This window comes from Leucopleurus acutus (genome assembly GCF_964270905.1).
Source record: "Leucopleurus acutus genome assembly, chromosome: 13".
Taxonomy (NCBI): domain Eukaryota; kingdom Metazoa; phylum Chordata; class Mammalia; order Artiodactyla; family Delphinidae; genus Leucopleurus; species Leucopleurus acutus.
The window spans coordinates 11,424,591-11,568,769 of record NC_139155.1 but is presented as its reverse complement, the minus strand read 5'-3'; the positions used below and the strand labels follow the sequence as shown (position 1 = coordinate 11,568,769).

Genomic DNA, 144,179 nt, shown 5'->3' with positions numbered 1-144,179 from the left:
GAACATATTTTCCTTTACTGCTTTGTTTTTGGAATAAGTCTATCTTATTAGTTTTAAACTGCTCATATAATTCTATGCTTAAATCGGAAGATGATCTATCCAGCTTTGCCTAACCATCACTTTGCTTCAAATCACTTCCTGCTTCAATGGATGTTTTTGCTTTATAAATGTTGTCAGCCTTCCCTGTGTGTCAAGTGCACCTGAGGAGTTTGTTATCTATCTAGGTGACAGTGAGAATTCCTCAAGTGTCAGGAAAACCCAGAAATATAGGGCATTTGATAATTAGGTGTAACTTAATAAATGCCCAAGTACTGTGTTTCCTTATTGTCACTCACATAACTATCTTGTAATTTCTTGTCATTATGGCCTACTTTTCAATATGACCACGTCTTAATATCCAATGTGTCAAATCAAATCCTACGGTTTATTGTGAGCAACCCCAGTTGGTCTGTTTTGAACGTTTCCCTCCCTTCCCAGTGAATGGAAGTTATAGTTATGCCCCGCTGGTGGCTTGAATCACCTCAATTTGCTCTGGCAGTCAGAGGCAGCTGCTCCGTGTGAAAGGCATGAGACCCACTGAACACCGTGTTAGGAGTGACCTCCAGCTGAATGGAATCGGCTCAGCCTTTTCTGCCCAGCCAGCAGAGTGTGTGCAAACAGATCTGCCCAAGTGCAAAACGGTCCAAGGATGTCAAGCAAGGCTGGGTCTCTTTTCTCTCGTTCGCTTTCTTTATTTTCTTCCTTGAAAAATGAAACAGGATAGTGGACAGCCTGGTATAATCTTAGCAACATCTGTTGCCTTTCACAGGGGTCTTAGCCGGGGACAATAAGTTTCAGAAGGAGACTGAGTTCCTGTTGACAGGGGTAATATAAAAGCCCTCAACTGAAAGGAGCGTGGGCATGTTTCCCCCATACACAGTTAAGGCCTTTTGTGCCTTCTGTCAGAACGGGTAGGAAGAAAGGGTTTTCTCCTCTTCTTTCCTGATGACACTGCCAGAAAAAAAAATCTTTCCCAATTAGTGCTTAATGGACTTAAAGAACTGTGGAAAATTTATTTCTCTCAATACCTCCATCTTAAGCTCAGTTAATCAGAAATGTGAGAGACTGTATGCTTTGCATTCTTTCACAACGGTTACTTCCCAGCTTCCTTACTAACTTTTATCCTAATTCCAGACAGTTTGGAGAACAATTGTTAGGTTCTTTTTTTTTTTTTGATCAAAATGAATATTTCACACTGATTATGTCTTTTCCCATGAGTTTGATCTGTTCATCTGACTCCAATTCCCTAACTTTGGGCTGCAGGAAGCATTAAATTTAGGTAATTTATATAGGAACAGTTACCTGATTTTTGTGCAAGATACTTTTCAGAGCAATTTTGTTCACTCTTTACCATGACATCCTTTCATACACATGAGATACAATGCAGCTGATAATGTGTGTGCCTCCTGCCGTCTTCTGTTTCTTAAAACAAACAAGCCAACAGATGAAAATGAATTCCAATATCTAAACTTTTATTGACTTGATAATATGTTTTTGGTATCCTTCACACAATTTTGAAAAAATATATAGAAAGAAAAATCTAAAGATTTAGATCTGTGTCTATTAAGAGAATGATAGATTTGGGTAGATTTCAATGATTATGATGTATGTTCTCTTTATAAAAAAGAGATATAAATACTTCTGAAAATATCTGAATTTATACGTTTCTTTAAAAAACATAATGGGTCCTTTGATACTCAAATTCTTGTACCAACACAGTACATTCATGCACGATATATTTAATAATTGTTTAAAATGCTCTTTAAATGTATTAGTTTAAATGGGTATAATGTATTATATCTCCAAATTAAAAATTTTGTGCTTCAAAGCCTGTACAAATATTGCTTTTAGTTTAACTGCATTATTATACTTCCGAATCTGTTCATATATGTGCGAGTAAAGATAAAATTACAGTATTGTATTCATGACTCTCATTAATGATTAGCAAGTTTTTCCATTTTTAAGCCAAAAGTAAAAATAACAAAACAAATTCAGTGTAAAAAGTAGAATTTAGGAATACTGTATAAAGATCATGTGTTATAAATATGGAAGCATACGCTGGGCATAATTGAAATAACTATATTTTTCAAAGAAAGGAATCCTTACAAATTGGGTATTAATTAGCATCTAAACCATCCTTTTAGGACAGGGGGAGCTAAAATTACTTGAGTGTTTCATAACTAGTCTTCATGAAATGGGATGATTCATATTTTGCTATTCTTGCTTCTAATAGATTACTATTCTAATAGATTTATCTAAATGCTAAGATCCCATTTAAATCAATATGAGTGCTAAGCATGGAAAACCTTGATAACGTGTGTAAAATGAAAAAAAAAAAAAAGATCAAAAGCCATTTGCCAACTCACGTATAATAAAGTAGATGTGTTCCAGTGGGTGGTATTAAGGTTTCCCAGGTAATATAAGAATGCAGCTGTTCTAGTACTGAGGTTTCCATTCACTTTGAATACACTGTATATATAACATCCACGCACAAGAATAACACGATCTAATTATGTCTAACGGTTAAATGGGAAAAAAAATCTTGACTTTGAAATCTGCCTACTTGCATATCTTATGCTATGGACTGAATGTTGTGTTTCCCCCAAAATTGATATGTTAAGGCTCTAATCCCCTGTGTGATGATGTTTAGAGGCAGGGCCTTTGGGACATCATTGGATTTGGATGAGGTCTTGGGGTGAAGCCCTCATGATGGGATTGGTGTCCAAATAAGGGGATGAAGAGAATAGACCTCTCCCCCTTGGCCACAAGGACACTGCAAGAAGCAGTCTGTCTACAGCCAGGAAGAGGGCTCTCACCAGAACCATACCTGCCGGCACCCTGATTTCACACATGGAGTCCCCAGACAACACGTGAGAAATAAGTGTTCGTTGTTTAAGCCACCAAGTCTAGGGTATTTTCTTACAGAAGTGAAAGGAGACTAAGCTATCTTACCTTCAGTATTAGGGATTGTAAACTGACACACCTACAAAGGCACAACAGTTACACTGAGGAGTAAGCTGACTGTGGCGAAATGGAGTGTATATGCCCATCTCAAGGAACAGAGAGGCCTCACATTAGTCATACTTTATAATATGAAATTGTAAGTGTGTCAGATTTTCAGTGTGTAGAAGAGAAGTCAGAGGGAATTCCCAGGTGGTCCAGTGGTTAGGACTCTGTGCTTCCACTGCCGGATGCCTGTGTTCAATCCCTGCTCGGGGAACTAGGAACCCGCAAGCTGTGCGGCGCGGCCAAAAAAGAAAAAGAAAAGAAAAGAAAAAAAAATACATGTATATAGATAGAACATTTGTAAAATACAGAAAAAACAAGAGAAGTCAGAAACAGAGACATGTGTGTCTAATCTTCCAATAACAAATACTGGAAGACATGAATAAAAATAATAAACAAACAAACAAAACCACTATATGGGCCCAACTTGTCTGCAGGTTGGATGTAATCAGAGGAGCACTGATTACAGTGCTCTTGGTTAAACAAACTAAAACACCTAAAACTTTGCCTTGCTCTGTTATGTATTCACTCACACATGACACTCAAATTAGTCAAATTTGCAAGGTCGGTTAAGGAGCTGTCTTTCATAAATTTAGAAAGATATATTTTGTCTTAATCTATAGGGGAATATTTAAATGGTTAAAGAATACCTAATAAAAAAAAAAGAATACCTAATAATTTTCTAACAAGTAATAGAGCTATTTTTCTTCATTAACGATGGGTTGAAAACTTATTTAGCTTTTTCACTTTTGGGTGGAACTACTTGATATTTCATACAATAAAGGAACTGAATTATCCATCAATATGGATTCTAACATCAAATTACTTTCTTGCCGTGAGCTATTCATTTGACTTTATAGTTCTCCAAAATATAGGAGTTTTTTCCCCTAAAGTGACAGACTCATTCGATTCTTATTCTTCTAAGAATGAGAATTATGATTTACATTAGTAGTTAAATAAAATTTTAAGGTGTGATGGAAAGCCACGTCTACAATATATTGTGAAAATATATTCAATTTTAATCATTATAAATCCACTAGAGTCCAAGCTATAAAAAAGTCAAATTAAAAATGAGAATGGCTACAACCAAGTTCTTTTCTCATGCTTAGAAAAGCTATGAAATATAAACCAAAAAGTCCTTCTTGATATTTGACATGCAAAATATCAAATAATTATGTCTACATGTCTAGGGGTTTTGGAATCCTGCATTGGCTGTTGCCCTGCGGACCAGCCAGCATGCTTTCATTACTGGGTTTAATGTCTTATTCCCCTACCTTGAGTTTGTCATGAGATGATGAACCAATCCCTTTAAGCTTCCTGAATTTCCGTTTCATCGTTGAGAAAATGAGGGCATATGCTTAAGTGTCATCAAAGGTGTCTTATGTAGGTCATTTCACGCATAAGGTATGGAGCCCAATGATCCTCCGTGACTGGTGGTAATTCAGTTGCTTACTGAGGCCCATTAACCCTTTCAGACCATGATTCATAACCACAGATTTATTTGGAAGGAAATCTTTAAGTTCCTCACGAGAAGTATAACATTTTCCTGTCAGCATTAAATGTAAAAAGCCCTAACTAAATAAATGTGGCATAATGAGGAGTCATTTCCAGCACAATTTTTTCTCACACAAATACACAAATGCGTTAGAAAATATCATGCCTTATTTTGTCCATAAGGTCTGTTTATGTTGGTCCTCATATATGACATCTGTCTCAATCAAGTTAGTTTTCTTATTTACTCTCTTGTAGTGAGAGGCCCTTGTTAATTTGGGGTGTAGAGTGACCATTTTGCCAGATGGGAATGAAGTGAAGGAAAGATGCTGGTTGCCCTTTTTAATCATTCAGACCTAACAGTGAAAAGTGGAATCACTTGTAGTTCAAAAAGATAATGACTACTTGAGATATCACCTTTGGTATCGGAGTAGTTCAAGTTCATAAAAAGACTACTGCTCTTCTTAACCACAAGTATCTTCTAGGGAGGTGGTTCTTCGGTATTTTATTAAGCATGCTTACCTTCCTTTGTGGAAACTGGCTCATTTCATCTAATTTTTCTTCCTAAGGTATATAGTTTCCTCATATTTTCCCTTCCTGGATTTGCTTTCTGAATATGAGTTTAGCCTCAGTCACATACTCCAGAGAGCTGTACTGTTGGTTCCATGCAGCTGCTGGAAGTAGGGTCATTCCTACACGCACATTTTATGTGTGTTAGGAGAGTGCTAAATATAATTTAGTGACACCAGCTATAAAACCTGGAAAACCCAGGGCAAGCCAGCTCTCTGAGTCTGCATGCAGGGAACGATCAGGGTAGTGCACAGGCAGAGAATGTGTCCCGGCACAAGCTGAACAAGGGAGCGCATGCTTAGGGAGCCCTCTTTCTGTCTAGGTGAGCAGAGGATTCTGTATAAGAATCCCATTCTATGTGAACAACAAAAAAATTCCCCTATTAAATCCCTTTGCTCCTTGGAGACTGTTTGAGGTTCTCTGAGTATTCTCCTGATATTCTGCCGTCTCCTACTGTCTATATCCTAGTCCTATCCAAGACCCAGGTGAAAGGTCATATTGGCTTATGCCTTTAAGACTCTCCAGTAACAAGTGTCTTCCTTCTTCAAATCCCACACCTCGATGCTTATGGTTTTCTTACTGAGTTTAGCCTCATCTCTCCCCTTTTTATAGTTCTGTATGTGCCTGGAATATTCCGTGGGGCCTTGGCATTACTTTCCTTTTTAGTTCCTGCAATTTGTGGCATCAAACCCAGCAGACAGCACACACTCCATAAATGTTTCTGAAATGAGTTTATTGTGAAAATCCACTTTTTTTTCCAGAAGAATCTCTGGTTTATTACAGAGTGATAGAGCAACGTTTAGCAGGAATTTGCATTAGCGCTTTTCTCTCCGATGGTTTTAGAAGGCTTTTATGGAACAACTATAATTCAAGAGACAGCACAGGCCTAGCTGTATTATTTCTGACAATTTTGATTTGAGCCGCTTTTTAAAAAGTAATTTGTGTTCCAACTGTTGTAATTCCAGAGATACAATTGCACATCAGTGGTATCGTACGCTATTTAAATAACTAAGTGTTCCCTTGCTTTGGCGTTTAATACCAAATCCAAGTCAGATGTGTATCTGTTTGTTTGTCAGAAAGAAAATGTTGAGAAATTTGACATGTAGCAGCAGGAAGCTCTACTTCTTTAAAGTGGTAACCAATGACCCACAATATCTCAGATATTCTGAAGCCCCATGAAGAAGCTTTGAATATCTGGAGGATTCTGGAAAGATAGTCTGGGCAACTTCCTTTGCTTAGAACAGGGGAAAAATGAATCCTTCACTCTTGCTTTCTGATCCCTCCATGGGTCATTTTGTTCCCATTTTCTTTCTGTGGGTATTTTTCTTAATAGTTGGGGTAAGGAGTGTGCTACCTATAATCTAAAGCATAAGATATACAGGTAGGCAGATTTAAAATGTCTAAAGTTGTTTTTCTGTTTAACCAATAGATCTTATTCTTCGCTGTGGAAGTTCTCTGTACTGTGTATTTGAAGTGAATGGAAACCTCAGTACTGGTCCATGAGCATCATTGTATCACCTCAGAAATCTGAGTACCACCCACTGGGATGCATCTACCTTATGATATGTGAGTTCGCAAAGGACTTTTGAGTTTTTTTTTCTTTCTCATTTTACTTATGCTTTCAAGGTTTTCCATGCTTGGCACTTTTATTGATTTAAATGAGACCTTAGTCCTGTGTCCTTACTGTGGCTCTGTTGCCCTCCTCCTCAATAGACAACCTTGCATTTTCTAACTTACTGCGTGCTGACCTTGCTCTGTGAATATATTCAGGGCCCTTTAACTAAGTAGTGTACTCTCCAAGGAAGTATTCATTTTTGGACAGACTGACTGCTTGGATAATGAACAAGCAGCCCTTGAGAGCACCTTGAGCAGTAAAATTGTATCATCTCAGCCTTTGGTTTGTTCAGTCTAGCAACTGCGAGGGGCACGGTCACCAGTGAGATGCGGTCAAGGGGCGGGGGAGGGGTGATTTCACGATGCTAATCCTAGGCACACATCTTTCTTCTCTCAGTGATCATTTATGCTGTTATTAACTGCATTCAAGAAATCTTCAAATCTATTTCTATTTTCTGATTACATGCAAGGGATTTTCATACACTAGTGCCACAACTAGAGTGCAGGCCAATATTTTTCTCACCTGGATTTCTCCAGTAATTTCCTAAACATTTCCTCACCTTCAGTGCGCAAGGCTGCCAGGGTGTTGCTTTCTCATACAGTCATCATCATAATTTCCCTTCGTAAAACTCCTCATGCTCTCGCATTGCTCTCATGGTACAATCCAAACATCTTCTCTTCCCATTCGGTACTTTTTGTCACGTTACGTGCTTCTACACCTGATATTCTGTGTCTACCTGATCACAGTGCTCATGGCGGTGCATGGAGATGTATGCACCTTCTTATTTTTGCAATAGGTTGGAAGGTTCCTGAAGATAAGAACTACATCTTCATCTTTGTGTTCTCAAACCCTAGACTAAGGATCACACAGTATGGGTTCATATTTACCAAGTTAGTAAATGACTGTAGAGAGCTAGAAATCTCTCCTACGAAGTCCTTTCTTTTCTACAAAATGGAAGTATACTTAATTAGATGACATAGATTGAAGAATATAGACATACTCAGGAAAATTCTAAGCATTACATAATGAAGATACATTTTTATTATTATCCACACGTTTATATTGGGAGAGACTGTTACAGGAAACTATAAATGATCTGACTTTTTGAGAGCTTGCCTTATGTAACTGCTTGTTACCTTCTGCCACATCTATGTTTTCCTACCCAGGGCTCCCCAGAATTGCTAGAAGTACTCAGATCTCAGTGATTAGCTTTTTTCTGCCCTCAGTTGCCAGATACTCAAGCCACATCTCTGGTTTTAGAGTAAGATCAGGATGGAATGAATATGAATATAATTGAATCAGCAATCTCATCAGAAACTTTGTACTTGCACCAAATCTGCTTTGGGAGATAAAACATGTAGAGAAATACTTTTCCGTACCAACAGAAATCATGGCAAAGTTCTCTTACCTTTTTTAATTCCTCCTTCTCCAAAATTCAGGTCTGGTACAGGTGATTTTATTGATTTAATCAAGAATGAAAATAAATTGAGAGGATTTCTTTAAGTAGGAAAGAAAGGGGGACATTTACCAAATTTGTGTACAGAATTAAGTGACAGTGAAGAAATGAAACCTTCAACTGAGAGGATTTGTAAAAGATTGTTATATATAAGAATAGAAATAGTAAAACATAAAGTTGAAAATTATATGGCAACATGAAATTTCACAAGCATATGCAGTTATGATTTACATTTGTTTTTTAATTTATTTAATTAATTAATTAGTTAATTAATTAACTTTTGGCTGCATTGGGTCTTCATTGCTGCGTGTGGGCTTCCTCTAGTTGTGGTGCGCGGGCTTCTCACTGCAGTGGCTTCTCTTGTTGTGGAGCACAGGCCCTAGGTGCACGGGCTTCAGTAGTTGTGGCACGTGGGCTCAGTAGTTGTGGCTGGCGGGCTGTAGAGCGCAGGCTCAGTAGTTGTGGCGCACGGGCTTAGTTGCTCCACTGCATGTGAGATCTTCCTGGACCAGGGCCCAAACCCATGTCCCCTGTATTGGCAGGTAGATTCTTAACCACTGCACCACCAGGGAAGTCCATGACTTACATTTGTATTTCATGGAATCTTAAACATTCAGTAGCATCTTGGGATTTATCTAGTACAGTGACTTTTTATTTGTGTTTCTAAGAAAACAAGGTTCTCTAATCAACCAAAAGTTGTAGGAAAAGGATGCAAGAGGGCTTCCCTGGTGGCACAGTGGTTGGGAGTCCGCCTGCCGATGCAGGGGACACGGGTTCGTGCCCCGGTCCGGGAAGATCCCACATGCTGCGGAGCGGCTCGGCCCGTGAGCCATGGCCGCTGAGCCTGCGTGTCCGGAGCCTGTGCTCCTCAACGGGAGAGGCCACAACAGTGAGAGGCCCGCGTACTGCAAAAAAAAAAAAAAAAAAAAAAAAAGGATGCAAGAGGAGAAAGGATAGAAAAAAACATGTCTTGTCCTTGAACTTGACCACGGTGTAAACTTGAGGAGCAATTCCTTTATTTGTCATTCCTAATGTTGAGCTTCCTCCTAAAAATAAAATACAAACACCATCCAGGGACCCAGAAGGCCCTACGAGACTTGTCCCTTGCCCACCACTCCAACATAACCCCTCTTGATTCTCCCCCTTGTGCTGTGTTCTCTGTTTCTCAAATATACCCAACTCTTTCCTTTGCAAACATTTGTCCTTGTTTATTCTGTCCAGGCCATTTTCCTTCAGAGCTTCTCAAGTCCAACTCATTCTCATCAACATGTCTCAGCTTAAGTGCCATTTCCTCGGAGAGAGACCATCCCTGACCTCCCCAAACGAAAGGGTGTCCCTCAGTTACTGTGTGAAGCATCCACTGTTGTTACCCTTGCCTTCTACACTGTACTCTCTAGGTGGAGAAGAACCTCGACCTTCCTCTGTGATGAACCGACCAGAACTAGTATTCTGGTTAACTCACCCCTTCTAGAATCTGTGTCAAGGTTATAGTTTAAGGATATTTTTTAAAAAGGAAGGCAAGTAGCATGGACACATCTGGTTCAGGATGGAAGCCCAAACTGGTGATCAATATTTATGCAGAGGCATAAGAAGATAAAAAATTGAGGACAATTTTAGAAACAGTATGACCAATATCGTTTTAAAAAAAGGTCTCCAATTTTTTCCCTTTCTTATGTGGTGGCCATTGATTAGAACAAGATAATAAATAAATATGGTACAGTACCTGATTCCTGATCACACACCATCTCTTACAGATGAAAGATCCGGGCAGTCAATGAACTGGTTACAAACAGGTCGGTGGGCTCAGATTTGTGTTAATGCTGGATGGGATACAAACATTCACTTCTGTATTCAACGAATATTTGCTAAGGGTTGAACATGTGCTGTGTGTTAATCATACTGAATATCAATCTTTGCCTTCCTGAAGCGTTTGGTCCAGAACAATTATAAGGATAGGTCCCATCCCAGAAGCAAATTCATTAGATGAAGGAAGACAGATGTATGTAAGGCCACCAGAAAAATGTAAAGTTCTAGATTGTGTAATATTAGCTGGAATAATTGAGGATTTTCACAGAGAAAATCCTGTCAAAGTCCTCAAAGATGAAGCCAAGGTTTAATGTCTTGCTACCTGGAGAATGATGATGGTGCTGAAAGAGAAATACATACTGGGGAATCCAAGGCGGTGCCTATGCGGAGATAGAGGTCTGTTCTAAACGTACCGAGTTTGGGTGATGGCTGACAGTTGAATGGAAATGGACTGTGAAATGGCCATCCAAGCAGACCTGGAGCTGGAGAGGTTTAGGGCTGGAGATATAACTTTTAAAATGAAGCAACTGTAAGTAAATAGCATAGCATGCGTGGTATCTGGAAATGAATAGAAGCTTTAAAAAGGTTTGCTGTTAGAATTATTAGCATAGAATTCAATTTTAAATACTAACTAGATGAGAGGGAAAATGCAAGCTAAATGGACAGGAGGAGCTGGATTGGGGGGAGGGCAAGTGTGCCCGAGTGAGCAAGAAAGCAGGGGTGCTTACACGGACGAGCCTGTGCCCACATGACCGGTATCTGGAGAATCACTGTTAAGGATGGATGAGAGACGCAGGGCAAGTTCCATTGACAGAATGAGAAAAATGAAAACGAATGCGCTTGGAAATGATCTATTCAACCTTCCTAACCCCTACGACAGAACATCCATCTCGTTATCAGCCTGAATCAAGCACCAGAGCAAAGGAAAACGAAGCGTGCTCAACTCTACGGGCTGTGGCGCGTCCTAAAAATAAGACCAGAGCCCCTTCCCCACCTCGCAAGGGTCCTCTCTCCCACCCTGCGCGTAAATCACACGCCTCGGAAGTTTTGCATTAGAGAGCCCAGCAGGGGAGGAAATTGTCTGCAAGTAGAGAAAGTAGAACTAGGGCAGTCCGAGGAGATTGAAAGGGCAAAACTATCACGCAAGAAAACTGTAAGTTCTGATTAGTTTTATGACTTTGCCTTCATGCCTCAGGAGCTCAATTGATCACGGCTTCCGCGACAGGTTCGGGGGGCAGGGGAGGTCGCTGGAAAAAATTCCCAAAACTCGCCTCCAGCTCCGCGCTGCCGATGCAAATACCTCGCCGAGAGATGGATGGGGTGCTGCCCCTCCTACTTTCACCGATCCTCTGGATTTTCCTGCGAAGGACTCGGTCTGCACCGAGCTGTCAGGAGGGCGGCGGAGGAGTGAAGCGCGGGGGTGCGCACGCGAGAGTGCGCGCGCGGCGGCGGAGCGGCTTCCTTGCAGAGAGCCCTCACTCGGGCTCCGGGAGGTGCTGGAGTCTCAGCAGCTCGCGGGTCCTGCCACGCACGGCGCTGTCTGCAGGCGCCCGCCGCCGACCACCCGCTCCTCCTCCGCTCCCGCCCACCTGGCCCGGCCCCGGCGCGCCCTCTCCATCTCTCCTGCGCCCGCCCACTCGCCCTCTCGCCCTCTCTCCGGACGCGCGCCCGCTCGCTCCGGACCTGGCGTCTGAGCCTCCCGGGGCCCGGACAGGGACCCCGCATCCTGCGCCCCGCGCCCCGCGCGGAGGGCTGTGATTGGAACAGGCGCCCGAGCCGGGCCGGCCGCAGCGGGTGCCGAGCGGGCGCCGCGGGTCCGCCCCGTGCGCCCAGCAGCGCGCACTGGGTCCCGAGGCACCCGCGGGCGCCCGGCTGCTGAGCGCGCCTCCTTTCGGATGCCAACGCCCGGGTGGCTGGCGCCGGACGCCGCGGAGAGGGCAGCGAGCTCCCAGGTGAGTTGGGGGTTCGGGGAAGGCGCCGCCGGGCAGAAGCGCGCCCTCGCCGTGCGCCTGGGGAAGCGGGACTCTTCGGCGGGCGGGAGGCGGGCGTGGGGATCCGTGTGGAGTTTCCTTGGCGTCCCCAAGTTACTGCTCGGTGGCCCTGAGCTGCGGCTCCGCCGGGCAGGACGGGCTGGGGGAGCCTAGGGCGCGGGGCCCGGAAAGCCGGTGCTGATGGACACCAGGTGCAACGCGAGTTGGCGAGTTGAGGGAGAGAGCAGATCGCAGCGTTCTCCAGGTGAAGCGGTGCACGCAATCTGGTCCGCTCTCCTCAAAGAGGAGCACGAGGGACCCTGCTTTGACCTGGGATGGATAGGGGCAAAACGCCGCGCTGGCGGGGCGTCCAGCTTCTGCCGCGGTCTGAGACTGCAAAGGGGTGTGTGCCTGAGCGTGCGGGAGTCCAGCTGACCATCTGCGTAGACTCCGTGTACCTTTCGGAAAGGTGGAGCTCATCTAAGGGTGCTTTGCTTTTTCCTGTAATTAGTATTCTGCTGCTGCCGGGCATCCGCAGGGCTGCCCTCTACTAGGCATCCTGCCTCCCCTCCTACCGGCTGTACCCAAGGCGTGCGTCGTTCAAAGGGCGCCCTGCTTCTCTGAATGCTTGGTGGACTTCTTCGTGGGCACACCTGGTCCACGGCTGGTTGCGGGTATTCGGCCTCCCAGCGTGGATGCACGAGGAAGGACCTATTGTCTTTATTGGCTTCACGTTTTAGATCGTTAATCTTACGGATTTCTTAGATACAGTTCAGGTGAGTAGAGATTGGCACTGAATTCACCCAGCAGTGGGAAGATGGGAACCTGTGAAGAAACCATCAAGGATTGGGTGTCTCAAGGCTTTGGAGATCTGAAAATTGAACCACGAATATACTTAAAACGTCTTTTACCTTGCAAGAAATATCTTCTCTTTATTGGATCACTTTTTAAGTGAAACATCTTTAAGACTCGCCTTCATAATTCCTGTAATCAGGCAGGTATTCAGATTAGTTTTCACACAAAAGTAGATAAAACTTTATGGGAAAAAATAGAAAAAAGTGTAAGTAACATGTGAACATATGGCTTGAGCTATGTGACAAGTATGCATTTAAAAAAATCAGGTTAACAGCACAAAAATGTGTATTTTAAGAGTGTAGGGGCAGTAGTAGCCATTTTTTTTAAAAGGAAAGTTTGCGTTGATACACTGCCAGCGACATCTAAATAGTTTTAAGTGTGTCTTTATAAAGACAAGTTGGTAGTGAAGAACTGAGGAAGAAAGTAATTGCATTGGAAACCTTTCAGTAACTCACCAAATTTACTTCTTTCCAGAAGAACTGGTTAGATTTTGTTTACAGAAGCTGTTTTCTTGTTACTATATGTAAAAGGCAATATATTAAGAATCATTTTCTTCATTTTGGGGCTATTTGGGACAGTATGAATTAAAATGCTAAAGAATTGAGGCAGGTAGTCAAACTGGCAACTTTGTGGAAGTCTGGCTTATATCAGTGTTTAATGTGGAGTAGAGTGGCAGAAGCAATTAGGTAGCAACCAGCCTTAATAGTCTTATCTGGTAAAGCTAGCTGTGAAAGCCTGTCTGTGGAAAGAAAAATAAAACAATCATCAGAGCAGACCATCAACCTGCTAAAAGTCCTTAAGGTTTGCAGCCTTAATAAAAGGGCATTTGTGCACTTACAACGTGAGATATTGTGATTAAGGGCTGCAGTAGGTCATTAGAATTGTGTTAACAATCAGCTGACAGGCTCACAACTCTTCTTAAGTCCACTTTTACTGATTTAATAGCACAGAGCTTTTCCCTTTCTTATAAAAGGGTAATTGTAAAGCATCTACATTACTGCAGTTTACCCTTGAATTGACTCTAGTTTTCAGTATCCAGTGAAGGCGAGAGGATGGAGAGCATCCTGAGTCGGCCACTGTTCAGCCTTCCTAGATCTAAAAATCCACCCACTGTGTCTTCTAAGGCGTGATTTCTTTATTGGTCTCCCTATCATTCAGCATTTTAGTTTAGTTTTGTTTTGTTTTGTTTAGGGCAAAGCTGATAGAAACTTCTCAGAATGTATACTGATGTGAGGAAGTGAATTTTGTGCCAAGCCCAATGCTTTGTCAAATCTTTTAGAATCTTTTGTAAAGTGTCATAAATTGTTCAGTGTGTGAATTTTTATGCCTCAGTGATTCCCTCCTTCGATTTTATAAGGTTTTGCATTTATTGCCTTAGTAGTTCGTATCACATCATGGTTCTCTCTCACATGCAAAAAGGTTTGTTACTTGATTGGGAGGCTTTAAAGCCTTCTCTTAAATTGGTGGTATCAGAAACTTCTAAAATAACTAAGGCACCTTTGTTAATTGCAAAGGGATAGCGATGGGAGCTTCTCTCCTTAGCAGGAAGGACTCACTTGCTTCTAAATTGGGTGATAAAGGGGAGCTGAGGACAAGGAAGGCGTGTGATCAGCATCCTGTGTGTGACCATCTCCTCAGCCTCTTGACAAGCAGAGCAGATCTAGCTGTAACCGGCAGCACTTGAGTGCCTCCTCTGGGAATCTGCTGGTTCTGCAGAAAGATACCCCTGCAAACATTTCCCCTTGTTCTGCAAGACTCCTCACTGACAAAATTATCGGTGCAAACGAATATGCAGACATGCGTGTCCTTACATTCATTTCAGATTATACTCTAGATTTTCATTCTGGTAGAATTTCTTTTTGGCCGTTTTACTAAATGTTTACTGAAACGCGATGCCTTTTATTGAAGTCATGTAAATCTTACCTGGTTCAGTGTAAATGCAAGGGTAAATTAAGAGAAGATTGATCCTGCTGAGATACGTTGTAAAAGTATGAAGAAACAAGCCCTTTAAATATAATTTTACCATTTAGATATTCTATAAATAGCTCAGAAGGACTGTCACTTTCTTTTTAATTTACATAGGCTTCTTCTAGTTAATTGTAAACTATTGTTCCTCTTTCTTTTTCATTCCTTTCACCCACGGCAGGGGTTATTTGTGCGTAGTTGAAAATGATTCTGTAATCCACTTAGAGAAGTTTTCATTCCCTGTCTCATAAGCAGATGCAAACTATGGGGCTATGGGATTCATTTCCAGGACCCCTGCCTGAGTATTCAGGCCAGTTAACTGCAGGAGGTTGTGGTCTGTGGCTGTAATGTTATCTGGCCCAGGGAGCTAATGGGTTTGATCACAGTGTCTTTATGTGAAAAGTCACATATCACAGAGGGTCCCCAGCCTCACTCACTAAAATGTAAAGAATTATACCTTTTAAGTACAAAAGAAGAGGGCTGTTTCATCAGCATTAAAATTATCGAAGTTAATGCTAAACTTTTTAAATGGTTTAGAGATGGAACAAATGATAGTATATTTCTGTAGTAAAAGCTGCAGATGGCAATATTAAATCTACAATGATTCTAATGGGTACATTAGGAACAGAGAAGCATCTCAACATATAGGCTTTATAGCAACAACTAAATTACCGTACAATATGCATTCTTATATCCTAAGATATTTTCCTGAGTTGGTACCCTGTTTCTAAAACAGTCAATGGACTATTATTCAAATTTCACTGGAGGTACTTAACTCCCATAGTGTTACAGCGTAGTAGGAAGTTATTATTATGAGTATTGATCACCAGAGTTGTTTAGAAGGGAAAAGTCACGTTTAAAGTTGGGTACAGCTCACTCTCCATTTTTTGTAACATATAAACATACAATCCTGAGCAAGAGATTCCTTTCCCCCTCTTATGCTTACTCTGTCCTGACCCTTTTGGACGGAACCTGATGGTCTCCTACTTTGGAAGTTCAAACTCATGGTTATTTCAGAAATTTGAGGAAGATCAAATCTACCTTTCTTGGCTTTTGGAGAAGACGATAAATTCTAAAGGTAATAAATGAGAAAGATCTTCATTATCAGAATGGGAAATATTTAACAAACACCTTAAATGATCTTTGCAGTCCCAGTCATGCCCAGTCCTATCAGTAACTAGCTGTGTGACCTTGGGCATTTCAGTAGGATTCTGCAGACTTTGGTTTTGTTAGGCAAGAAAGAAAAGACTGCCTTAGGTTTTTCTAATGCCCATTCCAGTTTTGTGGTCCTTGAGGAATCTTCAAACGTCAGTAGCAGTGGGTTTGGGGGCTTCTTTCTTTCTTTCTCCCCCCTGCCCGCAACATAAACACTCAGAAGAACCTAGCGATTACTTTTCTTCAGCACTAAAGTGACTGTGCTCTCTCTCCATCCCGTAGACATCATCTCTAGAAGCTCTCTGTTTGTGTGTGACAGTTGCAACTAAAGTGTGGCCACAGCTCTTGAAATGCTCCTTATCCTGGATTCCTTTCTCTCTGTTGTAACCTCATGGCATCTGCTCATTCATTAATGGGAGATTAGAACAGATCATTTTCCCCCTTTGCATTCCCCAAAATGTGTTAAGTGGGTCTGCTTTAAAAATAAGTAAAAATAACAGTGAACAAGTATTATCCTTTTTACAGAGCAGACTACTCTAACTTTGTGTATAGAGATAAATCACAGTGAGGACCTCGGTGGTGACAGGTAGCTGCTGTCCTGGGGAAGGTAAGGGCAAATGAAGGGCTTTAATGAAGACATTAAATCAGGAGGCAGCCTCTCTGTTGAATTTAAATAATGCCATTAAATACCCAAGGAGTATCCCCAAAAGAACAGACTGCTTTTGCCAGACTATACAAAAGAACTAGTTTGTAGAAGGTTCTAAAAGCTGTGGTGATGTCGTCATAGTGCCCTCTGACCACTGCTGTGAAGTGGTATCATTTCCACTTTTAAACATGCATGTTGTTCACTCTTCGTAAGGATTCCTTAAAAATATGTTGCTTGTCAAAATGTAGTTCAACTTTAAGGCAGACTTGGAAATGACGGTTTCCTCCCAGCAGGCCCACAGCAAGATTTTGTTATTGTTAACCACTGCGATTTCTTGTACTACTATGTTTTATAGACCAGTGAGCAAAACGTCTAGGGGAATAACAGTTATGTTCTAGAGATGTATGGCAGTTATCCATTGTGGATTTTTCTGATTCTCGTGGAGTGTTTCACTGGCAGTCCTCAAATGTCATTCTTACAATTGTTTTCATAGCAGGTGCAAATTACCGAATTTATTTTGAGACTGTTGTGTTCCACGTAATTGTGAACTAGACCCATTTTTAACCGAGAGGTAGGATGTCTTCCAATCGTCTTTAGATTACCAGTAGGTAATATACTATGTTAGCATGGTATGCAGTTAAGTATATTTCAAAATGGTTTCAGAAGACTTGTGTCTGATGCAACTCCAGACACGCAGAGCTTGAGCATCTGTTCCTTGCCTGTAATTTAGAGAAATTGATGGTATGAAGTCTTTAACTTAGGTAAGCCACTGTTTATTTATATTGGACTGCAAAGAACACTTCCAGTTTGACTAAGTGCTGCAAAACCTAAAGTAGTAATATGTTTCCTTTTAATATAATGGATAGTCATATTTTATAGCTCAAATTAATTCTAGAAGGCAGATAGCTCTGTGTGCCTTTTAAAAAAGCAGTTTAGGAAGTATAAATTAGTTGGTAATTAGGCATGTGCTTACGCTACTGTCATGGTTATATATTAATGTGAGTGGCTGAACAGGATACATTTTAGGCTACTTGTCATGTTTTTAGCAGGTTGCCTTGAATTTAGATGGAACAGTCTCTGGAAGATTGGCCCTTTTGCTGATTACCAGTTGGTATGCTGATGCAGAAAAACACATTGTTATTAAGGGATTTTTAGTCACTGTTTTTCACTCTGAACAAACATTTGATTAAGAGCATGATGGTCACTGATCTGATTTTTGAAAGTAGCTTCCCAGAGGTGTTAAGTGGAGCAGAAAATCCAAGAAAATTTTATAATAATGAATCCGTTTGGGTAAAATGGTATTAACTAGTAAGGTTAAGTGAATAATAAACTATCTACTTGGAAATAATTCTTTGCCACTTAGTTGAACAAAAATAATTGGAACAAAAAGTTAGCAAGATAAAGTGATTTCAGGTCAACAGATTATGTTGACTTAGTACATACTGCTCGATTGGTGCTCACCCCTCACTCTCTTTTTTTTTCCCTCTTTGCTCCAATCTGTTGAAGATTTCCTTTGTGAGGTTCCCTTTTGCATTCTTCCGACTAAGGTGTTTTGTGCTGATCACAGTATTTTTTTTAATGTATATTAACTCTTTTATTTGTCACTACCAATCCCATTACGTATATGTAGTAGTATTATCGCCTGGGTATTTTAACGTCTTTATTGGAGTATAATTGCTTTACAATGGTGTGTTAGTTTCTGCCGTATAACAAAGTGAATCAGCTACACATATACATATATCCCCTCCCTCTTGCGCCTTGATCACAGTATTACTTTTGGTGATTTTCATGTATTTTTGGTTTGGCAAAAAAACAAAAACCTAACTAATGTTATAAAGTTTTAAAGTTATAAATTTTAGCTTTAAAATATCAGAGCAGGAAAAAAAAATAGTTTTAAATCTAACCCAGAGTTTTTTAGATTTTAGATTCATTACCAGACCCGAAGCGGTCACCGGTGTTCTTTCAAACATGTGTGGTTGGCCTCTGTTTAGTTCTTCTCTCCTCAGATATAACCTATTCCTGTTGTTTTTGTCCTCAAAGTTATAATGGTACCCATTTGTAACTGTCCAGAAGTTGACACAGATCTGTAGAAGTTACTTAACTGTATACCAACACATTATTTTTCTGCGCTGTCTTTTTTTTCTAAGCTGGTAATAGTGACCAGGTAAGCAATTGCGACCTCCAGAGGGCCACTCTCCTAAGCTTTCCCACAGGAGACATTGCACGTGACACAGCTTGGGTGCAGAGGTCTCTGCTGGCTTCTGATGTGACTTTCCCCTGGTTAACGCCTATATATGAAACTCAGGTAGGAGAGGAGGCGGAAAAAAGGGAGAAGATGAACAGTGTGGAAGTCTGAGAAGGAAGGGTGCAGGTTTCTGCTTTGGGGCACAGATTCGTGAGGCAATGTTTAACCCATTGCGAAAAAAGTCAACAGTTGTGATTGGTTGGGTGCTTTTTTCATTTATGTGGCAAAAATGTTATTGTGGTGCCTTTAGACATGTTGACATTTGTGTGAAGATGGGAAGCCTATTTGGTGAGGTTACGCGACAGGAAATCTCAAGTTCAAGTCTTGATTATTTCTGTTGATGACCACAAATAACTGAAGGTTTTTTCATGATGCTTCAGGGCCTTTCATTTCTTTCATGATATCCGAACCTGGACAGGATGAGCTGGGTTGAACTGCTGTACTGGCCTTTACCTTGAAAACTAGATCTGACCGGAAAGCAAGGCAAGGATTTGGGGACACCTGACCCTTGACCACACAGCTTCCCCCTGCTGTTATCAGGTGTATATTCCTGGCAGAGTTCGTAGCTTCCAAAAATGTTGATGTGCGTCTTATGAAACTCCCTACTCAGATCATACTCGTTCACGCATGATTTTCTGATTTTACAAGCACACTGCACGAGGGGTATTCTAGAGGCATTTATCTGCCTCATGAAAGAGAATTTCGTCCTCCAATGTACACAAAGCCAGTTAAAGTATCCTTGTACGCTCTTGTAGACCTTCAAGAAAGTTAAAGGAAATTTGCCTCAAGAGCCTGGCAAATACTTCAAATCCTGCAGAGAAATATAATGGAATTGTTCTCAAAGTGATTGTGACTTATAAACATGGTAGAGTAACCAAGGAGTTTATATATTGACTTATTATATGGTTAAGTTTTCATATTAAAAAAATGAGGGTGATTATAATGAAAAGAAACATTCTGTAAATATTTTCTGAATGTCAATTACAATGGCGACTTCTGTTCAAGATACTAGGATCCAGAGATGGGGCAAACATCCCTGTTCATCAAGGTTTATATTAATTCTAACTGCTTTTGAAGGCCCTGATTTAAGTAAGGAGGTACAGAAGTCTCAGGCATCTTTCCTTCACAGATATTATCATCTCAGTGACTCAAGTAACCCATGGCATTTTCTTTCTTTCTTTTTTTTTTTAAATTTATTTTATTTATTTTTATTTTTGGCTGTGTTGGGTCTTTGTTGCTGTGCGCAGGCTTTTCTCTAGTTGCGGCTAGCGGGGCCTACTCTTCCTTGCGGTGAGCGGGCTTCTCATTGCGGTGGCTTGTTGCGGAGCACGGGCTCTAGGTGCACGGGCTTCAGTAGTTGTGGCACGTGGGCTCAGTAGTTGTGGCTCATGGGCCTAGAGCGCAGGCTCAGTAGCTGTGGCCCACGGGCTTAGTTGCTCCGCGGCATGTGGGATCTTCCCCGACCAGGGCTTGAACCTGTGTCCCCTGCATTTTCTATCACTCCGTTCTTTTATATGTTCTAGCTAGTTCCGTAACTCCACAATCTTGTATGGAAGAGAAATAATCAGGAGGCAAGAAGAGTAATTTAAAGCATCTCACATTAAAATTCATGCTAAGTTTCATAAATACACAAAATGCTTCTTTTACGTTCCTATGGCTTTCTTTAATCTCTCTACCCTTTAATTATTAACAATGTGTACTTTTTCACAACTGAAAAAGAAAAGGCAACAAAAGCAATTCTATATAATTAAGACCTGTAACAAAAAAACTTTATAAGATAGTTGAGCTCCCACATTTTGCAAATGTGGGACATAAAATCCCGGAGGGATCCAAGATCGTAACAGCAAATGATGGAGGGTCTGGTGACCCTATTCCCAGTCCAGATTATATTTCTTATTAGTGAACATCCTGAGTGAACTCAAATAGATTTCTCCAATACTGATACCAGTCTTTGATTTATAATAATAACAGAGGACATGGCTTTGGGAAAGAAAATATTGCGTTCTTGTTTTTTTTTTTTTTTTTTTTAACATCTTTATTGGGGTATAATTGCTTTACAATGGTGTGTTAGTTTCTGCTTTATAACAAAGTGAATCAGTCATACATAAACATATGTTCCCATATGTCTTCCCTGTTGCGTCTCCCTCCCTCCCACCCTCCCTATCCCACCCCTCCAGGCTGTCACAAAGCACCAAGCCAATATCCCTGTGCCATGCGGCTGCTTCCCACTAGCTATCTACCTTACTACGTTTGTTAGTGTGTATATGCCCATGACTCTCTCTCGCCCTGTCACAGCTCACCCTTCCCCCTCCCCATAACCTCAAGTCCGTTCTCTAGGAGGTCTGCGTCTTTATTCCTGCTTTACCCCTAGGTTCTTCATGACATTTTTTTTCTTAAATTCCATATATATGTGTTAGCATACGGTATTTGTCTTTTTCTTTCTGACTTACTTCACTCTGTATGACAGACTCTAGGTCTATCCACCTCATTACAAATAGCTCAATTTCGTTTCTTTTTATGGCTGAGTAATATTCCATTGTATATATGTGCCACATCTTCTGCGTTCTTGTTTTAAGAAAGTTTTTTGTTGCCATTGTTTGTATCCATCTAGATGCTTTGTTTTACGATCTGCCTAGTTTCTCTGGCACCGACCAGAACTATCAAGAATGTTTTCATTCAGTGTTAAGAATTTTTTGAAATATTTTACTATAGATTACATTAAACTGAAAACTAACATCACTTCACAGACTAACTTTAATTTTAACATAACTAGTTTCAAACTTAAAAAGTCACAGACTTCCCTGGTGGTCCAGTGGTTAAGACTCTGCGCTTCCACTGAAGGTGGCACAGGTTTGAGCCCTGGTCGGGGAACTAAGATCCTGCATGCAGCGGGGTGCGGCCCAAAAAAAAAAAAAAATCACCATATATATATATATATGTATATATATATATATATATATATAGTGCTTTTAGTTGTGCCAGGCGCCATCCTTAGCTTTTTATGATCTGCTTATTTAATCCTATGAATTAGATCAGATTATTAACATTTTCATTTTATAAGTGGGAGGTTTGAGGATTCATCTCTGGAACTTCTCAGAATTTAAAAATCTTGTCCAAGATCACATAGCTAAGACATGACAGTCTCAGAATTTGAATCTTTGTCTGAGGCATATGCCCGCAGACTTGACCAGTGTTTAATTACAACAACTCCCCAAATTGAGAATTCCCAAAAGCAAAAATAGTTTGCTATTTAGTTTTTTAGAGGTTGGGTACATTTTCACACTGAAACAATGTTATCAATTTCCCTTAATCCGTAGAGTAGGCTAAATAACATCATTTGGCCATAGCACATTTTAAAACATTTTGTCTTAGGGACCAAAGCATTTATGGCCTTGTTTTTATGAGAAAATTCATTGTGTCTTGAGGAAGGAGTGTGGTGAAACTGGAAATGTTCTTTGGCTGAAGGGGTCTTGTGCTGGTCTCAGTCCGGTCACCACAACCCTAACCCACCCATCCCCCATCCCCAGGAACCTGGTTTGTGAAGGGGACCCCATGCCCATCCCTGTGCTTCCTCCTAAAGGCCACTCACCACGAGTACCTTGGTCCTGATTCCCAGTCATCACAGACGAATCCCTACACCAGTGCACATTTCCTAGGCTAAGTATCTACCTGACTTCTTTAACTACAGGTAAACTGAGACAGGTAACTTGTCTCTTACCTTGTCTCTTAACTTGTGGGTTAGCTAAGACCAACCTACAACGAACTTCCAACCTAACTGAGGGGCCTCCAATGGAATATCAGTCGATGACCCCAAGTTACGTCTTGCTTATAATTCTAAGGGTAGAACAACTCGCCCTTCTAGAGTGATTTCTAAATGGACCAAATTCATTTTTGATCATCAAAGGGGAGATCTGGATTCTAGGAGACAGTGTTCAGTGCACAGACTGCAGTTAATATGCTCCAGTAATAGTTCATCCTTTCTGGGGGTTCTCAGAGCACATCAGTTAGCTTTACGTGGGTTATTCTGGAATGTCCTTTGGAATTTCACAGCTTTACAGAGGTATCTTTAACAGGAATATGTTCATTTGAATAGAACTCAGAGTACATGCAACCTGTTTCTTCCAGTTGTGTAGACTATTTTAACATGTTTAGTACATTTCACCTTTCTTGTACTATATATGGCATTTTCCATAAGCAATTTGACTGTCAGAAATCATTTCACGAGTAGCAGACATTGCTGTTCAGGAGAGAAGGTAGAAGGATGGAAAAGTTGGCATAAAGATGGTGTTATTTTCTGCATGGTCGGGAGCTATTGTGGCTTCATATTCTTAAAACTATTTTTCTCCTGTTCCTCAAAAAAAAAGTGTTAATCCTTCGCCTTAATTATCCCATTGTTGATTTATTTATAGGTTGTCAAATGAATTCATAAACCAACGTGCAGTGCAGTGATTTAAGTGAACACTGGCATACATTCTCATTCCTCTGTGTTTTGGGGTGTATTGGGAAGTTGGTTTTGTAAACTGATTGTATATCTCTTGCATAATCAGAATTCTGTAACTGAAATAAGTAGACTTGAGGGTAAAAGATTTTCTCTGTGCTGCTGCTAAGGCACCTCCTGGGTGCATAGAACTATGAACCAGGCTTACGAATAGAGTCTTCTCAGCCCTCTGATGATCAATATAATTCAACCCCATCCATGTTGATGGAGAAAGACCCTACTATGTACAAGCCATGCTGCAAGAGGTTCAATGAATATTTGTAAAGTAGCAAATAACTGCAGTGCAATAGAATAACGGAACATGCTACACAGCACACGTGACAATAAGTTTGAAGGGTAGAAATTGGAAACCACTGAGCTTTTCAGCTGATCACAATCAAATCAGAACACGTCAAAACAGCTGGTGTTCTGTGACTCAGAATCAATCAACCGGTTTTGAAGCACCTCATACCTCTTTATTTCTCTTTACAGTTTCACAGAAGAGGTTTAAGCCAGCATCTGTCCTTTCCATTTGGTTAAACCCCTGCTCTGAGCTGCTTGGCTTTCATATTCTAATACCGCCGAATGAAACTGACTATAATAGAAAAGAAAAATAACCGCCAGCATTAAAATGATTTTTTAACTGATGTGTTGCTCCATTTGTATTAAATCATATGCTCAAAATTAGGATGCACTAGAAGAGCCACGAAATGTTAAGGTTGTATTACGGAATCAGGATAATTCTGCATCAGCAGTATTTATGTCATTTATGAATATGGCAACAGTTTGTGCAATTTTATATCTATGTTTATGATTCATATTTTAATGATGATACAAATAATATATTGGGAAGATCAAGAGTAAGTTAGTAAATGAAAGGAAATTAAGTGTTATTGTGTGTTTCGGTTTCTGACACCCGCTCTTCTCTTTGTTCTGGTAGGTACCTATTACACCATTCTTTGGCGAAGGTTATTCAGCAGTTGTGACCTCTCCCAACCGGACACTCTACAAATTATTATCTCTGGACTCCCAGCTGACACCCTGCCGGAGGCAAGAGCTACTAAGCCAACTGGAACTGTGCCTTTTCTCTTGTCAAGGTTTTTTTCTTACACAGGAAAAAGAAAGAAAAAAAAAGATGAAGTTGGGCAAAGTGGAGTTCTGCCATTTTCTGCAGCTAATAGCTCTTTTCCTGTGTTTTTCTGGGATGAGTCAAGCAGAACTCTCAAGGTCCAGATCAAAGCCCTATTTCCAATCAGGGAGGTCCCGGACCAAGCGCAGCTGGGTGTGGAATCAGTTCTTTGTGCTGGAGGAGTACATGGGTTCAGACCCCCTCTATGTGGGAAAGGTAGGGCGTTTGGCCTTTCGAAGTCACAAATGATTGTTGTGAATGTGTATGGTTGAATGGAGAACTGCTAATTTTTGCTTTGGGGATGGAAAACACGAACTATTGCGAGGTTTTTGGCATTCATGAGCCACACTGAAACCGTAATCCAGGTGTTATTCATCCCGTGTAGCCACAATTTAGGGAGTGATGCTTTATTCCTAGGAACAGGTGAGAATCCTACAGACGCCTAGTTTACCATGATTGTGGCATGTTAGTAAAGCTGTCATTTCCAAGATGAGAGCAAGAATATTCACTAATAAATGAAGAGTAGTGGGTTCTTCCAGCCAGTTGCTTTTTTGAGCTTCTTTCTGGGGGTTCCTAGTTGAATAATGCTCATACTAACTTATGCTTATATATCCTTTTCTGATACTTGCAGTTAAAAATTGCGAAGTGTAATTACTGTGCCTATTGCTTCTAAATCACGAGCAGTTCAAACCCACATTTCTTAGTGGTAGTCTTGTTTTAATGGATTTTTAAAATTTGCTTTTTAAAATTACATTTTGGTTAAAAATGAATGTGAACAGAAGTCCATGAGAAGTGATATTAGACCAACAGTGGGCAGTTTGGGGTGTATTTATTTGGCGGCCAATTGGTAGCCAGATGGAGATTTTTTTTTTCACAGCTTCTTTCTGGTTGTGTATCTGGGCTTCCTTTTGAACTGAAGGGTGCTTCAGGGGGCGTGGCCTTTTCCCCGACCATCCTGGTACTGTGTTCCCACTTTCTAGTCTGTTGCGGGTTTGATTATTTTCATGTCTGTGAAGATTTCCTGAGCATTTTCAACTTGGTTCTGCACACTGGTGGAGGGTTTCTAAGTGGAGTGTGTTGGCGAGACATGCATACATCTGCATGTATGCTTTTCACTGTCAGTTTTATGCATCTATTCCTGATAAAGTGAAGCACAGCAAACTGAGGAATTTCTCCCTGAGTATATTTTCAGCTGTGAATGGTTGAGGAAGAATCTTTGCAATTTATTCCGTGGGTCATCGTTTCATTTGCATAGACCTTAGGTAAGGGTGAAAAATCGATTTTTCTTGATAGGTATCTACATAAGTCAAGGTAATCTTTATTATATATATATGCTTGTTTTCCTTTGAAAGCCTCTGTCTTGTACAAATACTGATACTGTGTTGTAAACAAAAGGATTTGAATACATTAAAGTTTTCTGGGGGTGTGGATTAGGAATTCTTTTAGCCTGGTCGTAGCATTTTTCTGCCCTAAGAAAGGATGTACACAATTGTTTTTTTGGTGCATGTATATATTTCTTTTCATAGCCATTCTACTGTTATCAGTAGCACCGTCATTTATACTTTACATGTATTAAATCTCTCCATCTCTCTCGTTTTCTTGTAAATCAAGTGAAAGCAGTAACCTTATGCAATGTTAGTGACTAAGAATCCAGCTCAGAATTTCATTCATTTTTAATGAAAAGTTGAGAAATTCCTCAAACTTTTTTCAGTGGACAGGTCTATAATAATTCAGCTACTTCATAAGGATCTGTAGTTATTAGGTGAAATCATGCTTTTGTACAAGTGTCCAATTTTCTAAACATGACTAAAATACTTCCATTAATTTGGTTTTAAATGGAGTTGCTTGGGTGAGGTTGACATTTTGAAATCAGTGTAATTTAAAAAAACCCTTATTTTAAATTTTGTACCCTTCACCGTAACAATTTAAAATGCTTGTATCGAAATAATCCCTGTAAGTCAGTTTAAAGTTATGAATGCATGTCTCTAGGTTACTTAAATTCCAAATGCACGTGAAGGTACTGGGCTATGTGCTGTTGTTATTTTTCTAAGAGAAGTTGTGTGGTTCCTTGATTAGGTAGCACATATTCTGTGCCTCCTTTTCAATTAATCAGAGACAATCGTTTAGCAGATTTTACGTGGCAGGAAACAAGTTTGTGCTTATCTCTTGAATGCTGTATATGAAAAGTTCAATACTGTCCTTCACAGTAAAATGTTCAGGATGGAAATAGGTTGTTTTTCCCGTACGCGGGCCTCTCACTGTTGTGGCCTCTCCCGTTGCAGAACACAGGTTCCGGACGCACAGCCTCAGTGGCCATGGCTCATGGGCCCAGCCGCTCCGCGGCATGTGGGATCTTCCCGGACCGGGGCACGAACCTGCGTCCCCTGCATCGGCAGGCAGACTCCCAACCACTGCGCCACCAGGGAAGCCCAGGATGGAAATAGGTTTTAAAAAACTCTGAATTGATTAAAGTACAGAAAAGGGGCAATAAAATAATTTGAGATGGAAACAGAATTTATAGAGCAGACCAATGAAAGGCTTTAAAAGGAGAGATTTACATTCGCTTGAGAAAAGGTGGCTGAGAACGTGAATCCTTTAGGTTGTTTGAGATGATGAGTCTTTTTTAGGTTGGTGGTCTGAATAGGCAGAGTTATAGGAATAATTTTGGCTTCAGTCCAGTTTTGATCACTTGGGTATGTACAATAGATATATCTTCCTTTTTTACCTTGAGGGAGGTAATGGCTATGACCAGAAATTTTTACAGGACTAAGAGAACAGAAAATTCTAGATGAAGAGTGGAAGAATGGATAAGCAGATAAGCAAGGGAAGAAAAGAAGGAACCTAATCCTTACTTTTCACAGATGCATATTTAACCTATGCTGGTTAGATGGCTACACTCTGAGTCTTCCTGACAAAACATAGCTATTTGGGTAATTTGTAAAATACAAATGATGACCTTGGTAAACTTGACGGCTTTATTTAATCACATAATGGGTACATACAGTGTGCGTCAAATTGATTTCAGTTTTATTGCTGACTCAGGCATTTCCTACTAGTTGTATGATTTTGGTTAAGTTGCCTATTACTAAACTGTAGCTTCCTCATCTTTAAAATGGGAATAATGATGTCTGTAATTCGTGTTTTTACTGAGAAATAATGAGATAAAAATATTTGGAACATACGTTAATCTAGACATCATGATATTTATTTCATTACCTTTTAATTATAAATTAACTGGGTTGTGAATAATCTATTGTGTTGTGTCCAGTGTTATATTTGTGATCCTTCAGATGAAAGTAGACATTATTTTAAACTTAATGCAGTTTATTAGAGGAGTGGTCTGTGTTGGATGTGAATGGAAATACAGCTTGACTTTATATTTGTATAGGATAAGACTATGGCAAAAATATGGTTAGTGGGTAAATGATTCAGTCCTTAAACACAAGCACTTAAATGTCAGAGAAATCATGTCTAAATGGGTTTTTTTTAGCCTTCAAATTTGGAGACCATATTAATGGCTGATGCCCAACAAGTTCAGTTAAATTATTCTACACTTAAATAAAATTTTGTGTTTTAGACATTGAGAATAGAGAGGTCCCAAGATAGCTTATGACCTTATTATTTTAGCCAATTTACCGAGTTTGTTTAACATGATAACTCAAGACCAAAGTAGAACAGTCTGTTGGAAAGGGCCAGGAGTGCTTCTAGAACCCTCACCAAGAGGCCTCCAGGGCACAGACCTCTGGTCTAGGTTAGGATCTGAGCTTTATCATTAGCATCCCATCGTTTTCTCGTAATACGAGTTGAAAAACTGCTGAGTCTCAATGTGTTGACATAAGGAAGGTGTCATTAGTCATTACTCTGATGGAGCTCTTTTTTTTGTTTGAGGTGTAATTGACATTATTTTCAGGTGTACAAAACAATATTTGATATTTGTATAAACTGAGAGATGATGACCACGATAAGTCTTCATTTACATCTGTCACTACATAGTTACAATTTTTTTTCTTGTGTTGAGAACTTTTAAGATCCACTCTCCTAGCAACTTTCTCAAATGTGCAGTATGATATATTTAACTAGAGTCACTGTGCTGTATGGAGCTCTGTTTTAAAGAATAATAGTGCACCTTTCCTTAAAAGTATTTTAGTTGCTGCCGTACCTGTTTTCTTGTCCCTCTACAGGGGCAATGAAGTGGAGAGGCCATCCTTTTCTCCCTGTGGCTTTGTATCACCCTGACCTGGCTCTCGAAGTGCATAGGAAATAGCAGTTTCCAGCCATCTGATTGCATCACACTGTACTTTTGTAGTCCAGTCTTTTCCTCACCTTGGCATTTCTCACTTAATGTCCCCTAACCGTCTGACAAAAAATTTTGTCTACAAAACCACCCAGCCTCAGTTCCAGGTGTTAAGTGTTTTTCATTTCTGCTCCCCATAATGGGCTGCCAGCCGTTTGCTGTGCTCCAGGCCGTCACTTGTACTGAAATGTGTTTCCTTCCTCTTCCACAGTCTGCTTCTCTAGCTGTTAACATCACTCTTGCCTTTCCTGCTACTCCCCGTTCTTCCCTCCTCATTCAGGGAGAATTTATGCCTATTGCGCTAGTCGAAATCAAAGACAGGAATGCAGTATAGAATTCACTCTGCTCTCAATTTCGCCTGGCTTGAAAGTGTTGGTGAGCATCTTTGATGCATTTAATTGCACCTCAGCCATATCTCTCGCCGAGAGATTCTCTGTCTCCTGATCACCAAAGCTTTGTTCAGTGTTCCAGAAAAGAAATTTTCATCTTGAAAGGAGGTTGCATTAAAAGAATTGGGTTACAAATGAGATTCCTTAGCGGGGCTAATTCATATTAGATACACAAAAAGAAAATAATCCCCAATATTAAGTACTTAGGGAAGAGCATTTATATCATGGTAAAATTTACATTTTATAGATTTCGGGGGAAAAAAAAACAGCAAAAGCATCCTCTTAAATATGTAGATTACCTGAAATTGGTTCCAGTCTTAGAGGAAAGCAAATAGTTTGTTCTCCTTGTGTATGCATAGGAAACCCATTTTCATAACATTTTTATAACCAGAGTGAATTGTGAACACCCTTGTTTTTATCTTCTTGTTACTTTGCCGGTAGAAATGTGGAACTCCTGGTGGCTTCAAAAGGAATTTGGACATGGATAAGCTCTGTGGGATGCAAATAAGTTCAGACTCCTAGAAATATTTTTTGCAGCTAATTTTAGCTCTTATAAAACTCCGGTATAACTATCAAGTGGTAAATGCATTTTCTCCACATAAAATCAACAACCCCAAGTCTTTGTATGTTCTTTCAAAACCATAATGAAAATAAAATATATCAGGCTTTGCCACTAAAATGCAGACACCTACCATTAATTCAGTTTAATATAGCTTATTTTCTCTTCAAAGTTATCTTAGGTTACAAAGGAAGGTTGTAGTTAGCTACCAAGTACTTTACATGTGCTACTATACAGCTGAAAGTTGGAGGATAGGGACTTACGGTTATAAACCTAATTATAGTCAAACTAGATAGCCTAGATTGGCTCTATTTTCTGATTGTTTGTCTGTGTTGACCAAAATCGTTTAAAAATGCTGTCTTCTTTAATGTGTGTGTTTATACACACTTGTTACCCATTTGGTGATGGTAGAAGCAAAAATCATAAAAGAAAAATTAAACTCAGTCTATACCCGTTGTGTTTTTACATTGTATTTATGTTGAGTTTTTAAGTGCAAAGACAAGATACCAACTAAAAGGATGATACGGGGCCTTTCTATAGTAAGTGCACTATAATTTTTTGGTCAGCTTTCTATGCTGTGCTCATTGATACGGAGTCACAGAATCTGCAGCGGTGTCTGTAAGTCACCAAGATAAATGACAGAATTAGATGAGCAGGACAGTCACTGAGCCTTTGCTGGTTTAAGCGTACATAGTTAAGTACTAGAGTGGGAGAAATTTCATCCTAATTATTTTGTCTGATTTACATTGATTATCTGTCATAATGATTGTGATCACTGGAGAGAAACAGTAGTTTGTATAAATGCGCTTAAAATCTTTCGCATGCTGTGCAGCCTATCCTGTGTTTTCTTTCTTCCCCTTCCTTCTCTTCTTCAAGTCCTTATTAAATACCTACTCTGTGTTAGGGACTGTGCTAGATAAAAGAGTTTAAAAAAATAAACTCTCCTCTTTCATAACATTCAGTCTGGTTGCTAAGCCAAGCAGGTAACCAGATGGCAATGGAGAACGGTCAGTCCTGCAGCTGATCTACAGCTGTGGAGGTGGGTAAACCAGAGGCACTAATTCATGGGTCTGTGAACAAACGCTTTCATGAGGATACCTGGAAAACCTCTGTGATTTCATGATCCTTTTATTCAGTCTCCATATCAGAGACAAAAAAAAAAAAAAGGTGGGATTATCTTCTTAGAAACTAGGACAGGGGACTTCTTTGGCGGTCCAGTGTTTTAAGACTCCACCCTTCCACTGCAGGGGGAACTGGGATCCCGCATGCCGTGCAGCGTGGCCAAAAAAGCAAAACAAAACAAACGAAAAACCCCCAAAAAACCCAGTAGGACAGAGTCTTCTAAAACTATTGGGTGCTTTATATAGTGGAAAGCTTTATATAGTGGAAAGATCAGTAAGCAGAAACCCTGGGTTATACTGGCAAGTTCCTCATTATTTTGAGCAAAGCTCTAAAACGCAATAAATTACAATCTTCTCACCTGTAAAATAGAGATCACATAGGTAAAATTTTAAAACTATTTTGAAATCATTTCAGACTTACATATAGGTTGCGACGTATCATGCCAGGACCCAGCTTCTCCGAATGCTAGCGTTGTACGTGACTGTACCTATTGTTTAAACTAGGAAATTAACATTGGTATAGTACTCTTTACTCATCGAGGGGTTGTACTCAGAATTTTCCAGTTGTTACAGTAAAGTGGCTTTCCTGGCAGAAGCCAATCCAGTATGACGTCTTGCATTTGTCTTGTCTCCTCAAGTCATCTCTTGTCCTTCTTGACTAGTAATTTGGTAGAGTCTCTCACAATCTGGGTTACTTTCATGCTTCTTTCTGTTGTAGACGTGTCAGGTGATGTGTCAGTAGTTTGGGCAAGAATTCCCCAGAAGTGGTGGTGCACCTTCCTCACTTTGCATCTTGTCAGGAGGCACAGGATGTTGCCAGGACTCATTCATACTGATGTTCACTTTGATCACTTGGTCAAGGGGGTATCTGCCATGTTCTTCTGCTGAAAAAATGTCTGAAAGTGTCGAAATCCTGAAGGGAGGTATAAAATTATCTAAGCTGTCGTTATAGATTCGAATAAATATTACCGCTGGTTTGAGGGATGTGTATTGAATGATTCATTAAGGTCCACTGTCCAATTTTAGGATGAGGTTGTGGGTTTGTCTGAAACGTGGATGGAATTTAAATCTAAAATGCTGTCAGGTAATATCCATACTTTTATGTAGTAATTGATCTTGTTTCTCAAAAGAACATCAATTTAGGTTGTCTCAGACAAATTGATTTTTTTTTTTTCTTCTGAACCATGCAAGACTGCTCTCTGTAGTCTAGGATCCCAAGAAGATGTCTACTGATCTATACTTAAATAAGCGCTTTCTCTTCCATTGCTTACAAAATATAAAGAACTGTTTTATACTGTACAGTGTGCCACAAATATTTAACCCTCATGATTATAAATAAAACATTGCTTTGGAAAATAATAGGTACCGTCAGAAGTAGCTCAAGAGAATGCAGTCGAATGTCTTACATTTTAATATATTCATAAGAGAGTTGAAGTCTAAATAATGAATAGTATTCTATTTAATGTTTGAAAGATTTAGTAATGAGAATTTCTCTTAATGATTCTTGGTAGAGCCTATAACATTTCTGATTCACAGTCAGTACTGATTAATCTTCAGAAAAGCCTTGTGATTTAGGAAGGAGGGGTTCTTATATTGGAGATGAGGTAGAAGATAAATTTGGAAGCACAATAAGTAGAGGAAGGGGACAGTCATTAGAGATATAATCCAGAAGAGTTAGAAGGCAAATCTGGAAACTAAGTTTCTGGAAAAATGTTAATAAGATGTTTTATGTCTATAAAAATAATTTTTTCTTCAAAGTGTCAGATTTAGTTGCATTATTATCAAGGCCTCTTAACATATGTTTTTGAAACCTTTACCTTTAAAATGGCATATGTTCAAGAGAGGATAGATATATTTACAAGGGCTCTCAAATTATTACATAGTACTACTTCCTAAAATGTAATAAATCTGGAAACTGAACATAGTTAGAATAATAGGGCATGATAATGGAGAGATTAAAATGGTATTTAAGCCAGGACACAGAAATATTCGAAATGAACCCTAGAACAGAAATTTCCAGAATAAGGTATGGAAAAATCACAAACTGTTGAGAGTCTAGAAAGAAAATATTTAGGACGTCAATTAAAAATAATCTCATCTTTAAAAAATTCTAGTTTTTGGTATATGAAATATATAATACACCTAAGGAGTTTTCACTGATAAAAGTACACCTTCAAACAAGTGGGAAGACCATTAGCCCGTCCCTGAAGGGGTTAAAGAGATTAGGAGCATTGGTAGCTGGTTGGCCCTGCACTGCAGTGTAGTACTCTAGTGAGCTGGTGTGGAAAGATGGAGCAAGATAGGCTCAAGCCTCAGCTTAGCTTACTTTTGTACCTCATGGCTTAACATTTCAATATAAGAGAAGGTCTGAACACATTCCAGTACGTAATAGCTAGAGAAAAGGAGATGGTCAGGAACATACTCACGTTGACCTCAGCCAGCCTTAGGCCTTCTCAGAACAAAAGCCTGGGGATTATTGTCTCTCCTGTCACCACACCAACAAATAACAGAGTGCCCAGATGATCTGGGGGGAGAAAACCAAGGTAGTATGGGGAGGCCATCTACATTTCTAGTTAAGCTAGAATCCTTGTCTTCTGTAAGATAAATGCAGAAGAGTAATTTCTCAAGATGGGGCTGTGTTACAGGAATGGTAATTACAAGAACCAAAATGATAAACATCATTCCAGCAAGTTTTGTGTGTAAACAGTGCACAATTATCTGATAAGAATGCTTCCCTTAGGGTATTTACTTGTCTTCTTCGTTAAAATGCTGACATGTTTTAAGGTATTTAACTGAAAACACACAATCAAGATTTGGACAACACATACATAATGTTCAACAGATGTGAGTTTGAAAGATTTGTGATGATCACTAGTGAAATTAGTCAAACCATACTTAAATTAGATTTTTCTGATTTGTGAGTCATTTAAGGGTCCACACTGAAGCAGAATCTGTGTGGAGAGTGAGAGATTACACATTCTGCACTTGGTTCTTTGAAATGAAGAAGTAAAAGTTGACATTTTCTTTTTCATAATGTATCTGAGAAACTCAGTTCTGTATTTCATACACTCTCTCCTTAACAGTTTGTATAATTTTCTCAGCTGAATCATAACAGCTGAGTTTAGGTGGCTAACTCATTTTGCTTATTCAGGAGAAGCAGATACTGGTGAGCTCTAGGCATTGGGATTCAACCTAATTCTATCTAAGAAAAGTGAAGCCATCAGTAGTTAAAGATGATTACTGAAGAAACAGATGAGAAATAATCACGTGACTGTAGCACATGGAGAGAGGTTATTTGTAATGCTAAAATCATACATGGACTATATAAAGAAACACAGAGCCATGTCTAAAATAAAAGTAACTTGAATTGTCGAGTAGGTACACAACCTTGGAAAATTGTTTTTTCAAAGATTCGTGTCGAATGATGGGATAGTATTGCAAAGCTTGACGTTGAAAGTAAAAATACAAGCTTTATTACAAAGGATAAGGTATCTTTTTGGTTCATCATTGTAACACCTGCAAATAGACTTCTGGCTATGGCATAACGCTGTGTTCAGTGAATTTGGGAGAGCAGTTGTGGAGTGTAATGAGCTGAAACAAGACTGGTTTTTCCCATTGATTAGATCATTTGTTGGAAATGTGAGTACAATTGATGATGGAGAATATATACAAATGAGTGAGGAGTCAGGGTTAGGGTCAGAGAAAGAAGTGCATTCTGTTTCAGATCCAATTAAGATTTTACAATGGGATTTATGATGAGAAACAAAAGGGAACTAATATTCACATGATTAATATCATGTTTTATATATATATATTTTTTTTCAGTGTTACTCTCTTCACACTGTCTATGGCTTCTGACTTATGTCTAAGTTTGATTTTTCTGTAAACTCTGGGCACCCTGATCAAGTCTAGTTTTCCACAGCCCTCTAGTTTTAACTTTCTATCCGGAGCTAGAGAATGTGTAGGAGAAATGGAAGCTTTGTGGGGGGAGGAGTTTAAGCTACGTGAGAGGCGTCAACAGTCAGGCAGTAGCTCTCTTTATTAGTTTTTCAAGCAATGACCTCTCTTGGAATTTAGCAAAAAAAAAAAAAAAAAAAAGGTATTTTGTGTAATTTTGGTCACGAGATACACAGTATCACATATGATGCTGAAACTTGGCCTCTGTGCACCAGTGCCAGATAGAATCTCGGAGCCACAGTTTTGGGTGATGTAGAAAATAGCTTTATTGCTTTGCCAGGCAAAGGGGGACACAGTAGGCTAATGCCCTCAAAACTGTGTGTCCCAGTCTGGGGGTGGATCTGGTGAGGTGTTTTATGGCGTTGGTTCAAGGGCAGGGTTGCTGATAAGGATCAGGGTGTGTGCAGGGCCTTCATTCCTTTAATCTGGCCTCAGGTGGTCTCCTGATGAGCTCCTGTGGTTCTCAATGTTATCAAACTGTGACATCTCTGGATGAAGAATGCTTCATCAAGTAGTTAACATCTTGCATTTGTTGGGGGGTTTATTTCTTCAGAAGAGCTCAAAGATATTGTTATGTGTATCCCTTGAGGGGGATCCAGGACCCTGCCCCAAGGCTGCACTATTGTTTCTTGACTGTTCCTCCCTTTTCTCTGCATCCCCTCCCTTCCCCGATTAGCAACTGTTTGGACCTGTCCTTTGGAGCTCAGGGAACGTCATGGAGGCTGAAGCCTATTTCCTACAAACAAGAAATGGGGGACACAGAAAGCCTTCTGTGCCCGGGAGCCCTACAGGGTCCTGCTCGGTTTCACATATAATGATTTTTTTTTTTTTTCAAATCACATGTCCTTAATACTGAATTCGAAATTTTATATTGGGTTGGCCAAAAAGTTCGTTTAGGTTTTTCCCCTAAGATCGAAAGGGAAACCTGAATGAACTTTTTGGCCAACCCCAAATCAAATATTTTCATCAAAAAGAAAAATAATGTATTCTTATTTTAACTTGAATTCTTTTTCAGAGTAGATCTGCTTGGAACTTTAAAGCTCATTTGCTCTAGTCTCTTTCTGAATTCAGGAATTCTTTGTACAGTACCCCGATGGTTGATTGATCAGGCAGCCTCAGGTCTGTGTTTTAGTCGGGACAGGAAGTGTGGTGGAAACACACAATTCAGTCACGTGAGTTGGGTTTGCGTACTGGCCGCCACTCAACAATGGTGTGACTTAAAGCAGATACCTTCTTTTCTCATGTCATTCACTTATAAAATAGGAACAACAGTAACCTCACAAGGCTGCGGTGAGCATAAAGAGAAAGATAGGGTAAATATGAAAGCATAAAACAAAGTGTAAAAGGGAGGAAGTGTATTTCCAAAAGTGAGTCAGCTTGGTGAGGAACGAGGTCACGTCCACTCCCAAGCATCGTGCCTGGACCAAGCGTCGTGCCTGGATGTTCAGGACGGATGGCTGTTGATTGCATGGGAAGCACGAAATCGTGGGGTGCCATGAGTGGTGGTGTGAGATGATATTAAGCTTTGGGACAACTCTTGCTTTTAGGAACTTGAATTATATTTAGCTGTTAAAATATTTGAAGGCAGCTGCTTGGTAATCCCCTCTCCCCATTTAAACTGAGTGCTTGAAAAAACTAAAGAACTCTTTAACTCAGGTATTTCATTTATGACATGGTTTCCAGAACTCTCCTCAGACTCAGCGATGTTTCTCAACGTCCTGAAATATGATGATCAGGATGAAACCTCGATAATTTATAACCAGTCCAATCAGTTCAAAAGAGAAAAATCATGACTTTTGTTTCCCTTAATGTGAACTGTGCCATTAACACAAGACATGATTGCATGACCTATTTTTGTTAATAGCATTATTATTATCTCTCGAAGAAAACAATGTAGGAAAAAATTAGGGTTTGGACTAAATAGATATCATAAAATAACTAGTGAACATGCTAAGAGGAAGCTAGAGTAAACTTGAATGTTAACTAGGAAAGCCAAAACCAATTTCTCCAAATATTTTTTTCCTCAGGAAAAAAGTGGTAAATGAGGAGCTGAGTCTCTCTTCTTCCTCAGCACATTCTGAAAGCTTCCTGCACACACTGCTGGTATTTGCTTTCTCTTACTCGTTCCTTCAGGTGTCTCAGCATTCTGCTTTGGTTTTAAAAGTTAAAGGAGCCTTTTCCATAGATTTTTTTTGTTTATTTTTAAATAGATTGCTTTATTTATTAATATGTCATTCTAAACATTGCATAAATACAGCCTATATAACTAGAGTACCAAACACTGTTCCGGTAAGAAGTTCGAGAGTACATTTAGGGCAATTTTAAGAACTCTGAATACTTTGGCGTAGACAGGTCTCCAGGCTGAGAGACCGCCTGTTGCATCAGTAACACATCGGACAGACCGTGGGCCCTGGACACGGCGTTTTCCACGTTTCTGACTCTGATGCATCCAAGTGAGCGTTATTTCCTCAGGGCTGTACCGGGAGTGTCTGAAGCTACTGCTGTTTCTCAGCCTATTTTGAGGCTACAGCCTAGTCCACTGGAAAGACATGGGGCCCAGGAGACAAGTTTGGATTTTCAATGATAGTTATCCCACCCTGATGACCTGGGGTCACAGACTTTACCATCCCCAGAATTCCTATGACGGCCCTGGCACTGTTTTAAAGCCTGCCGTAAACCCAACTGAAGGAAATAAATGGAGAGAAAAGGGATGGGGGGAAGGAGATTGGTTATTTTGCGGCTTTCTGGAATGCTCAACACAAAAGATAGCAGCATGATTTCAGTTGGTTGTCTGATAAGAAACGTGTAGAGGATAAAAGAAAATGGGGATTAAACCCCACAGATAAGGGCTTTAGAAAAATAAGAGGGAAGATTTTTGTTTTGTTTTCTCATAGGGAATTGGAAATTATGTGACAGTTTGCATTTTACATGATCACCCTTGGATATATTACCTAGTACAGATGGTAATGCATTGGTAGATTATGGCAGTGCATTGAGAGGGAGTTTAGCCTAGTTAGTTGTGAAATCCTAACTCAGATTCATAAAGCAAGGAGATCCAAATGTGACCCTCACCATCACCACTTACTTGGAAATAACATCCCTCAGTATCTGCAGGGGATTGGTTCCAAGACCCCCTCTGCCCCATCCCAAGGATACTCAAGTCTGAGGATGCTCAGGTCCCTTATATAAAATGGCCTAGTACAGTTGGCCCTCCTTATCTGTGGGTCTCGAAGTTGGCTGAATCCCCAGGAAGGCGTAATCTGTGGATTTGGAGGGTTAACTGTACTCAGCTTCTGTCAGCTTCATCTCTGTAAAATGGGTTTAATAATAGGTCTTATGTAATACAGTTGTTAGAACTAAATAACATAACATGTAAAGTACTTCATCTCTCATAGGAAACATTCATGAAGGGTTAGCTGTTATTGTTAATAGTGATACGTATTTTTACTTTGCTGTCCGTCACTACTTTCTATAATTGACCTGAGTTAGGTGTTTTCTTTTTAAAGCATAGTTTCGAAAGAACCTATAGTCTAAGGAGAAAACAAGTAGAAGCCCAAGCAGCATCTCTCACATTGGCACATTTCATGACCACAGACAAGTCTTTTAAATTTCCTTTCCTTGTGTGCTCATCTGTTATGAAGGGATGGTGGTGCCGAATCTCCCATCGCCACAGAGTTGGACTCCGAACCTCCAACATACAATATCTGTTAAAATACTTTGAGATGTATAAAATACTAAACCTTAAATAACAGTTACTTTTGATGGGAAAAGCAGTTACTAGTTATGTTTATACAATATTAGGTTAGGAACAGAATTTACAACACATATACTCTTTTTTGGTAATTACTGATGAAGTACACTTGGACAGTCTCTTTCTCTTGGTCATTATTGATGAGTAATATTTGATATATACCCTAAAAACACTTTAAGGATTTGGCTACTGTTATAAATTTTACATATTCAGAATCAAATCAGATTTAAAATTCCGTAGGACAGCTTTTCAAACCACAGATTTGAAGAAAGGGCAGGACACACACACACACACACACACACAGGATTGTTTTATTCTCAAATACTTTCCAAATCTAGAAAGCTAATGACATCTTTGAGAGTTTCCCAGGAGGCAAGAGATTCCAATGCCCTTAGGATTCTGCTGAAGAAAAATGATGCTTAATGGAGCTAGACAAATGGGATTGCTTGTTAATCTCTCAGTTAATTTTCTTTCTTTCTTTCTTTCCCTTTTTTTTCTTTTTTAAAGATTATGCCTGAGGTCAGAACTTCCTTTAGTCTGAAGTTTGGCTCAAACCTCTTGTTAAGGTTTACCCATTCTATATGCCATAAAGTTCTGAATTCAGAAACTGAGTTTGATTAATTCAGTTTTGTTCCAAATATGGTAGCATTTAAACATCTGTTGAGAATTAATACTGTTTGCCTAACATTTTTGGAGTAGTGGAATTCTGACATTTTGAGGGAAGAAAGGGGATTGAACATCTTGATATATTTTAATATTTGTAGAAACAGGTATTTTTGGTATATGTGTGTCATTGGAAAGATAAATAAGGAGAAACCAAATATTTTGCAATTTTGATAGCCTTACTTACACACAGAAGGAGGGACACAGAGGGTACATATTGGGAAATATTGCTAGTCTTCTAGGAATTGTCTTCTCAGAGGAATTCATTCAGGTAGGCAGGTGTTCTACAGTATAATTAAAGAAAAGCCAGAGGGAAAAAGAAGGCCGGAGATGATCTTCCCTTTTTTAAAAAATAAATAAAATGAAAGACAGGATGCTGAAATAAATCACCCGAAGGATGTATGGTACAAGGGGAGAGGGACTTCCTAAAATGCAGTTCTCAAATATAAAGCTGAAGAAATGCTTCTGTAGCTAAGTATTTCTTCACATATAAAAATAATCAAGTCAGTTGACTGTATCCAAATGAAAGCTGTATGAGTTTAAGGGCAAATTCTATACATTTGAACATGAAAATCCTCAAGGTTTCCAGATAAAATGAATGCTAGACCCACCCAAAAGCTCATAGGAGGCTTATTACATGATCTCTACGGTAAGGCTTGCCTTTAGGTGAAAAGAAAAACTCTTCAGCTTGGAGCAAATGTATCCATCTGAATAGAAGTATCTAGTTGAGTGGAGAGAATACATATTCTGGCTTCACAAACTCTTCACTGCAGTTTGATCCCATAACTTGGGGGTAATCTTCCTACTTTATCCCCTACATGATGATGTGAGAATTCTAATAATTCATACCCTGCTCCCACAGACCACCAAGGTATAACTATTATTCAGCTTAAAACACGTGTATGAAAATATGGTACATAAGTGTACCATATTCTTATATTAAAAAATAAGTGTACCTAAGAATATTATGAGTGCCCCTTTTGTTGGTTTTGTAACAATGTCTGCATAGAGAAGCTAAATTCACTCAAATTTCTTTCTGCTTTGATCATCAGCCATTTAGTTATTTTAATCTGTATTTTTCAGGGAGTCAATGACTTTTCCTTTGTATTTACTTCATGCTGGCTGATCTACAACAAAATGCTAAGCTTACCTAAGCGTCTGGCATTATTATTTTTATCAAGAGCTGGTGCCATGTTGATTCCAATGCTCATCACCCTGAACTCATACGGTATCACATGAACATGATGGGCTAAGTTACAAAACCCAAATGGGAGAAAACTGCAGAGAGAAACTGGTGTATTCTTTTTCCCGGAGGTACATGCCATCCTTCATATTTCTCTACCATCAGAACTTACACGAATGAGAATGAGTACCGCTTTAAGTTTTGTGCCCTATGCCCCTCACCCTTACGAAGGCTCTTGCTGTCAGGGAAACACAAGGTCAAGGTTAGCACTTGCCTAAAATCGAGAATGCGTTCGTCTTTAGATTTTACATCCTCAGTTGTCTTGCTTCTAGTCTTGGCCTTTCGGCAGAGAAGCCAATAAGAGGATTTTCCTCCCCAAATCTCCGACACTGATTCAGTTGTACTACTTGTGGTCTCCACTTGAGCCACATATGGTCCTCCCCAATACTTTTTGGAAGTCCGTGGAGCTATAAAATATAGATAAGTAACTGCCCAAGATGGAGATAGAATGGGAGGAATTGACAGTCTCTGTAGTGTTTTAGAGGAACATCTGCCAAACTCGAATTTAATTCTGTCTTATGGCTGTACCGTTGCCATTTTGTCAGAGAATTGACACTGAATACTCAGAAAGATTTGATGGTGGTGCTTGGTGCCCTTTAGATTGGCCCTGTTCAACCTTTCATTTTATATACATGGACTAAGTTTTATGTCAACCACAGTTAGTAGATGATAAAATGTAATTGAGAAGAGAAACTTCAATTTAAATAAGAAATCAGGTTAACAACATTTATATTTTTCTCTAAAATATCATGAATATAATCTGACCATGCATATAAATTTCACGCAAATATATGCAAATGTACATACGATAACTGTTTTTACCTTGAGCATTTTATATACTTGAATGTGGTGTTTGGTACAAATTTAGAGCTATTTCACTTACGAAAAAATAATTGTGTGTTTACAAGTCAACCTTTTAGGTATTTTAAAAGATGATGTTATCAGAACGGAATACATAACAGCATATGTGCAATCCAAATCCTTTTCATTTTCACCTTTCCCTTTTCCTTTCCTCTCTTCCCTCTCTCCCTCTTTTCCTTACCATTCCTCTGCCACATTGTAATATCTGTCTGCCACTTAAGAGGGAGAGGTACTATCTTAAATAGGGCAAACATCCTTAAATAGGGCAAACATCCTCTAAGTATCCTATTGGTTGATTTCTACTTGTAGGTAGAAATGAAATATAAGGATAACAAAAGTGTTAAAATGGAGCAAAATTTTCCTTTGGATGGGTGGTTATGTTTCTGCAGTTGATTCTCACTATTTATGGTAATTATATTCTATAAAGTTGCCATGAACACTGAATGAGCAAATACTGAGCCATTGATCCTGGGGAACATTAGAGGTTAGGTTCTTGTGAGCCTCTGGTCACAACATTTCCATCGACTGATTAACACATAACCTTGTTTTACGTGTGTTTCTGTTTAAAGACACCTTATTTTATATATAACATGTAACTTATATGTGATATATGTATTGATATATATGTGGTTGATCATTAACATTGAACTCACAGCCAACAGCGCTATAACTCATGTCCTAACAGAGCTTAGCCAACACACATATTTTTCCCCCTAGGGCACATCAAAGCCTTCTTGTGCCTACGAACACTTCAGCACTACACTTGGGGACCACTTTAAATAGCAAAAGCACCAATAAAAAGCACACAAAAGAGTGGCACTAAATAGACTGCAAAATAAGCACTTATTTACAATATGAGCGCTGAAACAGGAAAGCCAGAGTGTTTAACCTCGGTTAGGAATGGGCAAACCAGGAGACTCGAATTTTTTGCTGCTTTGCACATGTCCACAAATGACTACAAACAAATAAATGACAACGAGTAGGTGAATTCATGAATACGGAATCTAGGAATAACAAAGTTAAGCTCTATCTACTTTAGCAAAGAGGATATGTATGAGTCATGTTTTGGACCATAATGCATGGACACTCTAACATCCAATTATTAGGTAACTAATCCCCCTAAATAAATAAACCAGAGGAAAAGTAAATTGATGTCGATGAAGGTAAATTAACAGTAAGATAATGACAAAGCAAGAACATCAATAGTTGAAAATTCTGAAAAGCTCAAAATGTAGGAGATAATACAGCATCCTTTCTGAAAGCAGAATTTTCAATTCATTGCATGTGCATATATGATATAGGAGGTTGGCAAAAACACTGCACTGTATCATGGCAACCAGATTTCTTGTAGAATGTTGAGTTAGAGTCTATAAATGATAATTGCATCCTAGCTTTAGCTTATGAATACCAAATTTAGTCAGGTACTAGCACTAACTCAAGCACTAACTAAGCCCTTTGTGGTGCAAAGGGTTTCTATGGAAAATGTAGTGGTACAGATGGAAATTCTAACCCACCTCTTCATGGCCCCTCAAGAGGACCTTGGTGGGTTGAAGCAAACATCTTGAGGATCGCTGACTTAGACTTTGCAAAGTGTTCACAATTGTGCAACGCCACATTTTATCAGGCTTTCTTGGTGGAAATTCTGAGCAGAGACAATTAGGGCGTAGTGATAACGGCTGAAACCAAAGACGGAGTAAGGCACCACGAGTAGAGTGGAGCTTATATCCTAGCGGGGAACCCTGGCAAGATCAAATGGATAAAAATAGAGCATGACAGATTCTGACAAATCATCTAGAGAAAAATGCATAAGGGAATGGTATAAAGAGTGTCCATAGCGACGTTGTAATTTGTTTAAAGAGTGGTCAGCTTCACTGGACATAGTATTTTTACAGAGCCCAAAGGGAGGTGCAGGATGAACCAAGTGGACACCTGGGTAAAGTAAATCCAAGCAGTAGAGGGTGGCTTGATCTGTCTGAGGAACTAGAGAGGGCTGCTGTGGCTGGTTTGGAGTGAGTAGCATATGAGTGCAGGGAGGAAGGGGGGGGGGCTCAGCCCACCTGGCCTCTGTGTAATTGCTTTTAGTAAAGTGTTCTTTGATGTAATGACAAAGCAGTTGAAATATATTAAAAGAAAAAATGTCCTCAGAAACATGTCCTCACGACTGTTGGAGAGAGAATGCCCATGACCTCTCCGGATACTTCGAGTTTAATTGATTGTCCACAAAGAACAACATGACAAGAAGTTCTGGTAGCATCTTTTGACTCCCTCTTATTACTGAACCTTTTTTGTGTTGCCACGTTTATTATTCTAGTGTTGCCTTGCTTCATTTATTTAGTATCTTGTTGGACTTATCCTTATAAGCCATCATAAGTCCCTTTTGGAGCAACCTATTCACTAGACAGACAGGCGGAGAAACAGATAATTAGGAAATTGAACTTGTGTTCTTTTATGATGTTTGCAGTAACTATAGTTCAATGAATGGCTTTTGGATTGATCCTCAGTTAACTAGAAGTTGTTTAATTTATTGCAATGATCCACTTACAAAGCAATGCATTTAAACTATGATTTGACCAAATCCAATATGTTGCATCTAACATAATTTTTATACTATTTATTAGAGAACCGTGACATACACAAAACAAGCATATGTGCCATATTAATATGTCATGTAAAAATATACATATTTGTATTGGATAATTCTCAGACGAAAGGGACAAATATAATATATAGTTATCTATAGAGACAGCATGAAAACTGGATTATTTCCTTAAAATATGCCGGTAATCTGGTAGAGATTATATACTGTGTTCAGTGTAATTTAGTAAAAATATGTCTGGCTAAAGTGATAGCATGGAATTCATTGTGTTATTGTTGAGGCAAATTCTGGTCATTTAAGTACTTCATTCTTAAACTCAATGCTTGTAGAAAATACGTTAACAATATATTCTTAGCCATTGTGCCAAGACAGCTCTTCCCAATGTAGTAGATGTTATATAATATGTAGGAGAACATCTAAAATCCTTGGAAAGAAACTCAAGTAACAAGACTTTAATGGAAAAATGTCTAATAGTGTTTAGGGAACCAAATATTTATCATTTTCCTAGGGTCATTGGTTTTAGAGTTCATTGTATATATTATGAAGGGAGTATTTTACTCTGATTTTAATAGTCTAAGAAAAAGCATGACCATTGTGACTGTAAAGTACTTTGATTTAGAAGGAGAGTTATTTTCCACGCAAGGAAATAAAACAAAGATTATAAAAAAATTAAATTTTTAAATAGAAGAAATAAAATGTTTGATCATAAAGAGCAAAAGAATTTTTTAAAGTAACATATTATAATAAGATACTGAACATTCACTTTAAAATGTGTTATAAATAACTGTAGTGTTCATTGCAGCTACATGATTCTCATGTATTGGCATGTCGAGTCTGGTTCCCTAGGCCCAGAGATATTACCTGACATGAAGTAAATGGTGGTAGTAAATCTGAGTTAATGCTTCCCATTAACATGGTTATAACGTGAATTGGTAATGAGGAAATTTTCACCGTGGCATTTAACACAGATTCAGGCTTGTGTTTCTACAGTGAATGTACCTGACTGTATAATAGGGAGGGATGAGGAAGTATTTTTCAAGCTCAACATTTTGATATGATATATGATGTTTCAGGAGCATACCTAACATTGAAAAAGGTGATAACCGCAAAAGGTACGTGTTTTGTGGGTCCTAAAGCTTCACAAGAAAAAAATGTAACAGTTGCTTTTGGATGTTTTACAAAATTGTAATTACATTGCTAAGCCAACCATTTCCCCCCAGTCCCTTGGGTCTTAGAAATGGCCTATGCAATTGTGGAGCCTAAAATCTTAAGGTGCATTAGCTTCAGAGTAAACCCACCTCTGCATAGCAAACCAGAGGTCTTTACTGAAAAATGTTTAATTGAATATATTAACATAATGTCTCTGAAGGGATTGGGTTCTTGTTCAAAATCATGTTGTACAAGGATAGCTTTCAGCGTTGGTAACTCTCTGGGTCAAATAATTTCCTTGGTTTCATGCCCATCAATGAAAACTCATTATTTCTGACAAAAGACTGTTATATTTTAAATGTTTTTATCAAAACAAATTAAGGATAATTATCATTAGCAACATTTATTGACATATGTAGGTTGAAAGTCATATGTGAAATGCTTTGGAAATTTTTACTAAAAAGTATGTATTTTTAATTTTAGTAGAAATTTGATATGTGTGTGTATGGATGTTTATATGAATAGAAAGGGCTTTTCTTGCAAAACATTTCATTTAATTAATGTTTTAAATTCATTGAATTATGCAATATATATTTAGGTGCTCAGTGGTCTAAGGAAGATTACTGAAACTTTGATTTGAGGGAGCTGGTTATTAACTTCTGCGTTGTTTCTGTTGCTGCTGGTGTTATCAAAAGTGGGGTCGGGCTGTTTACTGCTCAAAAGCCAATACTTGAGAGGCAAGGTTGGTGGAAAGGAAAGGTTGCTTTATTCTGGAGGCCAGTACCCAGAGGGGAGAGGGTGGACTTGTGTCCAAAGGCTGACGCTCCTATGACAGTCAGTAGGCAAGAGCTTTTAAAGGGGAGTTTCAGGGGTGTATAGGCGGAGGGAGGGAGCTACATGCAGAAACGGCACAGTCAGCTCTGACAGTCGTCTGGAAATTGGTCATGCAGTGGTCTGATCAGAGTCATCTTGATTGTTTTGAGTATAGTTAATCTTTAGTTCCAGAGTGGATTTGTTTCCATTTCTTTGAGGCCAGGTCTTGGAATTGTGGCTTATGTCGTGGCTGCAGTCTGGTCATCATGTAGTTAACTTCTTCCACCTGGTGGGAGTTTCAGTATGTACAAAATGACTCAAAGGATATGGCCTATGGATAGCCCTTGACTTTACTGAATAACTGAACTATTATTATTTTGTCCTGTTTAACTGCTCTGCTTTGCTTCTGCATTTTCCTCACTTTTCTGATTGAATTTATTCTTTGGCTAAAGTTTTTCTACAAACAAAAGGCGGGTGGAGTACATGGGGGGGAAGGACCATAGGGTCCTGCTGTGTTTCACTGGTAGAGGTCGTTTTGGTATAAGTTCAATGTAATTTAACAAAAATTTACTTAGTATTTGCCATTCATTCCACAAGATATGACAGAAACTTTCTTACAAGCATGAGGATGTAGAGTGGTTATCAAATACAAGTCACACATTTTCAAGAAATCTTAGTCTAAATTTCAGATTGGGACTAGGTGATAAGGGTATAGATAGAAGAAAAACAAAAGTAGAGCTGCTTTAATTTTGATTTCTACACTATAAAAGAGTGGATGGGCTGTCCAGATACATAAAGGCAAGGACAGTAGTGTAAAAAGGCAGAGCTATAATTCCCTGCTTGCGGAATTGGCTCTTCTCTTGGGTGAACTCTTTAAGGGAGGATCTTTGTCTTTCATTTTTGCATTCTCAGCACTGAGCAGATGGTCTGATATAAGTATTTTTAAAATATATTCCACAGATGAATATAGCTAAGAAACTACAGTTTCTGAGTAGACCGAGACTAATAGGACTCTTGCACTCCGTAGATGTAGGGGTGATGTATTTCCTGAATAAGTTGATGAAACTCAAGGCAAAGGAAGTAACCAGTTAGTGTGAAGAATGGAGAAGCGTAAATCACCGTTACTCTTTAGTGGGATCGATCTTAGTGAAATGAAAGCACTGAAATCTTGCCTTAAAATCTTAAGCAAGAAGAAAGGTAGATACTAGCTCTAAAGATTTTTGTTTTTTCAGTATTTTTCCTTACTCTGTCCTTCGTTTGAACACACACAAAACAAGTTTGTATAAATCAGGAATCGATACAGATTCATCAAGTGAACAACGTATTAAAGTTAAACTGTCCAGACTGTGGCTGGTTTGGTGCAGAGTTGGGTATAAAATGGGCACCTGAAATAATAGGTGGTTATTTCAATGAACATTTATTAAGTACCACTAATGCACATGACTCTCCTCAAAAACCTTCAAGCACAGTGGAATTTTCATTACTTAGAGCTATTTCTGCTGGACTGTATACCAACTTCTACATTATTGGCTCAAATCATCAAAGAGGTTTAAATACCAAACAGACTTTTTAAAGAATTTTTATTTTACTTATTTTTGGCTGTGTTGGGTGTTTGTTGCTGCGCGTGGGCTTTCTCTAGTTGTGGCGAGCGGGGGCTATTCTTCGTTGGGGTGCGCAGGTTTCTCACTGCGGTGGCTTCTCTTGTTGCAGAGCACGGGCTCTAGGCTCACGGGCTTCAGTAGTTGTGGCTCGTGGGCTCAGTAGTTGTGGCACATGGGCTTAGTTGCTCCACGGCATGTGGGATCTTCCCGGACCAGGGCTCGAACCCGTGTCCCCTGCATTGGCAGGCGGATTCTTAACCACTGCACCACCAGGGAAGCCCTACCAAACAGTTTTAAAACAGGAAAGCACTTGGGGTCATCATCACTGAATTTAAGCTGGCTTTATCAAACTGCTCATCCTGAATAATGCACACACAAAATCTGAAATTAAAAAAGAGAAAGTGGTGGTGGGGTGGGGGAGAGGAAAGGGAAGGAAAGAGAGGGAGGGAGGGAAGGAAGAAGGGAAGCAAGAAGGAAGGAAGAAACGCTATTTGCCACGTTATGTGTAGAGTTCACTTTGGCAGCTGTAAGCCATGCTGGTATGAGCAGGTATATTTAGAGATAATCCGGTTCAGAGCTCATCGGGGCCATCTGCTGCTCTGCTCAACTAGTACAAATGCTCGAGTTTCTAGTGGTTCACAGCTTCCTGGAAGTCACCACTTCACTGACCAGGCAGACCTTTCTCACGATGCCATTTGCTAGACATCTGTGTAATCTAGAGAATAACATAGTGCTATTTCTGTGTCCTTAGGGAAGAAGGAGAAGCAGAGTTATACCGGCTTTTCTTAAGATGGAAACCATCCCCGGATGGTTAGTTCATGAGAGTCAAAGTTTTTAATAAGACTCTAGATAGAGCCACCCTATTCCAAGTTCAGATTTTCCATGTTGCTAAGAAAATGGGCCTGGTTGAAAACCAAATTTGGGGGTTAAGGAGCTCTAAAAAAGGAGAAATTCGTGGTTCTGTAATGGTCCTATAAGAAGTCATGTCATCATGAATATTTTTCAGGACATGCATTCATTTACTCTTTGATTAAGTATTTACGAAGTACATGGGCTGTATACCCATGGGGCTATGTACTGAGGATATAAATGCAAAAAACGATTCTTGTCCTTTCTGTAGGTCACAACACAGTGAGGAAACTTAAAGATAAGCTAAGTGTTTTCTGATAGTGGGTTTTATAAATGTGCAGTAGACAAATAAGTGCACTAAAAGAAGCCTGGGGAGATCAGACAAGTCTTTAAAGAGGAGGTAATATTTCAGCTGAGCCTTGAAGGATGAGAAAGCAGTCCCTAAATAAATGGGACAAGAGAAAAAGATTTCTTGTCCCAAAGGAGGAGCCAATACAAAGGCATGGAGATGTGAGAAAATACAGTTTGTTAAGGGGTCTGTAAGTGATTCAGATGGCCAAAGAATAGGGCAAAAAGGAGAAGAGAGGCAGCCACGGATCAAGAACCATATCATGAAATTTTAATATACTTGCTAAGGAAGTTTTTGTTTGTCTTTTGGTACTTTGGGGGATGGCTTTGAGCCTATTTGAGCTTCAGAAAGGCTAACTCTGCTTGTGTCACAGGGTTTTAAATTGAAGGGGTCAAGACTCGTGGCAGAAGGTCAGTTCAGTGATGGTTAAGTATTTCAGGTAAGAGGTGGTGGGGACTGAGATAAAGTCGTGGGAAGGAGGATAAAAGAAAATGAATAACATTTATTTGGAAGGTGAAGTCATTATGTTTCCAATTAAATGTGGGGTTGAGAAGGTTGGGAGGGATGCAGAAAAGGGAAGAGAGGTTTACTTTTTCACTGCTGTCTCCACAGCATCAGCAAAGGTGCCTTCCACATAGTAAGTGCTGTACCCTGGATGAGAAATCCAGTGTTTCTGGCTCAGGATGGGAAATAACAGATTAAGATGCAATTTGCCAGTGTTGAATTTGAAGTCGCCTGAGGGATATCCACCTGGAGATGTTCATTAGTGAATCATTCAAATCCCTAAACATGGAAGGTGGGTGAGAAGAACAACTTATTGAACCTGGTTGATGGTGAAGCACAAGCAGTAGGATTGATGACTCAATGGAGAAGCAGCTGACTTTTGAGCTTAGTCATTAACAGGGCCCTTTGGGAGGGAACGGCAAAGAAAGGTACAATACACTCATTTTTAGCTTCTCTCTCACTTCTCACTGCTCTTTTCCTCTTCACCCAGGTAGTCAGAAATAATTTTTAAAATATTGCTCTAAATGATCTTAGTGCTTTTGTAGAAAAGCCGTTGTTGTGGGCTATTTATGAAAGGTAATTAGCTCAAAATGCAGCCACTAAATTACAAAGCATCATATACTTTAATGCGTCACTGTAGGTATAAGTCATAGTACATTATTTAGAGACATGGAACAGAAAAAAAACCCAACTCTTTACAAAAGGGCTTTCAGAAATAAGAAAAAATGTTTGAAGATTTCATTAATTTCTTGCTTTTGAAGCAACAATCCTTATACATTTGTACAATGCTTTAAGGAGGATCTAATCTGTAGACTAGAAAGGACACTTCTGTCTTTTGGTCCCTATGCTTATCTTCTCTGTTTGAAACATAAAACAGGTATGAGTGTATGTATTTGTGTGTATGTGTGTATATATACACACACATGTGTATACATGCTTATGTGTATGTTTCAGTGTTACACTTCTAATCAGTTTGCTCTTGGCATACATATATACATACATACAAGTGAAATAGTTTCATCTGAGACTCTGTATGTGGTGTTCTTAATCAGATAGCACTAACATAATAAACACTGCTCTTTATTTAGTGTTTTGTAGTTTGTAAGCCACTTTTTTTTTTTTTAAATACATTATCTCACTTGAGTCTCACAGAACCTCTTTGAGGTTGGGGGAAACATTATCATTAGTTAACGTCTATATATGAAGAAATTAAAGCTGAAAGAACGTTATATACATAGCTAATAAGCAGAGGGACCAAACCTTGGCCCCAAATGTTCTGGTCACAGACACTGTCTATTTAGACTGATGCCAGACACTGGCATTCTTAGGGGCCATGTTAAGTGATCAAATATATAATAATAATAATTGAATGCTTACTCTAGGATTCTGTCCCAAGACTCTTGTCACTAGTTTTATAATTTGCTTAGAACATGACAGAACTATTGAGAAAACAGATACAACTTGACGAGTTTGGATTCCTTCTGCCCTCATAGTTGTATATGTTCTCCAGTTCTCCTAATCCTTGTCTGTTTCTCTTTGGCCTTTATTTAAATTGATATCTCTGGCTTTTAATTAAATGGCATTTGACTAAATAACCTTTTTCTGCTTAGTATGCTAATTTGTTTATATGGTACTTGGATACTGAGTTTTGAAAACGACATTAACTGTTGGGTTTGCAGTGGTGTATTAGCTATGTTTCTTAAGTTCTCCTGAGGCTGACATTCTGTGTGTTAAAAAATGGCTCTTAGAAGCTCTAGCTGCATTCCGCAGAGTGGAATGTCTCAGAGACCAGAATGTCTGCTGCGGCCAGTCTTTTCTCAAGAGTGGTGGCAAAACATATGGAAGACATCTTAGAGAACTGGAAAAAAAGAAGCAGAAAAGGAAAAGGCAGGGTGTTCTTGTTCTGTACCGTGGAGGACTGAACTGATGTGCTCTCTGGGGCTCACGAGGAAGTCAATGTCTGTAGAGGACAAGTTTAAGGAGCCAAATATCTCAACCTGGGAAAAGCTCTGGTGTTATCCCTTCAGCGAAGGTCATAGGTAGAAACAGTAGGCGGTATTTCACCCTAGGGCTGTGTGTCATTTATGTTTTAGTTCTCTCGCCTTATATTAAAAAGCAAACAAACAAATACAATGCAGATGGGAGAATATGTGTTTCTTCTTCCTAAGGTGATAAGTATAGGAATAATACTGTATTCTAGAATAATACATTTTCCAGCTTGTTACCCCCTTACGTGGCAGCAGAGCTGCATTGTAATCTTGTAGCTATGAGCCCTCTTAGAGCGGCAGATGAGAGCATTGTTTACTCTTTTCATTGTTAACCAGTTTCCAGAGGCCCTCTCATCCATGCAGGCTGATTCTGTTTGGCCTGTACCAAAACTCAGCTCTTGACTGATTTCCATAAAAAATTACACCTAGCATTTCGCAACATTAAAAAATATATATCGTTATTACATTTATGTGAAGCCATGGGGAGTGCATTCAGCACTGCACTTAACCAGTCCTCCTCTGAAGCTGTCCTTGGCTATCCCACCTCTGAGACCCTGCTTAAAGGGTTTAATAGTTTTTCCTTTCCCCTTCTTGCATGAATCATCCAGCTTCTGATTCCTCTTTCTCTCTTATTTGTGCTGAGGGATTTAACAATTATCCTTCATAACTTGAGTGTTTGTAAGGAAGGGGTGGGGGTCTCATTTTCCATCCCACAAAGTTTGAGACTTTTTATCCCTTTATCAATATGCATACGTATGAGAAATTACAGCGAATACACTTATTTCCGTTTCATTACAAAACAGAAACAGTTTTCACTGCATTAAAAACTTGTATAACAGTCTTGGTACAGTCCGGTCTATAGATTGGCACTCCAAGAATTAGATGAGGTTTTTCATTAGTGGTGGTAACTATAAATTGCTCACAACAACTCATCACACTGTACTTGTCACCAGAGGAGACTGTCACTCAGTGTGATTGCAATGCAGACTTGATTTTGGGAAAAAAAAAAAAGATCATCTTAAAAGATGTTCTGGAGAAAATGCATGCCGTGGCAGTACTAAACAAAATCCTGTCATTTATTGAAGCTGGTGTCATCACGTTTTCTTGAGTAACATATGATGTTCAATGTTTTATGTGCTCTTTTCACTTTTACTTGACTTTCCTTGATTTTCAGGTTAGATAAATGCAAAATGGGAATAATTTTGGTATGAAATCTGATGGATTTGTTGTAGAAAGCCTTAGGCAATGTGTCTCGCTTTGCAAAGCCTGTCGCATTCCAGGGCAGAAGGGGGAGTGTAGGAAGACTATGGGAGAATGACAAGTAGGAAATAGGAGATAAGAACCAAAGAACAGCACATTCTAGCAATTAGAAGATGCATTCCCCCCCCCCCCCGCCACATTTTACCTTCAGAAATTGGGATGCCTCGTACAAATAGTGACATCTTAAAATGATAACATACAGGTTTCTTTTTTGTTTGTGGTAGAATATATGATTATGGTGCACTTTACAGTCATTGAGCTCATACCGTTGAAGACCTTGAATGCTAAGCTGATCTTTACTGTGGAAAGCTGTAGGGAGCCATCCATGATCTTGAGCTAGAGAGTGATGCAACTGTTGTATTTCAGTGAGATGCTTGTGACAGTACCTAACACTGTGTTAGAGGAAGGGAGACGAGTCGAGAGTCTGTGAGTGTTTTGGGACAGTATGATTTGTTTTGCTGTTAAATCATGTGAGAAATAATGAAATCCCGATTCAGGGCAGAGATGGGTGGAGGTGGAGACAAAAATGACAGGAGGTGGGCTATTGAGGCAGAACATTGGGAATTGACAGCTGTGTAGGGGCAAGGCTCAAAGGACCGGGAGGCATGGGGGCGGGGAGGGACTCAGAAGTTCAGTAGCTATAAGCTGACATTTTGCCTTACTAATGGCTGGGTTTTTCATATGGGGGAATGCAAGAATCTAAGACCTTTCAGGTCATTCATCTCTTATGGTGGGAGACAGGCTGGGGCAGCATGGTACGGATGAGATTGGGTAGCACACACTCTGTTGTTGGCAAGATGTAGATTCAAGTCTGACCTTTTTATGTAAGTTTAGGCAGAGCACTTAATCCTGTTAAATAACACTTTCCTCATGTATAAAATTAGGCCGATAATGCCCGCTACAGAAGTTTGTTAGGAGAGTTAAAGGCCCTTTTACCACAGCGTCTGGCACCTAATTACACTCAATAAATATTAGCTCTCACTATTAGCTATTTGAATAAGAGAGCTATAAAACAATATGTGAAGCGGCGTGGCTAAAAGTCAGGATTGCAAATACAAAGCGAAGAAGTGCAAGGGTACAGAAAGGAATAGAGGAGCTACATTCTTTAACAAGAGTGATAGGATTTTGAGTTAGACTGGATCTGATCCGCCAGCAGGAAAATTTTCTGTCATCACTTCATCATGGTTAAAGTGGTCCCTGTTCACATAGTATTGCAATCCAGAATCAGCTAGTGGCAGTGATTACTAATTGTTTTATATTTGACACGTAACCATACATGTTTATTCCGGTATGGACTTTTTTTTTTAAAAACACAGATAATGTAAAAGAAGGGAGATTCAGCTGGAACTTTTAAATTTATTTTTATTTTTTGGGGGGTCTGCAGCAAAGGAAGTTTTAGTTAATAGAAGCAAAATAGAAAATACCCGCCCAAAATGATGCCCTCCAGGAATGTTTCCTTGTATTAATATCCCTCGGTAGCAGGCTTCTACCAGGAAATCATTATCATCTCAGCACTGCTGCAAGGAGTTTTGGGTGGTTCAGATTGAAATAGAATAGTACATCTAAACCGTGTATCTGTAATGTGATGGGATGAAGAGCAGAGACAACGTATAATGTTGTAAATCTCAAAGAGAGAGCAATGGGTTTTCTTAGTGTGTATATTTGTAAGCGACGCTAATTGAATTTGTGCCTAAGATATCAGACGTTATAAGTATCATTAATAACATTTTCTTTAAAATAAGTACCCTTATCCTGCCAGATGTGGTTAGGTAGCAGACTATTTTGCAGTACCCTTTAAAGTTACTTTATGTATGCTCTTGACATAGATTTTGAAATCAAAAACTAGTTACTTCTGTTGAATTATTTTACGCAAATTGTGAGCTGGTGTCAGGAGGAAGAAATTTTCGTCTGTCCTTCTAGGTTCTTCTGGCTGGTCTAAGAATTAAATTGATATGAGACAGATGAACAGGAGAAAAATCAAACAAAAGTTTAATAACATATATACATGGGAGAGACCCGGGAGAACTGAGACACTTGCCAAAATGGCTGAAACCCTCACCTTAACTACCATCTTCAGTTAAAGACAACAGAGGATGTTGGGGGTAGTGGTTTGGGACCTCAATGGGGGAGGAAGGCTTTTCCATAAAAGCACACGTTTGGTAAACAAGTGTTTACTGGGTCAGGCAGAGACAATGGGGCACAGAGTGGCCTCTGGTCTCCAGGCCCTGCCTAGTTTTGTCACCCCACACCCAGCTGATATCCTTTGCTGATGTCTTTGGTTATAGCTCTATTCGGGGAGCAGGCCTTCCATCAAATTCTTTTAGGCAGTCAGGGAGCAGGTCAGAGTTATTTCCTGAAATTTTTGGGTCTTGTTTTCAGCTCAAAATAATCCACATGCCAAAGAGACATTTTTTGGGGGGGGGGGCAGGTTTTACTCCCCTACGTTCCTATAGCTTTACTAACTTTATCACATTTCTTTATAGAAACTTTTATCTTTAGGGCACACTGAAATCCAGACTGTCAGCAGCAGGAAGGCAGGGTGTTGACACCTCTGGTTGCCTTGGGTGCTGAGAAGTCTCAGCAGGGACTTGGCTTTTCTGATTTATTTTTAAATGATGCTGTTCTTGAGAGAAGAGAAAATGTGTCTCAGTTCTTCTTAGGTCACCTGAGCCAAAATATAGCCTTCTTATTTCTTATAGCTGCTATACGTTAGATGAGACAATTACATATCCCATGGAAGGTCCTGACATGGGAAACAGGTTTATTTTTCATTTAGGAAGCTTTCGTGTTTATTGCAGTTATGCCAGAGATTTTTTTAAGGCAAATTACTGCCTAAGCTCTGCAGACATGCTTATTTTCACTTCTTTTTCAAGTTAATAAACCTATTTTCCTCTGCTTTTCAAAATGATATTATCAGTAAAATGGAAGACTATTTCCCTCTCAGCTCCTTCTGTATTCCTTTCTTTCTTTAGGTCTGTAGTCCTTGCATTGGGTATATAATAGCGTGGCCTGGAGAGCTTTTAAACATAAACATAATAATAATAATAAAAGCCTGTGCCCCTGGACACATTCTAACTGAACTATTCTGTAGTAGGTCTGGGCGTCGCCCCACTTGGGTGAACAGAAGACACTTGCGTGGAGAACTTGAGGGGGTTGTATAAGGAGAAATGCGTTGAGATTTGGCTCCGGGGCTCAGTGAGTTAAGGCCATTTTGCTTCTTCCTCTTTCCAAATGAAAAACCCCACAGAGGATCCTCCCTACCCCTGTGACTGGTTTATTCACAGTGTGAAGTTTGTAAAAATCAAAGCATTTGGGAGCGTGGGAAAAATAAGAGTGTATCAGTGTGGACTGAAAGAAACAAGCGGCATTCTGCCTGGGGCGACGTCTTATATGAATTTTGCCGCTGAAGCTTCTTCCTCGGTGGTTTCTGCTTCTGGTCTGTATACGTATACATCTCTCACCAAGTTGTGCAAATGTGCCTCTCACCTTCCTATGCCCCTGCAGGAGGAGCCGTGGTGTGCATGAGGACAGATGTCCTCGGAGAGCCAAGCTCTGCCACTCTTTAGTCATTGAGTTAGTTACCTGCATCCAGGGAACACACTCCTGTAAGGGATTTATTAGCGTGGTTCTCAGAATCGAGACTTGGGAGGGAGGGAGGGAAGTAGGGCTGGGCGGAGGGAGGAGTTGAACTGCAGTGCGGTTGCAACCTAGAAGGGGGCTAACCTTTGCAGATCTGTGGAGCTGGGAAGGCTCTTCAAAGTTGTCCTGGATCAGGGGAGCGGGAGAAGTTTTAAGTCAGCCACTCATTGGCTCTGGGATGCCCCCGAGAAAGAAATAGTACCTTTGGCAAAGTGGCTGTCTTTGTTGTTTTTGCCATTTGCCAACTTTGTAAACGTCCCCGAAGTGAGTGACAGTGTTTAGGAAGAGCTTAGCTGAGAAGCATCAGCACCTGGCACTCCCGGTGTTTCGTGGGGTCAGGCAGGAAGTTGACCCGGGTGGCTGCCATGACTTCCCCCAGAGGCCCCCCTTGCCCCACTCACATCCATTTGCTTCAGGTAATCAGTTCAGGGGGCAGCTCCAACACAACATGTTTGACCTCTTTTCTTGGTGGGATTTACAAGAATGTCAGTAGGATGAACTACAGCCCCTGGTGTTGTAGCCCATCTCCAGGTTACAGCCAGCACTCATCATTTTCCTCTCATCACCCAGCCTGCCTCGGGCTGAGGTTCTTTTGCACTTGTCCTTTTAACATCAGAATGGGGCAAGAGGACATCAGGAGACAGCCAAGTGCCCAAATGCTAAGCCTGTTCTTCCTGCCTCCATGGTGTAATGGAAGCCCGCACTCTCCTGGTGATTAAGGTCAATTACACCTACCAGGATGGCAATGCTTCTCCTTGTGCATTGGTCCCTTGGTGCGGGGAGTCCAGAGACAAGGCATAGGATACCATGAACTTGGAGGAGTCACCTCGCTCTTGGAATGGAAGCACATGTCTCCAAGCAGGTCAGTAGGAGTGAAGATAACGTGGACATTCCCACTGTAACTCTAGTCCCTGGTCCTGTGTATTCTACCTGCCCCAGGAAGCTGTATGATATTAGAGGAGGCATCTGTCTCCAAATAGTGGGTGTTTTCCTACAGCAAGTGGTAAAGGGCTGAGAGCAGACCGACTCTAGCACTTCCAGCAGTTGAAGTGAGTGTTGCAGCCCTTCGGGTGAAGGGGGGTGGGTTGGGTGACCCACTGTGGATCCCCTAGAGGGGAGTCTCTGGTGTGATAATAACCTGAGGTTTGAGATCATAAATATTTTCTTTCCACTCCTGCTTTCTTTGTTTGCTTTATATTTCCAATCTTTTTATAATAAGCATGTGATAGATGAAAATGTTAATTTTTTGAGCAGACACGCGTTGTTTCTGTGGGGAAAATATAGTAAACCAACACAGTGTCACGGATTCTGTTGCATATAGTTCTTGCATCACCTTAATGTTCTCTCTGCCTCTCTGCCTCTGACCAGTACTAACTTCATGTAAAATATAAGCAGAGCATTTTGTTTTTCTTCGTTTATCTTTCTGGTCCCGGAGGGATGCCTAGAACCTAAGAGCATCCCTGCATCTTGATAATATGAACTGGTTATGTACAGAAAATGCAGTTTACATTCATAATACCTTGTAATTTTGCATCATCAAAACATACTTCCACCTAATAGTCCACAAGTTTGCTTCTCACTCTTCTTAGGTTTCCTGAAACATGAATTTTGTGAAAAATAAAATTGTTTGCCCCCACCCCATGGAAAATTGATATAATTTTAAAATGGTTTAAAATTTAAATATAGCTGTTGTTTAAAGTACCACATCCTATTTGGTGGATACGTAAATTATACACTGTGTACTTTTCTCCCTGTATCATTGGTAGTTAGAGGAGGGACAGTTCCCTTTTAAGTAAAATATATAAATAAAACACAGAGAAAATGTTCAATAATCTTATATAGAAGAAGTTATAAATACAAATGAATTAAAAGTGATTAACTATTATATTTTCAACTGTGATATTATTGACATAAGCAGGTTTCTGTGTGAGGGGTATTATCTGACCAAAAATTTTCGATCTGGGATGCTGGTTGAAAATTTTGATTCCTGTTTCCAACTCAAAGAGATTCTGATTCAGTAGACTTAAGATAGAGCCCCTAAATTGGCATTTTTAACCAATGTCCCAGGTAATTCTGATGCAAGAGCCCTACATACTACAAAAAATAACAAGTACATTAGCCAAACAGCAGGTTAACATCAGTGAACTCTTCTGCAGTCTTTTAAATTTTTTTAATTAAGCAGATTACAGAAGGTAGATTGTAAAATATATTTATACTTTGATGCCTCTTTTAATATATCACATGCCAAAATTATTCTGTGTTATAAACTAGTGGATCCTGTGTGTTTCTCACTCTGACTGTCCATAGAAAGGAATGTATTCCATCATTCAGTAAAGTTTCTTCCTGGACATCAAGTTCTGCCCTTCATTACTAGACTAATCCTACTAATTACTAGTCTTCTTGTCTCAACTTAAATATCTTTTATTTAAAAAGCACTTCTCTGAACCCCTGAGGTTGGTTTGGTTTCCCTGTTATATGATTTCGTAGCCTTCTGTGGGTGCTTTTTTGTGGTCATCAGAATTGCAGTTGTTTGTTCAACCTGGTGCTCTGACAGTTTGTGCCTCCGTAGATGGTCTCATGACCATGGGGACTATTTAGTTCAATGCCTTAGGCTTGCCTCTGCCACCCTGTCCCTTTCTGTCTTCATCCATACACACCTGTACACCTGACCTGTAGGATATACTCCGTACTTATTCTGAATAGATGATTAACAGATGTTGAGTGTCTAGATGAAGACAGAAACAGGCCTGATTCAAACTTTATCTTACCAGGACAATCTAGTTTGGGCACCAAGAGTAATGTCAGTTGTATCCCTGTAGTCCAGGTCATAGCTGAAGTGGTGCTTTCAACCTGGTACTTTTAATACCTACCAAAGGGATACTTTTAACTTGTAACTTTAAAACAGATGTCAGAAGGGATTAACTAGACAAACACTAAATACCCAGTGAAGAATATTTGAAACCAAGTTTACCAAATAGATATCACAACTTACAAATACATGTACATAGTTACTGTGAATTTAGAGTTAACGGTCAGCCCTCAAGATCTGACTTGTAAGTTTAAGTGTTGAATGGCCTCGGCACTGTCTGTTCTCCTCTTGGATGAGCTGCTGTTCTCTGTTCTCCATCCTAGTCTGTGTCATCTGTGACGTTCTGTGTTTCTCCATATCTTTGTCCACACTGGTCCATCAGGCCACATTGGATGTATATTCTTGTATCAGAATTGATAAGTTAGGGTAGGATATTCTCTTCTTTTTATTAATTTTTATTGGAGTATAGTTGCATTACAGTGTTGTGTTAGTTTCTGCTGTACAGCACAGTGAATCGGTTATACATATACATATATACATATATGTGCATCTCCAGTCTTTTTTAGATTCCCATCCCATTTAGACCACCACAGAGTACTGAATAGATCCCTGTGCTATACAGTAGGTTCTCATTATTTATCCATTCAATATATAGTAGTGTATATATGTCAATCCCAATCTCCCAATTCATCCCACCCTCCCTTACCCCCTTGGTAACCGTAAGTTTGTTTTCTACATTTGTGACTCTTGCTGCTTTGCAAATAAGTTCATCTGTACCATTTTTCTAGATTCCACATATCAGTGATATTATACGATATTTGTCTTCCTCTTTCTGACTTACTTCACTCTGTATGACGATCTCTAAGTCCATCTATGTCACTGCAGATGGCATTATTTTGTTCCTTTTTATGGCTGAGTAATATTCATTGTATATATGTACCACATCTTCTTTATCCATTCCTCTGTCTATGGACATTTCGGTTGCTTCCATGCCCTGGATATTGTAAATAATGCTGCAATGAACATCAGGGTTCATGCAACCTTTCAAATTTTGGTTTTCTCCAGATACAGTATATGCCCAGTAGTGGGATTGCTGGGTCGTATGGTAGTTCTACTTTCAGTTTTTTAAGGAACCTCCATACTGTTCTCCATAGTGGCTGTATCAATTTACATTCCCACCAACAATGCAAGAGGGTTCCCTTTTCTCCACACCCTCTTCAGCATTTATTGTTTGTAGATTTTTTTGATGATGACCATTGTGACTGGTGTGAGGTGATACCTCATTGTAGTTTTGATTTGCGTTTCTCTAATAATTAGCGATGTTGAACATCTTTTCATGTGTTTGTTGGCCATCCGTATGTCGTCTTTAGAGAAATGTCTATTTAGATTTTCCATGCGTTTTTTGATTGGGTTGTTTGGGTTTTTTTTTCATATTGAGCTGTGTGAGCTATTTATATGTTTTGGAGATTAATCCGTTGTCAGTTGCTTTGTTTGCAAATAGAATATTCTCTTCTTAAATCAGATGAGTGTTGAAGTTTTCTCCCCCAGAAGTAGACTTCAAAATTATATTTCCATTGTTTTAACTGTTACTGTTTCTATTTTTGAACGCACAAGGCCATGCAGTGCAGAAGACTTCAGGAAATACTTTGCAACTACATGATGCTATCATCCTCTGCGACATATATGTGAATGCCTTCTCCAGAATGCCATGTGCAAAACATCTGTGCCCATCTTAAGGATGGCCTCTTCAGAATGCCCTGTACCTCCATGGAGGCCAGTGTCTTCTAGTCTTCCCTGATATTAGGACAGGAAAAGAGTTTTAGACTGGTGACTGCCTACAGACATTCAAAAGAGCTTTCACGTAGGGTTTTCTCCACTGACCCAGTTCTTCTCAACTGATCTGTGGTGAAGGACCAAGTTTTATATTGTTGCTGTTTGTGTGCAAGCTTCTTGGTTTTTAAGAACTCAAGACATACTTCGTTTTGACCTCCTAATAATTTTGCTGCTGCATTAAAAATGAATTGCTTATATTAAAAAATTAAATCCCCCCTTTTTCATTATTATTATTGGGCTCAAGAGACATTAAATTACTCTGTAAAATGACTGTGAAAGTTGCTAAGCCCTTCTTCTCAGTTTCCATACTCACCTTGACTTAGACTGATAGCACCCAGTCCCGGGGCTGCTCTTTCCATAGCAGTGCTCTGGCCTCCTGTGACATATATTTGCAGAAAAAGCAAATTTTTCTTCCTCCTGCGAAGAAAGCTGAAGCTTTCCAGGGGTTTGCTTTCTAACTGCTTCTGGTTTACGACTTGGCGTTTGGAAGGAAGTGAGCGAGGCAGTAGATGGGAGCCATGAATCAGAGACACGATGTTCTCACGATTAAATTAGCCCACGAGGAGTTTTGATCAGTAATAATTTGACTCCACGCAGATTTTTTAAGTTGGCTGGAAGTTTTGGATGTGGCCTGGAGGCAGCAACCCGAGAGAAGACAAGAGGGGAGGACAAGTGCTGTGGAGCCTTTAGGGAGTTGCACGTAGCTGTGTGGAATGGAAAATGCTTCTCTGAGCTCCTGTCAGTCCCTGGTGAAAAAGACATGGCTCTTCACGTGAAGCTCTGAGTAACCATGCCTTAGACAGAAATGTAGAACTTTTTCAAACAAAAGCAAGATTTCCCCCACTAAGGAAGGGCAGGTACTTTCATTGTACAGCTCTTTGTGGACTTACATATGGATAGAAAGTGACATTTTACAAAATACTTCCAAATGCATTACTTCATTTTATCCTCACTTCAGGGTTCAAGGCTAGGCGGACATTTAGGATGCTGATCTATAACAAGGGATAAACTGGGATTTAAGTGCGATCAAGGCAGCAAGATAAGCGGAGCGGAGATTCAGTAGCCATACTTCTGGTTGCTTTGCATGGACCTAGCATCTGTACCACCGCTACTCAGTATGTACTGAGACCCCAGAATGAATGTTTATTGCCATTGAGTTAGCGTGAACTTTTCCTAAGGATAAAAATAATCATAGAAGTCCCTCCTTTTTAAAATTTACTATTGGTTAAAAAAAAAGAAAAGAAATGAGATTTTCTTGGCAGTTTTAACCTTACCTAAGTACTTCCTGAATTGGTTCCCTTTCCTTTATTATTCTATGTGTAATAATTAATACCTATACTTCTTAAACCACCCATCTTCCTCAAAGATGCTTCACAAGTAAATTGTGTTCCATTACCCTGGACCACAATGATAATTATAAATTAGGAATACTTCAACCAGAAAAAAAAAGTTACTCATACACTTGTTTTCATCTGTAATATTTCTTCAACAGCTTGATAATTACATGGTATCCAGTGGCATGTGGAAAATATCTATTAAAAAGCATAATGAGAAAAGAAAACTTGCATGTAATGTGTATATTCAAGCAGTTTTATTTCTGCTAATTATTGTTTAAATCTGCCCTCTATACTTATAATTTTAACCTTGTACAAGTTTAGCAGAAGTAAAATGCATGAGTTCTAACAATCTGTAATATATTTTTAAACTTAAAAAAATCAAGAATCTATAATAAGTAAATCAGTGGTAGAAAATTTACCTTAGAAATCTTTTGCCTAATATTCAGTATAAATCATTCTCAGATGGATTAACATGGTGTTCAAAGGAACATATGCGTATTTTTTGTTTAGCCCTCATTACTCCGTTTCTGTACACAAATGTAGTAGTATAATAATGCATTTTGCATTTTTCTTATTCAAATTGTTCGTTATAGAAAAATTGAATATAACACTATTTCCATCGTATATATTCATTCAGTGAGGATCACAGAGGCTTTTGTGTAGTTTTATATTTTTAGTGTCAAGACTTTCATGATAAACGTTGTCTCTGTCCCAATAGTTTCATCTTATATCTGTATTCTTTTTTTATGAATAACTATTTAAAAAAATTTTTAACATCTTTATTGGAGTATAATTGCTTTACAAAGTACAATCCTGACATTATAGTAATTTATATTTACGAATCACATCCTACTGCAATATCTCAAGTAGTTGTCACAATTGTTCAGTGAAGTCCAAGTATAGGCATTTCTATCTCCATTTTATAGAGGAGAGAGGGCCTCCCTGGTGGCTCAGTGGTTGAGAGTCTGCCTGCCGATGCAGGGGACGCGGGTTCGTGCCCGGTCCGCGAAGATCCCACATGCCGCGGAGCGGCTGGGCCCGTGAGCCATGGCCGCTGAGCCTGCACATCCGGAGCCTGTGCTCCGCAACGGGAGAGGCCACAACAATGAGAGGCCCGCGTACCGCAAAAAATAAAATAAAATAAAGTAAATAAATATAGAGGAGGGGAACTAGGAGAGTAAAGACAAGATCAGCAGTAAGGCCAGATAACAGGCAGAGTTGAAGACGTTCATAGAGGGAAGAAAAGTTGGTCAATATATTGAATTGATTTTTTTTTCCTCAGTCTTTTTTTTTTTTTACCTCAGTCTTTGCTAAATTGAGGAATATTCTCCATTTTCAGACTTTTTAAGCAGATGGATCCCAAGTGCTAGATCAGGTAGTTCATATCAGGCCCTAGTTGATTAAATAAATGTAAGAAAATGGTTGGAACTGCAGTGCATTGATCTGTTTTCAGTTTTGCTCTTTACAATCTTAAATGTAAAAAATAAATGGTGGATTAAAAAATTAATCAAGGACATGAGATTCTGCCATCTGAGGACATCCAAGGGTCTATCAAACCCTCCTTAATCACCTGTGTGTGTGAAGTACTGTATAAGACCTAGGAAAACAGGAATAAGAAAGCATGTCTGTCTCTCCAGGGCTCTGTCTCTTGGGGAACACAAAGGTACCAATGCAGAAGTTACCCTGGGCATAGAAAACAAGGTATCTGAACTCCATCTCGGCGGTTCAGAGGATTGGGGAGGACAAACCAGAGATATAGGACGTTGTTTTGTTTAGTTTGGTTTCTTTTTACTTACTGCTATTAAAACTTAAAAGGATAGAAACTGAAATAAAACAAGCACTCGTGTTTTACAATGTGGATTAAAAATTTACTAAATTCACTGCAACAAATTTTTTATTCAGAATGTGGAATATGGTGATAAAAAGAACCCAGCTCTTAAGGAGTTTATACATTAAAGACGGGATTGGGATTGGGTAGGAAAACAACTAAACCAGATTTTCATTATAAAGCAGAATTAAAAGCATTTTGTCATAGAAATTCAAACAACATGCCATGCGGGAAAACTCGGATTGTTAAGGCTTCAGTAAGAGGGAACCTGGATTAAGTAGAGTTGGTTGTCAGTTGGTGGGTAAGATGATGGAGGACGTGTCTGGAAAAGATGGGAGATGCTTGCTCTGCTCAGGCAGTGGTAACTGGACCCACGAGCCTGGGACACAGAGGGCCCTCTGGGATGTGGTAGGAAAGAGAGACTGGGGAGATGGCACATGGCCACATGGAGTGGAGTGCTTAGGATTTGGAGTTAAACCCAGAGCCCATGGGGAGCAATTATTTGATGAGGGGTGTGACACAATTCAGTGCATGTTTTAGGGAGAGCATTTCTGACGTGCACTATAACAGCCTCGATGATGTGAGTTATTAAAAGTGGAAAATAACTGGGGAGCTTTGTGATAGCCCAAGTGAAAGATTTGAAGAGTCCAAGTTAGGATAATTGTTCAGAGGGACTGGAGAATGGGTTGATACGTTAGAGGTAACGAGCGCTTATTCCTTCGAGCGGGGGATGATGGAACCATAGCAGATGACTAAACAGAATATACTTAGGTGTATGTGAAGTATGCTTTGCATCCTGGCCTGTGTAGGTTATAACTCAGTCCAACAGTTTCATGTTTCTTACATTGTTACCTTACACGGTGCTGGCGTAGTGACATTGGATTCGCGTAATACTTAGATCTCCTCCCTGCTTATTCTTTTGCCTTATCATGAGCTGGACTCAGCTAAGAGGGCTGTGCTCCTTACTGTTTGTGCTCATTTGCCAACAACAAAAAACAATTTATATATTTAATGTAAATATGTACTTTGGAGTCACAACAAATATTTCGAAAAGGATTTAGGGACACAATACAAGTGAGTTTTGTCTGGTGATTAATCAAGATTTTGTTATTGTTTAGGTGAATTACAAGATCATGTTTACAAGGATATTGGCAAGTGAAATAGACATAACAACATGAATTCTACTCTGCCCCAAATAGAGTGCAAATCGTTGTTTTTTTATTGTGTTTTTCATTTATTACTTATTTGCTCACTTACCATATTGTGGGACCGCAGAATTTTTTTTTCCTGGCCAGAGGTTTTCACTGTGGAGAGTCCTACTCTATTCCATAATCATCACTGATAAAGACTGTGCATGAGTGTGTGTGTGCATTTGGCGGGGGGGTGGGGGGTGGGGGGGTGGGGGTGGGTGGGTGGGGGGTGGGGGTGGGCGGGGGTAAGGGTGGGGCTACATAGACACGTGTCTTAACTTAAGAATGCCATTCAGTCCTTCTACACTTGCAGCATTTTTCTTTTCTGAGCATGCTTTTTCAGCACAGAAGGATAATAGTTTTTCCTAACAGCATGGGGTTTCACCCCACGTATTAAGGATAGTATCGTGGGTGTAGCCTCACAGATTCAGTGTCTGCATCATCTGATAATTATGTACGTATCCATCTTAACATTCCAGAGTTGGTCCTCCACTTTTCAACTGCAGATGCTTCCACTAACCTTGCAAGGACACCGAGTCGAGACTCATAGCAGTTTTATGCTCGTGAATTTTAGCAGTGGTTACAAGCCTAGTGATGGTCCCAGCTGAGAGAAAAGTGTCAGTGATGGGGAGGGTGGTAGATTTCAGGGCTCCTGCAATAGATGTGTGGGTGTGTCTGTGTGGGTTGGGGGCGGGCAGTGATGGTGGTGGCAGTTAGAGGTAGAAGAATTCTGATCCTTGAAGAAGTGGAAAAACAAGCAGTATGAACCTTTTTTTTTTTTTTTTTTTGCGGTACGCGGGCCTCTCACTGCTGTGGCCTCTCCTGTTGCGGAGCACAGGCTCCGGACGTGCAGGCTCAGCGGCCATGGCTCACGGGCGCCGCCGCTCCGCGGCATGTGGGATCTTCCCGGACCAGGGCATGAACCCGTGTCCCCTGCATCGGCAGGCGGACTCTCAACCACTGCGCCACCAGGGAAGCCCAGTATGAACCTTTTTTACCTTTAAGTTCTTACGCTGTCAGTAATGGAGAACAACTAGCGATACCGCATAACGTCAGATACGGCATCAGAGCTCAGGCTGGAGATCAGTCAGGATTTCATGTACATTCTGTATTGAAAGGAATGCATCCTCTCTCCCTTACCTGAATACCCCAGGAATACATGGTATCCCTACGCTGTGAAGCCAGCAGTCAGTTGATAGGAATTAGTTTAATGAATCATAAGGGCTGGTCCTATAAATGGGAGCCCCTAGTGATATTTAGAGAGATAGCAAACCTTTGATTAAAGACGCAGCTTGTGTATAACTTCTGTATGTTTGTGGTCATCGAGGGCGAGGAGGGGTTGGGAGAATGACTGTGAGAAGTGTGTGTAAGGGGGAATACTTGAGGTATTAGCTGCTGAAAAGCAACTTACTTTCACCTATAATCTGCATTTGTCTCTGGACTCAAGTCTTTGCTCTGTGTTGTTGAGTGTGGTTTATTGCTTTTCTGTAACGTCAGGAAAGGTCCCTTCTGGTGCATCATAAAACGTGTTGATGGAAACCCGTGGAAACACTGAGCGTCTTTGAGATTTGGGGAGTGATCAGGTGGGAGTGGTTGTCTGTACCTTTCTGCCCTGAGTTCTCCTTTGTGGCAACTTTAATGTCCTCACCTCACAGGACACAGCTTCTCCCCCAGAGGCAGGATCCCCATTGTAGGGAGTGGGGGATGGGCTTTCCACAGCCTAATGGTTTTCATTCTTCTAGCTCTGCCATGGAGAGCTGGCAGCATGACCAGCAAAGTACTTTGTCTGCCTCAGTTTCCTCATCTGTTAAAGGGATAATAAAGTCAGTCAGTGTGAGCGTGGAATGAGTTACTATGTAGAGAACATTAGCAGTAGTTCCTGGCACATAGGAGTGCTCAGTAATTCAAACTATAGTAATTCTTAGCTTGCTTCGTCTTAAATTAGAGGGAGATATGTATGTAATAGTCACCCTGAGAATGACTTAAGAAAATTAAATAATTCATTACATTTCAAGAATACAACTTCTCCGTATGCTGGAAAATCATGCTGCAGAGTGTTCCACACTGAACAAAGCTAAAGTAAAACTTGTGCCAGAAATTAATTTTTTTGTTTCATTTCGTCCTAACTGAAAACTACAGAAACTAAAGGATAAATCAGGTATTTAAGTATTCTGAAGCCAAGTATAAACATAGCTGTTACAGTGCGATGGAAGAATCACTTAGAGTTCGTGGTACAGAAGCAGTATCCTCAACAGCTAAGGATGCAAATGGACTGAGCGTCCACTTGCCTAAGTTTCCCATATCTGATATTTTTTGAACCTTGTCTTTCAAAGAATGCAAACGTAGTTCTGCAGGGCAGTGAACAGCCTTGTTAGTTGGTAAATTGGGTATTTGCGTTTGTATTAATTGCAGTCCAGAATCACGGCGGTTATAGAGGATGAAAGATTGTTGAAATTACAGATTGAGCACTGTATTTCTCAGGTTATGAAGTTCAGGGAAATATGTAATTATGTCTGAGTTTCCTCAGGTTCCTCTGTTCAACATAATGTTCTGACATACAGAAGGGACAGTTCCAGATATGAAATGCAAAATCAGTAGGGGCTGCCCCTGAGCTGTAGCCGGGGTTAATCATGCAAATCTAATGCTGTTCTTGGTATTTCAAGGAAGGTTTTAGTTGAAGTCTCAGGCACATATTGATTTAAAATTCCTACTTCAGAGAGCAGTGTAATTTTTCTTTTACAGCTTCAAATTTTAAAATATAGAACAGGATTTGGAGATCAATTTAGTGACTGGACATCTATCCATCCTTAATAATCCTGAAAAGTTGTGGGAGTTGGGAGGGAAGGGCACCCTTAAAGGATGTGGCGATTTCTAAGCAGATTAAAGAATATATTAGATCTAAAGTTACAAATGTTCTATAGCAAGTCCCTTTGCTTGGAATACGATCAAATCAACCAATTATGCATGGTTACTGAATATCTGCTCTGGTCAAAGAAGATGGCTAAAACTGGCAAGGACAGACCAAATCAAAAATAACACTACGAGTTCCTAACTTTGGGAATGGTATAAAATTCCTTTGGAAATGAGACTGTTTACAGGAAGAAATGAAATTTCTTGCTCACAAGTGCAAGCTAACACATTCTAATAGCCGTTTCCGTTGTGCACAAAGTGCGTCCGCTTATCTTTCCAAGAACAGTAAAATTTCATGTGCTGCTGCCTGACATAAGAATTATGTTGACATATCTCCATATCGCTGACTCGCTTGTAAGTTAATCTCATCTCACATGAATTTTTCACCAGCTTCACTCTGATGTTGATAAAGGAGATGGTTCCATCAAATACATCTTGTCAGGCGAAGGGGCAAGTTCCATTTTCATTATTGATGAGAACACGGGGGATATTCATGCCACCAAGAGGCTCGACCGCGAGGAGCAGGCCTACTACACCCTCCGCGCCCAGGCGCTGGACCGGCTAACCAACAAGCCCGTGGAGCCCGAGTCGGAGTTCGTCATCAAGATTCAGGACATCAATGACAACGAACCTAAATTCCTGGACGGCCCGTACACTGCCGGAGTTCCCGAAATGTCTCCTGTGGGTAAGTAAAGAGCAAGTTGGTCTTGTACCATCTGATTTTAGGAGGTTTGTATTTAAAATTAAATCACTATAAATACTGGGGAAGAAATCACATTAGCATTTGTGTAGACATTGCCATTTAGTGTGAGGGGAATATTTGAGATGTGTTAGTAGCCAGTATCCAAACTCTATTTTTTGACACATTATTTTATTTATACGGAAAATTAGGAAATTCTTCCTTTTACACACCTGTCTCAGTGTCTTCAAGAAATTACATAGGTCTTACAATCCCTTTTCAATTTAATATTTAAAATTAAAAAATGATTCAAATTATGCCTAAGACGTTTAAAAAAAAACACAATAAAATTATCAAACCAAAAAAAAAATCATTCTAGACACAGCCCTGTGATGATCTATTACTTTTCTTTTCCTTTCTCCCCATGTTAAATTAAGAATTCACTATTCTAAGCATCTCTCTGGGGCCAGGGTATCAGGCAAGGCCAGCAGTGTAGCTAGGCTAGTATTAGAATCAGCTGGTCTGTTTCCTTACAGAGTATGCTTGAACCTGTAAATGTCCATCCACCTGCCACCACTAATCTTTTTGTAATTTCTCCAGAAATTTAAATGCATGAAAATTTATACTGAATTTATAATAATGGTAAAGTGATACTCAGTGTGAGATATATAAAAGAATAATGAAGGCTGTTTTACTCAAAGGCCTTTTGACGTTGCTCCATTACTGGAAAAATGGAAAGTAAATTACCTTTAGCATATACTGTATTTCAAATACTATTAAACTGTCTTTTAAATTCCACTGATTTAGGTACCTTTGGAATAGTTTTCAGCCAGTATGTAATTTAGGTATGGATGATCTTACAAAATAAAAAAAAAATAAATAAATGATGGGGCTGGAATAGAGACCAGTTGATTTATATCTTTTATTTCCTGTTGTTTATAGTATTGAAGGGGGAAGTTTATTTAAAATAATAATCGAACTTGTATTTTAACACGTATTTCAACTCAAGTCTTTGATTTGTTTTACTTGATTGATTGATTGATCATTTTACTTTAAATAAAAGTCAGTACGTTCATTCCAGCTTTCGATCCACACATCTGCCATGCTGGGGAGTGGAGTTGCAAAGATGTGTATTACATGTGCCCAATTTAGTGACCCTAACTTTCTGTTCCAGTCAGATTGGAGAGGGAACATTGTTTTGGGACCATGGCTCAAGCTGCTAAAGAAATACAACTGAAAATAAGCCAGAGGAATCGATGCTTGCGGACAGGAAAAGTTCTGAGCCGCAGTGGCAGCATCTCATTATAATTATCTTCTGTGTAAATATTTCTTTGACCAAACAGGCTTATTCACACTTTCTCAATACTGTCCACTCCTTCAGAGTGCTTCCTGCTGCTCTTGTTTAATGACAAAAACAACAACGATGATGACACCAGCAGCAACAAGATTTGGGAGGTTTTAGAGAAAAGAGAAGGCACGTTGTCCTCTCCAAAGTAGTAATGTTTAGAAAAACAGGAGGTTTTGAGGTGTGTCGAAGCAATTCAGTTCAGTGCCGTAATTCTCCTGGGCATTTTGGGCATTCTTCATGGGCTTGCTAAGGTTTTCCTTTCCTGTGTAGAGCCCAGCAGTGCAAATTGGATTACTGTGAGCCTTTTGTTCTAGAGGCTGAATAATGCACTGTAGTTTTGGTTCCAGTGGTACCACTCTGGTATCAAACAGCATGATTATTATGTGCATGTGTAAGTTATTTTAGTTATTTGATTCCAACAGGTTCAGAACTTTTTAGAAAATGATTTCTCTGTGTCTTCAGGAGTTACTTGACACTAATTGAGGTCACTTGGTTAATATCAAAATTTGAGCTAAGAACAATAAATGTCTACATAAAATGTATCCTATGGACTTATAGTGACAGCTTATCAAAGTGTTTAATTCTAACCAAATAGTTATAATAGCCACTGAATAGTATGGTATATACAACACAAGTTTTCAGTATTTATTATTCAGGCCTACTTTTTTTTTTTTTTTCATTGAGAACTAACTAAGATTTGAAACACACTCATAAGTCCCTGGGATCTCTTATTTGTTGCCAGAAGAGCATAGATAAGCGTGACAATACAAGTGTGTGTGTGTGCGCGCATGTGTGTTTGTATATGTCTGTGTGCCTGTGCGTGTGTATAAATTATTTAACGAACACTTCAGAAAAAATTATACACAACAAAATTTACTGAAGTATAGTTTTCATTATTTTGTTTGTTTCAAGGTATTTTCTTTTCCAGTGAAGTAGGAAATCGGTACTTAACCATATCACGAGAATAAATATTGCTGTAACGATGGTGCTGTAAAGATGTTCTCTATTTCCTTATAGAGGAAATAGAGAACATCAAAGTCATTGATTCTAACATTTTAAAATAGTCAAAATCTAATTGTTAAAAAGACTTTTAAATACACATCATTCACTGTTTGGTCCTACCAAGCATCCAGAGCGAAGTCTCCTAAGTCTATCAAATAAAAAAAATAAAACTTCCGAATTTACAAAATGTGTGTGTGTGTGTATACACAACACACACATGCATATTCAAATTTTCCACCCAATCTGAAAGAAAATAGAATTGGTAAGGGAAATCATAATCTGGAAAAGAGAATAGACTTGTAATTATAAGATGGGTATTGGTGACTTATTTAAGGCATTTAGAGAGGGGGATCTACATAGGAATATATCTAAAAGAGATGTTAGACTAAAAATGCCATATTTTCAAGAATTTATTAGAAACCAACTTGAACCTTAAAAGAATACAGAAAGGGATTTGTCCCATCCCCATCAGCTGTGTCATAGATGATAAAATAGCATGTGCTTAAATATTTAAACTCAGCAAATGTGAGTAGCTAATATTTTTAAGACGATATTCCAAATGGAAATAAAAAGAACAGATCCCACTAAGCCTTCCATATGGAATAAGTGAATGCATAGTAAAAGGAAGAAGCAATATGACATTCTACCATATGAAATGTAGAAAAACAACCGATGTTGTGATTTTTCAAGTTGCCATGCTTTTTCTCCTTTGGGAGGGTTTGGTTTAAACTTTCATTTCATGCTTTTGTTTTTAAATCAATTAGTGAAAACAAATGAAAAATAAAACTACTACAGGAAGAGACACAGTAGCCACTTAATATCCAGTTAAATGTATCAACTGAATATGCTTTATTCAGTTAATGAAGTTTCAGTTTCTGTCTGGCTTTACTTTGCTACAGCACTGAGGTTGCCTCAGTGATTTGAGTGTCACGATGTTAGTATTTGTCATGCTGCCTTCTAGACAGTGATTGAGACTTATAGAGATTGCTCTTGATAAAAATTTATTACCCAACCCTGATGGATGAGATGCCTAAAATTTGAGTCCCATCCACTTCTGAATATATATCCCTGCCTAACTTGCACCATCAGTCTTATTTTTTTGCCAACATATTTTCATGTCCCTTAAATATTTCTGAAGGATGAATTATCATTTATCATCTTTTGGGGTTTGTCTTAGGCAAAAAATAAAATATGATATCAATTTTTCATGTACCTTAGAATAAGAAAAATGAGAAACAAATCTAGTGTAGAATCTTTAGCGTTTTGTGAGTTCTTATGTTTTGTGGCATTTGGGAGTTTTTAACTCATTGGTTTTGGGATTGGCACGTAGGGACCTCAGTGGTACAAGTGACAGCAACGGATGCCGATGATCCTACATACGGCAACAGCGCCCGAGTGGTCTACAGTATCCTGCAAGGACAGCCATACTTCTCAGTGGAGCCAAAGACAGGTAACAATTGACATGCAACTCTCTTTGTAAAGTCATCATTTATATCTTGGCATAGAATTAATAATAGTTATTTTTATTCAGTATAGTTGGAATTGATAACAGACACTATTTTTACTGTGGTTCTCTCAATATGTGTACCATGGTAATAAACAGCATATTATTTATAGAGACATTAGCACATTTTAAGAATATTTTATTCCATTTATCAGTATTCCTACCAAAATTAAACAAAATATTAGATATTGAAAAGTGTTTCAGCTGTTACCTCTTGACTATATAAGAAAATGTTCATCATTCATCTGTAAATGTTTTTTGCTTTGTTTTCTTTAATTAATTCACATAGGAATTACACACAGTAAAATTTAAATCTTAAGCAAAATCTCCTTGCCATGCAGTAGAATATGTACTAGGTTCAGCTTGTCCTTCCAGGGGCTAGTTTTTCTCAGGGAAATTAGTTGAAACATAACACTTAGGATGATGATCTGCTAAATCAAAAACTAAATGACTTTTAATTTCAGAAAAAAAATTATGAATTGCAAAGCTGCCTGGATACAATATGTGGTTGTTTGGCTAGATATTCTGTTTTGTTTTGAAGATGAAATAGTTTATGTACCGTAAGACTATAATTTGGAGCACTATTTTCTTGGTTATAAAATAATATTTTATCTATTCTGCTCCTCTGGCTCTGGGTATAGGGAAGTGTGGGCAGGTGCGAAGATGGGTGGGTGTGAGCCATTGGTTTTCTTCATCACTGTGAAAATCCAAAATTTCTCTATATTTTAATAATTTTGCCTTTATCATGGAGAATAATTCTTCCTCAAATAGCAAGTTTGTGATTTTGAAAATTTGATAGTACTTATGATCCTAAATGAATATTTTAATGCCACTTACCCTGTTTTTCATATTATAAAAAATGGCAATATCAAATCATTCTCAAATCACTGGGGGGGATAAACATTTTAAGTGTCTTTTGAGAATGACAGTTGTGCAAAAACAGACGAGTAAATTCGCTGCGAGCTCATCATTCATTAGAATTTTCATAGAGGCTGTGGCATATTTTTTTTTACCAATGTTGTGATAAAGTCTGGAAGCTGCCTAGAAAGTCTGATAGAGGAGAAATAGTTCTGATTCAGCGAGTATTGAAGGAGAAGTAAATGAAAGTATCTGGTTTATGATCTGAATCCTGGGAATGTAGAAGCTGTGCTTGTGGTTGATTTAATGATAGATCTGAGAACCTAAATTCAGACACCCACCCATTCCCTTCTATATCTACTCTTTGCAGCCTAGAAAGACATTGACAAGTTTCTGACAATTTGCTCACAAATTGTATACCTCCTGCATTATATAACCTGTTCAAAAATAGCATGTACTAATGCCAAGGGTTAAATATTTTGCTGCTACTAATGATTGGCTTGTGATTTTAGCTTTGCTGTAAGACAATAGGTGTTTCATAGGCCCTGTGTAGGTAAGACCTCACCTGTTGAGCAACTGGACAATAGTCTGTGTCATGGCATCACATGATTAGTACTTCAAACTTAATTTTAATTTTCAATCCCAAGGACCGTGTATTACAGGAGGTAAAGTTTCATTTAATTTTGTTTCGGTTAAGAGTTTTTAATGCTGTAATCATGGTAATCATTGGGACTTCTCTTTCTTATAGTCATTTGTGCAGAGGTATTCTAGGAATTGTTGTGTCCTCTCTGCTATCATAATATAGAGAATGCATCCCCCCCCCCCCCGCAAAAAAAAATGGAATTCTATTTTTCTGACAAAAATGGATGGAGAATTTTCAGGCCTTACAAGCATGAAAAGCTGTGTAGACAGTTTGAGGTAGTCTTCCTTAGTTGGTGTATGATTCTTACCTGTGTAAGAAATAACATTATTTCCCACATCTCCAAATCTAAGGCCTTTTGAGAAGAATGTAAAACTTTTGACAGGAAAAATGCTGAAAATATGTTAAATCAAGATTATATAAAATAGGCCTAGGAAATCACTGTTAAATACATCTCTGAAAGTTTAACTTCTAACTTCTTTTTTAAAAAGGAGTAATATTAGTAATATTAATAATAACCATTACTATTTGTTAATCACATATCATTAACTTAGCCTGGCTAAAATCTCTGAGCATGTATTCCATCTGTAGCACACTTACAGGCCACATGACCAGAGGGTAAGTGTATTTTCTACATTAATTTCTCAGTCCACAAAGCCAGGATGTGAGTAGCTGCAAAAAACAATGTTGACAATTCAGCAAGCAAAGAGAATGGCACTAGAAACAAGATAGTGTAGCATTAAAAGGACTGCAAAGATATATACACTGCCAAACGTAAGGTAGATAGCTAGTGGGAAGCAGCTGCATAGCACAGGGAGATCAGCTAGGTGCTTTGTGACCACCTAGAGGGGTGGGATAGGGAGGGTGGGAGGGAGGGAGACACAAGAGGGAAGAGATATGGGAACATATGTATATGTATAACTGATTCACTTTGTTATAAAGCAGAAACTAACACACCATTGTAAAGCAATTATACTCCAATAAAGATGTAAAAAAAAAAAAATTCTCATCACCTATCTTCATAATGTCCCCAAATTCACAGGGAAATTGAGAATTATTCTAATGTGTTTATCTAGTCTGTAACCTACAAGCAAATAGATCCAGTTTGTCAATCTATTTCCTATCTGGCAGGACTGGCTACATAATTTGCTATTTGAAATGAAAGTGCAGGCTTCTTGTTCTAAAATTAGTAGGATTTCAGACGTCATCAGCAGAGCAGAAACCAAACATGGGGACAGTGTGTGACTGCACAGACCACAAGGCCATGAGGTTGGCCTTGAAAAATGGTTGGGGTGTCAAATATCACTTGTCATTTAGGAGTTCTTTCTTAAACATAGAGGTGTGACTCTATGGTGCCTGCGTTAGAGATTATATGCATACTTGTTACATCCTAGCTTTAGGTAAGTAATACAGTTGTAACAAAGCCCTCGTCCCTAATACACCCTTCATGCACGTTCCATCCTGTGGCGTGGCTCATGGTGTAGAGGACTCTCACTCCTGTCACGGCTTCCTCAGGACATCCTCTCACAAGAGTGAGGGGACGTAACGACAGTCCCTTCCTCAGCGACTCTTTATTTGATGCCAGCTCTGTAATCCTTTGATGATCCAGAAGCTTCCATCTCTACTATTGTTGGCTCTTCTCCATGTTTTTATGGTTCTGTTATATGCTTCACTTAGAGGTAGAGAAACCAAATAATACAAGTCTTAGACAGAAAATTTAGAAAAGAATACAAACTTACTGGAAGAGATTCACCTGTACATCTAATGTATCTTGAACCCGACAGCATGAATAGCCCAGCCCTGTGTTACCTGACTGATGTGGTTGCCTAGACTCCTGGGACTAATCCGGAGCTTCAAAATGGACTTCAGAAATGTACACATCTGAATTCTTAAGGAGATTCCATGATAACAGAATATGCTTTAAAAAGCAAAACAAAACATTGATGGCGGGTAGGAGATAAGAAAATCATCTGAAAATTTATTCCCATACCAAAAACTAGACAGTTTTTGCATAATACTAGTGATAAATTGATGTTTCATACACAATACTTTTTTGTGGACATGGATTATAAATAAATAAAAAGTTCTGGGTTACTGGTCAGATGTACATCTATAGAAAAATGATTATTCAGAAAGCCAGAAATCTGAGCCAGTCTCTTTTCTAAAGAGTTACAGGATATATTCTTCTCATCATAAGTGGCTTAAAATTATTGACTATTAAAATTAAATATTATCCTCTCCCATGAAAACCTCACAGAACTGTAAGGTTATGATTAGGCAAGACTGGCCTTTACCACATCAGAGACATAGTAAAAACAGTTTCTGTGTGTGTGTGTGTGTGTGTGTGTGTGTGTGTGTGTGTGTGTGTGTGTGTGTGTGTGTGTCTATATAATATACAGCAAAATGCAGATCAAATCCAACGTATGAGAATTCTTTTCCAAATGTATACAGTTGATACTCAAAAGTAAAAAGCTAGCAAAAGCCATAGAACTAGAAATCTATTATGTTTGAATGTTCTTATTTAAATTCACTTCTCTCCCAGTTATTTCATTCTTGTAAAAAATACGTTTAATAATTGAGGTATTTGGAAATTACCTTTGCCACCTGCATTTCTTTGCAAACTTTGTGATGATTTTTGCTTTGGAGGAGTGTTATATATAGGCTCATTCGTAAAGAGACAATTAGATGTGTGAAAAATAAGTGAGTAACTTTTACTACCACACTTCTCCCCTGATAATTCTGTTTTCTTTCAAATAACGCTGCTGAGCAAAACCATGAGAAGATGAGGCGGCTGTGTTTTCTTTGCTGATTAGCTGAGATGTTATGGACCTCTCTCCATCATAATACATGTGCAAGGGTACAAACTCACTTACACATGTTGATTTTGGAAGGAAAATGAGAGATGAATAGAAATTAAAAATTAAAACTGAATGAGTAAGAAATTTTGCTAGAACTTCACTAATATTTGATCTATATGAAATGCACCATTAGTTAAATATTCAAGATTGTCAATGCTCAATGTATAAAAAAGTATTACAAGTAAAGATGATTAACATCAAAGAGAAAAGGGAAGGTGGGGGGGGGTGGAGGGGGAGGGAGAGAGAGAGAGAGAGAGAAAGAGAGAGAGAGAGATGTAAGTCCCAGAACTCTTAGACAAAGATTGTTATGCTTGGTAACAGCGTGTCTTACTGAGGTCAGTACTCAATGCCTTATATATTAGAGTTAAGGGAAGTATTGAAGAACAGACATGAAATGTTCATAGAATCATTATGGCTCTAAGAAGAATATTTATGTCTCAGACAATTATCAATGAACCAAATGGGTATATGACTATGTTTCTTTTGATTGTCATTTTGATGTTTCAGAGATTAACTATAAGCAGTGTGTAGGTAACCGAAAGAGTTCAGTGAAAGGGTTACTTAGACCTTGTATTGCTGTGCTTGTAGCAACAGTGTCCAGTATAGTGTATTAGAATAAGTGATTGTTAAAACAACAGCAATAACAACAAATGGCCTACTCAAAGAAGTATAATTTAAATGCTTAAAATACTGATATATTGTTGGGGTGTGTATGTGTATATATATATGTGTATGTATTTGATAGCTACTGCTTAGAACTAAGTAACAATAAGGTTGCTTAAGATGGTGTGTTACTCAGCTTGGAATCTTGAGAACCAGTAACATATTGTTTAAGTTATTCTTAAACTATTGAAAGATTTTCTCGTCTCTTCCCCACTCCTAGAATATTTACGGGAATTGTAGAATATTGTGAAGAATAGGGAAGGCCTGATATAGTATAATGTGGGCTTGTAACTTATACATAAGGCTGAAATATAACACACACAGACCATTTTTACATGTGTCCATGGAAGAATCAGCATTTAAACAATTTAAATTGGCAGCTTTTAAAAAACATTTTATAAATTTGGAGGATATAAAAACATTTTTATGCTGAACATGAGGGAAAAAAAACATTTATCCCAACTTGTTTACAATTATGTTCTCCCAAAGAATCATCCTTTATCAAACAGCCCAGTTTTGCCCCTGAGAAGTCCGTGATACCAGAGTTCCTGTTCTTCACATCTGAGTCATTGGGGATTTAAATTCTGACTTAAACTCTAAAAGTTAGAATCTGTTTAATAAAATGATTAGACATTTTTCAAACAAAGTCGATAAAAGGGTTCTAGGTAGGTAGGTAAGATGTCTTCATTGGAAATGATGGAAGTACAGGAAATGATTAAGTAGGATTCTAGACTCTTTCTGGTATCTAATTAGCAAAGATGGCCTCATATTGCTAGTTTCGAGATCTGTACAGGGCAATATTGAATACATAGGTTTTCATTTGACATAATCTCTATGTGCATATACTAAGTATATAATGTCATTTTATATAGTTACATATAGCGTAAACGAAATTCTATCTCATAAACATACTATTACCTAACCTATTTATGTAATAAATAGTTATTAATATAAAACCACTAATTTAGTGCAGCAGTGATTATTGAGTCAAGCTTTCCTACCAAGCAACATGAAGTTTGAAATCAATTTTTCATACCTCTGAAGTCTTAAAGGCTATCCATATTAAATGCAATTGGTTCGAAAGAAACAATACAACACATCAATATTTTTAGTGTCTTGATTTCCATTAACACAGTCATTCTCATCTATAGTACTTTTTCTCAGACCTTTAGATACAGCATAAAGTCATCCAGCAGCATAGTTTGGAATGGTGTTTTGTTTATTAAACATACATAACTCTCATTCCTTTTATTTATGGAATAGTTATTTTGCTGGAAAAGAGGTAGTAGCTGGAAGAGAGTTAGGGACCATAGCTGAAAGGTTTGTGGTGATTTCACATCACTGGGAATTAAGCTGTTGGAGAGGGTGAAAGAGAAAAAGAGAGGTTCATTGTCATATACTTGTACAGGCCACTGCCCATTCTTCTAGAGGAGTATATTTTATTTATTATAAGTTGGTATTTCCTGAACCATACATTTCCATAAAATCTAAAGATAATCCTCTCTCTCCGCCTTTCTGCATTACAGCGTTTTCTGTGTTTGTGATGTTGTATATAATTACTATATCCCTTTGGCCTTTAATATGCATTGCAATTATTAAAAGGAAAAAAACAAAAGGCAACAACTCAAGAGCTATTTTCTACCTATATCAGTGTTCTTCGCTAGTATAAATGCAGTGATTCATGATGCATTTTACTGGGATTTGAAATTTTACAGGAGTCATCAAGACCGCCCTTCCAAACATGGATAGAGAGGCTAAAGACCAGTATTTGCTTGTTATTCAGGCAAAGGATATGGTTGGTCAAAACGGAGGACTCTCTGGAACCACGTCGGTCACCGTGACCCTAACTGATGTCAACGACAACCCGCCTCGCTTTCCTCGAAGTAAGCTGTTCTGTTGCACGTTGCAAGCACATTCGTTTTCCTTGCCAGATTATAAAAATGTCTTTAAAAAGGAGTTTTTCCAAATACTTCTCAAACAAATAATTATCTTAACTACATTCTCCCCCAGTTTTAGCAGAGGCATGACTTTTAATTCAGTAATATGGAATAATAAGGGTATTGAAAATAATTAGAAGTAATTATATCTTTGTATTACTTCTATCTTAAATATAATATGCTTTTTCTTTTGTTCACACTTTGAATACTAGACAGTTATGAAGTTTGTTTATGCATTAATCTTTTTATTCAAAGACATGCTACCCTTTACATTCTGTAAGTTATGAGGTTGTTGCCAATTAGTAACATTCAAATACGCTTCGTGAATTCTCTACGCTAAAAATATTGCTTTGTTTTTAAAGATAAAAATAAGAGTCCTGAACTTCACTTTTCATTCCACACTTTTTTCTAACCAGTTCATGTACCTTGAACATTCCTTCTGCTACCTACCACATCTTTTTAATGCAAATGCTCAGCATTTCAAAAGAAATCAGTCCAAAGAACCAGAAAACTGCATTCCCTCAATTTAGTTTCTTTGACCAAAGTGGCTTTTGTTTTAAACAAGAGGAAAAAAATAATTTCTTTAGGTAGAGCTGTCCTGATTGTAAAAAAGCATTTCATCTCACTCTCTTTTAGTTGCCTTTTTTCTGCTTTTTTGTAAATGTGTGTGGTATTTCTTTAGACTACTCAAGAAAATAAGGAAATCATACAAACTACAATGTTTTTAAATGCTTGTCTGATAGAAATAGGGAATTGAGCTCCCTTATGAACAGATCTTAAAGCTAATAATGTTAAACAAGGACACTTTCTCTGCAAATATGAGTGCCACCATGTTTTCCTTCAAATACTGCTTCTTTAGATGTTTTATTTTACATATTTTTAATATTTATATTGTTGTACAACAGACATTTCAATACCTCCTGGCAAAATAAAGAAAATTACACTAACTTTAACATTAAAAAAAAAGAACCTATCCTTAATTGTGTCCTTGATGGCTTACAATGGGGAGGAGAGGAGGATTGAAGAATAAAACAAAACAATTAATGCGATTATATTTGGCTGATAATAGAATTAGCTGTTTCTCTTTAACTATAGTGATAAGAATTGACACTTAAAATTTTGTGGTTTCAGTTGTCACGATTTGATAGGATAGAGCATGGATTTTCTAGCTGACTAGATACTCCCCTACTTATTAAAGTGAAGGAAGCCAAAAATATGTCATTAGATTTTTCATTTTGGCTGAGATTTTTCTCTACCATTTAGTTACTGTTCTAACCTTGAAATTTTTGGATTTTCCTAAGGACACTTGTAGATATGTGAAAGGGTCGCTCAAAAATAGTAAGTATGTGCTGTAATCATTTTTTAAAATCAGTAACAATTTATAAAATGTAGAAAATTGCAAAAGCAATCATTCTTAGCCTAGAATGTGGTCCCTTCGTATGGATACATTTTCCTTTCTCTGTTTCAAAGAGAATCCTTTCTTTTCTCCTCATAAGAAAGTGCACATGCACCACTGTTAGCAGCCAGAAGGAAATGGAAAAGGGGGGAGGAAGCAGGAAAAAGTAGATGATTAGAGGAAAACGGTGAAGGGACGTTTCCTAGTTTCAAAGGTGAAGGGGTGTTTCCTAGTTTCAAAGGGATGGTTGACGTACTTCATCTGCCTCCCAAACTGGCTTTTTAAAATTTTTATTTATTTATTTATTTATTTTTGAGGGGAGGGGTAGGGGGGAGTTGAGGGATGGTGAAGAGTTTTTACAAAAGAAAGTTTAAAAAAGTTACTATTCTTCTTTGGCTTCTCTTTCCTCCTGTTCAAATAACATTGCCTCTGCTCTTGTACCATTGTGCCCCAAATCAGTTCTACATCCAGCTCACACAAATAATTCTTATCCTTGGTAAATTTATGAGCTAAAAGAAGACTAATATTGACTTTCATCAGCTTCCTTGTCCAGTTTTCTGAAACTTTTGCAGCAAAAGATACTATTACGGAAATTCCAACATTGAGTAATCAGAACTATTTAGGCTTGGTTTTTGCCCATTCGAGGCCTAAGCTATACTATTTTAATTTTTTAATATTCAATATTTGTATTAATTGCATTTTAATTCTTTATAGTCAATACTCCATGTTAACTGTATTTATAATTATTTGAAATTTATCTTTACTATTAAAAGTAGCATATTTCTCAGCACTAGAAATGCCGGAATGGAGGATCTCCTCATGCCTTTCCCCAGGCCATCTGTTTCTGCTCTTACTTATTGATTATTATCTAATTATTTCCATGAAACTTCTTGAGGCTGCATGAAATTTGTCATTTGCCTCTTTTGCTTTGTTACCTTCTTTTTCAAAAAATAAAAACAAATTAAGCAAAGATGGTGCAAAATAGCCGAATAATTAAATTTTTATTGGTTAGTTTGGTGTAAGGTTTTGTTCATTTCTTGTTTTTAATTTCACAGGGTCGTACCAGTATAACGTCCCAGAATCATTGCCGGTGGCTTCCGTTGTGGCCAGAATTAAAGCTGCCGATGCAGATATAGGAGCTAATGCTGAAATGGAATACAAAATTGTGGATGGTGATGGATTCGGGATTTTCAAGATTTCTGTTGACAAAGATTCACAGGAAGGAATCATTACTGTACAGAAGGTAATATTTATTTTTGTTTCCTGTGAAGGTACTATCATAGAGATTATTGAGAAAACTTGTCTGCTCTGATGGAAGAACGTGTTAGACACATTGAATGGCTTTATGGGACCATTGTTATTTTAATTTTAGGAAAAAATGCTGTGCATTTATTTTTACGTGTCCGGATTGTAGAGAAAATTGAGTAACATGTAATTACACTCTATCAGTTCTATTCTCTGAGCAAACCCACAGCTCTTATCTAAGCTCTGTAACAGAAAAGCATATTGGCAAATGTGCCGTTTTAAATGACCTGCTTGGTGAGATGAATATTTTTTTAAATTAATTTTTATTGGAGTATAGTTGCTTTACAATGTTGTGTTAGTTTCTGCTGTACAGCGAAGTGAGTCAGCTATATGTATACATATATCCCCTCTTTTTTGGATTTCCTTCCCATTTAGGTCACCACAGAGCAGAGTTGAGTTCCCTGTGCTATACAATAGGTTCTCATTAGTTATCTGTTTTATACATAGAGTGTATATATGTCAATCCCAATCTCAACTCATCCCCCCCCCGAATATTCTTCTTTGTTGACTACTTTAGTAATGAAACCCTAAAATCATCCAGAAGCCTTTGTAAGCAACTAGACAAGCACTCCACATACATGAAAATAATATACATAAACTTGGAACTAGAAACTGAAATGTTATAGACTAGCTACATTATCAGCCATTCCTTTTTAATATTTATATTAACTGAAGTATTTGAAAAATTTATATAAACAGAGCATGGAAAGTTGTGAAGCCTATCATAATCCCTTAAAAAATAAGTGCAAAAGAGATTTAAAAAAATCTTTATAATCCAAAATAAAGACTGTTTGCCACATTAGCTCCCAACGCTGGTTAGATACGGGGGAAAGTGAGCTGGTAACTCCCTTTGATCTGTATAGATGTGATCCTTGACAAATGGTAAATTAAAAAGAAAAATCAAAAGGAATTGTTCCAGAATATAGTCTTATTTTCTCAAATGTTTGAAATACTAAAAATTAAAACATATATGAAAATGCCCACACTCAAGATACTGGGATTTTATGCCAGTGTAACAATCCAGGTGTATACCTCTGTAATGAACACTCCTCAATAATTAACACATCAATAAAGAAAGTTATATTTTAGTTGTTATAGGAAAACATATGTTCGATTTCAGGCCAATGGGCAAAACATTTCTGCAATTATTTCCAGTGGACAGCTGCTGTTTTAGCTCAGCTGGTGACAATCTGTCTAAAAAAGTTTTAACAAGTAGGCTAGGCCAACTCTTGGTAAAATGTTTTGTTTTGTTGTCTAAAATAAAAGGAATGCACTAAGGTGCAATGCTGCTCAAAGATTTCAGAGCTTCATCTGAAATCAATCTGCTCATATTCCAGAAGTTTTAAGTATATATTGAAATTATCTTATTGAACACATGTATATTTCATATAATGAGACAGCATAAATCATTGAAGAAATATATAAATACAAATATATATGTATTTGATATGAGATATTTGATTCAGTAATAGAAAAAATTTTATACTCAGTTCCTTGATATTTCTAGAAGTTTTAGAGAATTGTTTAAAAAAAAGCTATAAGAAAACTGGATAAAATGCATTTAATCTCACAGCATAAAACTCATTAAAAAAAACTACAAGGTAAAAATTAATGATAACTTACAATGATATAAAAGTCACATAAATAATTATTACTACTGTTCTAGGTAGTGGTTAATATCTGCTAGGATTTATCTTGAGTAATTTAAAGCCTTCTTACTTAATTCTCAAATCTCATGAAGGTATTATTAAGTACAGTGAACATATGGAATCATTATAGAATGTCCAACAAAAGAAAAAATGGTTAAATAATTTTTGATATTTCCAAATTGTAGAATCTTGTACATCATCAAAATGATGTGGTGACATTGTCTTAGCATATTAACTAATATGGGAAATGATTGTATAAAATATTACATGAAAAAAGCAGTATCCAAAATTTTACAGACCCTTTGTTTCAAATTTTCATTTATATAGAATAAAAATTGTAGGAAAATGTTAAAATGATAACAGTAATTGTTTCTGGATCTTCACTGTTTTTCAATATATAATATGCATTTGTTATTATAATTACAGTGTTACTAGATTCATAAGAATATTATTCAATGACCAAACCAAAATATATTTCATTAACAGCACTGTTTGATCTACTTTTAGTATTGATGCAAACTCTTGTCCAAATGCAGAAATATGTCACAGAGATGTCAGTCACTAGACTGAAATTTAATGTGTTGTTGAAGCTTTCTCAGGTTGTCCTCTGTCTAATGAATTAAGATTCAAAAACATTCCAAATCCTATAAGCATTTAGATTAATGGATTTAAAAAATTTTTGATACTAGAGATTTCTTCCCATGCACAGCCAAGTGAGTGATATTTGTACCTAATAAATGCCCAATAATTGGTAATTAAAAATTTATCAATCTGTCATTATATGGGAAGTTAGCTAAATGTTTCAATAATTTCTTATGCTAAATATGAGAGCAAAATTGTGTTATTTTCTGTTTAAATTATTGACAACGAAAAATAAGTTTTATTTTCTCCAGTGGCTTCTAATAGATGAATACTGTCTAATTTTTATTGCTTCTCCTCCTCTGTTTTCTTATATAATGTCAGTGATGGCCTTTGGATAATTAAGCACACTCAGTGTACAGGAAAATCTTGAGAGACAATGATGGTGGAAAATTTTACAATTTTACTGTTGTGGCATAAATAACCAGTAAAATGTTTAATATTTAATGAAGAGAATCTTGTTCACTTTGAACTCTGTAAAGCATAGAACCAAGTCGGATAATATCTACATAGAAATAAGTGGAAATAGCACCTCTTAGTTTTCTTCACGCTGAAAATCTTTAGTGTTAGCAAATGTTGCTTCACACTTTCCTCCTACCCTTTCTCCACACACTCCTGCATAAATAATAGATATCGAGGTAATTACGTGGTATACATCAGCCTAATTCTGATTTCCAAAGCTCCCTCTACCCACAGACTCCTTTTTAAAAATTATAGTTTTGCATTTTCTGCTCATATATTCCAATGCCTAACCAACCCAACACAGAGTTCTTACCGATATTGAAATAAACATAAAAATTGGCTTCTCTAAGAGTTAATTAAAAATAGTGGAAATGATATATTGGGTTGGCCAAAAAGTTTGTTTGGGTTTTTCTGTAACATCTTACGGAAAAACCCAAGTGAACTTTTTGGCCAACCCAATATTTACTTTGCAGTTCAAGCTTTAGTGATCAGTGAATTTTTTTCACTTGAAAAACTTGCTTATGGTATTAGAGGTTAATCTAGTTTTTAGATGAAAAAGTACTGTTACTTTGTAATATTTTAATTTTTGAGAAGTTTTTTATTTATTCAAAAATGCAATTCACATTTTATGTGCAGTGACTACACCTAGCACTGTACCTTAGTATTAGTTTTGTATTAATCCAGGGCTTCTCCTGTTTAAAAACCTCAAATAAGGCTCATATTCCAACTCCTTACATGGACATCTAAGAGCTAGTTTTGGACCCCTAGAATTATTTAGACTTATATTTACCAGATACATATCCCACTATTCCTAGTTTTATTCAAAGATCTAGAGTAGACACTAAGCCACTTTTAATTCCTAGAAGCAAAAATTTTCTTCTCGGTCTTCAAACGTTCCCTCCTGCAGGACTCACTTATGCTCCGCTTCTGTGCCCACTTACTGTTGCTCTTTTTTTTTTTTTTTTTTTTTTTTTTTTTGCGGGCCTCTTCTTTTTTACGCGGGCCTCTTACTGTTGTGGCCTCTCCCGTCGCGGAGCACAGGTTCCGGACGCGCAGGCTCAGCGGCCATGGCTCACGGGCCCGGACGCTCCGCGGCATGTGGGATCTTCCCGGACCGGGGCACGAACCCGTGTTCCCTGCATCGGCAGGCGGACTCTCAACCCCTGCGCCACCAGGGCAGCCCTGTTGCTCATCTTTTAAGACTGGAATATTGCTCCCATTCGTCCTTCTTTAAACCAAATAATTAAACAGGGGAAGTAAAATTGTCTGTACCACAATTTGTTTTTCTTGATCAAGGAAGGGTGTGTGTGCACGCATGTGTTTCCCTTCAATGTTGGGAGCTGGTCTAGTAAAAATGTATTACCATGGTTTTTTCATAAATTTAGCTGTGGTCCCAAAGATTTGGGCAAATATCTAAGTCTCTGTAGAAGTGTCCGAGAGAGCCCAAGCCCCATTTGCCAGCCTACTGGTTGGTCCCACCTAGTCTCTCAAAGATTTGAACATGACCTGAGAAAGGAGTTGCATAGTAGATGGATAACGCTAATCTCCAGGTAGACAGGGGAAGGGAGACTTTCTTATGGAGGTAACCACCTGTGCAGAGCTTTGTCATATGAGATAGCACGTTAAGCTCAGAGAACTAGAAATAGGGCCATTTTACTGGAGCACAGTGTGGGAGGAGGGGATGCTGGCATGAGATGAGGCAATGTAAGTGAATGGGCTCTTTGTGCCTCCTTTGCAAGGCCACTGTTACGTATATGTACAGTGCTTTGCAAATGAGAGTGGATTACAAATAAAAAATATTAAAAGGTATTTTACTTTCAGCTACAATAAAATATGCTATGGAATAGAAAATTATATTTGCTATTTTCTCTTGAACCCGTATTGTTGGGACTGTGATAATTCTAATTCAAAGCATTTCTTTTCAAAGCACTGAATTTTAATGATATTTATTTAAACATTTATTTAAAATATTATCACTTTCCTGGCTACAGTCAAGTAGCACACCTTTTTTACTGTTAAGTTTAAAGCCTTAAAGTCTTTTCTGGTTTCTTTTCTTGTCCCTTCTTGATCCATAATAGATCTTGTCTCTTTGTTTTTTTGTTTCGTGTTTTTTCCTACTCTTTGGCATTACCCTAAGATTGGTTATCATTGCTTCCCTCCAAAACTATTTTCATTGTTCCTGAGCTTTTTAATTTTTAAATCTATCCTTTTTTTAAAGAAATTGCTGTTCAAAACTCAACACTATTTTTATTATTCCAACTAGTTTGAAAAGAAGCTACTTTATACTAAGAGATTAAGACAGAGTGATACAACAAATTGAAAGGAAGTGGTAAAATCGTCAATGAGGTTATAGATTGAGAAAATTCTAAAAATTTATTGAAAAATTATTAGAATTAAGGAGGGCTTTCAGTAATGAGAACTACAGAAGTAAGTTACAGATCAGTAGCTCCATTATAGCTCATGAGAACATGTGTATGAGCTCTGGTCTTCAACCGAATGGCTTCAGCCCACTAGAAGTTGTGTGTGGAATGTCCATCCCTCTTGTCCGTTTCCCTAAACCTTCCATCTTAAAGCAGTGTGATCTCACAAAGGCAACCTTTATTCCCAAATCCAAGTGCTTTTCCATCATGAAGCCAACAGTCTCTTGATTCTCAATTTCAGAAGAGTGTCTTTGTTTACATTTTTTTTTTTTTTAACTAAACTCTCTTTGGAGTGTTTTTCTCAGAATGAAGGAAGTCCGTTCTGAAGATTTGCTGATTCTCTCTGTTAAGAACTTAACAACTACTTACGACGCTCAAGGACAGGATTTTGATTTTCAGTTCTACTTATCAAAATTTCAGTAAATGGGGGTCTATATTCCATTCCAGCTAAAACATTTCCAGAGACCCCTCCGAGTTGAGCAGAGTCTGAGAAAACATATATGAGTCCCATAAGTTCAGTATTCTTTTCATGACCAGATAATAGGAGAATCATTTGTGAAATCTAGAATGGATTTCTGAATCTGAGTCACAAGAGCATTCTGATTAAAACTAAGAAATTCTGAAAGAAGACAAATGAAGCCTTCTTCCATTGTTCTCAGAATATTTTAAAATTTTCACTGAGATAAACTAGAGAATGCTATGGACAGTCCATAAATATGAACTGTTTGTTCATAGGTTTTCCAGGCTTTCCTGACTATAGGAAAACCTTTACAACCAGGCACTGCTAAGATGTTGATGAGCTTTTTGTTAAAGACATAAGTATATTTGTTCTGATGATGTGTGTCTCAGAGTATTACTTCACATTTGGATAATAGAGTTCCTATGTCCATTTAGATAGTCATTTCTATTGGAATTAAGTTATTTTGTACCTGTGAACCATGCTTGATAATCATCTGAACTTATTTTCTCTCTACTCTATAGTATAATAAAACTTTAGTCCGTTGCTTTCTCATAAACAATGCACTGTCATGGTTATAATGAGATTTATTCCAGTTTGAGCAAATTATTATCATATTTTGAAACATCTACATATGCTATACTTGCATAGGGTGAACTTGGGAGCAGGGAGAGAAGAACAGAAAAACAATCTTTTTCTAAAACATATGCTAGAAAAAGAAAAAGAAGTACATAATTGTAAAAAGTTATCTTCAGGTATGCTATTCTTGCTCCAATGTCTTATATAGAAATATAAATTCTGCATATGACCAAATATGCAGAATCCACAAGGCTAAAGATTTGTATAGATGTTACCATAGAATTATTTTTTCAGAATTCAATTATCCTTTCTATACATTAAGAATAGACATGCTGGGCTTCCCTGGTGGCGCAGTGGTTGAGAGTCCGCCTGCCGATGCAGGGGACACGGGGTTCGTGCCCCTGTCCGGGAAGATCCCACATGCCGCGGAGCGGCTGGGCCCGTGAGCCATGGCCGCTGAGCCTGCGCATCTGGAGCCTGTGCTCCGCAACGGGAGAGGCCACAATGGTGAGAGGCCCGCGTACCGAAAAAAAAAAAAAAAATTCACCAAGCATAAACATAAGTATTATCCCATGTGAGTGAAAACTGTGTCTTTCTTTCTACCTAGAATTCTTTCTGTTTACATTTCCCCATCATAATTTACAATGTAGCAAATTCTATTTTTCCTTTGAGGTATGGCAGTCTTATCTTTAACGTACTTCAGTTTTCAATGTAAGACCTCAGTTGGGATTACCTGTGGAATTGTGCTTCTATAAAATACTACATAGAGTTACAGTACAGTAAAAAATGAGCATTTTTCAAAATGCATTTCCTGTGAAGGATAAGTACACACCCATTTTCTAGCACGGGGATGACTTGTACGGTGGCTGATATCATACTGTCAAATAACATATTTAAGCTTCTTCAGGCCCATTCTTGCTGTGCTATCTTCATAATCTCCTCATTTTCCATACCCTAAAATAAGGTTGAATGAAGTCAAAACCATCAAATAATAGAGCATTGTTGGGGAGGTATTGATAACATGGCCTCCATTCCCTGTGGGAGAGGAAGGGTTAGAATATGCCACATCCTGTCAAACTTCCACTCAGCTGCACAGATTTCTGAGCTCTGGGTTTGCTGTCTTGTTATTGAGACGCGTCCTTTGTCTGCTGCTTGCGGTAATTCCCAGAGTCAAGTATGTATTTCCGTATTTCATAAATGCTGTTGATGTGTGGTAGAGGAAAATGAAACCAACATTTCCCATTTATTTTTCTTCTTTTCATTACATTTTTTTCTTTCAAAGATGTTGTTTAAGTAATCCTGCCGCTGTGGATGCACATTCCTCAAAATGGAGGAAAGATATGTGTCTCCTTTGACTGTGAAAAAGCATACATTTTGGATTTTAGTTTTAGATTAATACAATAACTCTAATTTAGTGAACATCTGAATTTCAGATTATATTTTCCAATTTGTTCCACCCATTGTTACTGTGTATATATAAGTGGATCCTAACATCGTCTTAATCATCGTGCACATGGGTGCATGTGTATAGACTGTTCTCTACATATTTCGAGTATAATAAACGAGTATAAATTTACTCGTTTTCGAATAGTCAAGATTAGAGATGAATTTAGGGTCTTAAAAAAATGAGATAGCAACACTCTTTGAAGAAAGTTGATCAAAGAGACTAAGACCCTGTTCCTTAGGAGTATTTTCCATTTTCTTTGATTTGGGCAGTTATCAGAGCAATCTTCTCAGAATATGTGTATGTCAAAGACATATTCCAGTGAGCCCTTCATGGTTTTTTGTTTCATTTTGTTTTGTTTCGCTTAGTACAAGTCACAGATAATGCACAGTTTTCCTTATTTCTGTCTTTTTCCATGGTGTGTTGTTTCCTAGATTAGTTTCAATGGGTAGGATTCCAAGAAAGAGATATTTAAGAAGTAGATAAAAGGGGATTTAGTGATTACCTAAGGAAAATTGGGGAGAGAATTTAAGGATAAAACTAATGATTCTAGTATGAGTAGCTAGATGAAAAATGTGCTATTCCTTTAGAATGGGAGTGTGGAGGTGATTAAAATGGTTTGGAATATATTTGCATTACCTGTGATATCTAGGTAACTATTTCTAGAAGGTCATGAATGAGGGTTTATAGCTTAGAGGAGAGATCTAGAGTACAAACTTAGGTTTGGGGGTCATAGCGTATGCATGGCAATTAAACTGAAAGGGACGACTGAGAACATCATAGAGCATGCATATAAAAGGAGGGAAAGAATGCTTTAGACATTACTTGGTGAAACTGACAAATTTAAGTTAGGGCAGAGAAAGATTCAGAAAAGGCAATTTATTGTATTCTTCTAGGATTAAGATATTTTAAGAGAATTTAAAAATAACTGATCAACAAAGCAAATAAATAATTCATATTTAGATCAATAAAAAGAATTGCATATATTGTCAGTAGAGGAAGGGGATCGATGGATCCTGGAATCTATGTTATATAGTAAAGACAGGACATAACCAATAAGGGAATGATAAGAGTCAAAGGCCTGGAGTTCAAGGAAATTTCCACGTCTAGATCTGATCTCTCTGCCACTAGTTCATTTGGTCATTTCAAGTCTGTTTTGGTTCATTTTCCCTGGGTATGCAGCCATCACATGTCAGAAAGTGAAGTCACCCACTTTTATTCTCTTCCTCTTTGTGATTGTATCAGCTGCTACCTAACAAGTCATCCCAAAGCTGGTGCTTTAAAACGTTATTTCTTTAGGTCCTGATTTCATGGGTCAGCAGTTTGGTGGGGCCTCTGCAGGGTGGTCTTACGAGGGCTCACACATGGGTCAGAGGTCAGCTACTCGTGAGCTTGGTGGGTCTGCCTCTGTAGAGGTGGCTGTCTGTCTGCTGGAATGACAAGAGAGGCTGGAAGTGTGCCTTCCAGCAGCCGGCAGCTAACCTGGCTTTGTTCCATGAATGGCAAGAACAAAAGCTCCATGGTCTCCTGAAGCTGATTTCCGGAACCGACACAACATCACTTCCACCACATTATATTGATCGAAGCAAGACCAGGTGACCCAGATTCAAGGAGTGATGGGGGGGAAATACATGAAGAGAGAGGAGCTATAAAATATTGTGGATACTGTGAAAGAAGAAAAAAGATTTTGGGTCCCAGCTCTGCTCCAGAGAAACTAAAAAACCTTCAGGTTACATTTACATGAAGTGGCAAAGGTAAGGGTGAATCTCCTCTCCACTGTCAGCATTACTCACAGAGTAACTGTGTGGATCAAGGTTAATTAATAGTTGCCACTATTTTATAAAGGTCCCCAGGAAAACATAAACTAAACTGTCTTTGGGTCATAATCTGGATTCAGCTTCCCTGAAAATGATCGAGACCCTTTCATGGAAGTTCCTGGTCCAGTTAGTAGTGCATGCTGGGAAATATGGACCTCAGCACAGTAAGGGAATCAATCTGAGCTATACTGTGAACCAGGTTTTTGATGCTAGGCAGGAATATAGTCATTTGCAAGGCTTGTTTTCTACCTTCTGCTTATAGAATCCAAACAGCCTACCTAAATTCACTCTTAGAACTATAACCTGCGCAGGGTAAGGACTATATAAATGTGTATTGTTCATGGGAAATACATTTAGCCATCTGTGGTACTGCCTCTTTGTAGACAAGTGCAATTAGCAATTTGAAATGTGTGTGCATTTAGTTGGTGGTCATAGAATTTTTTTAAAAAATTGTTACAAAATGGAGATGTGTTAGGAGACCTGCTTGAATTGCTTTTTAAAAAATATTCAGTGATCTTTATATCTAGGTTAAAATGTTAACGTAAGTACTCTTGGAGGTCAGAGGGCACTCGTGGAGCTAGATAATGGAAATAATATTTCCTGATATTAGTATCCTTATTTTATTCCTAATACCTTTAGATAATTTAATGTCTTAGACTTAAACATTTCTGCAGTTATTCATAAACCGGACCCTTTCTCAGGGTCCCAGTTTACCTGTAGAGCACCAGATACTTTCTATGTAGTGGAAATGATCTTTGCAAAATGTGAATGTTTGTATCAAGCACCTGAGAAGCAGCTGTGTTAAACTATGGGTTTTTTTGAAAGTTAAAATAATGACTCATAAAAATGTACAATGGACATGGAGACGCCCAGTAAGTTTTTACTGCTTCTTCTAAATTTGCTTTTACTCATTTTGCTATTTTTCAAATAATTTATTCTTAGATTTTTTTTTTCTTTTTTCTTTCTTCATTCAGCAGTCAGTCAATCTCTGTCCTATCTAAGACAGTTGTTACCTACTTGTAACAACTGGTAACCTACCTACCTACCTGTGTAAGATTATACATTTGGCTTCTCTCATAGATCTCAAAGCCTAGCACAGTGAGACAGACAAGGGTCAGTCCCTTGTAGAGGACACCCACAGAGCTGGCGAAACTTCCAGAGGTCTTCTCCCCCTTCACACCTGAGCCTCTCTGAGGGCATCAATGTGGACCATTCTATACATAATTATTACATATATATATATATAACAATTATGTGTGTGTGTGTGTGTGTATATATATATATAACAATTTAGAACACATCTTTCTCTTCCCTTCTTCCCTATAAAAAAATAACCTGTTGCCCAAATCTGGATATAGGTTTTGTGATTCACACAAATTTCAAGACAGGTAAAAGCTGCACGCTGCTGATAAAATCACTTGTAGCTGTGAAAGCAAAAATGTCACTGGACAGAGTTAAACAAGTAAGACAGACCTCAAGGATGTTGCAGTTAGGAGAGAGAGATGAGAATTCAGTGTAAACTCAACGCAGGTGAAACAAAGGCCTGGAGAATTTTTTAAGAGCTGGAGTATGTGTGTGTGTGTGTGTGTGTGTGTGTGTGTGTGTGTAATGGGGGCAGGGGTGTAGGTGACACTGTGTTTGCTTTACACAAAGGAAAAGTAAATTTTCTTGTATTTTCCTGATAGCAGGTAGTTTTGTAACTTGGAGCAAGACTCTTGCTGAAGATTGGTTCTAAGAAAAGGTAGGTCAGGGGCCTAGAGTCAGGAAGAAGCCTGTCTACATTTAGTCAAGCTGACAGAGATAATAAAGCCTTCTTGGGCATAACCCAGGAACAGGGGGAAATAAAGGCAGTAGTGCAGTTGTGCATAATAATGGCGTTTTTTGCTTTTGGAAAGTACTTAGGGAACAACTTTAGAATTCTTATTGTATATAAATGTACAAAATTGTTCTTTGCTGAGATACCTTGTCCAAGGTTGTAGATTACGTCTAAGGTTCTGGGTAAGTAGATTTATTTGGAATAAATTAATCATAAAGGGAAAGTTATGATTGTGGGTTCTTTTCCATTGGTACAGTTACATTTAAGCCCATTTACGTAGGAAAAATGATTTATATTGATTTGATCAAGTAGGGAGGATATTGAAAGCAACAGAGTATATGCTTTGATCCCAAAGACAGCTAGAAGCTCCAGAGAAAGAAATGCTTTTAAAGATGATGAATGGTCTCAGTTCTTTTGTACAAAATCAGTATTAAACATAAGACACTATATACATAGTCTCAATGTGCATACACACACACACACACACACACACACATACACACACACACCCCAGCCCCAATGGTACCATGCCGTGGTTACAGGAACAGAAGGAAGAATTTCCTGAATGATGTAACTTGGATCAGTCCCTGAAACATCAACAACAGCATTGGCCCAAAGTACAAGATCTAAAGGAGGTCATTGAGCTTAACGAGAACGTGTTTGGCTATAGACCAGAAGGCGAGCTATATGCAGAAAGAAAAATGCAGTGTAATGATTTTATTAAATGAATTCAAGATGATATTTTAACTTAGGTTTTTACTATTGAGGAAGTTAAAAATGGCAGGGGAGAACTGATGAGTCTCCACTGTTTATGATAGTTAATTGTTTTGAATGTAACAGATGAATATTATAAACTGACTTTGCCAAAGATATAGGCCGAGGTGTCATGGGGGAAACAGAAGAGAAAGACATAATCTTTACTTTCCATTTGATTTGCTCATAATCTAGCCGGAAATCATGGCGCTAATAATAGTATAGTAGTAACAGCAAATGCTTATACAGTAATTACTCTGTGTCCATGACTGTTCCAGCTGCTTTAAATTTATAAATAATTTACAGCAACCCTACTTACTTGGTGAGGTAGGCAGATACCTAGATGTGATAATGCCATACACCATGAGTCCCTAATTGCTCTTAGAGTTTGAACAATGCCTGCTTGTTCTAGCAGAAACGGCATGGGTGGTGGACAGATGTGGCTTGGAATTCAGGTAGTGTGTCTGCCCCTAAGTACACATAAAATTTTGGGCTTTCACTGGAGCTCTTTGCTATTTAGTTTCAATAATACCAACCTTCTTCTGTCTTTTAAAATGCACATTAAAGATGTGTGTAAAATTTTTTTTGGAGTTAGCTCTCTATAAATATAAAGAAGTTTTAGTTTTAGGTGAGGGGATTATGAGATCACTCATAAAGGAGAAAATAGCTGGTCTCCAAAAGATTTCAGTAAGAAAAATGGCAGACAAAGTTATATGAGAAGGAGGGAGCAGCAGGTGATGCAAACTAGAAGGGACAAAGTATGCTGTTTATAGTGAATAGTTCATTTTAATTGTAGTAAAAAGAAAAGGTGGGAGGAAGAGGGGTGAACCTCTGATCTGGAAAGAGAAGCATATTATTTGGGGCTCCTTAGACCACGGATTGGCAAACAACTGCCTGCCTGTCTCTGGACAGCTCAAGAGCTAAGGATGGTTTTACATTTTTAAGTGACTGAAAAAAATTTTAAAAAAGGATATGTGAAAGTTAGATAGAATTCAGCAGACTTCCGTGTCTGTAAACGAAGTGTTACTGGCACACAGCCAAGGTAGTCCATTTACCTGTGGCCAAGGACCCGGTGCCTGCAGCCTAAATATTTACTATCTGGTCTTTACAGGAAAATTTTGCTGACCCCTGTCTTAGTTATAATGCTTACGGTTTCAGTCCTAAAGTTCAGCATCCTTTGATGGCAATACATTTCAACAACCCTATTTGATAGCTTAGGAAAGAGTATGTCCAACAAGCTGCTTTCTCTTTCAGCATCTCTGACATAGATGTCACTTGACAGATGAAAAAGCAACTTCTCTGTGGCATCCCTAGTTGGGGTCAAAGTGACAATAATTGGTTTCAGGTTCTTTAATAATCCTACGTATTTATTTTCTTGTGAGCTGCAGCTTGAACTGTGTTTTGGTCAAATTTCCAAATATATCTAGTCTCCCATGCTACGTAGTTTCAAGTATTGAATAGAATCTGTTTAGACATTACCTTTCTCTCCTTCCCTTTCCTTCTTCTTTGTCTTTCCCCAGTTATTATTTTAACTTCTTTCGCCGAGTATAACCTTGCTCATTAAATCTAATAGTTACGGAACGGATTGCTTTTGTAGAAATCAATAAGAAAGAGAAACAGGAATTAACGTTTTATGGCAAAAGCCTTTTCTTCAATTTGCTTAACAGTCCTATCCGTCACGCCACACCCTTCTTTGCAAACTAGTCTGGCTGATTCCGGTTTGCTCTGAAAATCATTTTGTGTGGTACTTCCTTCCGTCTGGAACCTTGATTCCTAGGCTTTCATATGAATTCTTTCATTGCTCGATTTTCAGAATAGCTTTTAGGCAACCAATCATCACGCGTGATCCTGTGTTTCTTTATGACTTGGCAGCATCCAGATGTCTTTACTGCATGTTGTTGCCTTTTAGACACATTTAAAAAACAACAAGTTGCCATAAAATAATTGCATTCATTTGTGCAGTAAATGTAAATTATTCTTTCATAAGTCAGTCAATCTTTTACTTGAATACAGAAGGACTAGCTGTCCCTTTGGTAAACCGGAATGAATATCTTAAAAGTTGTGGTTTTGGACTTCCCTGGCAGCACAGTGGTTGAGAATCAGCCTGCCAATGCAGGGGACACGGGTTTGATCCCTGGCCTGGGAAGATCCCCCATGCCACGGAGCAACTAAACCCATGCACCACAACTACTGAGCCTGCGCTCCAGAGCCCGCGAGCCACAACTACTGAGCCTGCGTGCCACAACTACCAAAGCGCACGCGCCTAGAGCCCGTGCTCCGCAACAAGAGAAGCCACCGCGATGAGAAGCCTGCACACTGCACCAAAGAGTAGCCCCTGCTCACCGCAACTAGAGAAAAGCCCGCGCGCAGCAACGAAGACCCAACACAGCCAAAAATAAATTAATTAAATTTTAAAAAAAGTTGTGGTTTTGAGTCAATTGAAAAGGAGATGGTAAACAGGGTGTTTGGTTTTTTTTTACATAGTCTATCTTACATAGACACATAATATATAAAAGTAATATTTCTCTCCTAATTTATCAGTTTTATAAATATTATAAGAGCAAACTAAGGGGATTCCCTGAAGGTCCAGTGGTTAGGACTCCACACTTCCACTGCCGAGGGCACGGGTTCAGTCCCTGGTTGGGGAACTAAGATCCTGCAAGGTGCATGGCGTGGCCAAAAAATAAAAATAAAAAAGACTACAAGCTGAATAGGTTCATATTCATGCGATGTGTGAGTATGTTTAGAGCGTCTTAAGTAAAGGCATTTAGGTAAATAAGAATGCTTTGTTTTATTTTTAGCAGAACCCAAATTAAATATCGGATTACATGTATAGGCCCCAGAAAATTATAACGAAGAGGTCAAGTTTCTTAGAAGAGGATTTGCAGCACAATTACTTGAAGAGCCTTTTCAAAATACATATGCTTGTGACTCATCCTGGGTCTGCTGAATCAAAATCTTCTTGGAAGGAGCCAGGAATGTGTTGGAAAGTTCCCGAGTGGTTCTGATTCTTACCTTTGGTTGAAGACCATTGGGGTAGAAATATTTTTAGATAATAGACAAAAGAAGGTAGTCTCATAAAAATATCACTGAATTTATTAATAAGGTGCTGTTTATGGCGCTGTGTAGCACGTGCCCCAGGATTTTCATGTGAGACCTCAGATAAGAATTAAAACTTGGTTTTCCCACAGTAATTATATGAAGTTGTTTACAGTCAAGAAAAACAATATACCTGGTTCTTTCTTCCTCTACCTCCCACTTCAGCCATCTGGATTCTCTGGGGCAAAGGTGTAGTTCCGTTTTGAGGCTCTTGAGGCCTGGATAGCTACAGTCTAGCTTTTCCTAATTCATTAAGAATTTATTGAGTTCTTTCAATGTACCAAATGCAGAACAGGCAATTCTGGGAATGCTAGTACTGAACAAAACTGTTTGGAGCTTACAATCTACTAGATGAGACAGCTGTTAAGCAGATAAACATTTGAATAAAGTGCTCTCTGGCCTAGATACTGTGAGCCTGTTTTGAGTATTGGTTTATATATTTTTCATGTATAAAAAAGAGATGAGCCATGGAATCTCTTCATGTCCTATTTATGTGGAAACACACATAAACACACGTATAGTATATATTTTTATATTTTATATATATGTGTTATTATATTTTATATAAGTGGTATGTACATTTTGTCACATATATAGCACACATATGCCCATACACATGATGGATAAATTTAGATTACAGTTCTCAGCAGTACATGTTAGCCCATTTTTCTTAATGCTTTATTAAATAACACATAAAAATGACAAGTAAATTATGCTTTATATGTGCTAGTATTTCTACTGGTTTCTTTCTGAAGTTTTTGTTTTTATATCACTAAATGTAACAAATATTTTGGGACAGTTTTTTAGTGGTGAGATTGAGATTGAAAGTCACAACAAGCTGGGACTCTCTGTACCCCTTGAAGAAAGAGAAGCATGTGATTGTCACAGACAAATTCTACCTGTTGGGCATAGAATTCTTTTTTTCACAGATGGTGCCTCATTAGTACAACATTTAATTGCCCTTACAATTTTTTAAGCTACCATATGGTTTGACTTGGGTCACTGTTTTTGAGAAAAGTGTTAGCATGTTAATCCTGTTGAAAAGTTGCAGAATGGTGATTCTAGACTATAACTGTCAACACTGTAATACAAATAGAGGCAGAGAGAGAGAGAGAGACAGTGTATACTGATGGCAGAATACTGAAGAGAGAAAACAGTGGGTGCTTGCTTCATCAAGAAGAATCAGCTATGTGTTCAGGCTGTATAACCTCGATATGCCACCTCTTCTGCTACAGCTGCATTTGGAACACTTGAAAGTTAAGGATGGTAAAGGGGTCCCCCAAATCAATGAAAATGACCTTGTAAATGAGAAATTCAACGGAAAGTTATATTTTTCTTCCTTTTTAATGTGCACCCCTGGATACTGCAGTTAAATTACATGTTTCAAGAATACTACCTTGAGGTCCTCTCGGAAAAGATTTTAAAATCATAGCAGTTGTCATTCAAATATGTTCTAAAGACCTGCATTTGCCCATGCGGTGTACCGCGGCAGAGTGGATTAAGTTAGCTCAAATGGACTTACCACATTGTCTATGAGCCAGAAAGCAGCAAGGATTCTGACTGGCATCATTATTTATTACTTTGGAATGCTGACGGTGCATTTTCCTGGCTGAGTCCATACTATGCTTATTGACGTGCATGAATGAAAAGGCTCTGCTTTGCCTTAATTTAATTTTCCTAACAACTTTCTTTATAGGACTTGGATTTTGAAGCCAAAACAAGTTACACGCTACGGATAGAAGCTGCAAACAGAGACGCCGACCCTCGCTTTCTAAGCTTGGGACCGTTCAGCGACACGACGACCGTGAAGATAATTGTGGAAGACGTGGACGAGCCCCCTGTATTTTCGTCACCCCTGTACCCCATGGAGGTGTCGGAAGCTACCCAAGTTGGGAATATCATTGGGACCGTAGCAGCTCACGACCCAGATTCTTCCAACAGCCCTGTGAGGTAAGAGCTCATTGCTCTCCTCTTCTGTAATTTTGCAACAATGTGCCTTTATTCACAACTCATGTCTCTACGTTATGAGGCTTTGGGGTCATAGCTAACAAAAACCAGTTTTGTATACGTATTGAGCCATAGCTGCAGAAGTGAAACAACATCAGAACAATGCAACATTTTAGTAATTCGAAAATGTGTCACCTGATTATCCAAGGCCATTATTGTGTGGCAGTGTCTTTAGGCACCATTGTCATCCACAAGCAGAGCTGATGTGCCTTTTCAGCCAGTTATCCTGAGCTCTTTCAACACAAACTGTGTTCAGAGAGAAAGTGATGCATGTCCTTGTTGTAGGATAAATGCAGATGTTAGAAAACTAATTTTATAAACAATTTAAATTAGAGGTTAATTTTTCAACAACCCCTTTTGTATAGTGGTCTATATGGATAGTATATGTTTGTTAGTTTATTAATTCCACTTATAAAAAATAAAATAATACCGTATCTCTATATAAGGACTATTTTAAAATGTCCTTTCAGTAGTCCTGTAGAGAGAGAGTAGACACATTGTTATAACCAACTCTGTAGTACTAACAGAATGATGATATGTAGGCGTTTCAAAATATCATACCATTCCAGTTCACACTTTTTACTATAGTTTTACAATCTGAGAGCTACATGCATGTTTTTGTATATGCATGTATTTGTGTGTGTGCATATGATAAAGCACGTCTTTTTTTTTTTTTTTTTTTTTTTTGCGGTACGCGGGCCTCTCACTGTTGTGGCCTCTCTCCCGTTGCGGAGCACAGGCTCCGGACGCGCAGGCTCAGTGGCCATGGCTCACGGGCCCAGCCACTCTGCGGCATGTGGGATCTTCCCGGATCGGGGCACGAACCCATGTCCCCTGCATCGGCAGGCAGACTCTCAACCACTGTGCCACCAGGGAAGCCCATAAAGCACGTCTTTTTAAGTAAATATTTAATAATATTTAAATGAGTATATAGAACATACCAGAAATTACATTGCATTTCATGTCTTAATTTGGGTTCGTAAGTAATATTTTTCAGTGTCATGGTTTGGATTTTGATTACAAAAGCTAACAACAGATTTAACTTTTAGATTTAACTGATATTTAATGATGCTAAGTGCTTTAGAGCTAACTTCTGAACTAAGTCTGGGCATTGCTTACAGAGTATCAAGAAAAATATCTATACATTAGACAATGACTTTTAGTTAAGAAGAGCTCATATTCATTTTTTCTCCTAAAATAATAAGCCGATTTAGGCCTATTACTTATATAAATAAATTATTACACACATTTAATAATATAAAATATCATTTTATTATTTACATGTAAATAATAATCATATATATGTGTGTGTATATGTAATTAGTACTCTCCTTTCCTTCTCTTTTGTTTGACAGTAATATCATAGCCTAGTAAAGAATTGGTATAAACCAATTTTTATTCCATAAATGAAGTCATACTCATTGCTTCTCTGTCTTTACAAGAAATTCAGGCTATATGGAGGCTATCTTACTCTTAATGCAGTGGTCATAAACCATTTCTAAGAATGTAGCCTTCTGTGCACTAAAATATCTGTGGGTCACAGATGTACTCAGATGGAGTAAGCCTTCGCCTCCTCCCTGTAATAGCCCAGGCTTCATTGTCAAACAGCTCCCTGACTTAAGCTCAGCTCCATCTGCCGAGTCCTACTGATGTGCACAAATCTGAATTTGGGTTTTGTTATCGCATTGCAACTCTAGTGACATACTTGTCTCCTTCCCCCCAAGAACAAGCAACCACAGTACAATCGTAGTCATACATCAGCTACTCAGGGTAGTCTGACTTCTGCTTAAATCACTTAATTTACTGGGGAGAAAGAGAGAATGCTTTCATGAAATTGAGGATCTGGGAAAATAAAGAGACACACTAATATGTATCACAATTCAGTACTTCAGTGAGTGAAAGGATTTAAGAAAATTTTGATTTATGGTATTGATATTTTAATCTTATGTAAAAATTTTTTTCTTTACCCATTTCCTGTGTATTATCCTGTTAAAGCCTTTCAGTGTAAATGTCTCACTTTTAATAATATTTTATGTGGAATAAATGCAATGTTATATAATAACTTGGGGAAGGAGAAGGGAGAGTAGGACCAAGTGGGTAGTGACTTGAGTTAGAGGTGAAGTGAGTTCTGTGTCTGCTCCCTGAAGCACAGAGATAGAAAGGGCCAAAGGCTGCATTCTGCTGACCTTGGAGGTGAAGATCTCTGTGACTTCCGTCAATGAAAGAGCAGCTGGCCAACGCTGTATTTTTACCTCATTTTTATTTTCTTAAAACTAATCAAGGTGACCTTGAAAGTTCAGGTTAGTACCTCTTACATCCTTTTCTAATCTCTAAGTTGCACAGATAGGGAGAGATTTTGTTCAGAGTGAAGTGAAATGTTAGGTTGTGTGTGTGTGAATATTTCTTCTGCTTTTGTAAAACGAATTTCTTGACTTAGGCTTCATGCTTGTATTCTTGCAACATTTCTTTGCCTTGCACTATTTCTCATAAGGTCAGAACAATCACTCTTAGCTTATTTGTTTCTGAATTTGTCGCTCACATATTTCTCTTTTCCTATCCATTTACGATCTCTTATAAGAGGCCAGCCTCCTTGTTGTGTAGTTTGGTGAGTTGATGGGTACTCCTAGCAGTGACATTCTCTAGAAGACTTGTTCTCTTCCCAGCACTGCTGTTTTCTGAGTATCCTAGGGGATGTCACTTAGCCTCCTAAGTTTCCATATAACCCAGTAAAAAGGAAAAGCAACACTTAATCCCTGCTTTGTCCCAAGGTTTTTGAAGATTAAGTGAGAAAGGGAAAATAACTGATGCTTTTAAACTGTCAGTCATGACTAAACTATTAGGATGTACTATCAATGTACATCGCTATTATTATAGTTTATTGTTTTCATGGCATTTTTATTTCAAGGTCAATAAAGTCAATGAAGAGAGACATATTTTACAAGCAACTGTATTGGCAATCTGTATTGAACGTTGGTTTGTATTCACATATTTTCCAATATGTAGAAAATATTACATAGTCGTTTAATGGACATAAACATGTATTTGCATTGGGCACTCAAGTAACTATCAAGATGTAAGCCCTCTTAACAGAGGCCAGTGGAGGAGTAGATCACACAGTGTGCCGAGGTCCTAGGAAAAGTGAATCTCCAGGCTGAGATGGAAGCTGAAGACTCTTACAGTTGTGAGCTTTGCGCTTCTGCACCTTTAGGAATATCGTAGTTCTTAGAGGAATGGAAAAGCAGTATTTGTTTAAAATTAGGCCAATAGTATTTGAATTGTAAAAGAGTACAGGAGGGTGGATAATTAGTGTTTGAATTCACTGACATTCTTTGTAGTGTAATACTGAAATCTAGCATATGCCATTTACATTTGGAATATTTTCTGATATATGGGGCAAGAGATTAGAATTCTAGAAAGAAATACACGTACTTACCTCCAGCAAGGTAAATTGAGATCTTCTTCCCACATGACCCATGCCTTGCCTAGTTTTTTTTTTTTTTTTTTTTTTTTTTTTTTTACCTATTCCATTAATGTACCAACCCAAAGCTCTTTGCATCTGCCCTTTCCTTAAAAGAAGATGAGGGCATCTACATTACTGTTGGAACCTTGCCGTTTGGTTCCATTTGACTGTTTAGAAGTATAGTAAAAGTAGATCGAAAGATTAAATGAACCCGGAGCCCAGTGGCTGGCCAGAATATGACACCTTTGTGAACTGGTATGTCTTGTTACAGCTTGCCCGCTATCCGGAGGGCTTACCTGGCCCAGCATTTCATGTACACTTCGCCGTCCTCTTTCCTGATATGAAAATTAGAAGCCAAAGCTGGAAATTAGGTAATACTTGAGATTACGTAGAAAAAAAAGAGTTTTTTGAAAGCAAAAGTGGGTAATTGAGGGCCGGCATGTTTCTGGCTTTGTATTTTTTATGCAGTTGCCTACCATTTCATGTAAATTTTGGCCCCAACTACCAAATATCAGGCTCTGTCTATTGAACTTGGAAGGACAGATTGTGTTCTGCTGATTCTCATCATTTTTCTGAAGAGCAAAAGTTTTGCTTCTGTGTTTCTCATCAGTAAGATGGTAAAAACTGTAAGCACAGCCTAGTGTTCAGAGAACTATTACTTCTTCATGTCAGCATCCGTAGACTGATCAGTGAATCAGCATACATTGGTTAAGAACCTGCTTTGTGCACGACACTGGGAAAATACAGGAAAAACAAAGATGAATAAAACATCTCCCCTCACCTCAAGGAACTTACAATCTGGCTGAAGAAATAAGATTCCATAAGAGTTAAACAATACAAGGGGGAAAAGTGGCAGCTCTGTCAGAGGGTAAATTGTGAGATAAATACTAATCACTCCAAGGTCATTGGACATGAGACTTCATTTGAAGGAATGTATGCATGAGCTGGACTTTGAGGGATGGCAGGATTTGGACAAGCCAGACATAAGGTCTGTTTATGTTTTATGTAGTTATATCCTAAGAGTCTAGTGCTGTATTATGAAATCACATTTATTTCTGTAGGCAGCACAGCTAGCCCAAAGTCCCTGTGCTTAAAACAGCCAATGAATTGAAACATATTATTACAAATAAGATCAGATTTGAAGAAGGGTGATTGAGAAGTAATGGAGATCATTTTCAGCATTTCTAACAATCCAAATACAGAGCTAGCGTTGTATTTATGTTCAAGGATACAAGGATGATAATAATATTCACCTGCAGGCTCTTTTGGCATTCCTGGTATGGTATGTCCTCAGAAAAAAGGGGATAAAATAATATCGGATATTACATTATGTAGTGTGACTAGTCTGAGCACATGGGGGGTGTTTGAATAATTCAGTGTGTACTTTAAGTGGCTTGTATACATGCATGTATTTGTACATATTATTTTAATCTAAATTATGTGAATATCTCACAGAATTAAAGGGAAGGTTGCACAGCCAGTCTGCAGAAAAGAGAGGAGGAAGGTTTCTCTATAAATACGAGCAGCAGGAGTGAGCTGACAGTGTCTTCTGAACGTGGCAGTGGATGCACCACTGGCACCTTTTTCCCTCATGGCTCTGTTTAAGGTTCACATTTCTTGGAAAGTTTTTTTAGTCCTGTCTTAGGACACGTGTCCATCTCTTACCCAGGAAGTTCTGGGCATTTTCATGGTGAGTCCCATCAAGATTGCATGAGATTGGGAAGGTTGAAATCCACAAGGGAAAATTGAGTTGCCATTATCAGAAGAAGGGGGTGAGGCTGCAGACAGTGGTACCACTAAGTACTGAACTCAATAGCTGATTTTGAAGTAATTTATTTCTCATTAAAGCCCTATCGGGCAAGCGTTAACATACCGCTGTTATAAATAAACATGACTCTAGTTAGAAAATGTGGTTCTAGGATTTTAGCAAGTTCGGTATCAAAACCTGTACACTGCTTGTACACTGCTTGTAGCAATACACACACACACACATGCACACATGCATAAATTTCTTAAGCAATTAAGGTTTCAACTCAAATGATCCAGTTATTTCTATTGATCAGATTTGTCGGCGTTTATTACGTTATCTTTTCCATATAGGGAGTAGCATTTGCGTTCGTGTAGCCCACTCACCTTCATACTCTATTTGTGATTATCAACATGCATAGCCATAGCTGGGCGATACGAATACTACCTGTGAATACGGAGAGGGCCATTTTAGTCGATCTTCACAGCTCATTGAACAGCAGCACTTGTAACTACAGGCATTTATTAGGGGATTGATTTTGTTTCAGATGCACAGAACACTGAGGATATTCAGATGTATAAGATGCGGTCCCAACCCACGTGTTATCTAGCTGGAGGAGAGATCTTAGGCGAAAACTTATTAAAAAAATCCAATGTTAAATCTGGAAATGAGAAATCATCTTGTAAAATTTTCTCATTTCGCAGATAAAGAAACAGAAGAGTACAAATGGTGAATGAAAAGCCCAAGTTAGTACGGTAGGTCTGATGCAGGATTGTGGCTATAAATATGGCCCAGTCTGTGGTTCGTGGTGGTGCAGCACAGAGAGCTGGTAGTGAAGTCCATGGGCCCTATGGACTGCAGGCTTTCTTAAAAAGGCTCGATTTCTGAAGTAATTGGGAAGGCTTGGTGCCTTCCAAGGCAGGGGATTGTCTTTAAGGAGTTGTAGGACTACAGGAATTGGAAGGAGGAAAAAATAGGAGTAAAGAAGGGCCAACATGAGGAAAGGCACCTCAGTGGAGATACACACCATATTGTCATTTAATCCATGAATACATCAGTGTAACTGTCTTAGAGTTTTAGATAGAGCAGTGGAAAAAAAATGAAAAGAGGCTGAATTCTAGAGTTGTAGGTAGTAGAGACTAAAAGGTCATCTATGTGCGATGTGATATATACTGGAAAGGTGGTTCAGACAGACACGGTTCTGAATCCTGGTTCCATCAACAACCAGCTGTGAGACTTTAAAGTCCAATATTGGAATATGGCAATAATGGTACCTGCTTGCCTTAGTTAGAAATTGTGCTTGGCTGGTTGAAACAAAGCTTAACGCTAATGACCTACCAATGAGAAGTCTGGAGCCAGGCAGTCAAAGACTGACAATTTGGCAGGATAATGTCATCAAGGGCTTGGCTTCTTGTGTCAGGCACTCATCACCTCATATTTACAAGATGACTTTTGGGTTGCTGTCCATTGTGTTCATGTCCCACATGAGATAGAGGGGAAGGGGCAAAAATCAAATGCCAGTTGAATTAGCAGCTCTGTCCTGTCCTTGAGGGAGTTTTTCAATGATGCTCAACACAACTTTCTTTTGCATCTCATTTGTTAAACCTTAGCTATAAGGACACTGCATCTACAGGGAGGCTAGCAAGTGTAGTTTTTCAGCTGGACACATGGTTGCCTCCAACAAAAGCAGGGATCTATGAGTAAGAACTAAGGGCAAGTGGATATTAGGTGTGCAAGTAAAAGTCTCTGTCACACATGACTTTACATAGCTGTTTGAGGATTAGGAAAAAATGTATATGTTTTACATTCTCAGTATATTTAGAGAGAGGGACAGGTTGATGAATCTGCTTTTGGATATTCTGAGCTTTAGTTGAAGATGTTGCCTGTATCTGGAGTAGTTTAGGGAATCTCAGAAAAAGGATTGAGGCTGGTTATTGAGATTTGGAGGTGTCTGCATAATAAATGGAGAGGGCAGAAGCTTTAACTGCTGGTGCTGCAAAAATATGGAAGCGATCTCTTTCATTGGTCACTCCAACATACAGTGAAAGAGGTCAAGTATTTTAGGTTGTAATTTATAGAAACTAGAGGGATCGTTGTGAGTGTGCACACCACTAACTGCAGCAGAAGTTGCTTTAAAGATAACTTTGGGTCATGATTAGAGAAACACCAGTCCTTTTCTTTCCTGTTCAGCCTCTAATTGATTCAGGCAACTGTATTTCTCTGTCCTTAAGCCAGTAGATCTGGAGCTGCAAAGAGTGTGCTTCTCCCAACTTCTTCGGAACACTTTCTCTCTTGGCTCACTCAGCCCTCCCAGATTCTAATTCAGAGACAATTTCCCCCGCTCACTCTAAAAAGTGCCCATATTTTCTTTATTTCTCTTGGTTAAGGATTTTTCCCCCCTTTAGGTAACTTTATCATTAGCTAATGTCTCACACATAAATTCTTGCGTTTTGCTTGTCCAGAGGGGCTGGTAGAAAATAGGGAACCCCTTTAATACTGGGGGTATCTCAAGTCCTTGTGATTAAGAAATATAATAACCACTGTGACTATTTTCCATGGTTTGTCTACTCCTGGTCCTTGCCCAGGTTTCCGCCTCTTCTCAAGATAATTCCTCAGTCTCTTCCCACACCTGTCCCAGTTTCCTTCATTGAGAATAGCAATTTGTTGGTTTTCTCCTAAATACTTATTATAGATTGCTACCTTTCCAAATATTTTGTTTATATACTGTATTTCCTGAGACAGAGCGTCACATGCAGGTCCTCCAGATTAATTGCTGAATGTATGAATGAGTGAAAGGGAGACATAAGAATATCAGAATAATTCTCAAAATACCAAATACATATATATGAGGCTATTTAGTGAAAGCTAAGTAAGAGTTATAACTATTTAAAAATATACTGAATTGTGGTAAGCATTTCATGTTGTATGTAAGTCAAATCATCATGCTGTAACCTTAAACTTATATAGTGCTGTATGTCGATTATATCCCAATAAAACTGGAAGAAAAAAATTTAAAAGAAATAAAAAATAAAGATACACTTAAGTTATAAGTGGAAGCTACAGAGTTTATGATTTAGAAATAATTAGTATTTGGATGATAGAAACTTTGGTGTCCATTCTTCTCAAAATTTATAGAAGCATAGGTGATAACTACATCCCCAAAAGATAGGGGTTTTTCTGAGGTGAACAGAAGGTGGAGATATTTAACATATTAAATGAATTCGCAAGTTTAATATCCTTTATTCGAATGCTGGGAGTTTTGAGACTATTGATAATAGAGGCAAATGTTTTAGTTATTGACTTTAGCTCAGTGGGGGATTACATGCACTCATTAAGACAGATATATGCCAAGTTCAAGGCCTTTTTGCTTTGTAAGAATCTAAAAGTCTGTGTTTTCCTGAATATACAAACATTACCATAGTAGTTTGAAAAAAATGGACAATTCAGGCTTTTAGTATTGGCGCGACTGATGCGTGAGTGCATGGGTATTGAGTTACAATCTTCATGTCAAACATTAATATTAATTATTCTATTACCATTGGATTATATATCTATATAATATATATTTATACATATAATTAATTATATATGTATAATCGTTGCATACATAGAGAATATGTTAATACTATGAAATATTGGCATATAATGTTTTGACTAAAGCAACATTTCAGAGGAGAAAATCTAGGTCTTCTATGTAATTGAAAATTAAAGTCTATTTTTAACATTAAATAAACTCATTTCTTGTTCGCAGGGCTGTTGTGTGGGAAGTAGCTTGTAGACAATAAGAATTGAAGTATGTTGATAAGGAGTAAAAAGATTCAAAGTCTAGGCTAAAGTAGGCGGTAGTTTGGAATGATATCTACCGTCAAGTACTAGTGACAACTTGGATGCAGGGACAGGAAAGAAAAACAAATCTAGGTTTTTAGTTTGAGTAAGCAAGTGGCTGGTAGTGTCATTTGCTCAGGTGGAAACGCATGAGGGAGGAGGAGGTTTGGGCGTTGCTAGGAGACAACATTGGTCTGGGCATGTTACATTTCAGTGCACATTGTGTATTTATGTGGTTCTACTAAGTAATTCAGTACGTAAGTTTGGTTGGCCAAGGAGATTTTATATAAATGTAGGTGTCATCAAAAATATAGAAGTGAGTTAAGCTATAGGACTCTGTAAGTTGCAAGGAAAAGTGTTTTTCCAAGAAGAGAAGGGAATCCGTGGGAAAGGTTTTGGGGGAGTGTGAGTAGTCAGAGGTCTCAAAGGGGAGGGTAAACTAGCCGAGGTGACTGAAAGGAGCAGAGAGTGAGGTAGGAGAACAACAGGGAATACGAGGTAGGAGAACAACAGGGAATACGTGGAACAACAGGGAATACGTGGTGTTAATAAAGGCAGAAGGAGAATGTGTTTTGAGGAGTCGTCAGTGGTCAATTGCGGTAAATTTAAATGAGATAGAAAGTAGTAAAAGAACAGAAAAGTGAACCATGGATTTGACAATATGGAGGCCAACGATGAACTTGACACAAATGGAAGAAATCTGTTTTTTAAAATAGAAAACACGCATGTTTTTGATTCAAATAAAGCTATATAGATGGAAAAGGATCCAAATCCCAGGAAAAACATTCTTGAGGTCAGCAGATAGGGTGGATAGCTCAAGTAGAATGGTTTGATTTTGATTTGAATAAAGACACTTAGCTACAATAAAAGGATGCTAAGTAGAGGGTATGGGGAAACTCAAGATTTATTTTTCCTCTCATATCTCATGTAGCACAGATCCTGGAGGTGAGGGCGAGTACATTTTGTACTGCCTTTGCCATTTTCAAACTATTTAATTTTCTTTTCCCTTTCAAACTCTCAACTCTTTTGTAGAATGCATCACCATACTTTACTCAAAATCTTCCATGTTGCTAGCAACCATCAAATATATAGTAATCACACTGATTTGTTGAGGATTTTAGTGCGCAGATTATTTTATTTCTCCCCACCGTCACTTTTGGCTTCTCACTTTCTTGGTCGTCTTGGCTTTAGTGATCTGTTTCTCTGCCTCAGTTTTGTCATAGATTCTTATGAACATAGCCTTGGCTTGCTAACTCTCATAGATACACTACTGCTGTTGAAAATCGACTTCAGGCGTCTCATTCTCTGTCAGCTACTTCCCACTCCAGCAATTCTGCATCCTGGTAAAGTCCCACCACCGATTGGTGCTACCAGAATCTTCTCGATGTCAATCTGCCTTCCCTTATTTCCTCAGTTCTCTCTTACAAACTTAGAGACCGTGGACCTTCATTATCATCACTCACATGTTGGTACCCTTATCCTCCTAACCCTCCTCTCCTCTCATTGTCCATGACTGGTTAAACCCAACCCCCTCCTTTTTATGCATCTTCGAATACTTAGATGAGAACAAAGCAAGACAGACAAACGGGATGACTGGTTTTACATTAAGTCAATGGACATAAGTCTCAAAGGGGCAATCCACGATGCTCAGCTATTCCATTATATTCTCCCTAGCATATGCATTTTTGTCTCTTCTAAAAAAAACCACCTTCTCCTCTCTGTCTCAGCTGACAACCTTGTCTCCTATGCCATCAAGAAAACAGAAGCCGTCAAAAATAACTTGGTCATATTCTCAAATACCTGTTGCTGCACAAAAACAATATTTGTTGATCTGTGGTCAGTTTTTTGGTAACGTTTTCCTATGCCTTCTCTTTCCTTTTTAAGTTTCTTGCATCTTGTTATACAGCAGACTAGTAGTAGATGATTCGTAGTTGAACTACTATGGAAACGGAATACTTTCTGAAATTGGGTGTGTTTATGTTTGTTCATTTGTGTAATTATGTTTTTAAATGAGAGTCCTTATTTCACCCACCTAGAAAGACGAGGGCATTTGAAGACAGTCATTAATGAGGGAAGGGTGAATTTTGTATATGAATCAAAAAATAGCATAATTGAACAAGAATACGAGTAGAGTGGTAGTTATTTACTAATATTTAGATAGAGATATTTTGAGAAAATCCTTTACATGCCAAAATATTTATGTAATTTGAGGCATTCTACTTTTTAAAAAAATTTTATTTTATTTTGGATTATAGTTGATTTACAATGTTGTGTTAGTTTCAGGTGTACAGCAAAGTGATTCAGTTATACATATACATATATCCATTCTTCTTCAGACTCTTTTCCTATATAGGTTATTACAGAATATTGAGTAGAGTTCCCTGTGCTGTACAGTAGGTCCTTGTTGATTGTATCGTATATGTTAATCCCAAACTAGTAATTTATCTCTGCCCCTACATTTCCCCTTTGGTAACCATACGTTTGTTTTCAAAGTCTGTGAGGCTGCTTCTGTTTTGTAAACGAGTTCATTCGTATCACTTTTTTAGGTTCCACATATAAGTGATATCATATGATATACGTCTTTTTCTGTCTGACTTACGTCACTTAGTATGATAATCTCTAGGTCCATCCATGTTGCTACAAATGGCATTATTTCGTTCTTTTCAATGGCTGAGTAATATTTCATTGTATACATGTACCACATCTTCTTTATCCATTCCTGTATTGATGGACATTTAGGCTGCTTCCATGTCTTGGCTATTGTAAATAGTGCTGCTATGCACATTGGGGTGCATGTACCTTTTCGAATTATGGTTTTCTCTGGATATATGCCCAGGAGTGGAATTGTTGGACCATACGATAGTTCTATATTTAGTTTTTTAAGGAGCCTTAATACTGTTCTCCATAATGGTTGTACCAATTTACATTCCCACCAACAGTGTAGGAGGGTTCCCTTTTCTCCACACTGAGGGGTTCTGCTTTGAAACATGTCTGTGGAACCCTGGTCAAGGCCCCTGAGTGAGCAATATAAAAACAGAAAGGTTAAGACCAACCTGGTGTTATTAAAACAAAAGATGTTTCTAAGTATATGTGAATGGGTTAGATGTCTACATATGTTTCATTTTAGAGGGACCTCTGATCGTGACCAGGGCTACTATATCTGATGAGAATGTCTTTTAGGAGCCACAGTTTGGAGTTTATAATGGCATATTCAAATCCACTGTGAAGATAATCATACTATTGTCTTTATTTTGTACTGTTGGACAGAAAAGCAGAGATTACTGACAAGCAGGTTATGAATCAACTGGAACACTGGTGAAGTTTTAAACTAGACATATTTTATGTTAGTATGACAGATTGTGGAGTCAGCAGAATTTGGTGATTGGCTGTGCAATTAATGAAATAAATTCAGCAAATTATAATCAAACAAAAAATATTGAAGTGTTTGGTTTTTTTTTTTTAATATTCAATTAGGTATTCAATTGACAGAAACACAGACTTGGAGAGATACTTCAATATTGATGCCAACAGTGGAGTTATTACAACTGCCAAATCTCTGGATCGAGAGACGAACGCTGTTCATAATATCACAGTCCTTGCAATGGAGAGCCGTAAGTTGTAACGTTTAACGTTAAATTAGGATGGGGAGGACATTGAGAGTGGAGAATGGGTTGACATGAGTTTATAGTTGTGACTTGAATTTTACTAGGTGTTTGTTTGAATTCAGCAAAATTTTGAAATTTTCTAATTTCAAGCTGCGAAATATTTATATTCTCTAACTTTATTCGCTAATACTTACAAAGTTAGTGAAAAGAGGTTATTACCATAAAATAATGGGCCTGAGTTACCCTCAGAGGGCTTCTGCTTGTTTTGTGGTCATACTTTGTGCTGCATTTATGCTGACATGGGGTTGGTCCCATAGTTTATAAAAAAAATAGTAAATTGATCTCTAACCAAGACACCCAGATTTCTACATTTTCATATGGAACTAATTTTGGTCCTTGATAGGAAAAACATTGAGAGAACAATGCATAATTATACTGTGTGCATGTTATATACATATGTAATAGGTACATAATATATACACATATTCATATAAAAATCGGCTCTAGCATCAAAGAATATTGAAATTCCTGGCTTATTTGTCACTGTGTGTGTGTGTATGACATTTGTATCAGAGTTTCCATGGCTCCCTTTAAAGTCTACAGTGTTGTGGTTCTAGATTTTATTCAAGTCTTAGTCATTTCCTTATTAGATTGTGCTTTAGAGAGGCAAACATTTTTGGTTGATTCTAACCGTTTTAAATATGAGTTTCCTAAGTAAGATGAGGTTGGAGTAATAGCTTTACTCTGAGCACAAGCAGACCGTGGAGATATTGTGGGTTCGGTTCCGGGCACCACAGTAAAGTGAATATCACAATGAAGGAGTCACACAGATGTTTTGGTTTCTCAGTGCATATGAAAGTTGTGTTTATACTATACTGTAATCGGTTAAGTATATAATAAATAGCATTATGTCTTAAAAAAAAATGTTTACACTTTATTTAAAAAAGACTTTATTGCCAAAAAATGCTAACTGTCGTGTGATCCTTCAGCAAGTTATAGTAGGAACATTAGGAACATCAAAGATCATGATCGCAGATCACCATAACACATATGATAATAATAGTGAAGTTTGAAATATTATGAGAATTACCAAAATGTGACAGAGACACAAGGTGAGCAAGTGTTATTGGAAAAATGGGACCAATTGACTTGCTCGATGAAGGGTTGCCACAAACCTTCAATTTGTAAAACACACAGTATCTGCAAAGCGCATTCAAGTGAAGTGCAATAGAACGAGGTGTGCCTGTAAATGATAAAACGTTTTCCCGTTTATTAGAGAATCCATCTCAGATAGGAAGAGGCTACGTGGCCATCACTATACTTGACATCAATGACAATGCCCCTGAATTTGCCATGGACTATGAAACCACCGTGTGTGAAAATGCCCAGCCAGGCCAGGTGAGAGCCTCCAGAATGCCACGCTCCTCGTTCGCGATTCCTTTAAAGATGCCCAGCGGCGGTTGCCTTTGAAATCCTACCAGCTTTAAGATAAAATCTAATCAGCATGTTTCAGCAAAACTCACGCTTTGATGTGTAGCATAAACTAATATTAAAGGAACTTTCAAATTCTGTTTAATTGGGATGATGAAAATTCCTCTGGAAGAAAAGGTAAACGTTGTAAAAGCCGTGCTAAACGGTTAAGGGCTTAGGTTTTTTTAAGGAGAAATACAGCATGTTACGGCATGTTAAGCTCGATTGGGCCGCTTCCCACGTTACACAGCGGGGCTTAGGTACCTTGAAGTTGTAAGAATTAAGTGTAGTGTAATCTTGTGGTTTGGTCTACTCATCCATATTCTCAGTGTCCTGTGATGCTTACTGACATGGTGTAATCAGTTGGTACAGCTTATTTCTGAGGTTCACAAAAGTAAATTCAAATAGGAATTTTGAAAAGGACATGATTTGATTTTCAGAGCCCTTTTTAGATTGGGTTCATATTAGCACACCTGACACCGCCACCTGCCCCCTCTCCTCCCACAGCTCAGTCAGGAAGATGGTATTTATCATCCGTGTAAAGTTGCTCTGTCCTGCCTCACACAACAGCCGAGCACAGCAACACGCTTTCAAGTTTTACATTCTCTGTTCCTAGGTTATCCAGAAAATCAGTGCTGTCGATAAAGATGAGCCATCCAATGGACACCAGTTTTATTTCAGCTTAACAATGGATGCAACGAATAACCACAACTTCTCACTGAAAGATAACAAAGGTAAGGTATAATTTTTTTCGTCAGAGGAGGCAACAGGTAGAAGCTTTCTAAGCAAGTACTTTTTCTCACTCAGGAATGCTGATAATGTAATTTTTGTTTTCTTCATACCAGCGAGGACATTAATTAAAGGGCAGTGAGCCCCTTAAGTAATTTTTATCTATGGATTTGCTGTCATGAAGAAGGAACTGCTACTTAAATCATTTTAGGCCTAAATCCAAAGAAGGGGGGAAGCCAGATCCATCTCTCTCTGTCTTTTCTTCTAGACATTTGCTTCCTTACTTGTATACCAAGCTCTTTATGCAGAGTATCTATGGATGGTTGAGGACCAGCTAAATGCCTTAACAAGGATTATACTACCTAGGCATAACCTGAGAGGTTAGGAAAATAATTGGGCAACACATTTCAACCTAAATCAACTTTGACTTAATATTTCAATGCCAACATCAGTTATCGTTTTATTTTTAACATAAAAATGAAAGTAATCCATGCAAATAACAAATATACTCTTTATGCAAAGAAATATAAAATTACAAAAGAAGAATTCCCTATCCTCCCAAATCCTGTTTCTCTGCTTCAAAGATAAACACTCTTAATCAGTTTTATAAATGTCATTATAGAAACATTATTACAAATACCTATAGGTAGATTCTGGTTTTGCTCAATTATATAAACATATATATATATACTTTTAGACATAGAGACAGTATAGATAATTGTAAAAACTTTCAAAGGAAGCATGAGAACTTGCTATCTATTGTCTAATTTTGAATACATTTCTTTCTCTCTCTCTCTCTCTCTCTCTCTCTCTCTCTCTCTCTCTCTCTCTCTCTGTATAGAGAAAGGATTATACCCCAACAATATAGGAAATGTAATTCTTCAAGTTTGAATGTGTTACTCAGCTTTCAGATAAACAAAATGTAGAAATTTGTTAGTTAACTCTGGCTTCTCTAAAAATACTTGCTTTCAGGAGATGGACATTATAAGTGCTTTTGCCTGAAGTCACCACTTATTTTACTGCAGGAAATCCAACTTTGGCCTCAGAAATTCAATCTGAAAATAATACATGTTTCTGATCCCACTCTCTGCTAGATGAGGATACTGTCTTTTTCCTGTAGTAACATAAAAGGAAGCACATTCTCTGTGTGGGTAATCCCAAACTCTCTGACTTAATCATAGTTGGAAAGGACAATTCTCAGCATTTGCATTCATCCAGCACAAATGCAGAGAGGGGAGTTTATGATTTTCCCAAGAAGGGTCTGAACGTTTCCCCCATTTGTTATCATCCAGTACCACCATGATTGTAGGACAGCACAGGAACTAAAATGGCTGGATTTCCAGGACATTGACACAGCCACACAGTTGAAAGATTTCCCCAAGGGCAAGCCTAGAGCTCCCTCATCTGTGGGAATCTTGGAGGAAAACATAAGGAATAGGAAGAAAGAACGTCAGTTCATCCGTTGACTTCCATTTTAGGAAGCACATACAGAACATGATGAATTTTATGATCTCTTTTGTGAACATTATGTTCCTCAACATGGGAACATTGCTGTAAATTTTAAAATCATATACATCAGATATTGGGCATTTTAGCATGTGCTCCTCAACGTGTCGTGTGTGTGCGTGTGTGTGTGTGTGTGTGTGTGTGAGATTTGATGTCGGGCATGTTAGGTTACAAATCAACAACTCTGAAAAAACTTTGTGTATCAAATCATAAATATGTATAACATCTGAATGGTTGTAAGGCAAAGACTAGGGGTGTGTCAAGGGTACAGAAACATACTCAAGACAATATGCTTCAACAACTCCATGTGTAGTTTTTCAACGAACACTCTTGAATTCATACATTTTAAAATAAAAGATTTGTTTACATAAAAACCTACCAGCTGGAATCTGAAAACCAAACACTTTTCTTCCTACTACATTTTATAATTCCAGTCTCATGTGCGCTTGCTGTTCTGTGCTGTTCGAGACAGAACAGATTTCAGCTTGCTCTTTCATTAGAGTATTGTTCATTCTTTCATGTCACTGGATAAAGCACACTGGGTAAAACTATGGTCCTGGTGTTCCTTCTTTTCCATTATATTTTCATTAATTGCTCTAAATTTTAAAATCACATAAATTCCATTATTAATTAATTAAGACAAGTTAACTGGACAAATTGTTAGCAGATTAAGAAATCTATTTCTGATATAGAAATCACAGTTGTGTCATACAGACTTACTGATCACCGTTAAGTTTCATAATTACCATAATAGGTTAGATGAAACAGAATATTGAATATATTATAAATTAAATACTAATGACCTATTTTATCACTGACAAAATGTTTATATACATGGTGTTTTGGTAACCCTATGTACCAGTACGGATTTTTAAAAATTACCCAATAATTCCTCTTTTGACTATCTATGCATATTCATTTTAATTAAAACTAGAGTGGCTTATTTTACTTACTTCTATATTGGGCTTGGAACTTGTCCAAGAAAAGGTGGATTGGAAATTTCACCTATGCTATCTGATGATGATGCAAAAATACTTAACCTGTTAATTTTTATTATCTTCTTTATAAGCATATGGTTTGAAATGTTAAGATTAGTAAAAAGGTATATGTAATTTTTACAGAGTTGCAGGTAATGTAATAAATGATGTATAAACATTTCCCCGTTCAGTTTTACTTTATAACTGTTTCTTTGGATATAACCATATAGCATGACATAAATGTATTAAAATGTATTCACATGAACCAATATTTGGAAATACAGCTCTCTGTCAAAAGAAGCTAAGGAGAGTGACTTAAGGCAGATAAAGTTTTTTTAATTAATTAATTTATTTTTTTAACGTCTTTATTGGAGTATAATTGCTTTACAATGGTGTGTTAGTTTCTGCTGTATAACAAAGTGCATCAGCTATACATACACATATATCCCCATATCCCCTCCCTCTTGCGTCTCCCTCCCACCCTCCCTATCCCACCCCTCTAGGTGGTCACAAAGCACCGAGCTGATCTCCCTGTGCTATGTGGCTGCTTCCCACTAGCTATCTTTTACGTTTGGTCATGTATATATGTACATGCCACTCTCACTTCGTCCCAGCTTACCCTTCTCCTCCCTCCCTGTGTCCTCAAGTCCACCTCTACATCTGTGTCTTTATTCCTGTCCTGGCTAGGTTCTTTAGAACCATTTTTTTTTTTTTTTTTTTTTAGATTCCATATATATGTGTTAGTATACAGTATTTGTTTTTCTCTTTCTGACTTACTTCACTCTGTATGCCAGTCTCTAGGTCCATCCACCTCACTACAAATAACTCAATTTCGTTTCTTTTTATGGCTGAGTAATATTCCATTGTATATATGTGCTACATCTTTATCCATTCATCTGTCAGTGGACACTTAGGTTGCTTCCATGTTCTGGCTATTGTAAATAGTGCTGCAATGAACGTTTTGGTACATGACTCTTTTTAAATTCTGTTTTCCTCAGGGTATATGCCCAGTAGTGGGACTGCAGGGTCGTATGGTAGTTCTATTTTTATTTTTTAAGGAACCTCCATACTGTTCTCCATAGTGGCTGTATCAATTTACATTCCCACCAACAGTGCAAGAGGGTTCCCTTTTCTCCACACCCTCTCCAGCATTGTTTGTAGATTTTTTTCATGATGGCCATTCTCACTGGTGTGAGATGATATCTCATTGTAGTTTTGATTTGCATTTCTCTAATGATTAATGTTGTTGAGCATTCTTTCATGTGTTTGTTGGCAATCTGTATATCTTCTTTGGAGAAATGTCTATTTAGGTCTTCTGCCCATTTTTGGATTGGGTTGTTTTTTGATACTGAGCGGCATGAGCTGCTTGTAAATTTTGGAGATTAATCCTTCGTTGCTTCATTTGCAAATATTTTCTCCCATTCTGAGAGTTGTCTTTTCGTCTTGTTTATGGTTTCCTTTGCTGTGCAAAAGCTTTGAAGTTTCATTAGGTCCCATTAGTTTATTTTTGTTTTTATTTCCATTTCTCTAGGAGGTGGGTCAGAAAGGATCTTGCTGTGATTTATGTCGTAGAGTGTTCTGCCTGTGTTGTCCTCTAAGAGTTTGGTAGTTTCTGGCCTTACATTTAGGTCCTTAAAGTTTGGTGGGACAGAGTCCATCAGAAATCTTGTGTTCCATGCATTTGCTTTCTTTACTCTAGACAACACAGCCTCAATTCTCACCAGGAGAAATGGCTTCCGGAGACAGGAGCAATCTGTTTATTATCTGCCAGTCTTCATCGTGGACAGTGGATCACCTTCACTTAGCAGCACCAACACCCTCACCATCCGTGTCTGTGACTGTGATGCAGATGGGGTAGCCCAGACCTGCAACGCCGAGGCCTACGTCCTCCCTGCTGGCCTCAGCACGGGAGCCCTGATCGCAATACTGGCCTGTGTCCTGACGTTACTGGGTAGGTACTGTTTGCAATGCTTGCTCTGTAAGAGCAGTCACACCACCATAGGTCAGAACTTTTTTCTTTTCCTCTTCATACCTTTTGAGAACATATGCAGATATTCTAATCCATGGTATTTGGGTCACAGAGCAATCTATGATCACTGACCACACTTTCCAGTGATAACTCAGAAAAATTATCAATTTCATTTTTTTAAAAAGTGAAGATAAATGGCTTATGTTTAAAATAGAATTTTTTCAAGATTTTTAAAACATTTACTATATCTCCCAGCTGTTTGCTTTAGAATTCTGGGAACTGTATTAGAGTAAAGAGAATTTTTTCTATGTTGCTTTGATAATATGCTTATTTTAGAAATAATGGCCTTGGGTGGAATCTATGATATTTAATTCCTTAAGACATGAACACCCTTTATATTAGTCTCTATTCTTGCCTGTGTGTTTGAAATACATAATGAAAAAAGACCAATGAATATGGGGGCTTAAAAAAAAAGAAATGATGGCTTTATATCCTACCTCTCTTAAGATTTAAGGTGGGTTTTATAATTATTTGCGAATCTTAAGAGGTTTGAAATTGCAGCAGGGCAAAATTTCCCAAGAAGAATTTACATTTAATTGTACTTTTCCATGATTACTTTGTTATGTGGTTAGGTTAGATTGATCACTCATATTAGAATTGCAGTTTTATAAGAGATTATGCAGCATCCTTTTAAAAATTGGGAGGTATCCAACATGGGCATTGGGTAATGGGTTTATTCCTTTACATTCTGTGAGGGCAAAGTGTACCTTCCTACAGCAAGGACAGTAAGCATTTAATTTTGCATCTGAGCCTGTACTCTGTGTTTTCTTGGGGTTTAATATAATTTGTAAATTCACTTATTTTTGTAAATGCAGAATTTAGCAATGGGAGTCATAACTGTATAATGTTTAAAAACAAGATTTATGGAGTTCGATAAAACCTAGCTTTTATGACTGCCTCCAGTATGTACTAGCTCTTCACCAGGAAAACATTAGTTCTTCTAAGGCTAGCTTCTTAATCTCAAAGGGGAAAAGAATAGAACTAGACGCATAAGCTTGTTGTGAAAATTAAATGAGATAATTCATGTGCCAACCATCTAGTGAACATTGAGTAAATTTTAAGCGTTATCAATGAAGCAAGTTCTCAACCTATTAACCAAGCTAAGACATACTCACTAATACACTGTGTAAATGATCTCATAAAAATGGAAGTTATTATCTTCTATAACTTCAGCTAGCCAAATAAATCTAGAAGGAAGTAAACTTTTTTTTCATATAGCTTCACATAGATCGCCAAAACTTTTAGAAATTCATTAGAAATGGCAAATAATTCCCAATTAAAGTCTAATTAGAGTATAAGGGACTAAGTAAGTTGAAAAACATGGAACCATTGCAAAGTGCTTATTATTTCTCTATCAGGTTTCAAAAAATATTAAGAGGTAAGTTGTGTATTTTATAGTAGCTGGATATTTTATAGTAGCTGGATAACCTAGATGAGAAGATAAGGATTTTCCTTTGTGGTGTTTTCTTGTTTGTTTTTTAATTTTATTGGTATATAGTTGTTAGTTTCAGGTGTACAGCAAGGTGAATCTGTTTTATTATATATATATAAAAGAATGGAGATATTTTTTCATTTTTTGATTCTTTTCCCATAAAGGTTATTACAGAATGTGCTGCTCTGATCTTTATGATTTGTTTCCTTCTACTAACTTTAGATTTTGTTTGTTCTTTCTCTAGTTGCTTTAGGTTAGGTTTGAGATTTTTCTTGTTTCCTGAGGGTAAGATTTTATTGCTATAAACTTCCCTCTTAGTACTGCTTTTGCTGTGTCCCATAAGTTTTAGATCGTCATGTTTTCGTTGTCATTTCTCTCTAGGTATTTTTTTTATTTCCTGATTTCTTCAATGATCCATTGGTTGTTTAGTAACATATTGTTTAGCCTCCACATGTTTGCGGATTTTAGGATTTTTTTCCTGTAAATTTATAATCTCATAGCATTGTTGTTTGAAAAGATGCTTGATATGATTTCAGTTTTCTTAAATTTACTGAGGCTTGATTTGTGGCCCAAGATGTGGTCCATCTTGAGAAGAAAGTGTATTCTGCTGCTTTTCAATGGAATGTCCTATAAATATCAATTAGGTCCATCTGGTCTAATGTGTCATTTAAGGCCTGTGTTTCCTTACTGATTTTCTGTCTGAACAATCTGTCCATTGGTGTAAGTGGGGTATTAAAGTCCCCCACCATTATTGTGTTCCTGTCGGTTTCCCCTTTTATGGCTGTCAGAATTTGCCTTGTATATTGAGGTGCTCCTATGTTGGGTGCATATATATTTACAATTGTTATATCTTCATCTAGGATTGATCCCTTGATCATTATGTAGTGTCCTTCCTTGTCTCTTGTAACAGTCTTTAAAGTCTATTTTGTCTCAGTATTGCTATACCAGCTTTCTTTTGATTTCCATTTGCATGAAATGCCTTTTTCCATACCCTCATTTTCAGTACGTATGTGTTCCTAGATGTGAAGTGGGTCTCTTGTAGACAGCATATATACAGATCTTATTTTTCTATCCATTCAACCAGTCTGTCTTTTGGTTGGAATATTTAATCCATTTACATTTAAGGTAATTCTTGATATGTATGTTCTTATTGCCATGTGTTGTTTTGGAATTGTTTTTTTAGGTCTTTTTTGTTTCATTCTTTTGTTCTCTTTTGTGATTTGATGACTATCTTTAGCATTGTGTTTGGATTCCTTTTTCTTTTTCGTGTGTATCTTGTTTTTTGGTTTGCAGTTCTTATGAGGTTTTGATATAGCTGTATATATGTATGTATGTATGTTTGTATATATATATATATATATATATATAGAGAGAGAGAGAGAGAGAGGCGGTTTCAAGTTTCTGGTCTCTTAATTTCAAATGCATTTCCCATTTCCTGTATTTGTACCCTCCTCTTCTCATGGTTGCTGGTCTTGATATCATATTTGTGTGTAGAGGATTTCCTACTTTTACTGTACGTTTGCCTTTAGTGGTGAGCTTTCCCATTTGTGATTTTCTTGTTTCTAGTTGTGGCCACATTTTTTTTTCTTTCCTGCCTAGAGAAGTTCCTTTAGTGTTTGTTGTAAAGCTGGTTTGGTGGTGCTGAATTCTCTTAGCTTTTGCTTGTCCGTAAAAATTTTGATTTCTCTGTTGCATCTGAATGAGAGCCTTGCTGGGTATATAGCATTCTTCATTGTAGATTTTTCCCTTTCATCACTTTAAATATATCATGCCACTCCCTTCTGGCCTACAGAGTTTCTGCTGAGAAATCAGCTGATAACCTTATAGGAATTCCTTTGTATGTTGCTTTTCCCTTGCTGCTTTTAATATTTTTTCTTTGTATTTAATTTTTGTCAATTTGATTAATGTGTGTCTTGGCATGTTACTCCTTGGGTTTATCCCATATGGGACTCTGTGCTTCCTGAACTTGAGTGTTTCCTTTCTCATATTAGGGAAGTTTTCAGCTATAATCTCTTCAAATATTTTCTCAGGCCCTTTCTCTTCTACTTCTGGGATCTCTATAATGTGAATGTTTGTGTGTTTAATGTTGTTTTAATGTTTTATGTGTTTGTGGTCTCCTTTTCACAGGCTGCAGAGTTCCTTTTACTTCTGGTGTCTGCCCCCTGGTGGGTGAGGATGGTCCAGGGACTTGTGCAGACTTCCTAGGGGGAGGGACTGGTACTGGCACTGGCCCTATGTCCAAAAAGGACATAGGTAGAAGATGTGTGGATGACTCCTTTTGAACTTGACTAGCTTATCACAGACAGTTTAGATTATACCTGATTTCAAAAGAGTAAGATAAAATTGTATTACCTAGAATTTAATGATGCACAGCAGTTAACTTTTTTGTTTTTAAAGGGTGTCCCTCTACTGAAGCCTACTTCATTTTAGAAAATACTTTCATCTGTGACTTAGGCATTCCTTGCAATTTATATTTCTTGGTGATTCTAATTCATTTAAAATAATTATGTAGCTGTTACTGAAAGTAAGTGAAATAGTTGTATTAGACTTCATTCTTGCATATGATAGATATGAGTGTGTGTGTACATACATACATATATTTCAGGGTAAAGTCATAGGTTTGGGGGATTTTAAGTAGGACTACTCTTTTTGTTAAATTTGAGCATTTTCCTTATAGAGACACTAGTTGAGGAACGCCTCTTGCACTTCTAAAAATCAAATGTTTATGTTCCATAGTTTATTCATTTTTTTAAAAGTTTCTACAAGAACAAGTCAAAACAGAGCCTGTTGTACTGAAATACAGTTTGGAACCCAATGCTTCTGTCTACAGCTTCCTCTTCCCAGTAAGGATTCTGCCTAGTAATCTGTATGTTCAAATATTAGCATTTCAGTTCAGAAAGAGTATCTTGCCACCTGATTAACTTTTTACTCTTTTGGTTCTGTCTCTTCTGTTATAGGCTCTGGGTTTTTATGACAGGTGCCAGAGCCAGTACTCAGGGGTGCAGATGGGATGCACAGCCTGGTATGAACCTGACTTCTGATGCACAAATGACTCATTTTTTTACAACACCTCCTTTCTAGACACTAGGCACCAGTGTTTGTAACTCATTCCTTTTCAGGGTTCCGAACAAATATTGTTAGAAAAAAGCAAGGTGAAGAGGGGAGAAGAATTTGAGGATCAAGTTCAATTTAAGAGTGAAACTGGGGACACATCTGCACTTTAGACGCCTAAAAAAAGCATGCTTCACTACATGCCAAGTTTGTGTTCCACTGATGTGATAAATTAAAGCTACTTGTAACATAGAAGGGGGTGTACTGAAGGTTTCAGAATATTACTGGGAGGCATCACAGAAATCATTTCCAGCCGTTTGCAGAGGAGGAAAAGGAGGTATAATTTAGTGGCTGTTAAGTCATCAGATTCTAGGTCTCCTTTTCTCAATCACTGCTTTTGGATTAAACTAAAAGAAATACACCTTGCAAGTATGTTTTTAAAAGCTGTTCACATGTAGTTCTTTTTTTTCCTCAAGATTTGAAGTGAAATTGGATTTGTCGGTCTTCACCTGTATTTGTATTCTTCTAACTTTATGGGTGAATTCTTTTCTGATTTCTCTCTCCTTCTCACTCTTGCTGTCATCCTCTATAATTTATTTGCACCTGAATTCTCTGAGCTGATCCAAAAATCAGAACATGAGGTTTCCTTTATTTACACTGAGTACACTTGAACGGGAGATGTTATTTTCATATTCAAAGTTCATGATAAAATTATCAAGCAGATGCCTCAATTATTTTTCATGTAGAAAAATGTCATCAATATATGGCAAGATAGTTTAGTAATCTAAGGCTTGAGTAACTATTTTACTCCAACAAAAATTTCATTATGCATTTTCACATAATTTAATTTTTTAAATTTATTTTTTTAGCCATGCCTCACAACATATGGGATCTTAGTTCCCTGACCAGGGACCGAACCCATGTCTCCTGCATTGGAAGCATCGAGTCATAACCACTGGACCACCAGGGAAGTCCTGTCATAGTAAAATTTGTAATTGTTGATATACCCAGTTTTTTTCCTACCAGGCTGAAAGCACTTAAAAAATAAAACCCAAAATCTATGAATGACTGACCTTAAATAATTACTTCAGTGGTTTTTCCAGAAATAACTGGAAAGTAGTTCAGTTGTTTTGTTTTAATGTATGGCGTCAATGTTAAATATTGCACATCTATTCAGAGAATATTACAGCTAGTTTCTTTCTGTTAGTCTGTACAGAGGAGCTTTTTCCTGTTCACTAAAACTGCCACTGAATTGACTATATATTAAGTTTTGTTCTTTCCCTATTTCAACCTTTAGGTCCAAGTAATTGAAGTCCTATAACATCCCCTCTAGCTCTTCAGACACAGTGGGGATTAATTAGACTGGCCCACCTCCAGGTTTGAGAAGGCATTTGTGGAAACCACTGTCTACTACATGGAATTCAAGCTTTTCCAGTTCCAATGTGTCCAGGGTAGCCAGCTGGATGTTTAGCTGTCATGCATCTTTTCACTTTTCTTCCCTGATCTACCAAGACCTAAACGGTATTTGCTCTGCTCTTAACTGTGGAGACCATTCATGATTTGGTTCAGGTTCAACAGGAAACTATTTTCCTGGTTTTGTAAGTGACAGTGTTACTTAAGCAAAAAATGTTAAATTGCGGAGAAAATAATGAGGGCAATACGTAAAAGATAAATCCCCATCGTAATCTGTAATGAAAGAACATATTTGACATAGCAGTCCTAGTGGTAATAACAGGCAGACTATAGTTGCTAATTTATGATAGCAGATGCGTTTCTTTTATTCTAAACAATGAATTACACTGAACAAGTTCATACTAAGTGCTTTACAAGTGTTGCCTAATTTAATTCTCATATTTCCTAAGCAGGTATTACTAAGTATTGTTATTGCTATTCCTACTTTTTGTATGAGAGAACTGTATATTAGCGGAGACATGTACAATGTTATAAGGTGTCAGACCCAGGACCCAAACACAGCCCAGACTGCCTTTTGGATGTCCTTTATAAGGTATTTTTCCCTATGTATTTTCTAATCTGAAAGACCTTTGTGTCTCTGGAAGCACCTGTAGATCTGTGGATAGGGCAACTCCATCTTTGTTTCACATAGTGACTTTAGGACGTCTTTGGTGAACTCTGAGTGTCTAATTTAAAATGTCCTCCACTTACACAATTCTAAACATGTTCTCTCAAGGTTGGGAGTATGTTAAAGATGAGATTATGCTTCATTACAACCAAAATATACCAATTGCCTTTGGGCATAAAATATTCATTGTACTTAGGTCAGTTTTTCTGTCTCACATGAGCCTTTAATGAAATCATTCTAACTCACATATTTAATGGAGAGGAATTTTGTGATACTTGTTCTGGGAAAAGGAAGGATCAATTTCAGTTGTGATTAAACTTCTTCCTGTCTTGAGACATGAAAAACAGTATCTCATATATGCATATGTTTTGCAAATCTCTGGTTTGGATCTTAAACAGCAGATCTAGATAGGTACAGTCATTGTTCTGGTGGACTGCTGACATGAGAAATCTGAAATTATCATACACTGAACAATCGTCCTACATTCCTATCTCTTACCTTGATTTAGTGCCTACTTAAGTGTTTTTTGGGTGTAATCAGTCAGCCTTCACTCTTCTGTCTGTTCCATCCTCCATAGCCAATCAGTCCCTAAGTGCTGTTAATTTTACTTTGGTTCTTGAATCTGTCTTTCTCTCCCTTGATGTTGCACCTGATTTTGTCCATGGTCCATCTTTCTGCCCCTGAATTATGGTAATTTCCCCAGTCTCTGTCAGCTCCAATCCAGGACCACAGAGAGAGTAAGCTTTTTAAAAGCAAATGTGATTGCAGTGTGCCCAGCCTAAAATAAGATTTCTGTGTCTCGCCATTGTCTACAGACTAGAGTCACCTTCTCTGTGTCTCGCCATTGTCTACAGACTAGAGTCACCTTCTCTGTGTCTCGCCATTGTCTACAGACTAGAATCACGTTCTGTCTATGACCTAAATGCTCCCTCCCAGTTCAGCCTTTTCTCTCTCCACTCACAGTGTACTTTAGTTAAATTGCAGAGTTGCACTTTCTCAGACTCATCCTGCTTTGTTTTACCTCTTCTTATATGCTTTGCTCCTTCTTCCTGGAATACCTCTCCCCAGAACCCACAAATAGTAACTCTTTTTTTGTAGTCAAGACTTACTTCCTTTGCTTCTGAGTCCAAGCTGGGTACTGTTCCTAGGGGCTGGATAACACCTTGTATAAAACAGTCTTAGAGTATCGTTCATGGGCTGGTTTGTCTCTTTGTCTGTCTCCTCTGGTGGACTCCTGCTTTTGGAGGCAATGACCAAGCATCATTTCATCATTGTATACATAGCATCTCAAAATGCGGATGTGAAATAGAGAAGGCATATGATACATGCATACTGAATGAATCCATGAATGTTTAGATGTACTCAGTAGTAAAGAAGAACATTACATTTTGCTATTTATCCATAAGTAGTGGACCTGAATTTTCCCATAACATTCTACAGTTTTAGGCCTTTTGAGATCCAGCCTATTTCTCTAATTTTTCTGGAAAATTGATATGGCACAGGTTAAAAGCATTTAGATTATATTTTCAGATTAATAGCCCTGGAGTTATACATGGGCTCAAGAAAAAAAGATAAGAATATATGATTTTTAGAGTCTAAAGAGAGAAAAATTATTGCAGTTGAGACTAAGGATACTTTAAAATTCAGTTTAAATTTCAGTTAAAAATGCTATATTTGATATCTAGTTTATCTCAATCATACACTTGAATTTTATTAATTACAAATCTTTATTCTTTGTGACTACAAATAATAGAGTGTGTTCATAAGTGCACAAAGTTTGGCCCTCTGTTACTGGGGATCTATCTGATTACACAGCACATAAATCCAGACAAAATGATAAGTTGACTTCTCTCATCCTTTAAATCTTTTGCTTAGATGTCATTTCCAGTGACATCCATCTGTGATCACAGCGCGAATGCACTAGTACCCCTGTATTTTTCCTATCATTTCACTTTTTAAAACATAATTTCTTTGCTTGAAGCATTTCAGAAGTGTCACATATACTTACATGAAATCCAGATGTTCCTCACAGCCCACAAAGCAAGGCACATTCTGACACCTGCTCACCTCTTGATGGCATCAGGCTATCTGAGCCTTCACTCTCCCAGTAGGAAGAGCCACATGGCCTGTTTTTCCATGAGATTCAAACATGCCCCCATGTCCCTGAAACCTTCTTTCTGCTTCCCTTCACCTGTTGGTCTCATACTATTCTTTATGCCCCAGCTCAGTATTACCTTCAAAGAGGGGATGTCCTCACCCACCGATTAAATTAGGTGTTCCTCGTGCCCATGGGTCTTTATCATGAACCTGTGTGTTTCCTTTGTAGCACATATCACAATTAGTAAATGTTTACCTTGCTCAAATATAAAAGCACCTTGAGAGTAATGACCTTAATATCTTTTTAAAACCATTATATTTTCAAGGCCTAGCATAGGGCACCCAGGAGGAAAAATATTTTGGGGAATCAGTGAATAGTACTTATCACACTCTACTGCTTATTTTACTACCTTTGTTACGTATTTTAAGCCCCTCATGAATAGGCCTGGTATCTCTATTATTCATTATTATACCACCCAATAAATGGAAGAGAGTAGATACCAAACACATTAACTAAATTAACTGAGGGTTATCAAAATCACACGTGTACGAATGGTAAAATGTATGTTTCTTTCTATGCACCACTTATATGACTCAAATTTTAGCAAGACCACAAAGATAGGAACTGAACTGTGTAAGAATTTATTACAGAAATTTAGAAAAACAAAAATTTTAACAAAATCACATAGTGCTTACTATGTGTAGCACTATTTAAGTACTATACAAATATAAACGCAATCTTTGTAAAGTTACTGTGAGACATTTTCTTTGAAGTAAGTACTATTATTTCCATTTTGGAGAGGAGGAAACAGGCAGGGGGAAGTAGAAGTTATTTAAAAGCTAAGTTTACTTGCCCATTGATGTGGATAATTATAAAACATTACTGAACTTGTAGTCTGATTGTGCTAGCAAGTTTTCATTTAGGTCAGTTTTCAGTTACACCTAATAAATACATAATAATTGTAGTATAATAATTTTCACCATTCAATATGTCACTTGGCAATAAAATCTCCTACTATAAGAGTAGTATACCTTAAGACCATATGCACTTAAGAGTTTTCTAGTATTCCCAAATCTTTTGTTTAGATCAACTGTCCAAAAGAAATACATCGTGATTCACAAGTGTGAAACACATGTAATTAAAATTTTTCAAGGAACCCCATTAGCAAAAACTTTTAAAAAAGTGAAATAAATGCTAATAATATATTTAATTTAATGTAGTATAAACTATCGTAATTTTAACATGTGTCAATAAAATTATTAATATATTTTACTTGACAAATTAAGTCTTCAACATCACATGGACATTTTACACTTAGAGCACATCTCAACTCACATTTTAACTAGCAATAGCCACATTTCAAATGCTTGTTCACCGCTTGTGGCTCATGGCTACCATGTTGAATAGTGAAGATTTAGACAAGTATTTTATGACTAATAAGAAATTCTGAATGTTTATAAGTTTCTTGGTGAAGGCTGGCTCATCCTTCAGGTCTTAACTTAGTGTCATCTTGTCTGCATTCTCTGAGCATCCTGGCTGTACCTTCCTATACATATTTTCTTAGTGTATGTTATAATGCTATATAGTTGCATTATATAATAATTTTTTTCTTATATAAAATACTGAACTTAATGGCAAGAGCTATCTGCATAGTAGCTTGCCCGTACTTTGTCAATTTAACAAATATTTATTGCAATCTTAGTATCAGATACTGTTTTTTGTGCTCTAGATATATCTGTGCAGAATAAGATCACTGCCCTTATGGGGCTTACAGTTTTAGAAGGTCTGTGCTCAGTAAAAATACTGTTGAATTAAATGAAATTCAGGCACTAACCTTTTGGAAGAAGTCTATAAACAATGGGTTAATCTTAAGAAACTGATATTTAACAGGTTTACATATAGTCTTGCAAATGAAAACAAAAACCTTTTACAGATTTTTAAGGATGGGGAAAACTGGCCTGATGGTAGTATACATGACTGAGTGGTTTAAAATGAACCCCAGACTCAGTATTTGAAATATGTTAATACATGAATGGAAGAAGTTGTTCTTTAATGTAAGTAGCCTCATTTAGAAGTTGGCAGCATTTTGTGGTGATCAGATTATATCTGCAGAATTCTATTTAGTTCTGGGTAAATAATTCTACCGTTAGCCGCTGGGAAGTGGGTTAGGAAAATAAGACTAAAATACTGCCAAGGAGATTCAGTAAAAAGCATGTTCCAGGTTAACTGTCTGCATATGTATCTGACACACACCACAGTGAAGGTTAGAATAAAGGAGTTCACTAACTTATAGTATCAACTTCTAAATTTTTCTCCATCTTCCGTTCTGTTTCTCTCGGGTTTGGGAGACTGGTGCTCTCCTGGTCTGCGTGCTTTGCACCCATGCATGTCTGTACCTTCTTACAACGAACTGCATGATGACTTGAACTCTGTTTATCTGTGTAAATATAGCCTACACAGTGAGCTACTTGGATGCAGGGAACCTCTCGTTATATTTCGTCAGCGCCCAGCACTTACTTCCTACATACTGGAATGCTTGGAGAATGTTGCATCGGATATTAGGAAACTGAATTCTAAAATCAGAAATTAGGTCAACATTATGCATTCTAACTTCTTTTCTCACATCTACTCTTCCCTACTTCCTTAGTCTAATCAGAATGATTTTTTTCAAAAAATACACCTGATCATACTGTGCCCTCCTTCACGCTAGTTGGCTCGTGGGCCGGCAGGGCCTGGCTGGTGCCTGTGTCTCCTGGCTTCCCTCCTGTTTCTTTCTTTGCTCTCCACCCACACGTTGGCCTCACACCTTTGCTCACTGGTTGACTGTGCCGAGAATATTCTTCCGTATCACATCTCCACCCTCAGCCTTCGGTTACTCTGCCTTAAGGCCTCCCCTAACCTGTTTCCCCTAATACATAGCCTTAAGAGATCATACTTCCCTCTTCAGGAATAATTATCACTGTTCTACTTTTACATACAGTTCTTTTGTGTGATGAACATCTGTCCACCCCATTTAATTGTAACTTCCATGAGGAAATGTGTCACGTCTACTGCTATGTGCACCATCATATCACTATACCAAATGCATAAAATGGTTAGCACATCATTGTGCAATAGATATATAAATTTCACAAACCAGCACCATTCAAGTACATGTCTAGACTTCAACTAGACCTAAACCTTTCCTTCTGTCTCCACTCAGAAGTATAGTCCAGATGATAGAAAAGATGTATGATAAAACCTCTTAAAATATATAATCTTGTGCTTACTTAGGCAGAAAGTACTCCTTTTAATACAGCAATTATCTCCATAACCTCTGAAGAACAGTTAATACTTGTTCCATGTAAAGGTTAAAATTTATTTTTTATAGCGTGCTCAAGCAGTTAGAAATTAATATTCTCCCAAGTCACTGAAATGTTAAATTGTCTAACCTTCTAAAACACTTCATATTTTTCCTCAGCTTCAGGCAAGATTGGAAAATAAGACAAACTCCATAAGATATTAATATGCTTAAAGGGCATTGGACCCATGGGCTGACGCACCCCTGGGTTCTCACATTTCACTTTTACTAAACACTATAATTGAGGGTCAAAAGGCAACTGTATTATTGGTGGCGTGAAAATACACTTACAATAGAATGTAATAATTGTGAGATATAGATATCTATGACAAGATCCCTTGTAATTATAAGAAGGAAAGAAAATTGAGAACTTGGAAATGTTTTGCATTCTTAGACACTGACTTAAATGAAAAGGGCATCTAATTCTTACATAATTCTTCTCTTCTTCATACCCTCACTACTCTTGTGCCCATTCACTTCTTCCATCCGATTTTTGTACTCAATTGGACATTTGCTCCCCCTCAGTTTTGCCCTCCAATATGTGTAACAGATTTCTCATCTTCACCTACCTCCACCTGCCCACCCATCACGATTCTCCCTGCTACCTCTCCATTCCATGTCTTACTCGGTTTGATTTCTTAACGAGAAGTCTTTCTTGGTCCACCTTTCTGTTGCAATCACTTATTTCTGGGAGACTATGTAAAAAGTTTCAGAAACTAAAGTATATAAATCTAAAATTCTTTTATTCAGATTTCCTGATGTGTCTTCCTCCAAGCTACTAGCAGTTGTCACCTGAGTTCTCGGCTTGTATCTCAGTTACCTTCTGTGGAAGGTCTAAGCCCACAGTGTGATAGAAAGTGCAAAAGCTTTGAAGACAGGAGCACACCTCACCCCGAGTTACTATCAATACACTGACCACAGACAGATTGTTTCACATGTCTGAGACAACCATTGAATGGGAAATTACCTACCCCAGAGAACGGCTGTGAGGGTCACATGATACGTCCTGTGTACAGACCATCATTTTCCACCTTACTGCCTTCTCTCTCTCTCCAGTTTAATCTTTAGTGCACAAGCCCTGATGCATACTTCATACACCTTCTACTTTGCTTGTTACCTAACTTCGTTCATTGTTTTTCCTTGGTCAGAGGAGAAACAGTGTCTTCACTTGCTGTGTTCACAGAATTTTGAGTTAACATTCTTGGTGGGTCGGAGGATAACAATGAAACATCTCTGTTGCACACTGGCAAGCGCCTGGCATTCTGTTTACTTCTACCGACATTACTCCCCAATCTCTTTTCCACCCTGTGAGCCCTGAACTTGGCTATAATTGTCACATATGGCTACGTGCAGTTCAAGTTATTTGCCCAAGATCACACAGGTAATATTTGGAAAGACTGGACTTTTATCCAAGGTCTTCTTGACAGCGAAGTTAAATACCAGAATGTTAGAACAGAAACACATTAATCTTGTAAAACGTGTCTTTGTTGTAACATTCTAGCACGGAGCTTGAAAACTAAAAGGCTTTAGGGGTGGTAGAAATGCTAATTTTCAGAAGACCAAAAGGGACAGGGTTGGGAATACACTTAGCAGGGAGGGCAGACGCATGGCAGAATATTTATGGGAACAGACCGGAAATGAATGGTATTTCATTCATTTCAAAACCATTGGCTTTTGAACTACGTTTCCTACTCTGATGAAGCCAGTTGATAACATTTAAATGTAGTAAATAATATCAAGAAAAGAGAATTAAGCACTTATGTGCCATAGCAACATGAGAAGGTGGCCAGAAAGTTCAGAAATGTATCTCAGTTTCTAAATTGTAGGCTGTGGATAAAGCTTATGGGGGAGCAATAGGCCAAGGTCAAATAGGAAAGGAAATAAAAAAGTGCCCCCCCAAAAAAAAAAAAAAAAGTGCCCCGTAAACAATTGATTTCCCACTATTTGCAAAGATCTCCCATAAAAATATCTTTGTCAGTCATATTCCTGTTGATGACAGAGAACAAATAGACACATACTTAAGAAAGCATATACTTTTCATTGATAATAAAATCATTTTGGTTAAATAAATCCTTAGAGTTTTGGTTTTTTTAAAGCAGACTGAGTTGAAGGCTGAAATATGCTTCACCCCTAGTCGTTACATTTAATTACTCTGAATTACCTTGATGTCTTAGTTTGATGTTTTTATTCTCAAATTATTCTTAATGCCAGAGAAATACCTTAAAAGGTATTTTAAATATAAATATTTCAAAGTCCTTTTTAAAAGTATGCTGAGAGTAACGTACCCCAAACCATAATCCACTTAGTGTGTATGTTGGGCCTCCTAGACCTTGCAGGAGAAAAAATATTGTGATTAAAAATTATTAAAAAGATAACTTACTTGTAGACAGATCATTAAAGATAATTCACTAACATATATTTTTGAATTCCAAAATTCAAGAATACTTTCTGCTTCATTTTAACTTGATTCAACAGGCCATGAAATCTAATGTGCTCCCAATTCGGCAAGCATTCAGTCACTCATAGTCAGAGCAGAGTAGTCACCTTCTTATTAGTGTACAGTCACCCAGCTCTATCTGTAGGGAATTGGTTCCAGGAACTCCGATATACCAAACTCCAAGGACGCTCAAGTCCTTTGTATAAAAGTGGCATAGTATTTGCCTATAACCTATGCACATCCTCCCCTATGTTTTAAATCATCTCTAGGTTACTTATAATACCCAGTACAATGTAAATGCTATATAAATAGTTGTAAATTCAATGTAAATGTTATATAAAATAGTAGCCTATGTAAAGCAAATCCAAGTTTTGCTTTTTGAAACTTCCTGGAATTAAAAAAAGAAAATAGTTTCAGCCTGGGGTTGCTTGAATCTTTGGATGTGGAACCTGCAGATACAGAGGGACAGCCGTCCTTATTAAAAGGCACAAAAGTATATTCAGTTTGTTTAGAGTAGCCAGTGTAGTTGTTCCAGTGCAAATGTGCTTTATCATTTATTAATTTTGATAAAGGAAAGAAAATTCCTAATGTTAAAGGGATGATTGATTTCTTCAATCAGACTTTGGCTACTGCTAAAATCTCACAACCTGTACTCTCTCTCTAGGTGTAATACATAAAAACCAAGTTCAGTGTTTCATACTGAAAGTGGGACTCTATTATAAAGAAGGTTTTAATGTTGTATATGGTCTGAACATGCTGGATTTTATTTAACAGCTGAGTTTCATAGACAAGTACTAGGCATTTCTCCAAAGAACCCAGCCAAATGCTATAATCCATTTCCTTCTGAAATTGCAGTTGTTAAATTAGACCCCCAAACATTTATGAATGTCACTTTGCCTTTCCAGCAATTAAGGAGTTCAAAAAAAAAATCCCTTGGTGTTTCATGGCTTTGAAATTATTTATCCTCCCCTGGCCCTTCCATTTGCTCTGTCAAATGCTTTGGGGGTTACCTTCAAGAGGGAGACATCAATTCTGAACAGGTGTGGAAAAGGGTTTCTTGATGTATAAAAAGTGTTCTATTTTAAAGGCGCTTAAGCAGTTTTAGCACATTTACTGCTGTGAATTCCCATGGAAGTAGGCGGCCCATTCATTTCCCTTTAAAGGGCAGAAAAATCTGAAATCAACATCAGAGGCGTAATTTCGCCAGGGGGAGGGAGCGGCCGGCGAGTTTACTGAAACTTTCCCTTTGCTGTCTCCTTGTTTCAGTGTTGATCCTCCTGATCTTCACTATGAGAAGAAGGAAAAAAGAGCCCCTTATTTTCGACGAAGAGAGAGATATCAGAGAAAACATCGTTAGATACGATGACGAGGGTGGGGGGGAGGAAGACACAGAAGCCTTTGACATGGCCGCGCTCAGAAACCTCAACGTCCTCAGAGACACCAAGACCCGGAGAGATGTGACTCCAGAAATTCAGTTCTTGAGTCGACCGACTTTTAAAAGCATCCCAGATAATGTCATTTTCCGGGAATTTATTTGGGAAAGACTGAAGGAAGCCGACATTGACCCCTGCGCCCCGCCTTACGATTCCTTGCAGACATATGCCTTCGAAGGAAATGGCTCGGTGGCTGAATCGCTCAGCTCGCTAGATTCCATCAGCTCAAACTCTGATCAGAATTACGACTACCTTAGTGACTGGGGACCGCGTTTTAAACGACTCGCAGACATGTACGGAACTGGCCCGGAGAGTCTGTACTCATAGCCCTGGAACGTTAGTTTGAAATGTACTGAAGAAAAAGTAAAAGCAAAAAACAAAACAAAACACCACTACATACAGAAAACAAGAACTCCACTTGCTAGAGGAAATGGTTGTAAATATCTCTCCATTTTTAACCGTTTAGGGTTCTGCCTTGGTGAAGCATATCTTCATTAGACTTATCCAAGGGACTGCACTGACCACAGACTGAGCATTTGAAGGCTTTTTGATAAAAAGAAATGCTCAGTGGTTTGTGAATAGATAGCAACTCTCAGATACCTGCAAAGGCACCTAACCTCTGTAAGTAGTGCCCTGTGTTGTCAGTGTTGCCAGGGTGTCCTGTACATACCTTCACGGTACTGGCAGGGAGGGGAATAAAACATGATATGCCAGGATTGAAAAGTCCTGGAACTTCTTGCATATCAAAACTTGGGACAAATTTAATTTACAGTGATGCTTTCAGCTTGCTAGATTAGAGCATCCAGCAGAATTTTATTGCTGTCAGTTAGCAAATACATTTTATTTAGCAATATAAATATTCTTAGAAAATCCTCCCCAAACCTCCAATACAAGCCAATAAAATTTGTTTTAAGGCAACATAAACCATTGTTTAGCAAATAAATTCTGAAATGTTCCAAATAAGCAAAAGGTAAATCATTCTTAAAGTTGGCAGTCGTTCTGAGCTGCTTGTGTAGGTATGAAGAAAAGTTGCTGTCTATTCGTTGATTTTTTATTATCTCTTCTGATTTGTACAGGAGACTATGTTTTCTTTTTTATTTGACACATGGTGTTACATTTATTTTGGACCTCCAATCTCCACTCAATTCAGGTCCATCTTCCTGCCTCAGAATATTAAGCTCATCAGAACATGCTGATTTTTCTCCAGTCTGAGCTACATGGAGGAAATGAAGCATGGAAATGGAAAAAAAAAAAAAAAAGTAGAGCAATTGAGGCCTGTTGCTGTTCACGTCTCAGAGAGGAACACAGCTACAAGGACGTATAAGTTGTTTGTCTGAGCCATTAAAATTTACAAAACATTGAAAGAAAGTATTTGTACTATAAAAGGAAGATTTCAGAGAGAATTGAGATTTTCTTTGATGCAAGATTGATTTTTCAAGGTCACAAATTCTATATGCTCCAAAGACTTTCAAGAATGTTTTCCCCTCACCCTCTATTGCTGTAAAAATATTGAGTAAAGGACAGATTTTTTTGAATATATCTTAAACAATGTAATGTTATAAATTTCAAAACCCACCATTAAATTCTGATGCAAATATGTTCCTCAAGAATTAACCAAGCACTGTATACTTTCTATACCTGTTTAGATGTGCCAAAGTGAGGAGAAAAATTAAGTGATCACATGTGTTTGAGAAAGAATTTTATGACTAAAATAATATTTCTACCTAACATTATTTTCTAGATTAATACTAGTTTAATGTGAATATATTCACATAAGAATGAATTTAGTTTTTTCTTTCTTTTCTCCTTTTAAAAAAGGGTTTATTGTTGGGTTCCTAATAAATCTACAGATAGTGGACGCTGTATAGGAAACTGTGTTTCTAAAAGTGCTTCTTTCTGAAAGACGAACACTGGAACAAGAATATCAATCTTTTGATTACATGAGGAGAAACTGTAGGATTCTGTAAAATTGCAGCCCATCTTTAGAAATGAAGTATGTGAAAGTGGCCTTCAGCTCCATCAAAATAAATAGTTCAATCAGTATGGTTATCTGCAAACAGTCCTTTCATTTGAATAAAGTTTTATAGACATTGTTTCATGACTAGATGCTTCTTGCTGTATTAATATACATATGAAAAATCAATTTTATAATGGTAAATGATACTGTTCATGACTTTTAGTCACATGTGTAAGTTTTTCAAATTAAAAAAGTAAAGCATAGTACACTTACCCAATTTCATAAAATCAGAGTGTGGTGCAGGAATTATATAGGTGTTACATCAGCAAGCTAATGAGAATAGTTTTTTAATAATCCCCTTGTCTGCAAGAAGATAAAATAGTACTTGTAGATTATGATATCAAAACTGCTGATTGTTGCATAAATATAAGTTTGAATGTATTTTAGAAAAGGAACATCACATCATTCACCTTGCTTTCTCTCCTTTTAAATATATATTATATATATATATATTTTTTTTAATTTCGTTTTTGCCAGTAATAGATTGGGGAAAAAAGGTTCAGATTTAAATAAAGATTTGAAATTCTTGCATATATTCAACTGCTATTTTATGTGTGGAAAATGATAACAATACAATATTGAACTTGATTCAATGGTATTTAAAAGAAATCTTGAGATGGCTGGAAGAATGTCCCTAATAGAGATGGAATTTATATGAAGTACTCTAGCTAAGCTAATCTGTAATGGTGGTGAATTTGTTATTTTAGTTTTCTTTTTCCCTTTTGAAATCTAAGGCTGTATATGTTTATCTGACATGATACTTGAGAGATAGGCTCTGCTGTAAACCCAGAGACTAGAACAGTTGATCAACAAAAATCAATGTTAAAGCTTGTTACAAGGTCCTCCAAAAGCATTTAAATAAATACCTACTATCTAGTCACTAAAATTCAGTGGTGGACTGGGGCCAGCTCAAACCAACTCCTAAGTACCAATTATGCATATGTCTTTCCACCTCTGCTTCTAGTGATATCATTTAGGTAGGTCAGCCTTGGTGGCAATATTTAGACCACCATGGAAATCACCAAACACTACGTTCCCCCCACCCCGTAGAACTAGTTGTGAAATGTTTACCAACACTTTGCTGCTTACTTATAAAAGGAAACCTGATGGTTGTAAATATACTATGAGTGAATAGAATATCAAATAATGATGACATGAAAGGAATTTACGTCCTATCCTACTACTAAATAAGACTCATGTGGTAGTGATTTCCTGGTATCAGATCCTTGGAGCTACAGGGAGAAAGGGAGGGGACCCACTTCCTTATGGAAAGCAATGGCTTAATAATTCCCAGTGCAGACAACAGTTTGGGAAGTCAGTAAATTTACATATTTTCCATTTGTCCCTATGGGAGCACCACTGGAAACTCAAGGTATACATTAAGTAATGCGTTTTTGGACAAAAAATATGTGCATTTCACTTGTTACTGTCCAGGTCAAGGAAATAGGCCCAGACCTCTATTCTGGACTGTTATCCTTGCATAATTTTAAGTCAGCATAAAGAATATGAAAACTAAATCTTAATAGAAAGTGGACTTCTGCAGATCAAGCCTAAATTATAATTCTGGATTCACAAAACAATCTCTATGTTAAAGCGATATTCCAAAGTCAGCTGCACACCAAAATTAGGAAGCAGACAAGAGGAAAAGATGCTATGTGGAGGCCATGAGTAGATCTTTGTACAAGCAATGGCCTAGATGAAGCTGGTCAACTTCTTCCCTTGACAGGAAGCACAGCTGAGGCCGCAGTTGCGGTTAGATAACGACTAGACACAGATAAGAAATAATAATGTTTAGGTAATGATAGCTGCCTTTTCACTCTGCCCTCTGAGAATGTTTTAAATTACTTTAACTTCTTGCACAATTACATTTACTACACTGGATGATGAGCAGTCTTTGGCAATTCTCATGTAAACGGTGTAGTTATACAAGGGAGGAGTGGTATTTGTGGTACGGCCCACAGGGCCAAAGAAATTTACATGCAAACAGACTGTTAGCATTATATTCAAATATAAAATCTAGAAGAGCTTAAAATAAAGTTAGATATATTGCAAGAGGCAAAAAGCACCTTGTTTAAATATTTTAAAGACGTTAAGCACTACTTATGAATATTAATCAATATTTCCCATGTTATTTTGACATCTATTGACTTACAAACGGTTTTACTTACCCTAATTGTTTTTAAGTTACTATTTGAAGGTTTATTTACAGTTGATCTAATTAAAGTTGATTAAAAGCAAGCTTCAACTTAACTCTTTCTGGTCAGTGATGGCTGGGGGCACATGCAATATATATTACAGTTAATAGATAAGGAAATTCACTTTGTTAGTCTATATAGTTTATTTGATCTTAAATACAGAGTCAGTTACTTTTAAATTATTAATATATATTGCGTGTATATGCCACGGTGTATGCAAATTTGGCAAGAAAAGCTAACGCAGTAATGTTAGCTGACACATCATCGTCATAATCAAAAGAGCAAGAAAGGAGTAAGAGCGTTTACGTTTTGAGTGTAATTGAAATGGTTTCAGAGGAGTGGGATTAGCCCTTAAGAAAAACGGAAGTTATTTGAGGCTGTGATTTGGCAGGCACTGTAAAGTATAATTCCAGGAGTAATTTTTCAAGCAAAAACAAGACAGCCAGTGTGAGTGATATTCTGACACTTTTTCATTGTTATGCTAACTTGTACAGGCTCAGAATTTAACTGAAAAGAACAGGTGCCTGTGTGTGTGTGACAAGGGGGCACATTGGAAAGTATGTCTGAAGTGACCTTAAAAAAGTAGTCTAATATTATCTTGTTAATTCCAATGTATTACTGTTATTTGGCAAGTGCCTTTTAGGCGATAAGACTAGAAAGTGTGATAAACTGAAGGGAGCAATATTTTCTTTGCTTTAAGAATCTAAATTAGGAAAAGGATTGGGGTGCTAAGGGGAAAGCATTTAGCTGAGCTATGTGCATAACTGCCTCATTTTTTTTTAACATCTTTATTGGAGTATAATTGCTTTCCAGTGTTGTGTTACTTTTTGCTGTATAACAAAGTGAATCAGCTATATGCATATGTATATCCCCATATCCTCTCCCTCCTGCGTCTCCCTCATACCCTCCTTATCCCACCCCTCTAGGTGGTCACAAAGCACCAAGCTGATCTCCCTGTGCCATGCAGCTGCTTCCCACTAGCTATCTATTTTACATTCGGTAATGTATATATGTCAATGCTACTCTCTTAGTTCGTTCCATCTTACCCTTACCCCTCCCCGTGCCCTCAAGTCCATTCTCTACATCTGCGTCTTTATATCTGGCCTGCCCCTAGGTTCTTCAGAAACATTTTTTTTTTTTTTAGATTCCATATATATGTTAGTATACAGTATTTGTTTTTCTCTGACTTACTTCACTCTGTCTGACAGACTCTAGGTCCCTCCACCTCACTACAAATAACTCAATTTTGTTTCTTTTTATGGCTGAGTAATATTCCATTGTATATATGTGCCACATCTTCTTTATCCATTCATCCGATGATGGACACTTCGGTTGTTTCCATATCCGGCTATTTCTGACTGGTGTGAGGTGATACCTCACTGTAGTTTCGACTTGCATTTCTCTAATGATTAGTGATGTTAAGCATCCTTTCATGTGTTTGTTGGCAGTCTGTATATCTTCTTTGGAGAAATGTCTATTTAGATCTTCTGCCCATTTTTGGATTGGGTTGTTTTTTTTATATTGAGCTGCATGAGCTGCTTGTATATTTTGGAGATTAATCTTTTGTCAGTTGCTTCGTTTGCAAATATTTTCTGCCATTCTGAGGGTTGTCTTTTCGTCTTCTTTATGGTTTCCTTTGCTGTGCAAAAGCTTTGAAGTTTCATTAGGTCCCATTTGTTTATTTTTATTTTCATTTCCGTTTCTCTAGGAGGTGGGTCAAAAAGGATCTTGCTGTGATTTATGTCATACAGTGTTCTGCCTGTGTTTTCCTCTAAGAGTTTGATACTGTCTGGCCTTACGTTTAGGTCTTTAATCCACTTTGAGTTTATCTTTGTGTATGGTGTTCGGAAGTGTTCTAATTTCATTCTTTTACATGTAGCTGTCCAGTTTTCCCAGCACCACTTACTGAAGAGGCTGTCTTTTCTCCTTTGTATATTCTTGCCTCCTTTATCAAAGATAAGGTGACCATATGTGTGTGGGTTTCTCTCTGGGCTTTCTATCCTGTTCCATTGATCTATATTTCTGTTTTTGTGCCAGTACCATACTGCCATGATCATTGTAGCTTTGTAGTATAGTCTGAAGTCTGGGAGCCTGATTCCACCAGCTCCGTTTTTCTTCCTCAAGATTGTTTTAGCTATTCGGGGACTTCTGTATTTCCATACAAATTGTGAAATTTTTGGTTCTAGTTCTGTGAAAAATGCCCTTCGTAGTTTGATAGGGATTGCATTGAATATGTAGATTGCTTTGGGTAGTAGAGTCATTTTCACAATGTTGATTCTTCCAATCCAAGAACATAGTATATCTCTCCATCTGTTTGTGTTATCTTTAATTTCTTTCATCAGTGTCTTATAATTTTCTGCATACAGGTCTTTTGTCTCCTTGGGTAGGTTTATTCCTAGGTATTTTATTCTTTTTGTTGCAATGGTAAATGGAAGTGGTTCTTAATTTCTCTTTCAGATTTTTCATCATTAGTGTATAAGAATGCAAGAGATTTCTGTGCATTAATTTTGTATCCTGCTACTCTACCAAATTCATTGATTAGCTCTAGTAGTTTTTGGTAGTATCTTTAGGATTCTCTATGTATAGCATCATGTCATCTGCAAACAGTGACAACTTTACGTCTTTCCGATTTGTATTCCTTTTCTTTCTTTTTCATCTCTGACTTCGGCAACTAAAACTTCCCAAACTATGTTGAATAATACTGGTGAGAGTGGGCAGCCTTGTCTTTTTCCTGATCTTAGAGGAAATGTTTTCAGTTTTTCACCATTGAGAACGATATTGGCTGTGGGTTTGTCATATATGGCTTTTATTATGTTGAGGTAGGTTCCCTCTATGCCTACTTTCTGGAGAGTTTTTATCACAAATGGGTGTTGAGTTTTGTCAAAAACTTTTTCTGAATCTATTGAGACGATCATATGGTTTTTATCCTTCAATTTGTTAATACGGTGTATCACATTGATTGATTTGCGTGTATTGAAGAATCCTTGAATTCCTGGGATAAACCCCACTTGATTATGTTGTATGATCCTTTTAATGTGCTGTTGGTTTCTGTTTGCTAGTATTTTGTTGAGGATTTTTGCATCTATGTTTATCAGAGATATTGGCCTGAAGTTTTTTTCTTGTGATATCTTTGGTTTTGGTATCAGGGTGATGGTGGCCTAGTAGAATGAGTTTGGGAGTATTCCTCCCTCTGCTATATTTTGGAAGAGTTTGAGAAGGATAGGTGTTAGCTCTTCTCTAAATGTTTGATAGAATTCACCTGTGAAGCCATCTGGTCCTGGGCTTTTGTTTGTTGGAAGATTTTTAATCACAGTTTCAACTTCAGTGCTTGTGATTGGTCTGTTTATATTTTCTATTTCTTCCTGGTTCAGTCTTGGAAGGTTGTACTTTTCTAAGAATTTGTCCATTTCTTCCAGGTTGTCCAATTTATTGGCATATTGTTTCCTGTAGTAATCTCTCATGATCCTTTTTATTTCTGCAGTGTCAGTTTTTACCTCTCCTTTTTCATTTCTAATTCTGTTGATTTGAGCCTTCTCCCTTTTTTTCTTGATGGGTCTGGCTGGTGGTTTATCAATTTTGTTTATCTTCTCAAAGAACAAGCTTTTAGTTTTCTTTATCTTTGCTACTGTTTCTTTCTTTTTCATTTATTTCTGATCTGATTTTATGATTTATTTCCTTCTGCTAATTTTGGGGTTTTTTGTTCTTCTTTCCCTAATTGCTTTTAGGTGTAAGGTTAGGTTGTTTATTTGAGATATTTCTTGTTTCTTAAGGTAGGGTTGTATTGCTATAAACTTCCCCCTTAGAACTGCTTTTGCTGCATCCCATAGGTTTTGGGCCATCCTGTCTCCATTGTCATTTGTTTCTAGGTATTTTTTGATTTCCTCTTTGATTTCTTCAGTGATCTCTTGGTTATTTAGTAGTGTATGGTTTAGCCTCCATGTGTTTGTATTTTTTTTTTTACAGGTTTCCTGTAATTGATATATAGTCTCATAGCATTGCTGTCAGAAATGATACTTGATATGATTTCAGTTTTGTTAAATTTACCAAGGTTTGATTTGTGACCCAAGATATGGTCTATCCTGGAGAATGTTCCATGAGCACTTGAGAAGAAAGTGTATTCTGTTGTTTTTGGATGGAATGCCCTATAAATGTCAATTAAGTCTATCTTGTTTAATGTGCCATTTAAAGCTTGTGTTTCCTTATTTATTTTCATTTTGGATGGTCTGTCCACTGGTGACAGTGGGGTGTTAAAGTCCCCTACTATTATTGTGTTACTGTCGATTTCCCCTTTTATGGCTGTTAGCATTTGCCTTATGTATTGAGGTGCTCCTATGTTGGGTGCATAAATATTTACAATTGTTATATCTTCTTCTTGGATTGATCCCTTGATCATTACATAGTGTCCTTCTTTGTCTCTTGTAATAGTCTTTACTTTAAAGTCTATTTTGTCTGATAGGAGAATTGCTACTCCAGCTTTTTTTGATTTCCATTTCCATGGAATATCTTTTTCCATCCCCTCACTTTCAGTCTGTATGTGTCCCTAGGTTTGAAGTGTAGACAGCATATGTATGGGTCTTTTTTTTGTATCCATTCAGCCAGTCTCTGTCTTTTGGTTGGAGCATTTAATCCATTTACATTTTAGGTAATTATCAATATGTATGTTCCTATTACCATTTTCTTAATTGTTTTGGGTTTGTTATTGTAGGTCTTTTCCTTCTCTTGTGTCTCCTGCCTAGAGAAGTTCCTTTAGTAGTTGCTGTGAAGCTGGTTTGGTGGTGCTTTAGTCGTACACTGGTTTGGTCGTGCTTTAGAGTTCTCTTTAGTTTTGCTTATCTGTAAAGATTTTAATTTCTCCATGGAATCTGAATGAGTTCCTTGCTGGGTAGAGTAATCTTCATTGTAGGTTTTTCCCTTTCATCACTTTAAATATGTCCTGCCACTCCTTTCTGGCTTGCAGAGTTTTTGCTGAAAGAGCAGCTGTTAACCTTATGGGGATTCCCTTATATGTTATTTGTTGTTTTTCCCTTGCTGCTTTTAATATTTTTTCTTTATATTTAATTTTTGACAGTTTGATTATTAATATGTGTCTCAGTGTGTTTCTCCTTGGATTTATCCTGTATGGGACTCTCTGTGCTTCCTAGACTTGATTGACTATTTCCTTTCCCATGTTAGGGAAGTTTTCGACTATAATCTCTTCAAATATTTTCTCAGTCCCTTTCTTTTTCTCTTCTTCTTCTGGGACCCCTATAATGCGAATGTTGGTGCTTTTAACGTTGTCCCACAGGTTTTGAGATTGTCCTCAGTTCTTTTCATTCTTTTTCTTTATTCTGCTCCCTGGCAGTTATTTCCACCATTTTATCTTCCAACTCACTTATCCGTTCTTCTGCCTCAGTTATTCCGTTATTGATTACTTCTAGAGTGTTTTTAATTTCAGTTAGTTGTGTTGTTCATCACTGTTTGTTTGTTCTTTAGATCTTCTAGATCTTTGTTAAATGTTT

The 144,179-nt window shown here is 37.9% G+C and overlaps 1 protein-coding gene across 1 annotated transcript; it reads left to right on the top strand.

Moving 5' to 3' along the window:
* Positions 1–24,431: 24,431 nt before the first annotated feature.
* Positions 24,432–134,796, top strand: CDH7 (cadherin 7; the record flags this gene model as incomplete). Its single annotated transcript, XM_082852862.1, has 11 exons — positions 24,432–24,641; positions 68,309–68,603; positions 72,278–72,397; positions 79,186–79,353; positions 81,859–82,046; positions 98,940–99,193; positions 111,757–111,893; positions 113,164–113,285; positions 113,974–114,091; positions 118,269–118,520; positions 134,303–134,796. The coding sequence occupies 11 exons, from the start codon at positions 24,432–24,434 to the stop codon at positions 134,794–134,796; spliced, it is 2,358 nt and encodes a 785-aa protein (XP_082708988.1).
* Between the last annotated feature and the right edge of the window lie 9,383 nt (positions 134,797–144,179).